A 144,179-nucleotide genomic window follows, 5' to 3' on the forward strand; every position below is an offset into this window, starting at 1 on the left:
AATCTACGGCAATAGTAACCTGATTGGATGAATTCCAGTATCATTCATACATCTGTACAGTAAATCGCTGCCCCATTCAGAACGAAATACAATTAGCAACATTGCCACCCACTAGTGATGCTGCGAAATATCATATCTTGAGATCTTATCATCAGGTTCAATTATGGCATGGAAATGATATGCGAGCGACTGAATATGGAGGAAAGCCATACCAACAAGAATGACCAAGGAACCCTCTCCGTGTAATGTCATGCATTTAATATCCTGTAACTGTAAAAATGGCTGTGATCGTATGTGCGGTTGTCGGAAAGCAGAAATTGTGTGCTCTAATTTGTCAGTGTCGACAAATTGGATGTAAGAATGCACAACCAAATGATGAAGACCATGGAGATGAACGAGATAACAATGATAATCTCATTGGTTTCTAGTACGCGTAAAATATGTCTGAATGGACTAGTTACAAAAATGTTCTTAAAGTGCATACTAACGTCTAATGTAAAAAATAAGTTTAATTTGAAAAATAATAGTAACAAAATGGCATTTTAGTTATAAACAAGACATTTGAAAACAAAATTACAATCAAATGACTATTGTAGTTGAGAGTGATTTTAAGTGTGTGAATTACGGTTCACCCATGCAAAGCAGACTACCAATTTCTGTTACTTTCTAATACTGTCAAATACTTGTTGAGTTGTATTTAGGTGGTGTAAAACTATGTACCATAAAAGCTTACTCCATTGGGAAACATGTAGGCCATTTTTAAAAGTAAATTAATAATTATGATAGTGAAAACGGTGGTGCAGTTTTATTAACATACGATAATTGTCAGTGTCGCAAGTTTTAAACAATTTATATGAAAATCACGTTTTGTCCTGAAATTTTGGGTTTTGCGCTTCTTCCACAGTTTGGTCTTGATTAGTATACGTGTTACCTCGTTCGAATTTAAGTTTCTTAAGATTTCCAATGATATATAACTCTTGGTCCTATGTAATAACAGAAGGTGACTAGAGCCAGGAAAGTGAATGTCGCCTTATGCACTTTTGTATTCAGAGGTCAGAAAGTAATATTGAGGGTTATCATCTTTTCCCTCAGCTTGTATTTCACCAATTTGTATCATTGTTGGCTATGTTTCAGATAAATATCAAGGACATATGTTGATGTTGTTTCGTTGATGTGCAATAACTGTCAGTGTTACAAACTTCCCATGATTTCTGGAAATATACCTTTTTTAAATAAAAAGCTACTTTCTTCTTCCTCTTTTTCTAGAAATTTAGCACGATGCGCATATATGTTATTTATTTAGATTTTCTGTCTTTCAAGCTTTCGAACAATATATGATCCATGACTTTGTGATAATTAGAACGGTGACTAGAGGAATAAATGTAAAGGGTGACGTTTCCCATAAATTCCTTGTCGTCGTCTAAATATGGCGGCCATTTTTCAAAATTGCGGGAAAAGCTACAGTGGGATTTTAGGGGACTTTTAGTATGTTATTCCTAACACATTCCTCTACTTTCATATTAATTTTCAGCTTGTTACTAATTTGTTCCTTTCTCAACTCTATCTTTACTGGACTATTTAGGAGGAAGAAAAAGTCTATTTTGTGGGACGTTGAAGAAAGAGTTGAGAAAAAATGCTTCGTGAGGAGTATTGTACAGTATGGGTCAGAAACATGGACACTGCGCAAAAGTTCTGAAAAACGGCTGGAAACTTTCAAAATGTGGGTGTGGAGAAGAATAGAGAGAATTAGCTGGGTCGAGGGAAAAACGAATGAGACGGTGTTAGAAATGGTAGGGGTGAAAAGAACAATTTTAGATATTATTAAGAAGAGGAAGAGAAACTGGTTGAGGCATTGGCTTGAAGGGAAGTGTATCATGAGGGACATACTAGAGGATATGGTGGAAGAAAAGAGAGGGAGGAGGCGAAGAAGACTATAATTAATGGACGACATCAAAACAGAAAAGCCGTACGTGAAGAGAAGAGCTTAGTGGACTACCGTGGAGTATGAAGCTTCTCAGTTGATGCAAGTGGCTTGCCAATAATGACAGAATACCTATGATGATGGTATTTTAATGTGTTGAATTTTATTGTTAACAACTTTTTGTGCATTAAAAAATGTTGTGTGATATCATATTGTAGAGTACAACAGCGATTTTGGTAAATATTAGTGTCAAATGTTTCTGACAAATTATATGGTTATACATAATAGACAGTAATTCAGTATATTTTTCTTTAAAAAAATGTACACAGCACTAGAATGAATTGTAAATATAAAAATAATGCCTTAATATTTATTAGCCAGTCTGTATAAAATTAAGTCAAAAAGATTTGGTTGAATTAAATATAATTTTTTTCACGTCCTACTAATATTTGATTAGCTTTCCATAAGACCACTGCCTTTAGTTGATATAATATTATTTCGGAGAGATTTTGTCCAACGTAGTGTTTGTCCCAGGCAGGGACGTAACTACTATGGCGCGAAACCCCGCAATGAGGGGGCGCCCGACATTTCCAAGGGGACCCCTACACCCTAGTCTCCTATAAGTCGAATCAACATGCTTTTCAGTTTTGTATTAATTTGCAATGCTCTTCCACTCTCCCCTTTTTCGCCTATCTTTGGGAGGCTTGACGTCAAATGTAGGTCAAGCACCGCAAACAGAAAGGAGGCAAAATCGGTCTGGATATTCTCTTGCGAGGGGCCCATAAAACGTAGTTACGCCACTGGTCCCAGGGAGATTTTGTTCTACCCATGTACCCATCTGTCCTGATTTCGAAACAATATGTTGTGTTCAATGTGTAATAGAGTAGTCGTGTGTTCTTCGCATTATTTCATTTCAAATGTAGGTAATATATTTTATACAGAAATAATATATTTTAATGATTGTTTTCGTGCTTTTAGTCTGGAACTAACAAAACCGACACTTAAAGAGATTGACAGGTTTTATGTAGGACAAATTGATTGTCAGAAGTAATTAAACAAGTTCCTTTACTTCGATTTCAGTTTATCAGGCAAGTAAACAAGGACTAGATTTTCTGACCTAAAATGTCAAAGACATTTTCACACAATGTTTTTAATTTGCATACGTGCATGATTTAAGTTAATAGTTCAAGAACAAAACAACTGAATAATGTTTAGTTAGAAAATAATGTGATTACTAATCACTATACGAGTTTCATCGTTTCTCTTTCCGGAATGATCCCGTTATTTCCAAACAACAACGTAAAATGCTAATGTATTCTGCCTCTGAAAACAATAGGAATCTATGCGTTCCGTGAGTACATTTTATCTGATTATAATATTGTTAAAGAAATGAAATTAATTTGATTTGTTCTACAATATTGTATAGGAACAAAAATATGTCTAAACATAAATTCAGAAGATCAGTGCAAGAAGGTTTATAAATCGTTTATTAAATTTCACGGTTGAAATAAATGTTTCTACAGAAGACGATCATCATCATAGGTATTCTGCCGTTATTGGTAGGTCACTTGCCGCAGCTGAGAAGCTTCTATGCTCTACGGTCTTCTGCTATTCTCTTCGTCTTCAAGTACAATTTTTGTTTTAATATTGTCCATTAACTGTAGCCTCTTTCGCCCCCTCCTTCTCTTTTCTCTTTAGTGCCCCCTCCCTCTCTTATGTCAGACGTATATATTTTTTCATTACAAGGAATATGGTAATTATACACAAAATCAATATGTGATACAGATTATCACAAAGTTGATTATCACAAGAATTTTCCGTTGCTTTGACACATATCGATATTTAAAGGTGCCCCAATCAGAGTTTTATTTCAACCTTCCAAAACAATTTACTACTTGCAATGTTTATGAATTTATTTGATAGAAACTTTGTTAATGATCTGCCATTTGGCTCTACAAGAAGTCATGGTGTCTTTAAACAGATAAAGAGAGTAAATCTTTCATACCGGCAAGTGAATAGCTGCAGGTCTGAAATCAGCCACAGAGGTTTGGGGAAGGGGAGTCATTAAAAATTCTCTTACAAATATCTAAATTGTGTTTTTGTATTGAGGTCTGGAGGAGCCACGAAAAGTTTAGGGGGGACAGGCCCCCTAGCCCCCTCTGGTTGCGAGCCTGAATAGCTGCATTATATGGCAGTTCTTGTGTAGGGGAAAGTAGGGAATAATAAAAAATAAAATACATATTTCACACTATGTTATTTACTTCTTAGGGTATTTTCATACAAGAAGTGTGTTTTGAAACAGCCATCTTTACTTTATGTACGAAAGTTAAAATAAACAATTTTCAAAAGTTGTGATTGTTTCATTGTAACTAATAGCGGGCATAATGAAACTGTAGATGGGGCACAATGATAATGGTTATCCTTTTAAAAAGTGCTAGTTTGACATTGCATTGAAGATAATATAGATATATAAACTTTGGTTTGCCAAACGAAATGCCCCAAGAGGCTCAGCGAATCTTGACGAGTGAGAAATGAGATTATGACCCCATAAAATAGGTTGGGAAGATTGATCTTATTAAGATTAATAGAGACATAGTATTCAATCACAAAAAAGTTCAATTTGTCCCATCTCTAGCCAACAGAAATGATGTCTAAGTTAACGAGATTTGCAAACTGATACAAAATTTATTCTCATCTGGTTTATGGAAAGAGTGTTTTAACTTCTAAATTATATTGAGCTTTTATTTACAATATTAATTATAAAGCTGTACAAATTTTACTGTTCACAAAACGTTTGGAACACAGAAACCAGAGTTTGTGCCATTTGCAAACGCCTGTGATGTCATTAACATTTTTGCCAACAGACTCCTTTAGAAAGTACTAAATGAAGCACAGAATCTACCTAAAATGGCTAAACTTACCTCACAATGTAGCTAACTGAACTTAAAAGCAAAGTAAGAAAAACATTTTTCAACTTTAGTGCACTATTACTGAAATATTCTTCCTGGTACACTCAAATCAAACACTTTCATCACTTCACCCAACTCTCGCGGTATTTTCTGAGATCCAACTCTCGCGGTATAATTCTAGTTAAGTCTTGAGATGACGTTATTGATTTACAGCGTGATTTTTTAACAACTCACGGATTTCATTTGGGTCTAGAATTTCTAATTGAAATCCGATTTTCAAGCGATTTGGGGCAAATAATCAACGAAGGATGGGAGATTTATGGAATGGAACTATGCTAGTTTAAATTCATCCGGGGTAATATCGACCACGCCTCAAGCAGAACAGCAAATATTCGCCAGTGTACCTTACAATTGAAATGAGATTTTGGATTTTTGAAGCGAAATTGCAGAATACAAATTAAATGTTAGTGAAAATACAAATTAAGTGTTACTGGTAACACACATAAATCACATGTTAAATAGCTATAGCCGGTTTCTTGCGACAAACGACGAAGAGATGTCTTGGGTGACCTCTGGCATCTTCTACAACACCTGCATGAGGGGTCCGATGCTTCCCTGTCTCACTCAGAAGCAGTCCTGTTTCTTCCGATTTATTCACTAGCGATCATATTATGTTCCTGTCTGGGGCAGAACGTGAGGCAAGTGTATTTCTAAATGCAATTTGAGTAGCAGGAACTGATTCTGTTCTCCAAAAACTTTTAACGATAAACTCATGTTACTACACTATTCTCAGTGTCCTGATCATGGGCGGCGATTAGGGGGGGCAAAGGGGGGCAGTTGCCCCCCCACTTTTCTGAAATGGCCTATTAATGTATATAGTTTCAACCAGGGAAATTCGTATATTAACATTGATATACAAATATTCAGATCATGTCTTGCCCCCCCACTTTTAACGTCCAATCGCCGCCACTGGTCCTGATCATACGCACACAGTAGCAGAGAACTGTACAGCACAATTCCCAATACAATGGCTGTGTTTCCTATGTCTTATCGACCTTGGCGAGGTTTCCATCTACCGAAGAAAACTCAAATCCCCACACCGCTCCGCAACTCATCCCAATTGTAAGGTAGGGGTGACCGGGCTGATTGTCACACGGGTTGGTAGTCACAACAGCAATTATTCAGTTCATAGATGGCGCATGAATCTGTGCTTCTCTTCGGTGACGTGTAATTATCCTGAATGCATTGTGAGTTAGTTGTAGCAGGAAGCCGCCAGAAGTATTTGTGTGAGAGGAAAACATGTTTTGAGAGGGTTCAATTGTTGTAGATTGTGCGCCGTATTTTGCTTTTCACCTAGGAAACTTGGAAGTTTCAATAAGGTATTATAAATGTTGATTTATAATGCTATAATTTGAATAAATTACACTTCTTGGATCACGTTCTATGTTCCACGGAGGTCGTACAAAAAATAAACATGGCGAGTGGGGTTGGTTGTCACGTACTGAATGGGGTTGGTTGTCACACTCCGTGCTTGCTTAATTTGCATTTTTTTTTCTTTTAGAGTGTAATGGTTCGGAATTTCGAAAAATCAACCAAAGAAGGAAAAGTCCCGCCTGATGTTATGTTAAAAGCAGTTAGAAGTGTTAAATTGGAAGGACGTTCAATTCGATAGGCTGCCAGAGACTTTAATATGAATAATAGGATTTTAGCTAGATACGTACAAAAGAATCCGCGACAGTGATCTTAGTGATAAGAATGTATCGGCACCAACAATACCCGTTCGATACATAAAAACTGCCAAGTTTGTCCAGATGCCGCAGAACAACAATTTACTGCGTACTTGCTACGAGCCGCCGATATTTACTTTGGATTGAGTACAAGAGAAGTTCGTAAATTGGCATTTCAAGTTGCTGAAGCAAATAACCTTAAAATACCGTCAAATTGACATGAAAATAAATAGATTGGGTGAGTGCTTTTTTGAAGGGTATCCTGAACTAGCTCTTCGTGTAAAAGAGGCAACTAGCTTAGCAAGGGCTTCAGAGTTCAAGCGCACAAATGTAGAACGATTTTTTCGCAACCTTTGTGGTGTCATGAAGAAGCACAAGTTTCTGCCACAAGACATTTGGAATATGGATGAAACCAAAGTAACGACGGTGCAGAAACCAGACAAAGTAATCGCTCGAAGAGCATTCAAGCAAGTGAAAGCCATGGTTTCGGCCGAAAGGGAAACTTAAAAACTTTAGCTATATCAGTTTCAGTAGTCGGAAATCACATATCACCCTTCTTTGTCTTTCAGTGTGTTCACTTCAAGGATTATTTTATTGGCAGTGGACCTCCAGGCTCCAAGAGATGTGCTAATTCGTCTGGATGGATGACAGAGTCACATTTTGTAACATTTCTTCAACACTTTGTTTCTGTAGTTCGATGCTCACCTGAAAAACCAGTTTTGTTGCTCCTGGACAACTACGCTTCCATCCTAAGCATTGAAGGTCTTGACTTCGCAAAGGAACTTGGTGTAACCATGTTAACGTCCACCCCACAGTGTTCTCACCACCTACAGCCCTTGGATAAAACTATGTTTGGAAAACTGAAAAAGTACATTAATTCTGCGTATGACTCTTGAATGCTTAACAATCCTGGTAAGACGATGACTATTTATGACATCCCTAAGATAATGGCTACTTCTATGACACCAGCAAACATTCAATCTGGTTTTCAATGTACTGGCATTCACCCTTATAATGAACATATTTTTTCTGAAGCTGACCTCCTTCCATCGTATATAACTGATCGACCAGAATCACAAATGGAGTTACCTTATAACACTTCCAAACAAACTGATTCTGACGTTGGACATAATCCTGATTTTTCAACTGATGACAATCCTGATGTCACATACCCGCCAGGAAGGACGAAAGAAAATTTTATCATTAAGTGATAAAAACATTTTTAAGATAGTAGATGACTCTAAAGATCACGTTCAAAGAAAACATTAAGTGGCAATATACGAAAACCAGAATTGAACTGAACTAAACTTGACTCCGCATGCTAACAACTGAACTAAACTTGACTCCGCATGCTAACACCCAATCTTTAGATAAATAACTATTAAAGTGAATTTTAACAAGATAAAAACTAAACATCAAGATAAACTTTCAGATAAAAAAAAGTAGGCGGAAGCAGCGGAGATCATTACATCATCTTACAACAGTCGAGTATACAAACTAACAAGCATCAGACTATTCCTAGAAGAATGGAACTGGAGGTTGTGGTGTAAGTTATTTTTCCTTTTTTTGTCCTATCTTGAGCTGTGAATAGGGTGGCAAAATTGGTATACCGTGACGGGACAATTTATACTATTTGTTACTACCACTATACTATTTGTTAATTCTGTAAAAGAACGAAAGCTGCAACTATTAATAAAACGTAATTTGTTTAAATTGAATTTATAATTCAATATCCGACCTTTTAATAACCAAATTTAACGGTTAAATTGTATCTCAGAAAGATTTAAAATCAATTTTTAAAGATTGAAACACTAACATCCAGATATATTCTACCGATCTATCTCAACCTACGACATAGGTTCTGAAAAACACAGGGCTACCCAGTCTGATGTAATTCGGTCGAAGATAACCGGTGCAGTTGGAAGCCCTAATGATGTAGTAAGCCAACCACAACAAATTTCACCTGAAATGATTAGGCCACTGCAAAAAGCAGAACAGTGTAATACAAATCAAAGAATCAGTCACGAAAGAGAAAAGCCGCTATCTTGACAGACTCCAGTAAAAAAAAAAAAAAAAAAAAAATAAATGGAAGATGAACAAAAGAAAAGAGCACAAAAATAGAAGAAAAAGATTGAAATCAGACAACACTTCCAATGAACAAGGACAAAAATCCAAAGAAAGAATGGCTAAAACTTCAAAACAATGTTGAAGAAAACAGTTGTTTTCTGAAAATGAAAGATCGTATAAATCTGCAGCCACTTCAGGCAGACGAGGTAGCCCTAGAAGGAAAACAAAAATCCGTACATGACAATGATAGTGTCTCTGAAAGTGATGAAGAAGAATGTTATTGTTTAGTTTGTCTGGAACCATTTTCAAATAGTTTGCCCAACGATTGTTGGGTACAATGTATTGAATGTAAAGAATGATCGCACGACCAGTGTGTCCATGATCCAGGATTTAGTTCTTATGTTTGTCATAACTGTGAGTCCTCTGTTTCTTGCGTAGAGTCTAATGGGCCAAATCACAGCCCAGATACCAAAGTATACTTCTTTCATACTTATATTTCTGTTTATATATTTCAGTTACGTTAGTGCGTCTATGAATCAGGTAATACCAAGTTATTTTGTCTTTAAATTATAATTAGTGATGGGCAAAAAACCGGTGCTCAGTGGTAGAGCGTTCACCTCAGGTGCTTGGGGTCCCTGGTTCGATCCCAGCTCGCGCCGTGTGGACTTTGTGGTGGACAAACGCCGTCCTCGTGGGTTTTCTCGGGGTTCTCCCGTTTCCTCCCACTTTCTCAATTCCAATCATCACCGTCTCCTTTAGCCTAACCGGCATAACTGTGGGACGTAAAACTTAAAGATTTCATTTCATTTTTCCATTATTGTCTTACTAAAGGTTAAGTTCAATTTTAAGATCTGTAATACCAGAATCAATTGCCCTTGCACAAAGTATGTCTTTTGTAGTATGTTTTAAAGTTTAAAATTCCTTACGGATGAACAATTTTCTGAGTTATCTTTGCTGCACTTTTGAAATATATTATTTTGGTCGAAGTTAAGATTTGCTGTATTTTCTATTTAAAATAGCTGGGACAACCGACCCTGTTCAGTGAGCCAACAAACCCAGAAACGGGGCAGGTTATCACATGTGCAAGACATTTTTCAAACTTCAAAAATGTCCCTTTCGTAATAACATTTATCAATGAAAACCATGGTATTGCGTGAAAGAGATACCAAAGTTAACACAGAATAATCAATACTTTCATAACTTTCTTTTGTGCGAAGTTACATTCCAAAAACCAAAAACTGTGACAACAAGCCCCGGTCTCCCCTATATTGGCGAATATTTGCTGTTCTGTTTGAGGCATGACTAATATTATTCCGGATGACTTTAAACCAGTAAAAATAGTTTCATAAATATCCCATCCTTCCTTGATCATTTGCCACAAATTGTATGAAAATCGGACTTGAGTTAGAAATTCTACACTCCAATGGAATCCGTGAGTTAAAAAAAAAAAAAAAAAAATCTCTCTGTAGAAGGATACTCAAAGTACACAGGCCAAGCCCAAACTATACACGAAGCAAATAATGCACAAATTAATTCCACATTGAATTTAAATATAGAAAGTGAGAGTTTCCGAAACTCTTACCATCGATGAGGCCGTGACTCGCAGGTAAGAATGATACAAGTAAGATACGTATTATTGTGGGGCACTATAAGTATTCTTGCAGCTAGAACAAATAGATGATTGCAAGCTCTTTATTTCACGGATAAATTTATTGTCTTGTCTCAGAAACAAGACGAGAAGCATTTTTTTTCTTTCGAAAATTCAGTTTAGTTATTGTGGACAGGTGTGAATAACATTTTTCGTGGCGCAACTTGGGTTTGTTAAAATTGTTCATGTCACAGATGCCATCATTATTCCACACGTCCTTTTCTATGTGGAACAGAATACAAGGCCAGCAATACAGTTTATTTCTTGACTTACATGCAGTTAACTATTTTGAAGAAGCAAAATAATCCGTGTTGATATTATGTATATAAGGTTTCATTTTTTTCTAGATGAAAATGCTTGGAGTTGTTCTACCACTGGTTATTATTTGTTGCATTTCTTGAAAATTAAGGAATCCAATGGTCCAGAATACAAGACTGAAACGGCCGATCCCCGCCCCTACTGTCCCCTATACCAATTGAAGTAATATCACTGCTTGCGCCATCGCTTTGCCGTAAGGGACTCGATTTCTCAGACGAGTCCCCTTCCATACTTTAATCTTCGAGTCATTTTCAAAATATATTGATAATCTAAAAAGTTCACACTTCATTAGATCTCTTAAAGTGTCAAGATTAATACTGTAAATTTAATAGCGTTAAAACTATTAACTGTAAAAAGCAAACGAGCATTAAATTCGCTTACGACAGAACGCCGGTGCTTAGGACTTAGACAACATAATATGAGGACTAGCTGGCTGGACCCTGTTCCCTTCCCAGCGAAAAGCCGATTAAAACCCGAGGACTTCCGATCTCCACTTCGCTCTCGCACCCAGCACACGGGCGCTGACTAAAGTTGTGTCAAAACAATTGAAATAGTGTTATTTTACGAAAATAGAGAAGTACAAACAATGTTTTCGTTTTCTTTGGTATATATTTATCACAAAATACTTTAATTAAAATGCCGGTGTTCTCTGCACTGTAGATTTTATGCCACACAGTGGTCGAAGTGAGACGATATGCGGTGGTATGCCATACCGCCTCTGGTTTTTCAGTGATCAAGTCATTTCGTCACTGGAGAGTATATGCTAAATATCTTTAATAAATCCATTTTTATACACAGTTCGAGTAGCTCGTAATTGACGAATAGCTTCACACATAAAAAGATTTAATTTCTTATTTAGAAATAATTTCTAGTTGTCAACACTAACATTTTTGTTATCTTTTTCGTATCTTTTCTTTTTAAAATGAGGTGTCTTCAAAAAAGTTCATCTAGTTTATATTTTGATGTGCCATATCCGAGTTTTTCTTTCTTTCCTATATGTGTGCGTGCAGTGATGCCAACCTGAAACAATATGAAATCTCATGTCGAGAGGCAAAAAATCCCATTTTACGTGTGAATTTCTCACGTTATACTAATTGAAAGTATGCTGTAATATTGAAAATTAAATTTCTTTCTGTTAGTCACTTTTTACAATATCTAAATGAATAAGCCGTAAATTTCGGTCTTCTCGAAAAATTACATATATGCTGCTTATTATCCCTTTCCGAGAAAATTAGGTCAAAAACTCCCACGATATGGGATTTTCCCCACAGGTTGGCATCACTGTGTGTGTCTTCTTGCCTTAATGCATATAAATGTCGTGTTTTGAGCATGGGTGAATTTAGGGGCTGTCTGCAGTTGGGGCGGATCTTCCAGGGGTTTGGAATACTTCTCAGTCGAGTGGGGGGCGGGATTTTTCTCGCAGGAAATTGTTAATATAAAAACTAGGTGTTTGAGTATTTTCATGTATAACTTAAATAATGCAACATAAGGGGATATTTGTTATTTTTTTCGGAAAGTTGTTGGCGGGGAATCAAAGTCTCTCCATGTTCTCCCCACCGTAACTACAGACAAGCTCTCCATTGGTTTTCAGTCATTATGTAAATAGAAATGCAATCTTTTATGCAACATACCTTCACTGTATTTCAACATTTAGATAGCCCGTACGTCGAATCAAAATCGTAATAAAACATACCGTCTCTGCTTTTTTTTCACTTCAAACACTGATGCTACACATCCCTATTACTTCTGATGACCCCCTTGATTTTTTTATGGAGGGCCGCGATGACTCAGTGTAGAGCATTCATCTCTAGTGCTTAGAGCCCCTGGTTCGATCCCAGCTCGCGCTAAGTGAACACTTTATGGTGGACTAACACCATTTGTGTGGGTGTCCTCGGGGTTCTCCCATTTCCTCCCACTTTATTCATTTCACCATTTCATTCATTTCTCATCATCTCCTTTAGTCTAGCCGGCATAAGTGTGGGACGTAAAACAAAAAATTCATTTCATTTCAATTGATTTTTTTTTTAATGCTAAATGGGGTAATGTGCTAATGTCATGTCGACCAGCGCGAAACCTTTTGGAGAATAATTAGAAGAAAATTAGTGAAAGAATTTTAATTTTTCAACAGTTATTTCGAGTGGTACACGAAAATTTGACCTACACGTTTTCTTGTTGATTTGAACTGGTCAATCTGAAGCAAATTTTATTATAGCCTACTACCTAATTTTCTTTTTTAATACTAGATTTACATAATTCAAGTATGATGTAATAAGCTAATGCAAGAATGGCTGTCTCATCGTAGACATTCAGAAAGAAGAAGAAGAAGAGGTGTTCGTCTTGAGTAGTCCGTGAAATTTGACATGGAGTAGTGGGGAGTTACTTCTTGCGATGAACAAGTTGTAAGAATTTTTGGTATGGTTTCGGCGTAGCAAACAAATTATTTGCATGTTACATTTAATAACCTTTTGATTTAAGCTCTTCTTGCAAGAAATAGAAGACTATTAAGATGGTTTAGAGCATAAGAGAAGATTATTTAGGAATTAGCAGTAGGTGATATCCAATTAGGTATGCTGGGAAGACCAAATTTGGGAAATTCAGTGACAGTAGGGATATATGAAGAATGGTCTTTTTAATTCTTTTTCGGCACTATCGTGTAAGCTACAGTGTACAATAATATAGTGACTATTTTCTTTGATCTTAGAATTGAATTGCTATGGCAGAACAGGTAGCACCTCCCGCGGGCACATCTGCTGTGACGGTATCAGAAGAGGAAGAAACTGAGAATGTTCCTACAGTTCGTCTTAAACTCCGCAAGCCACAGCCGAAAAAGAGGGTTCAGTGGGGGACAGATGTTGTTGATAATGAACACATGAATAAGAAAAAGTCGAAATGTTGCTGCGTGTACAGACCGCCTCGTGCATTTGGCGAGAGCTCGTCGGAGAGTAGTGATGATGAATGCGAAAATTGTCAGGGTCATGTTGAACACAAGAAGAGGAAACCACCAGAACCTTCAAGCGAAAACGAAGAGAATAATAACCCGGCTCCCTCAAACTGATTGCTACTATATTCTAATTGATTGAAGCATTGCAGGTGAGGAGACTTTTGCTGTACAAAGTTCTTGACAAACCCAAGTTTTTCCTTTTCTTTTATTTGTTTGGTGTGACCAATACCACTGTAACTTTGTGTACCCAAAGCAGTGTTTTTGTATGAAATGAAACAGGAAAGAAAGCTTTATAGATCTCGCATTCATATTTAGCGTGAAATTAGTATTTGTATTTCACCTGCTGTTATGTAATGAAGTTTACTTCATGTATTGATGTTCCCAGCATGTACTGATAAGTTATTTCTTTCTGATTCATGCCGACATGTTTTTCTGTTTTAAGTGCTTGCGTATAAACATGAAATTCAACCTATGTATTATTAACATAAAGGGCTTTCATTAAAATAATTTAAAAATTATTTTTCTCTCTTCTGTCCTGACAGATATTGCCCTCCAGTTTGTCCAAACTTAGCTGTTTTGAACGTGTGTGTATATGTTAGTTTGTAGAAGTGCAAGGCATATTTTAGATTACATGTTGACGTAGTTCATGGATCCCTATATTTTGTAAAATTTACGGGAGAAATATCTAATGCTATTTCAAAAGAGGGCTGTCAATGTTGGGATCTTACCTCTGACATCCTGATGTAGAAATTCTTAGTGCAATGTGTATTATTTTGACCACGCCTTAAGGAAGCCATGATGTGAAGTGAAGGCAATGTTCCAGTGCAAATTAAGTTCTTAATTGGGTTCACTCGAGTAGACGGTTCTACCAAAAAGAAAATTTATAGACAAAATACGATGTGAAACATTTTTCGTGAAGGAAGAAGAGTATGAATATAAGTATTACTGTTAGTGCACACCATAATGAAATGAATTTTGAGTAACAGTGAAAGTATTGTATATGTGTACTCTTCGACTATCCTTTATGCGTATACCCCCGTCACTGACGCGCCTTCTCTCTACGGGAGCACTCCCTCGCTGCCGCTCGGGTTCCACTGCTGCACTCCGGCACTTACTCGCTAGCATCCGTCGTTTCTAGCGGGCACCTAGCACATGTTTGGTTCGTATTTTATGCACTGTAGTTTTTATGCTATACATCCACACTGTATTTATACTAGCCCTCCTGAAGTCGATCTGCAAGTAGTAATGGAGTTCCTCATTTAGTGAGTGCGCTTCTAGAAGAAATACAAAGCTCTAATCTATCCTGAAAATATAAGAAATATGTCAAAATTTGGTGGAACCGTCTGCTCGAGTAATACCTTTTAATTTCTTAACAGCAACTTTTTTTTTTTTTCTTTCTTTTTTTTCATTGCCTTCACTTCATTAGCTAGCTTTATCACGAGCTCTATAGAAACGCCAAGGGAAGGTTGCTGGTCCGCACATACAGGGGAGGTGGGTTAACAGCCAGGTTGGTTCCTTTCTTTGTCAAAGCTCAACACTCAAGTCACATAGTAATGCCGGCCGGGTGAAAGCGAGTAAGGGCGGGGGAGTAGACAGGTTAATTACTTTTTGTATTACAACTTAATTGGTATGCTTACCAATGGTTTAGAACCCTGCCGAACGCCAGCTAACAGAAAACATATGTATGCGTGATACTTGAAAACATATGTATGCGTGATACTTGAAGCAGCGGAACGACCTAAATGGCGATGCCAATGTTAACTAGTCACCTAATTTTATCATAAACACGATAATTTTTCTCTTGCTTATTTTTGTTTTGAATTTTAGATTTATTGGTTTTGGGTTCTTATCCTTTTCAATAACTGTCCACTATCTCTTTTTTTTTTCTAGATTTTCTGACCCTCAGTGGCTAACATGCGTACTTTTAATGTGCGATTTTTTGGGTTGGATTAGTGTGGTCCGAAAACCCCCGAGTAGTGGGTCTAATCCTGCCTTGGTACAGTCCGCAGAAAAAAAAAAAAAAAAAACCTGCAACGTGAGCATGTAAGTTTATTGTGAAACGACGAAATCTTTTGCTCCAAAATAAGTGTACAGGGGAGGACGCCGAAGTTTCTTCTCACGTGTTCGTGCCACTTAAGTTGATTCCCTGCGCTGTTAGGCGTAGTGTCACAATAAGCTTACATGCTAATGTTGCAGGTTTTTTGCTGCGGGCTGTACTAAAAAGAGCCATAAAGCTTAAATCAATTTTTACTATTTTAGAAGGCAATGTTGACATTCATAAATTATCCTCTTGAGGCGACAATTAATATTGGTAGTGTCTGAAATAGGAATAAGATTGAGGAAAATGATCGAAAACTTCATTACGATCTTGTGTACACAGGATGCAATCTGCTCAAAATAATTGAATCATCGTAATAATTGTTAATTGTTAAGAATTTAAGCAAAGAACGTTATCGAATAAAGTTATATTAAAAAGAAAACAGGAGGAGGTCGTTAGAAGATGGGATTTTGTACATTCATTTATAACTTTAATCGCTTTTATCCAAGAATTTGGTTCTTGTGGGTTAAAACTTTCTCGAGCAAACCCCTCGATTATACACGGTGTCTGCTGATACTGGAAATACTTGAATTATACTAGAATTTAATTTTGATACTGGAAATACTGAAAATATACTGGAATTTTGATCCACATACTGAAAAAATCATGAAACTGGTAATTTGCCAACCATACTTTTTTGTGATCGTTCTAATAGTCTTGGAAACAATTTTGTGTCCATTGAGATTGTAACTTTTTCCAAAGCAAGAGTTTTGTATACAATTTGTATTTAGGTATTTAAAGCAATGGGTAGAGTGGAGGGCTGTAAGGGGAGTTGGGAGGCCCTTTAAAAAACGTTAAAAACATCATTGTATTTAAAAAAATCAAGGCTAACTAAATTTATTATAAATAAAATATTCTTTTGATGGTAAAACAATTACAAACCTGAAATTATCAAGAGAGTGATTATTCCTAAAGAACTTTAAAAAAATCATTAGACACTGGAATTTTGCTGATAGTTATACTGAATATACTGAAAATATAGTGGAACTTTGAAAATGAAACTCAGTAGACACCCTGTTATACCAGCGAGTTTATTTTCCTTCTTTTTAATGTTTGAGCACAATTGATTCCTTACATTCAAGTAATCGGATATAAATGTGGCTTCAGACGCAATAGTTTAGCATTAGACTAAATATTGCTTAATGCAAGTCGAATTTTAATAAGATTCGGACTCGTCGGAGCATTCGAATGGTAAAAATGGTAATCTTGAACGTAGATATTCCAACAACGGATTGTCGCCTCCAGTATGTGAAACCTTTAAGAAAGTTCTCCATTGCTAGGAAAAATCACATTGGTGATATTAAGCTTTCGTAGTTGTAGTCTCTCAAGCCTTTATATATTAAGGGAGATATGACGGCTCTGCGGCATCTTGCATAAATTTGGAACTACTGAAACTACCGTGAAATTAGTAAAGAGCTGTTTTAGTGAACCCAGCATTAAGTTATGAATAGACCAGTTTTTTTTTTTTTTTTTTTTTTTTTCCTTTCAATTCTTTGGGATTTATAATAACTTGAAGTAGGCAGAGCTCATGTGTGCTTGTTTCCTTATGGAACAGCATTCCTGAAACTTTTTTAGTTCGTTATATTATAATTTCTGGAGCTAATTAAAACGTAGTTTACTCACTATACCCTGGCCGGCGAACGATGATTTCTGACAGCTCAGCTCGCGAGGACAACTGAAGAGTGCGATGTTGCCATGTGCTTCTCGCGCAAGGGTTGAATCGTCTGTCTCCTCGTTGAGGGTGAGAGAGGGTGAGTGAAAGTTTGGCAATGTGCGGTGGTTACCATGGAGACGCGACAGGTTCTGAGCGTAAGGTTGGTTGACCTGCTGTCTTCTGCTCGCTCGCCGAATAGCTGTCAGAAATCATCGTTTACCGGCCAGGGTATAAATGTTCAATAATAACGCTCAAGATAAAATGGGCCTATATGTAAACTGATATATTTTCTGAAGATGTTTTGCATTCACCATTTTATTTTTCACAAAATTTCTTCTTTAATGTTGAGAATACATTCACTATTAATGGTTTCTTTACGTATTAAATCAGACCTGTTTATAAAATCATGTTCATACATGCCTGGGCACAGAACTTAACAAGTTAAATGTTCAGGTCTGGCCATAAAGATAAATGGTATCATACGATACGAACTGTTGTCCATATTAACATTTTTTTTTAAAAAATATAATTAATGTTTTGGTCATAAAGCAATGTACTTGCTTTTGAAATATTATTAATTAATATGTCCTGAATCTTGATTACAATACCTGATTGAGTAGTATTAAGAGTATTTTATAATAATATGTACATGTATATAAACAGAATTTTCACTTTAATAAGTTTCATCATCTCTACCTGTTTGTGATTCTTAAATGTAGTGTATAATTCGCAGTTCAGTTCAGAAGAGAACTATATTACATTACTATGTTATCTTCCCAATTTGTGTGCACAAGAATGTTCACTTATTGTTTTGTAAAAATTGCTAACTTGGCATAAAGATGGTACCTTTATTATTTCGTTAAATAGATCAACTGCATAACTTACTTGATTTAATAGGATGCATATTCAATTCGTTTAAAAAGTGATTTTAAAAAGTACTCAGAATTATTTAAAAGTGAACATTTAGGCAAAAAAAAAAGTTATTGCCGCCTTCATCAGACATTTTTAAAAAAAACTAACGGTAAGGGAGTATTAGTGAAGTGAAATAAAAACGGATAACACAGGAAAGCAGTGTTTCTTTATTATTAATCAGGTACATAAGAAACCAATTAGTGCTCATGAAAAGAATATTTTGGTGGTTTTATGCAAATGAAATGAAATCGTTCAGTTTTACGTCCCATGATTATGCCGGCTAGGCTAAAAGAGGCGGCGATGATGAGAAATGAATGAAATGGTGGAGTGAAGAAAGTGGGAGAACCTCGAAAAAATCCACGGACACGGCGTTTGTCCACCACAAAGTTCACTTAGTGCGGGCTGGGGTCGAATGAGGGACCCCATCTACCAGAGGTGAACGCTCTACCACAGAGCCACCGCGGCTCCTAGTTTTTATGGAGAACTAATGGAAGTAAGATAAGTAATACTGTTGAGAAGATGATAATCAATGGATGTAATTCTCACAGTCAGCGGTAGTTTTTTGAAAAGATATGTAATGAAAATGATTATCTTTTTTGTCGAAACGTTTACTACTAGATGATTTTCGGATCAGTAATTTTTAATGAATAGATCAAGTGCATCTAAAAATATACAGTAATATATATTTAATAGTGAAAGCGCGTTCCTTTTGTACCATATCTAAATAAGAATGAAGGTAAAGGATAGTAGATTGATGGCAACGTATGCATGCTACTGCTCGATATAGAAACACTATCTCGTTGGGACAAGTAACAAGAAAGGTAAAATTGGGAGATGGAGAAATGTACTAATCTCTCTGATGGATTATATTAGAGATAAAACACGGTACGCATTTTATCGAAGAATGTATTCATATAAATGATTAAATAAGTGCATTGATATAGGAGCTTGAAATGCGTATTATATTATTTCAAAATATTGTAAATGAAATTTCTTTTTACCGTCCTACGATTCTGCATCAAGGCTAAGGGAGATGGTGGTGGTGGTCATGATGGAATGAGGAAACGGGAGAACCCCGAGAAACACAGCCACGATGTTTGTCCTTTACAAAATCCACTTGGCGCGAGCTGGGGTCGAACCAGAGATCCCACACCACACATGAGCACTCCCTGTGAACCGCTGCGGCCCCAATCAAAATATTGTAACTAAAAGCTTACTGATACAATGTATCGTTCTAGAACTTCGAAACAACTATGGAGCACATATGATTTTTTTTTTTTTTAATGAGAATGTTTACAGTTGAGAGGAACATTGTTTCTTGGTTAGTCAGTTAATCATAGGTGAGAGCGTAATTTTTAAAAATATTTTTCAAAACAACAGGCCGAATATCAAAATATTAAGTGGATGGTCTAGTAGTCACAATACAAAACTTTTTTTTTTTTTTTTTTCATTTCTAATGATAGAATATAAAATAATAAAATAATTGCACTTCGATAATACTTTGAGTGGTCCATAAGTTGTGGACCACTAGAAAAACCGAACTACCATTTTTTTTTGTGTAAACGATCAGGCAGAGTTTCATGGAAAGCTTCAGTCTAAAACGATAGATAGTATCTAAAAGAACCTCTTTGAATAATCAGAAAAAATACTCAGCAATGCACCCAAATAACGATTCGAGGCATACGTTTCAACAGTCTGTTCTTTCGTAAGTTTTTTTTTTTTTTTCTGATTACTTTATAGGCAATTAGAGTTGTCCACTTTATAATTGCAAAAATTTAAGTTCAGTGTAGAGACCAGGGCACCCCTATATTCATTCCATTTACTAAGAGAAGCGTTGTCAAAATTTCATTCCCTTATGTGACCTAGAAGGTAGTGCTCAATGCTACTGCAAAAATTGTACCGAACGAAATTTACTTGTTTTTCTGTTTTGAAAGAGAAAATTAGTTGCTTGCGCCAAATAAGTTTGTAAGATCTAAAAAATGTATATAAAATGCATTAGTCAATTATAAGCTTATAATGAAAGTCAGCGCAAATGTTTAGATCCAGTCAGTTTTCCTAATACAACAAAACTCATTTCATTATTTGAATGATTTCTGACAAGCTATGGATTTTTTCCTTACTAAAGTGTTTCAAGACATTTGTTCCAATTTTATTTTATGTGTTTTCTCCATCGAATAAGATACAGAAAAAGCGAAAAGATAAATTTGTTACAGCGTACAGAACTGGTGCTTACCTATTCTCACCTTTCGCACACGCTTTTAATATTTGTTATGTTACGTGGGTTGTATTCTTGCCAGTAGCTCATCTAACATGTACCATCTATCGGGTGGATTCAACTAATGTGAGAGAGCAAAGGGCGGTATATGTAAGCTATTTGTGTCCCTAGCAGTGTTCCGTCAGACAGTACACAACGCCGAATGCATCAGGTCTTAACATTACTAAGCCCATTCCCAATAGAATTAGTTGTAACACACCCTTAACTCTCGCAGCTCTGAAGGTAGAAGTAATGTTAAAGCTATGAGATTGAAGGTGTCTTCCCGCTTGCGACAGTCCTATTAACGACAGGAACTGTTAACTGTCCAATGTGCGACCGATTCGATCTGTTAACTGCCCTATCAGTCACCGATTCGTTCATACTAAGATAATGGAAGAAGATAAGGTTCACTCTTCTTTAACTTGTTTTATGCTAATGTGATTTAGAACATAACAAAATGTACTATGAAAAATTTCGCTCTATCTGAATTTAATACATGAAAATGCTCTCATTACATTAACAATCTTTTATACGGTTTTTTCCTAATATTTTATTTTTGAGTTAATTTCTATGAATACATCAAGGGGAAAACTAACTAAATATTTAGAGTAGTTCCCCCTTTGTCTATGATTCTAATATAATTAAAAAATCATGTTAAAATGATACGGAGCATAAGTTTAGATTGAATACGTTTATGGCATAAGAAGGAAATCAGAAAGAGGTAGGGGCGCCCGAAGAAAATTTTCTAGGGAGGGACATTTCCGTGGTTGCTGTATCACGTCTGGTATATCTGGTATTTAATATACTTGGTTTGCTATATTACGTATACATTTTTGTGAGCCAGGGGGGCGACCCCTGCCTTCCCATCGGGCGCCCATGGAAAAAAGTTGTTCACCATTTGAGGATATCAAAAGAAATCTAAAAAACACGTGTATTCGAAGAAATTATTACACAAGTTACAAATCTCTCGCAGGACTTAACAGTTCGTCTAGTTATAAGGGATTATTTTAGATTGCTACACAACAAGCTTTTATGTATAAGTCAAAACAAGGGAGAAAAGCAAATTAAGCAATTAGTTTACGTTTTAGAGCTTACAATAGGGGGGAAGGTAGTTTAAAGAGTGTGTTTATCTTTTGGATTGTTTAGAGTGAACTGCATTGTAATTGGTGGGATTCGTTGAGAATATCCAATCAGATGTAAGGGATCTCAAAAGCTGTCTTTTATCATTGACTTTTTTTTTTTTTTTTCATTTTATTCATAGAGTCTTAGGAAGTCTAAAAAGTAGATAGTTAGCGAAACTCTTACATGTTTAACTTTTTCAAAATAAAATAAATTACTGTGCTTAGTGAGTAATTAGATTTGAATCAAATTAAGTACATAAAGCAGAGCTTTTGAAGAAAGGGGATATTACAACTGGATTTTCAATAATTACATAGGAATATACTTTTCATGGAAATGTCCCTATTGTTTCGTTAAGTTTTGATATCAAAATTAAAGTGTTTTATTTGCACTCACAGTAGAGGAAAAATATATTTGACGAACAGTATCACTGGCACGTACATATTTCATACCAAGGTTGTTCGGGCGCTAATAACGCCAGAGGCAAACATATTTTACGAGATGGAATCCTATCATCTTCCATCATCTCAATGTAAATGAATCTGTCGCTCATAGGACAGATAACAGTTCCTGTCGCTAATAGGACTGTCGCTTCTGGGACTAATTCGAGATTGAAAATCTGCAGCCAAAATCCATCCGTTGCTATGTTGCCAAGTTTCGTCTAACTCATGAATGTGCGTAACCACAGTTCTCTTCAGTCTCAGCTCCCAAACACTGGTTAGCTTGGCTGTGGCGTTATATATATATATATATATATATATATATATATATATAAAAGCATTTAAAAAAGTGTCAATTAATACTAATGTTATGATTTTAGTTGTTTTTGGATAACGAGTGACCATGTGACCTATATTAAAATCCGTGCTGCTCTAAACGACCCGTATATAAATTTTGGGTTTCCAGCAAGCATGATGTATTGGTCCAGGCGCTCTCCAGCGAACAGTTTTCAGTAGATGTCCTAACACTAACGATGTGAATTTAAAGAACTCCATATAGTCATCTCTAGGGTTATATATACAAAGTCCGCCAGAAAAATGCATACACTCTTTGTCAACCTGTATCAGGATACTGGCATTGACAATTGTTCTGAAATTGAAGTATGTTGTAGTACTCAGCATGGTTAGTGAGATAAGAAAATGGCAGGAGCACGCTGGACGTTCGAGCAGCGTAAGTACATTTTGAAGTGTTCTATCAGATTTGGGAATGCCATCGAAGTGCAGCGTCAGTTGAGAAGGGAGTTTGGTACTGAACCACCAACCCAGCTAACAATCGAATTGTCAATGCCAGTGTCTTGATACAGGATGGCAAAGAGTGTATACAGTTTTCTGGCGGCCTATATATACACTGTTATACTTTACCACCGGAACCAAAGTAGTAATTTGTAAGTATTCCTCTCCAGTTGAAACATTGAATACTGTATAATTATCTCGAACAGTTGAGTTCCACGCTACTCTGAGCTTTTTGAACAGTGCGATGTTATGTTAAAATCTAAACTATAATGTAAAGACTTTTCTAAGAATACTTTTAGAATGTGGTGGCAAAATACCAGCCACAGTAGGATTTCCTTAGAGTCCATGCTTCCTGTTTTGAGCCTGTACGACTTAATGTCAAAGCTCATTCCAGTATTTGGTCCTGTCGTACGCGAGTTTTGGAACTTAAGGTAGATTTTTTCTCTGTCCGCACACGAAACTAATAATGGTAATCCACCCCTTTTTGCGAATCCCACATGTTCGTACATTATTTAAAATTTAGCCTTTCCGGTGAATCAGAATTGGTTTTTAGGAACAACATTAGATTTTAATTCTTCAGCTATATTTAGCCGAGCTTCTTTCCTTTTACCGGGAAACTGGGACAATAATTACATACATTCACCCACCCATCCCACACACACAAAATGCAATATTTCGAGATTTCTAAAATACACATTCTGGAGTACTGTCGTCGTCTCTTTCTAGGACGTTGAATGTTGAAATTTTACCTCATGGATTATATTATCAAATATAACAAAATTGTTGGGTATCCAGGCATTTAGATTTAAGTTGAATTGTTTTGGACCACATTAGTAGATATCCTATGATGTCATTAACTAGTCTGAAATTTGCCGACACGTAAATTTTAAGGTTTAAAGATAACTGGGGAACTTTTTTGAAGTGAAGGAGTTAAAATAGTAAATGCTTTTATTTCAGATCGGCATCTTTTGGTTGGAGAGTGGTTATTTCTCGATTGCTTATTTGCTGTATCTATAGTCTTTTGCCACGTGAAGTTTGCTCACATTTTCATAGCACATTACCTTTGCTGGTTAGTTTTTGCTTCTATTTTTCCTTTGCATGCTATTTTATTTTTTTTGTTTTCATTTTCTGATTTACGCCTAGTTTTAAGATTAGTATTGCATATTTTCAGTTTGGTTGTTCAGATTCTGCTAACTAAAATTTTCATATTAGTATATCGTGGAACCTTATTATACAATTACCGCACGTTTCGTTAAAAGAGCTGGTCGCTGAGAGAAGTTCCACTGTATATCTAATTGTCAATATTACGTATATGTATTTCCTCGTAATTTTTTAAATGTCTATTTCGTAACTATTTTCGTGCTCTGGAACCAAGGGAATCAAGCTTGGATAGGAAGGCATTGCATAGTACCATGTAAAGTGTGTTTAAGCATCTTAATGGAAGGAGTGGGGGAAAATTATTTAATTTGGAAAGATCACTTTTCGGGTCAGGGTGGATTGATTTAAATCACTTGATTTTTTTAAAATAAAAATCGTTGATTTAAATCAAACTCCGAAATAAATTAATTTAAAGTGAAAATATGTAAAATCTCGTTTCTGTTCTGTTAATTTCGATTATGGAAGATAATAATCATAATACAATGAGACTCAAATGTATGTACAGCACAGTATGAAAACGAGTGTTTCATGCAGTAGGGAAAATTCCGTTTTGAACGGGTAACAGGGCAATCCTGCTTTCTTCTCTTCATAACACAAGATTTTTAAATCGTTAACTATTCCACTGGAGAAATCACCATCGACTTTTAAGCCAAAAATTCTTTTGTGTGCACATCTGTTTGTTTCCAAATAATAGCAGCGTATTTAGAGTTTTTTTTTTTTTTTTTTTTTTTTTTTTTTTTTTTTTTTTTTTTTTTTTTTTAAAGATGTTATAAGTAGGAGAAATTTATGTATTTTGTGCCGCAAGCTAGTTCCGATTTTTAAAAATATGCCCCTGCGAGATATCAGTGAAAAAGTGTCATGTTGATAACGTTGCTGTACTTTTTCCTTAATGCTTAAGAAACATTGTTTGGGATTGAAATAGGTTAACGATTGGGAATAAATTCATAATTCAACCCCGATACTTCACTTAAATGGCATAATTAATATTTAATACTAATTCCTAGTATTTTTTCTTCAGTTCGTGACTTCTATTATACGAAGAGAAAGATGTGATTTAAATAAAAAAAAAAAAAAAATCAACAAAAGTGATTTTTAAAAATAATCTTTTTTTCACCCTGTTTCGAACTTAGATGGGAGCAGCAAATTATTAGGAAAGTCTCAAGTGTTAAAGAAGCTTAACGTTAAAAAAAAACTCATCTAAAGTGTCCTGTTGTTCAGTTGACCAGAGTTTCAACGAATAATCTTAGTTTTCATTGGTGAAAGAGTAAATGCTTAATCTGCAGAACATATTGTATTATGCAGTTGCCTCTAACACGTTAAGTTTGAAACTTATTTATAGTGGCAGAAATCATGAATTCCTTGAATTGAAAATAATAATGCCTTGTCGTTAAAATTCTTGTATGTAAATAACTATGCACTTCTAAAGGAAAGAGCAACAGCTACAACAGTAAGAAAAATAAATTTGTCAGTTGATATACAGGATGTTTCAAAACAATACCGACAACATTTATAAGGTGATTCTTGATAACAAGGTAAGACGAAAAGTATAGATCATCCTGGGTGCACAAATGCTTTCTTTTAGAGTTATATGCTGCCCAAAAAATTATAAAGTGCAACTTTAAAGGTCCATAGTTCCAACACTATGAGACCTACCTTAGTCGGATCAAGACTTTATTTAGTAACTAGTATGTACCCAATCCAAATATCCATGTTTCAGAGTCCTGCGGTACTTCCGCAATAATTTTTCATAGAGGTAGTTAATGAATATTTCAAATTAAATGCCCGTAGCCAAATCCCCTCTATAAAAATTGTTGCGTGAGTATCTTAGGATTCGGAAACGGATTTTTGGATAGCACAAATATTAGTTCTTAAGTGAAGTCGACCCGACTACGATAGGTCCCATTGTTTTCGAGCTATGTACCTTTAAAGTTCAGTTTTTCATGTTTTCGGCAGCCTAAAACTCCGTAAGAAAACATTTGTGCACGGTCGGTGTTGTTTTGAAACACTCTGTATATTTCTTGGTAGAAATAAAAACTCCTAATGGTTAGCACGGATGTTGCGTGTTGGAACTGTCTGGTCAACTGAATAACAGGACGCTTTAAATGTTTTTTTAATACCGACTTAAACATTACTACAGATATCCCCAGTGGTAGAACAAAAATTCACCGAAGTTTAAAGAATATATATATATATTTATTTATTTATTCTCACTGGTGTATTTTCATCCCGCTCAAACTAATTTTGCCCTCAAACTTGATTTGAAATATTAATTTAAACGGAATGCTTCTAAATATTTATTAATGTCTAAATTTTCAATGGGAACTCCCACCTTCGTCAGTGACTAATTTATATACATAAGCGCACATTGTTTTAATATCATCTTATGGCTTTCTGTATATAAAAGTCATTGTAAGTATGGTTAAACTTACCTGTAACATTCTGATAACGAAATACAGAAGCCATAGCATGAGAGATAATTTGTATCAAATGTAATAGCTTCAAATGCATTAATGTTCTTATTTCAGTCATTTACTGCGGCTTTGAAAGGTATTGGAAGCTACTACATTTGTTACAAACTATCCATGATGGTATAGTTTTTGTATAATGGATTACTCACCTGTTAATGTTCCTCAGTAATTTTCCCCCCAATATTTTGAGTGCTACACTCTGACACTCTTCCTCAGGAACAAACATAGGCATTTTTTTTTTTGTTTGTTTGTTTACTATATTATTATTATTATTATTTGTATTAATAAGGGAAATATAAGAATTACATAAATTTTATCAGTACGAGTAGTCACTTGCTGTTCCTAGTGATCTTTTCTCTTATCCAAATTATTGTCGCATGTCTGTAAATATGTTGTTGTAGGAATTTAATCTGATAACGAATTCGCCCGCTCATGTGGTTCGGATTCCACGTTAATCAGTAGGCCCATGTCTCATATAGCCTCGCTGCTGACAGGGACGCTACTCTATAAAATCAACTCAATTCCACTCAACGAATTCGCCCGGTATTTATTTTAGTATGGGTATAATGGGTAAAGACATTTATGTGGTAAATTTCATGTTAAAAGAGCAGTAAATAAAGAACAATAAAACGAAAATAAAACGTTCTTGTCCATTTAGCAACATGTTGTTTTACTCACTCTGATTTTCATATTTATCATTCTTTTCGTATGAAATTTACCATAAATATACATTTCCCGATTATATACGTAGTATCGGTATTAAAAGTACCCTACAAAATCATTATCAAATCATATTCTTACAAGAAGACAGTTATAGATATGCGACAGTCATTTTGGACATGACTATACAAGTATTATAGTAGTCACCACGAGCCGTGAAGCTTAACCTAGATTTACCAATTTCACCACCCAATAGAACGCGAGTGTGTGTCCCGGTCTCAACCCCCAAATTTTGCCAGTGTCATCGCGTATTGTACGGAGAACATCTGAGAGTACAGTGTTGTCGGATTGCCGCTAAGTTTCGTTTTGTTTTTATTCTTGTTTTTGCTATTATTTTATATATTTGCCGTTATAATTGTTATCCTTTAATTCGAATAATTGTTAGTTTTTTTTTTTGTTGTTGTTGTTGTTGTTGTTGTTGTTTGCAATATTCTCTAAGTTTGGCAGTGTTGTTGGTGCACTCCTGCTGTTTTCACTTTTTCTCAAGCGTGCGTTCGGAAGACCGCTCCACGAATCGTACCGAATTCTTCCGATTCATGCACGACACGTGAGAAAAAGCAGTTCTATGATTGGTGTAGAGTCCAGGCTTCACGAGTCGCCGCAGTCATTATAGTACATTAGTCTGTCTTCTATACTTTTATATATTCTATATTTATCAGCAAATGAATTCTTCTATCTTCGGACCGTGATAGAAGACCAGATAGGTAGAGGATTCATAATCAAAGATAAAAGAATTCATTTGTTGATAAATCTGAAATATATATTAAAAAAAAAAAAAAGAAAAGAAAAAAGAAAATAAGACGAAAAGTCTCACTCAGGATAGGGAAAAGTAGAAAGCTGTGTCAAACAATAATACAAGGTGTAGGAAAAGAAAAGTCTGGCTCAGGATAGGGAAAAGTGGAAAGTAGTGTCAAGAATCTTGCTCAGGATTAGGAAGAGTGCAAAAAGCGTCAGACAATAATACAAGATGTAGGGAGAAAAGTACATGAGAATGAAAAATCTGGCTCAGGATAGGGAAGAGTGGAAAGCTGTGTCAAACAACAATACCGGATGTAGGAAAGAAAAAGTACTTGGTAAAGAACAGTCTGGCTCAGGATAGGGAAGAGTGGAAAGCTGCGTCAGACAATAATACAAGATGTAGGGAAGAAAAAGTACTTGGTAAAGAACAGTCTGGCTCAGAATAGGGAAGAGTGGAAAGCTGCGTCAGACAATAATACAAGATGTAGGAAAGAAAAAGTACTTGGTAAAGAACAGTCTGGCTCAGGATAGGGAAGAGTGGAAAGCTGCGTCAAACAATAATACAAGATGTAGGGAAGAAAAAGTACTTGGTAAAGAACAGTCTGGCTCAGGGTAGGGAAGAGTAGAAAGCTGCGTCAAACGATAATACAAGATGTAGGGAAGAAAAAGTACTTGGAAAAGAAGAATCTGGCTCAGGATAGGAAAGAGTGGAAAATGCGTCAAACAATAATACAAGATGTAGGGAAGAAAAAGTATTTGGAAAAGAAAAGTCTGGCTCAGGATAGAAAAGACTGGAAAGCTGCGTCAAATCAATCGAATGATTGCTGACCTGAGAGGAAGAAGTAGCATAAACGTTTATACTACTCTAATTTTCGTACAGAGCGTTCAAAAAGTCTCTATACATCTGAATGGCAAGTCAAAGTTTGGAGGCTCATGGGGGACATTTCCAACATTTGCTGTGAAAATGTGTATGTATGCTACGCCCTGTACATAGAGCTTTTATGCCATAAAATATAATAAATTTTGAATAAAGTAATTTTCTCGTTGATTTGAATATGTGACAATTCAGGTATATAAGAGACTTTTTGAACGCTCTGTATATATATATATATATATATATATATATATATATATATATATATATGCAGAGTGAATCAAAAGTCTGGGCACGGTGGAATAAATCGAGAACTTAACTTCGGATCGAAAAATCAAAAAACACGTGTTTAGTAATATTAAAAAATCTATCTGATGAAACCAAACTTGACCCTCTAGACCCAGCCCCTGGGGCTTGGAGTGGGGTCAATTTTGAAATTTCTAATGGAAACCCCAATTTTTTATTGCAGATTTGGATTCTACGGCCCAAACTATGTAAAGTTTCATCAACACTTTTCCGTCGATGCATAACATGGCGCAGTAATCGGGGAAAATAAATGGCCCCTAAATATTCCCATTTCATGAGCTTGGTAATATTTCCGACCTCTGTTCTCGTTGAGTGTCACTGGTTCACTTCTCTGTTCCTTCTCGTCACTGGATAGAAGCACACTACACAGAGACAGAAGACACAGAGAAAGGCACACCTTCTTCATTCGGGCTTCGGGCAGTATCAGTGTTGCAAACCAGAAAATTCAAAAGCGGCGAGTAGAGGACAAAAAATAAAAGAATTAAAAGTAAAAGGAAAATTGAAGAAAAGTATAGCTATTGAAGTATCTGCTTATTGCACTATGGTGTTTTTTGACTTCTGTGTCTAAGATGAAAATGTATTGATATAACTGTTTTCTAATCGCTAAAATATGACATTCATTAGGGTCGATTGTACCATTCTCTGATAAAGATAAATTATCGGAATGATCCAACCTTATCGCGTAGTAGATCTCATCTTACACAAAATAACACATGACCACTGCGACCAGTGTTATCTTATCTGACGATTAAAAGATATCAAGATAGTGTAGAATTGGCCCTATAACGTGCAAATGTTCGAATGGTGTGAAATTATCAAAAATAGCCTGTAACTGTCAAGCTAATTTATGTTTGAAATAACGGGTGAACCAAAAGTTTTGCCACGGTAGAGTAACTGGAGAAATACACTTCTGATCATAAAAGCGCAAAAAAACGTATTTAATATGTTTCAAGAAGCTATCCGATGATATCAAACACAACACTCCGCACCCACCTTCTGGATTTTTCAAATGGGAACTCCAATGTTTTATTGAAGATTCGGAGACTGCATCCCAAATAATGTAAGGTATAATCAAAACTTTTTCGTCGATGTGTGATATCATGCTGTAATCGGCGAAATTAGATGCTCCCCTCTTCGTTTATGAGCTTGATATTAGCTCCGACCGTCTGTACAAGGTGCAGTATTTTGAGAAATACGCGTCGGATCAACAAAGTTATTCAATGGTACCAAACACGATACTGCACCCTACCGCTAGGTGGGGTTAGCTGAAAGATTTGAAATGGAAGCTTTTATTTCTTATTGCAGAGTGGGATTCTGCGCACAAACTTGTATAAGATTTAGTCGAAACATCGTTGTCGCTGTGTGACGTGCGCTGTAATGGCGAAATCAGGAGAACTTCCTATATGAACTTTAATTAGCTTCAATGCTGTGGACGTGATGAAAGAAGTATACATATGATCAAAAAACAAAAGAAAATGTGTGACTATTGGGTTTGTTAGGGTGTTTATCGTTCCTTTTCCGCAGTGGGACGAGAGAGACGGGACCTACAGTTGAAAGTGAGATCCGAACCTCTATTACGTTTTGGAACCGAAACGTTCACCATGAACAATTGCCGACGAAGTTTGTCCGACCGTCGTCGATTATTGGGTGACAGCAGCGAAAAGGGTGTGCTAGTGCTGGTTCAAAGGCGGCTGCCTATTTGTCGGCTTGGCAGCGAACACCGTGACGGCCCCGCCGCTGTTCAGGAACGGCAGCTATGAGACAGACGGTTGTCTTGGCCCAGCAGTGGCACGACGTCGTCCCCCGAAGCGACGGCATCATGATTTTCGCCATCATTTCGCCTGACTTGTGCGAATAGTTGGACTGCGACTCACGAGACTGCTCCCAGTCTCGTCTCGCATAGTTTTAGATTGGTGAAATCATTATTGAATTCTTTCATAACTTCTTCTTCTTTCTCTTCTTCTTCTTCTTCTTCTTCTTCTTATTATTATTATTATTATTATTATTATTATTATTATAGTATATTATATTATTATCTGCTAGTAGTTGTAGTAGTAGTAATAGGAATTGTAGCATTAGTAGTAGTAGTTGTTGTAGTAGTAGCAGTAGTAGTGATAGTAGTAGTAGTCTGTAAGGGGTAGTAGTCTGTAGTAGTATGTTTTATTTTTATTTTTAATCCTTTCATCCTTTAATTTTTAAATGTCTATAATGTGCAGGGGCGTATTTAGGGGGTGGCTTCCGGGCTTAAGCCCCCCCGAGATCTTACTTAGTATTGTAAAGTAAATGAAATATCTTGCAGAATTTTCACATTTCCAGGCAAAGCCCCTCCCGAAACAAAATCGTAAATACGACATTATTAATGTGTCATCAATAAATTGATCACATCGGATCCTGGACAAGATTAGATTCTGTCGTTTCTATATAATTTCAAAACTAAAGGAGTTACCACTAAAGAGCATTGTATGAACAGAGTGCACATTTCAATACATATGTATGGTACCACCTTAATTACGTGGCATGGATGGGGCCACGGTGGCTCAGTGGTAGAGCGTTCACCTCTGGTGCTTGGGGTCCTGGGTTCAAAACCTGCTCCCGCAAATGAACTTTGTGGTGGACAAACACCGTGTGCGTGGGTTTTCTCGGGGATCTCCCGTTTCCTCCCACTTCCTTAATTCCACCATTTCATTCATCTCTCTCATAATCACCGTCTCCTTTAGCCTAACCGGCAAAATCGTGGGACCTAAAACTCTAAAATTTCATTTCATTTTCCTGGCATGTAGTCCTCTTAAGTACGTTGATCGAACTTTCGTTCGGGATAGACATGACGAAGGTTATAGGCGTAACTTGTAATTTGGGCATTATAGTGGGGCATTTGTACAAGAATTGATACCTGTGTGTGAGTGTGTGTGTGTGTTATTCGTTTCATTATTGTTTTCTCTTCTCACATGCAACGTATGGATGTGTGAATTATTACACGTTTAGTGGCACGTGGCATGGGATTGCAACATTGGGATAGCATTGCTCGTTCGTTCATTCACATGTTAAAGCGACGTTCACCTGAGCGATTCGTTTATAAGTGGCAGGTCGTTAACGGTGACGGATCTGTTGGTAACGATTCTCGGTCTAGCAAAATGTCTTTCTTTTTCACCCCAAACAGTTAATTTACTTTCGCCGATTATGGCGCCATATAATGAATCGACGGAAAAGTGTTGATGAAACCTTACATAGTTTGGGCCGTAGAATCCAAATCTGCAATAAAAAATTGGGGTTTCCATTTGAAATATCAAAGTTGACCCCACCCTAGCCCCCAGGGGGTGGGTCTAGAGGGTCGAGTTTGGTTTCATCAGATAGTTTTTTTAATATTACTAAACACGTGTTTTTTGGTTTTTCGATTCGAAGTTAAGTTCTCGATTTATTCCACCGTGTCCAGACTTTTGATTCACTCTGTATATATATTCAAATATTATTGTCTTTAATTTCGCTTCCTCCTCTCTCTGGTATGATTTAGGGGCGACAAAACTATTTATTTCCAATATCAATGAGAGTAAGCGATATCCACTCACACTCTATTGCGAGTAATAACTCCAAATCAACCTAACCCCGCTGTGTAATGTACAAATGAAAAACATAAATGCAATTGGTTGAATAAGTTTAATGTGATTTCAATTCTTTTCGAATGTTTGAGTGTGTATGTTTTCAAGTGTCTTAGCAGAATACACGATTTGCCATGGAACACATCACATATAAACAAGACTAACCTTTTTATTCCAACTGGTACTAGAACACCTCAGCCTTCTTTATCTTCGGGGTGACTTGTTGATATGCGGCGAATGCATCAGACAATAATACAAGATGTAGGGAGAAAAGTACATGGGAATGAAAAATCTGGCTCAGAATAGGGAAGAGTGGAAAGCTGTGTCAAACAACAATACCGGATGTAGGAAAGAAAAAGTACTTGGTAAAGAACAGTCTGGCTCAGGATAGGGAAGAGTGGAAACCTGCGTCAGACAATACAAGATATATGAAAGAAAAAGTACTTGGTAAAGAACAGTCTGGCTCAGGATAAGGAAGAGTAGAAAGCTGCGTCAAACAATAATACAAGATGTAGGGAAGAAAAAGTACTTGGTAAAGAACAGTCTGGCTCAGGATAGGGAAGAGTGGAAAGCTGCGTCAGACAATAATACAAGATGTAGGAAAGAAAAAGTACTTGGTACAGAAAAGTCTGGCTCAGGATAGGGAAGAGTAGAAAGCTGCGTCAAACAATAATACAAGATGTAGGGAAGAAAAAGTACTTGGTAAAGAACAGTCTGGCTCAGGATAGGGAAGAGTGGAAAGCTGCGTCAAACAATAATACAAGATGTAGGGAAGAAAAAGTACTTGGTAAAGAACAGTCTGGCTCAGAATAGGGAAGAGTAGAAAGCTGCGTCAGACAATAATACAAGATGTAGGAAAGAAAAAGTACTTGGTAAAGAAAAGTCTGGCTCAGGATAGGGAAGAGTAGAAAGCTGCGTCAAACAATAATACAAGATGTAGGGAAGAAAAGTACTTGGTAAAGAACAGTCTGGCTCAGGATAGGGAAGAGTGGAAAGCTGCGTCAAACAATAATACAAGATGTAGGGAAGAAAAAGTACTTGGTAAAGAACAGTCTGGCTCAGAATAGGGAAGAGTGGAAAGCTGCGTCAGACAATAATACAAAATGTAGGAAAGAAAAAGTACTTGGTAAAGAACAGTCTGGCTCAGGATAGGGAAGAGTAGAAAGCTGCGTCAAACAATAATACAAGATGTAGGGAAGAAAAAGTACTTGGTAAAGAACAGTCTGGCTCAGAATAGGGAAGAGTGGAAAGCTGCGTCAGACAATAATACAAAATGTAGGAAAGAAAAAGTACTTGGTAAAGAACAGTCTGGCTCAGGATAGGGAAGAGTAGAAAGCTGCGTCAAACAATAATACAAGATGTAGGGAAGAAAAAGTACTTGGTAAAGAACAGTCTGGCTCAGAATAGGGAAGAGTGGAAAGCTGCGTCAGACAATAATACAAAATGTAGGAAAGAAAAAGTACTTGGTAAAGAACAGTCTGGCTCAGGATAGGGAAGAGTAGAAAGCTGCGTCAAACAATAATACAAGATGTAGGAAAGAAAAAGTACTTGGTAAAGAAAAGTCTGGCTCAGGATAGGGAAGAGTAGAAAGCTGCGTCAAACAATAATACAAGATGTAGGGAAGAAAAAGTACTTGGTAAAGAACAGTCTGGCTCAGGATAGGGAAGAGTGGAAAGCTGCGTCAAACAATAATACAAGAGGTAGGGAAGAAAAAGTACTTGGTAAAGAACAGTCTGGCTCAGAATAGGGAAGAGTGGAAAGCTGCGTCAGACAATAATACAAAATGTAGGAAAGAAAAAGTACTTGGTAAAGAACAGTCTGGCTCAGGATAGGGAAGAGTAGAAAGCTGCGTCAAACAATAATACAAGATGTAAGGAAGAAAAAGTACTTGGTAAAGAACAGTCTGGCTCAGAATAGGGAAGAGTGGAAAGCTGCGTCAGACAATAATACAAGATGTAGGAAAGAAAAAGTACTTGGTAAAGAACAGTCTGGCTCAGGATAGGGAAGAGTAGAAAGCTGCGTCAAACGATAATACAAGATGTAGGGAAGAAAAAGTACTTGGAAAAGAAGAGTCTGGCTCAGGATAGGAAAGAGTGGAAAATGCGTCAAACAATAATACAAGATGTAGGTAAGAAAAAGTACTTGGAAAAGAAAAGTCTGGCTCAGGATAGAAAAGACTGGAAAGCTGCGTCAAATCAATCGAATGATTGCTGACCTGAGAGGAAGAAGTAGCATAAACATTTATACTACTATAATTTTCGTACAGAGCGTTGAAAAAGTCTCTATACACCTGAATCGTGGCAAGTCAAAGTTTGGAAGCTCATGGGGGACATTTCCAACATTTGCTGTGAAAATGTGTGTTAAAATGTTGTGTATGCTGTACATAGAGCTTTTATGCCATAAAATATAATAAATTTTGAATAAAGTAATTTTCTCGTTGACTTGAATATGTGACAATTCAGGTATATAAGAGACTTTTTGAACGCTCTGTATATATATATATTCAAATATTATTGTCTTTAATTTCGCTTCCTCCTCTCTCTGGTATGATTTAGGGGCGACAAAACTATTTATTTCCAATATCAATGAGAGTAAGCGATATCCACTCACACTCTATTGCGAGTAATAACTCCAAATCAACCTAACGCCGCTGTGTAATGTACAAATGAAAAACATAAATGCAATTGGTTGAATAAGTTTAATGTGATTTCAATTCTTTTCGAATGTTTGAGTGTGTATGTTTTCAAGTGTCTTAGCAGAATACACGATTTGCCATGGAACACATCACATATAAACAAGACTAACCTTTTTATTCCAACTGGTACTAGAACACCTCAGCCTTCTTTATCTTCGGGGTGACTTGTTGATCTGCGGCGATGAACCTGACAGCGGTCGTGTTCTCTCTCTCTCTCTCTTCCTCTCTATGGTGTGTTGATCCGATTACGAGCTGTCTGTTGGTCTCTGACTACAATTGTGAACGTCGACTAGCTAACATTTTGTCTCTGTTTTTGAATCAACTTTCAAGACAATAAAAGTGAGTCTTGTACTGTCTGAGTGGCGACCAACAGCCCAAAGACTAACAATCAGAATGTCCACGATGGGCGAGGACCATCGGTAAAAAGATCACGAATTCTCCCAATCATAATGTTTTATATGAATTCACACTTCCTTGTTTTCATTGTCCATGTTGTTCTTGAATTGGGTTCTTTCTTTATTATTTTAAGATCAAATGTTTGTCACCTCATGGCTTGGTCAATATGTGTACGTAAGAAGAAATTTTGAAAACTCGTGATTTTACTAAGCATTCCTTGAAAACACACAGGAAATTACAATGTCAGTGTTTTCTAGCAGTTTTGCGTTACAATATTTGTACGTATTCTCTTCTCTTGTTCTCTTGGAGTATAATGCCTTCGCGTTGTTTTATCTTTTAAAATTTCTTCCTTCCTGGTGCATTGGCCTAAATGACATTTGAACGTTGAACTTAACAATTTAGAATATTTTTACAAATTTAATTAAGATAATACGTGGTAGATAACAATTTACTGGGAGTGGCAGGTGACTACCAGTGCTCTTGGGCTAGTACATGAATTTATTAAATGTCTACTGTCGATTTAAAAAGAAAAAGAAAAATCCGAAGCTTTTATTGTGAAAAAGGACTTAAGCCTGTACTTGTTCCTCAGGAGGAGTGCCCGAATGTAGCACTCAGAATATTGGATGAAAAATTGACTGAGGAACATTAGATTGTAAGTAATTCTTTTATTATAACGCGTTCATACGCCTAACAAGTAATCATAGTTTATATATATATATATATATTGTTTTCAGAATGTTAAGGGTCATTAAAGGAGCTAAAACCTTAGACTTGCAATTTTTTTCATTATACAAGGGAAGCGATTAGATGTGATTAAAACAGTAGTATGCGTTTATCTAAATAAATAAGCCACTGACAAGGGTGGTGATTACCACCGAAAGTTTCGGCGTCAATGAATATTTAGACGCCTTCCTCAGTTTTAGTTAATAATTATAATAATTCGTCAGTTTAGTTCGTTTTAGTATGTATTGATCCAGATACTTTGCAAATATGCAAAAATATGTTGGAAAAATAGCTTTATAAAATTCTGTTATTCAATGCAGACTTTTGTGTAGAGAAAGAAAAGCCTGAAATATTTTGCAATTGTCGTTCTTGATAAGTAATTTTACTTTCTTCGTGATCATCATATGTATTATTTATAACATAGAAACTTACACGCAGGTCGCAAGTACTTATTGCATTAGAAATGCTTGTAGTATGATCTATAATATTTGCTTCAAAATGCATGTATTTTCTGTAAGGTAGCTACGTTTCAATGGAACTGATGGTGGCGTACAGACGGGCTACAATATATTATCATATGAAAGCAGTTGACTAATATTTTGTTTCTGAACTCAGTTTGGCCTTCAGCCATGGAAAGTTTATGTAAGGAGAAGGCACGGAATAAACTTTTTTAAATAAACCGATGTATCTTCTAATATACGCACAATAAAGGGTTTGTTTGTTTGTCTGTCTGTCTGTGTGTGTGCGGCCTGGGGACCAGACGAGTGGGCCTAGAGTTACCAAATTTTGGTCAGGGGTACCTTGGTCCAGACCACAGATCAAGACGAAGCCCTTTTTTCAAATTTCGAACTAGGGGGAGTCTCAGGGGGCGTTTACCGGAACCGGCTTGGGAACCAGACAAATTGACCGAGAGTTACCAAATTTTAGTCACGAATACCTTGGTCCAGGGTCCAGACCAGAGTTAAAAGTTTTTGTCGAAATTCGAACCGGGGGGGGGGGTTACCGGGACATGTAAAAGTATTAGAAAATGACCGATATTAGTGTCGAATTCATAGTTTTCGCGGTCGCTGAAATCAATGGTGAAACTCCGATCGCATTAATTTCCAAATTCACGCTATTCGGCTCCGGGCCGGTGGTCACGGGGGGAGATATCGAGACATATGAAAGTAATCCAAAATGACCTATATTAGTGTCAAATCCATAGTTTTCGCGGTCGCTGAGATCAATGGTGATACTCCCACAGGCGTTGACTTCCAAATACAGCCCCGGTGCGAAGCATAAGTATATTCAACTAGTATACTAGTAAAAAAAGGAAACAACCTATTTCTTTATTTTACATACCAAATCCTCTACAGATCCGAGTTCTAACGTAAAGAGTGAAAAAGTGACTTCATCGGACTCAAACCCGGAACTTCGGGCATACCGTGCCGATGGATTAACCAGTACGCCACTCACTCTCCCTCTCTCGACGTCGGTGCTCTCATCTCGGACAACGTTGGTTGTACCACAGACCCCTGCTGTGATTGAACAATCCTGTGTTTATATACCGAGTACCTTATGACGGTTGTGATTTCACTAATGAAAGGAGGAAGTAACCGATTTTTATTTTTATTTTACATTGTCTATAGGTGCGAATTAGAATGTAAAGAGTGAAAAACTGACTGGAGACCGTGACTCGAACCCGGAACCTTCGTCATACCGTGTCGTTTTATTAACCACTACGCTTACCTCGAGAGTGAGTGGCTGTTCTGTGAAACGGACTTGGTGACGTAATGGTTAACGCATCGGTACGGTATGCCGAAGGTCCCGAGTTCGAGTCTCGGTCCAGTCAACCAGTTTTTGCGTTAAACCGATGTTTTGATTGTCTTCTTTACTGAAACCCTGAATAACCCTCCACACTAGTATAGTGGCTAGTACGTCTTTGGTGCATGTATCTCCTAGTTCGATTCCTGATAAGAATGCATTACGGTGGATCAGATTCTACTATAAACTGTAGGTCCACATTTCATAGAACCTCGATGTTGAAAAAGGATTCTGAAGTTCAATGAACAAATAAATGCTAAATACCAGAGAAACTCGGAATTCAACCACTGAAGTAGGAAAATAGAAAATATTGATTATTTCAGGAAAATTCAATGAGCTCCTTCGTTCTTGAATTTTTTGTGGACGCCCAGGTAGGATTGTCGGTAGGAACTCAAACTCGAACTGCACGTTATATTGGGGTCGCGGTGGCTCAGTGGTAGAGCGTTCACCTCTGGTGCATGGGGTCCCGGGTTCAAACCCTGCTCCCGCTAAGTGAACTTTGTGATGGACAAACACCGTGTGCGTGGGATTCCTCGGGGTTCTCCAGTTTCTTTCTACTTTCTTCGTTCCACCATTTCATTTATTTCTCATCGTCACCGTCTCCTTTAGCCTAACCGGAATTCCTGTGGGACGTAAAAGATTTCATTTTTTTCAGCCCCGCAACTTGAGGGAGGGGGATATATATGATCGAAAATGACTGTTATTAGGGTCGAATCCATAGTTTTCGGGGTCGCTGACACGAACAGTGACACTTTCAACACCGTTTAAATCCAAATTCAGCCTCGCAACTTGGGGAAACGGGAAGGGGATATATCACAAGGAATCTGAAATAAATCAGCATGTTATTACTTTACGGAATAGCGAATGTTTACTAACTTCCTTTCAACATAAGAAAACAGAAAGTATTAAAATCAGTTAATTCTCTCTTTTTAATTTCATGTTTAGACAAATTTACCTAACGTTATATATATATATATATATATATATATATATATATATAATATACATGAAATGAAAAAATGAAATCTTTGAGTTTTACGTCCCACAGTTATGCCGATTAGGCTAAAAGAGACGGTGATAATGAGAGATGAGTGAAATGGTGGAATGAAGAAAGTGGGAGGAAACGGGAGAACCCCGAGAAAACCCACGAGCACGGTGTTTGTCCACCACAAAGTTCACTTGGCGGGGGCTGGGATCGAACCCGGGACCCCAAGCACCAGAGGTGAACGCTCTACCACTGAGCCACCGCGCCCTCCTTATAATATACATGATCGAAAATGATGATAATAGTGTCGAATTTTAGTGTTCGAGATCACTGAAATGAACAGTGACAATCCAAATTCACCCCTTTATGTCCAAAATGAAATGTATTCTCTTCGTGCGAAGGACGGGTATTCTGCTAGTAGTTTATAAGGTTAACACAGTAAGGACTGAAACCGTTACAGTCTGCATCAAACATCAATAACGTTAGGTAAATTTGTCTAAACATGAAATTAAAAAGAGAGAATTAACTGATTTTAATACTTTCTGTTTTCTTATGTTGAAAGGAAGTTAGTAAACATTCGCTATTCCGTAAAGTAATAACATGCTGATTTATTTCAGATTCCTTGTGTGTGATACTTATGTGGACTATTTGTAGATGCGTTAACGTGATTCGCAAACCTTCACTAATTACTACCAAAATGAGCTACTACACTGGTTCTGAGCCTTCATTGGAAGACGTCCGAAGACATTTGTTAAAATATGAAGGTGGAAGTGTTGATCTTGTGAAAGACGAATCCTCAGGCGTTGCAACGTTGTGTTTAAATCATGCAGCAAAGAAGAACGCTCTAACTGGTAAGAATGTACATTTTAAAATATCTTCAGGTGTTAATGTAAGCCACCGAGGAAGTAAGCTGAGGTACTAACCGTGTCCATTTATGCCCTTTTATGGATTTATTAATATACGTATGTATGTTAGACATACACAGGGTTTTTACAAATCTGGAAAGCAGGGAAAAGTAAGGGAAAATGAAACGAAGGGCAAATGTCAGGGGAAAGTCAGGGAAAATATTGCTTAACCTGGAAAACCTGGAAAACAAGGAAAATTTTGGATTTTTCTCAGGAATTGAAACTATTGTCCGTTTTACCTATTTGTTAAGATAAGCCAATAATTCAGTCATTATTTGTTGAAAGAGGCACTACAAATAAATGATTTTCGTTGAGTTTCAAGAGGTATATTTATAGTATGTAAATTTTAAGTAAAGTAGTAACTATTTCATGTATACTCATGTCCAAAATGATTGTCGCATATCTATAACTGCCTTCTTGTAATAATATAATTTGATAATGATTTTCCAGGGTACTTTTAATACTGATACTATGTGGATAATCGGGAAATGTATCTTCGTGGTAAATTTCATAAGAAAAGAATTATAAATACGAAAAGTAGGATGAGTAAAATAAAATGTTGCTAAATGGAGAAGAAAGTTTTATTTTCGTTTTATTGTTCTTATTTATTGCTCTTTTGACATGGAATTTGTCACATACATATCTTTGCCGATTGTACACATACTAACATTGTAAGAAATACCGGGCAAAATCGTTATCAAATTATATTCCTACAACAACATATTTATAGACATGCGACAATAATTTTGGACATGAGTGTACTTCGTTGTACACAACATTATTTCTAATATCAAGAATGTAACTTATGAAGATAGTTTGATTTGTTACACTTCACGTTATAAATGGTTGCATTTCTTTCTGTTGGGAACATAATAGTGTAGAAGTACTGTTAAGTAAATGAGGGTGATTTGCTACTACTGTATGCTTTTTCATACCGCAATAGACTGTAAACTTTTTTTTTCTTTCTTTTTCTTTTTTTTTTTTTTTTAAAGAATATATGATAAAATTTAAATGCCAATGCCCAATGAAGAAAACTGAGGACAAAACATGCTTTAGTATGCCGTAGCAGACACTGTTGTTAGCATTGTCTTTCAGGAAGCATTTTGGGAACTTTTTTGTACATAACTTGGAGCTTGGATCGAAGATTTAATATATTATATCCTGAAATTCAGATGGTAATTCATAAGTTAAGCTGCCCACAGGGAAGAAGGGTGGCCAATTTCTTCTTCTTCTTCTTGTTCTTGTGTAAAGAAGTTTAACGTTAATATGTAATTTTATTTGAAGATGTCTTATAAAGTTTATTCACTAGCTCAAATAGCAGTTCTTTGATTAGCTTACGCTGATTTGCTTGTCTACTATTATTAGCCTTGTGTATGGCCCTGTGTCTACTGTATAATGTTGCAGACGGAAAGTAGCTGATCTTTCGCAGGACACAGGTTGAGAACCACTGGCCCAAACCTTTATTTTGCTCTCACAGGCATTCATCATCAGTACACCGTTATCTTATTAAATGTCGTGGATCAGGGAAAATTGTTGGTCTTTCACCTGGAAGTCAGGGAAAATGATAAAAGTAATTTTGTAAGAACCCTGCACACAGTATACAGGGTGTCGCAAAAGTCCCCTGACGTAGGGTAACTTATTATCAAAGTTACAACAGAATGTAAGAGGGGGAAACCGTCTCCAAACATGACGTTTTCAGTCTAAAGTGAAGGATTTCTTTTTAAATCGGACGAGCCGTTTGGGCTGTACACTCTTTATGCGCCCAATGTTAAATGAAAATGCAACGTTGCTATTTATCTGGACCCACAAGTGAGTGAAGTTACTGTCCTTTACGCTAACATGTCGATGACCAGCCCTCGTTTCGAACAGTAGCTTATTTCACTTACGTTGTGGATCCAGGTAAATGGCAACGTTGCATTTTCATTTAACATGGGCACATAAACAATGTACAGCCAAACGGATCGTCTGATTAAAAAGAAAAAAAATCCTTCACTTTAGGTTGGAAAAATCATATTTGGAGACGGTTTCCGCTCTTACAGTTTTGTTGTAAGTGATAATAACAGAGTTACCCTATGTTAGGGGAATTTTGAGACATGCTGTATGTATGTGCATGTATGCATTAAACGTCAAATTTTCGCTGGGTGCTGTCAGTATTGTAAAAAGATACGGTTAAGAAAAAGTGGGGATAGGATGCATGGGAATTAATTGCACAGGTAATAACTACAGGATGTTCCAAAAATAAATAGGTGATTTGAGAAGCCAATAACTTTTTAAAGTGTTTTTTTAAGAATTGACACAGAAAGATAGCATAATTGTAGATTTTTCGTTCATTACTTTTTAAAAGTAACACTTCTTCAAGTGCCTGCCCTTTCCAGTTTCTTACATTCTTGCTCTTCTGTGTTTATTGGAAAAACGTGATTTTCCTATTTGAAGCAGGTTAGTTACCGAGCCCAGTTGTCGAAAACTTGTAATCAGATTGCGTATAAGGTATGTTTGTTACATAACGCATGCGGTAGCTTCTTTGAAACGCAGCAATGGATCTTTGGTTTTCAAAAGTAAGTTCCACAATTGCGACTCCGTTCAGTACTTAATTTCTCCATATCTTCAATCACTTCAAATCTGAAACAACAAAATAAATCATTTTTTTTTAAAATAAAAGTTACAAAATTCTATAATCATCGAGATACTTTTGAGACACCCTCTATTTATCAGAGGCCACCAGATTTGAGCATTTTCTGCTTTGCTGTAAACTACATGAGCAGTTGACCTTGTATGGGGCCGCAGAACTCGCGCAAAATGGTTGCATTTAGTTGCCAATTGTCGAAAGTAAACCCAAATCACAAAAAGTGGGTGCATAAATTTACTTCATATAAAAGGGAATGATGAATTTTTTTAGTTAAAATTTTCCAGTTATTTTTCTTAATATTTCTTTTTCAGTTTGAAGATGTATCATATGAAATTTGCAATTGAAATATACCGTATAATTAAATGAACTCATGTTCCATAGAAACTAGGACATAGGATTAGTTTTAATTAGTTCATAAAAATAATCATAAATGGTAAAGGTGAAGCTTCAAATATAATGACATAGTTGTTACATATTTTTTGTATTCTATCGTATAAATGAAAGCAATAAATCTAAATATGATGTATCTGGTACACTTGTAGCGCCGAAGGTTTTATATAAAGTAATAGAAGAAAATTTCACAGAAATGGGACATGTTGGGATATTAAAAATCAATTTCTCGTTACCGTTCCATTTTTGTTGTGATACCTATCGACAGATAAACGGTAGGGTGGAAAGAATCAATCTGTGACTTTCCATAATTACATATCGTCGCTTCCATGACAGAGGAACTTAAGTTACATTTTTTTGAAAATCCATTTTTTTCGCTCACTGAATCACTTACGTTACATTCTTGCACCTGGTAAATTGATTTACCATAATTCCCAATAAAAACAGATGTACAGTGCAAAGTTTGTAAAACACTAACATTATTTAAATTAAATAAAAGACGTTATGTATGAAAATGTGCCTTCCAAAATGTATAATAAATAACCTTTGACATCGAAATATAAAAAAAAGAAGAAAAAAAAGTTTGCTTATAATCTGAGAGAGTAACGAGAAATTCAAATCAAGCAAAATCTTTTTAGAAATTTGATTTTTTAATCTTTGTTTAGTTTTCACACTAGACGTTTTTCTGACAAAACGCAGTAAAAAGTGCAAATGTAACTTACGCCCCTCTGTCATGGAAGCGACGATATAGCATACTTTGGAATGAGAAACGATTCTCCTTTGTGTACTACTTTAAAAACTGGCTTTTTTAAATTAATAGTTGAATATGTAATACTAATTGAGTTAAGTGCTTAAACAATGAACATAATAATATAAAACACACTTAGCAGGTCCTTTTTCACTGTCTTAAGGATACCTGGTTGGAGAATAATACTGATTTAGAAGAAACCTATGCCTTCTACTGTGCATTTTTGTCTACGCGCAGGAATATGTGCCGGGAATAATAAAACTTTGTCATGACCAAGAACTATCATTGTTTGAATATTTTAGTTGGAAGTATTTACACATTAAAATTAAAAAAAGAAGAAAGAAAAAAAAAACATCATCGGGCCGAACTATTGAAACAACCTTCGCACAAATTTTCCTCATGTTCAAGACCTCATTTAATATGCGTCAAACAGCTTTTTTAAATCCAAGTTAACCAACTCAACCACTGCATAAACACTCTGTCTTTAGTCACTCCGTCAATGTTTCGTCAGTAATCGCAGACCTTGGGCGCCCTGAGCGTTCATCTTCCCCACTTGTTTCTTCCCTCCGAAAACACTTTATATCATTCAAACATGCGTGTCTTAAAGTATCATCCCCATAAGCCTCAGTTAGCATTTGGAATGCTTCTATGGCCGATTTCTTAAGTTTCATAAGAAATTTGATTTTTTAATCTTTGTTCAGTTTTCACACTAGACGTTTTTCTGACAAAACGCAGTTGCACGTATTCACTCGATGCTATACTTCCGACTGTCACTACCGGTTGAGTTCAAATTCGCAGCACGGATAAAGGAGGGGTGTAGCATGACGTCACCAAAACAGTTGTTGGCAACTCTAATCTTTTTTTAAAGTTATGCACTCAGTCTCTTTTTTATTTTTTGTGTCACACTTTGTACTGTATATTACCTTGACTGAAATATATCTATTCTATTTTTGTAATAGGAAAAATGATGGTTGATCTAGCGGATGCTGTCACAGATCTTCAAACGTGGAGGTCTGGTAAGGCGACTCTTCTGTATGGAGCAGGCAACACCTTCTGTTCGGGAGCAGATCTTTCTACGGCAAAACAGATCAACACTCCTGAAGAAGGCTATTCGATGTCAACCTTCATGCATCATATTTTAACACAATTTTATCGTCTTCCATTGTTGACAGTAGCTCTTGTTCAAGGCAAAGCAATCGGTGGCGGTGCTGAACTGACTACGGCATGTGACTTTCGATTGTTTTCAAAAAACGCAGAATTGGGGTTCGTACACGGGAAAATGGGCGTTGTACCTGGATGGGGAGGGGCGACTCGTTTAGCTCACTTGATAGAATATAGGAAGGCGTTAGACTTGATTACGACAGCTCGTATTATCAAAGCAGAAGAAGCTGTCAATCTAGGATTAGCAGATGCACTAGTTAGTGAAGAAAACTCTTTCCAGGAAGGACTGGATTGGGTGAACAAACGAATTGCGTTTGCACCACAAGTGGTTCAAGCAATGAAAGAGATCATGGTGAATGCGAGAGAACTAAGTGTAGAAGATTCCTTGATGAAGGAAAGAAGAATTTTTGCACCGTTGTGGGGAGGACCAGCAAATTTAGAAGCACTTCAGAAGAATATTAAACATAAGTCCTAGTCATTAATTGTTCCATATTATGTATGACAGTTATTATATAAATTGGTTGAGATAGCTTCTTGATTTTGTGCAGTCAACAATTTTTTGAGCGGTAAGACTTTTAAAAATTAAGTTTATGAAGCTATACGAAAAAATTTAAGAGCCTGACGTACTTAAAATAATACTATAAAATTTACATTTTTCTTTTGCTTGTTTTTCGTAAGTGAAAGGAGATAATGAAATGGAATTTACTACAATCATAGATAATGTTATTCCACAACAGAAAATATGAATCTGAAGAATTTTCAGTGTTGCCATCCATAGAAATTACAGCGTAGCCAGAATAACATTTACCCCAAAATCTAAGTTAAGGCAGCGACTAGAGGAACGAACTCAACTGCATTTGATTACGTTTCATGTTGTCTTGGAATTCTGTGAACTACTTTTTAAATAACAGTTGTATTTAGTTTGTAATAAAGAAAATAGTTGAAACATATTAAAATTAAATAATAATAATATTTAAAAAGTAGTTCACAGGTTACCAAAACAACATGAAACGTAATCAAATGCAGTTGAGTTCGTTCCTCTAGTCGCTGTCTTAACTTAGAAGATTTTGGGGTAAATGTTATTCTGGCAACACTGTAATTTCTATGGATGTCAACTTGGAGAGCTCTTCAAGTGCGTATGTTCTGTCGTGGAATACCATTATCTGTGATTGTGGTAAGTTGTATTTCATTATCTCCTTTCACTTATGAAAAACAAGCAAAAGAAAAATGGTAAATTTTGTATTATTTTTAGTAAGGCAGGCTTTTAATATATATTTACAGAAGTTATATACATAGCTGTTTAACGTTTCCACATCGAAGCTACATGCATTTAAGAGAACATTTGTCATAATGCATGAGTTCCTATATTCCTGCCTCAAAGAAACTTTCACCTAGCGAACTGTACGATCTTGCTCTATGCTGGAGGCCACCAGAATTTGCACCATAGAACAAATAACGGTAGTAGTTTTGCTCTACCATATGGCTAGAGCACAGCTCAAGGGAGTAAACAATGGAACTTGGTAGAACTATGCCAGTTTTAATACTTCCGAAATCATATTGAATGTTTTGGGCTGAGGCACTTGATGTGAGCTTTGTAAGTCTCGTAAGAAAATTGATTAGTTTTATTTTTCTTAGGTGAAAGGATACAGCTTTGCATTCTTCCGTATTCTGAGCTAAACGTTTCATTTCCTTGTAGTTTTATTTCCGTACATCGTGTATTATTTGGTCCATATATTATAATCACGACTATCTTCTAGGCATTTTTGGATCAAAATTTCCATCATATTTCAGGGAAAAATTTTCTTGTAGGCGTTATATCTGGAGAACTACATATAGTGTAGCCAAACCCAAACTATCAATTAACTCAGTATAGTGTGCTTATTTAAAATAATAATAATAATAATAATAAAAAAAAACTTGATTTAGGGGCCGTTCAAAAATTTTGTGGCTCCCGATCCAAAAACTAATCATTGGTCAAAATCGCAATCTTTTGATCCTTTTTTTTTTTTTTTTTTTTTTTTTTTTTTTTTTTTTTTTTTTTTTTTTTTTGATCATTTCTAAAATTCTTGTTTCCTTCTGACAGTCCTCCCATAATCATTAGCTTGATTTCTTCGTACGTGATGTGTTCGTCAATTATTTTTTTTTCTTTTTTCTTTCTTTCTTCAAAATAATTTTCAGCATTCTCCTTTTTCTACTACCAGTTAAAAACGTTTGATGCAATGCCTTAACAACACGTCCAGTTTTCAATATTCTGTATTCTAATTTTCAGCATTTTGAAGGGTTGCGTCCTCCTTTTTTTTATTGTTCTTTTAAAGTGCAGGCCTCATATCCATACAGCATCACACTCCATAATGCTTTCACTAACCTTGTTTGTTCACTTCTTTGTTGATGTTTCTGACCAGATTTTTTTTAAGATCCTTCTTCAGCTGAATTATTCTGGATGCTATATCTTATTTGCATCTAGTATTTCACTTATTATTTTACGTATTCTACCGTACCGAATTACTGCACTTTTTCATTTTTCTTCTAGCTTCGTTTCGTTCACATCTCATTGTTTTGCTCGTATAAACCTTCATCTTGAATTTAGTAGTACTTAGCTGTACTACCACTTACATTTCATATAGTTTTTTTCTTTCTTTGCTTGCTTCTAATTTTTTCGCACTGGTTGTAGCACAACATCGATCGCAAATTTAAAACTTAAACATTTTCTGCCTATGAACAGTTATCTTTGGGTGTGGATGTCCTTGATATCTTTTATTGCTTCTTTGTAGAGATTAAAATGAAATGGGTGACAGGAAGCATCCTTGCCTGACCCAGGCCCGCAACCAGACGACCTAAACTTTTCGTGGCCCCACCAGACCTCAATACAAAATGCTATTATTAATACAAAAAACACAATTTAGATATTTGTAAGAAAATTTTTAATGATTTTCCTCCCCCCCTCCCCAACATATTCATGGCCCTCCCAAAATTCTGTTGGTTTCAGGCCTGGCCTGACCCCTTTCTGAACTGCAGTTTCTCTTCTCTCTCTTTCTACCTCAATTACTGCCTTTTGGTCTTTGTACAAGATACGTACGTATATTTTTAAGTTCTTATAGTTTGCTGGTTTCTTCAGAATCCTGAACATTTTATTTCATTCTGCATTTTCAAACGTTTTCTTCCAAGTCCACAAATGCTACCTAAGTTGATCTTCCAAATTGAACTCTTTCTTCTACCAATTCTCTTAATGTAATTATTGCTTTCTGCGTTCCAATGTTCTGTCTGAAACCAAACCGGTCCTCTGGTAGTACTTCTGTCTCGACTTCCCATCACATATAGGATATTTTTGGCAAGATTTTTTCTAGACCGTTAGTAGGTTTCTACTGATCAAACGACGATACAGGAATCCGTATGCTTATAGGGACTACATAAGGAAATATCGGAGATATGTGTACAACTTTTGTGTAAATATTAACGCTTTTTCCCTGCTGATCGGAACTTGAAAGAAAAACCTTCGTAGTATGTGTTTACGATTTTTTTTTTTTTTTTTTTTCAAGAATATGACGTTCTACTGACTCTTATCAAGGTTTCCCATAACTTCCTCACCGCTTCTCACAAATATTCCGTAATAGTCTTAAATTTAGTTCTTTCGAAAATGAAGAAAAATTTGTTTTGACGACCAGAACGTGATCCATATAGATTTTTTTTTTCTAACAGAAAACTTTATCTGACATGTAAATAGCAAAATGTTGGATTTCCCACCTTGTCCATATCTACTGCACATTCTTACAGAAATGTACCTTATATGGTGGTGATTTGTACTGTCAAAATATGAAAAAGGACTGGCTCAAAGTTCAGTATGCTAAATTGAAGATCCTTGGTAAACTCTGGTACTTGCGGACTTAAACCTCACGTGATAAACAAATATTTACCATCCTATCTTGTTTGTACTATACTAAACACGAGCATCAAACTTGAAATAACTTTTGTTTGTATTTAGCAATACTTGGTTTCCTTCATTGAAAACTTATATACAAACTTCATATTTATAAATCAGATGCAGGAGAGAACGAGCCATAGTAGAATTCACCACAGTAGAGTAAAGAACGAAACATTCCTGTATTCTGCCAATGGAGGGTACATAGTGATGCTATGACATCGAAGATCGTTATAATTAACAGCATTAAATCAAGAATTCTAGTTCAACCATTTTGTATATGTATATGTATGTATATTGTGCACACTTGTTTTTTCCGTCGAGAAGTTTTCAAATCAAGCGGTATTTGGTGATTGCAAAGGGTTGTTGTGTTGTTCCATGAAATCACTGGGTTTAATATGAATATATAATTATTGTTCGGTAATGGAAGTTGTATTGCTTTAGATTTACTATTCGCACTAATAGTTCTGTGATATTGTTGCCGTAGAAGGTAGATAAAGCTTAATATAATGTGATTACCCATCCTTAATGTGATATAGAGGTAATGTGACCAATATATACATATATTTTTCCTGAGATTATGCTGTTGGTTTCTTCTCTTTAACAATGAGCAAATAATGATAATAGTTGTGTGTTTTTCTGATCCATCGTAAGACGAAGAAACAATGATTTTGAGTAGATATTAGTTGAAACATCCACGACGATTATGTGATTTGATTTTTTCAGTAAAACAGCTCCTTGGGGGAAATTACATTCTCCTTCCCCTCCCGAAGATCATTTCCCTAATTATTTTACTAACATCTGTAGGGATACATAAACACATCAAGCTCTAATTTGTGCATATACGGGGTGTTACTGAAATTTGTCACAATATTTTGAAATACATTCATCACATCAAAATAAGAAAAAAGTTCATATAGACCTGTGGTCGGAACTGCACAGTTTTTTAGTTATAGGGTGCCAAAAATATGAAAAAAGTACTTTAAAGGTTCATAGTTCCACTACTATAGGACCGATCTTCGTCGGGTCAAGACATCACTGAGGAACTAGTATGTGAACTTTCCAAATATCCATCTTTCAGAACCTCCAGTACTTTCACAATAATTTTTAGAGAGGCTGTTAGGGAGTACTTGATGACTCTCCACCTAACTCCCTAAAAATTAGTGTGCAACTGCTGGTGCATTCTTAAACATGGATATTTGGATAGTTTACATACCAGTTCCTCAGTGATGTCTTGAGCCGATTATGATAGGTCCCACAGTAGCAGAGCCATGAAGTTTTAAAGTTCACGTGTTTCATGTTTTCGGCACCCTACACCTCCGAGTCCCTATGAACATTTTTTCTTCTTATTTTGATGTATGGAATCTGTTTCGAAAATTTTGTGCCACATTTTTGTAATACCCTGTAGGTAGAAAGTCGAATTTTTTTTTGAAATTATTTTGTTATTATTTTGTGTTCTGCTTTACGTCGGTTTTTTTTTTTTTTTTTTTTTTTTTTTTTTTTTTTACATCCTACATTTACATTATATCTTTGGTATCATTTTTTCTGAATTTATCCAAATTTAATGCGATAGTGTCATAATTTCAAATTCTTGTATCCTTTTAAATTTATAAACTCAGAAATAACAATCGAAATCGTAGTTTTACGAAATATTTTTGATCGAGCAAATTTCTCCATATATTACAAATGAGTTTCGTGCATTAAATATGAAGCTGGAATAAGGGAAATTGAGAAGGTGGAAGGCCCTAAGTCCTGTATATAGCACTCGAATTTCTTTTTGTGATCTTGCCGCCAGTTTAAAAAATCAAGCACAATAATAATAATAATAATTCAAATCTAATTTTATACATAAGCCTACATGATTTGGCCTAAATGAACTAGGCGCCAAACCCTTTATTTCCAGTTGCTCTGACGCTCGGAAATTTTCTGAGCTCTATAGTCTTTGTGTATGTATATTAGCACTAGTGTGGGTTGACTTTTCCCGCTCGTGGTTGTTGAAGCCAATCAACGATTATTATTATTATTATTATTATTATTATTATTATTATTATTATTATTATTATTATTATTATTATTAAAGAAAAAGTGAAAGTGATGTGTTAATATATTCCTGCTGATTCTAGTGAAGTAGCTGGCGAAATGATCTTCGAAAATAATAACAAAATAAACCAAACGTAAATTTCCAAAAGGTGTTATTTACTTTTAAAAAAATATAGTTTGCACTATCAATTTATAGTGTATATACGTATATTAAACTGGAGTTTGTTGTGTTGTGGTCGTATATTTGTAATGGCCAGTAAATTATGAACACTGATATTTTTGTTTGTGTACGGTATTAAAGATTATATATATTGTAAAAATAAGCGTTAAAATTTCTGTTTTAATCGTAAGGAGATCTAAGAAGTATAAATAACTTTATTTCGTAGAATTTCATGAACTGATACCTTAGTCATATTTATGAGCGGTCACTTTCCACAAGATACAATAGATTTTAAAGCGTAGAAAATTTTGAGACTAGAAAAAGTATGGTTTGCATAGACAGATGAATAATGATTTTAAAGCCATTGGTGACAACGCAGAATCTGAGTAATGACAGGTAATGCCGTTATTTTATGACAAGACGCTTACGAAATATACAATCAAAATTAGAAACCAAAATAAAATAACAAAAGTACTGTTTTTTCTATGTTCTTCTTTTGCCGTATTTGTATTTATATATATCTCGGGTGCTTGTACAAAAAGTGTTAAGTCAAAACGAGATAAGTAAGAATTTTTCGAACAGCGCATTTTATTGTTCTCTTAGAAGCATAAAAAATATACTCAATAATCGAAATAATACAGAATGTTTGTAGACATATGTCTCTTAACAAATCTTATATTAAAGAAGTGTTTTTTCTATACCCTGATTTTACATGAATTTTTAAGTTCAGTTTTCCCCCCCAAAAAAGTATTGTTTGACTTAACACCCTTTGTACAAGCACCCGAAATATATATATATATATATATATATATATATATATATATATATATATATATATATATATTAAATTCTCCTAAGAATTCTATATTTGTCTCTTGAAAACTTTTGACGGCTGGACCAGCGAGTGTAGTGTATAAATAATTAGAGAAAAATTATTGGGCAATGGGGAAAAAGGTATTGAAGAATTGAGAAGAGTCTGTCCTCCACTTTAAACGTGGCAACACTTTCACGTAATTCAGGAAACTTGCATTGTGCCGTACCTTGATGCTCCTCTGTTAATTTTTTTATTACGTCATACTTCTTTTTATCTATAATCTTTTTATCTAATGATTTTACATTTAAAAAATTGTTTTAACTAATTTCTTTCAAGTTTATATATATCACTTCTTTTTAGCAGGAACTCTTATAAAGTACATAATATCATATTTCTCATTATATAGAAGATGCAGGAGTAACACCACGAAAACAAAATATCAAATTAAATAGCGTACTTTGATAGTTTATTTTTTTGGCGTTGTTCTGTAAACATTGTTGTTATTCAATAAAAATGTGGAAGTACACTTAAAAACTGACAAAAATGAGGGAAAATTAAAAAAAAAAGAAAGGAAGAAAAAGAACCGCAGTGATGACGCATTGAATTCTTTTCAGATCCTCGTGGGTGATCATAGTAAGTAAATAACGCAAAATACAGAGAAGTTAGGTGCCCTCTTACATTCTGATACGATTGTTCTTTGTGTACGTTAAACATGAATTGTACCGTAAGCAGAAGTAGGCATTACTAGTTTCCTTACTATGTGATATTACTTATTTGGTTGCCTGGTTTGGCTCCTTTTTCACACCAAAGCTACATTGACCTTGGCCATTACGTAGAAATCGAACTACATGAGCTCGCACCGGAATTCTGGCCCTGATCTGCCATGCAGAAGGCGCATATACTAAACATATAAGCACACGGGAACTGAATATAGCATTTTGTAAGTGTTAAAAGATTGCTATATATGTGTAGGTAGTAAACAGCACATTAATATCGTAAGTTTGAGGAACTGTGCAGCTAAGACTTCTTGTGTGCGGAAGAAACAGTGATCCAAGACAGTAGGTATTTAGTATATTTCTGGCACATATCAATCTATAAAGCGATCTATTTTTAAATCTTGGATCACATGGTCAGTTCACTGATGGCGACTGCAAAGACATCTGGTGGCTACAATAAAATACTGATTTTGTGTAACAGTAATTTTTTCTAAACTGCTCACTATAATGTAGAGAAATTCTTCAGCAATCAACACAAGAGAAAATAATTATTATTTCGGTGAGTGTTTAACAGAAGGGGTCGAGAAGTACGTTAAAAAAAAAAAGTACAAAATTTATAGGAGAAATGAGTTGATGCAAGTACTTATACCTAACATATCTTTACTTAACCTAATATTAATAGAAATAGGCGAAATTCTATCATTTCTTTTTTCGAAAATTATGCTGGATCCCTACACTAACATAATCTAACATAAACTAATCTAAACTAACCTAGTGTGAACAGAAATCACCGAAATTGTAATTTTTTTTTAATAAAAAATGGCTGGACCTCTTCTGCTGAAGATTGACCATTATTTCAGTAATAATACACTAATTTTACCCAACATTTTACATATAATTCAAAGTATAGTTACTCTTATCGATTATATCATAGTTAAAGTAACTCTAGTTGAAATTTGGAACTTTAAGGTGGATCACCACCCGGAAGTCAGTTCATATTTTAGCTCATTCACTTAACTACTGTACAATAAAACGTTACAGATTATAAATATTGTACTATAAGATAGAGTTATGTTTCAACTACAACACAAGACAATGATTCATTTGGTTGTGTCTTCCGATATCGAAAAAGATAACAAATAAAAGAAAATATTTGATTCGTTTTACAATGAGCACACAAGATGGCACTTGGTGTTAGATCTTACTAGAAGTGCTCAATTTTATGAAATGTTTATTTGTGTGTGTAAAGTACTTTAAAGTAACGATCTTACTACAAAATAGATATATTGTTTTACCGTTTTTCATGTTATGTTTCATATTTTATTTAAATATTAATTTACATTTAAGGAAATAGATTTTGAGAAGAAAGTTGCGCAGAACGCCATAATGCGTTGTTGCAAAATTTGTACGTTTAATTCCTGGGTTTTAGCATTGCAGTTTGAGAAGCAGAACTTAGCTAAGAATTTCAGTAAGGGACGAAAATTAATTTCTCCAGTAACTATCCAAGCAGAATTCCATGATAACTTCCTTTATTATCTGGCATCAGTAAGCACTCGACATTACCTGGCAACGCCGCACTATTCAAGCAGCGTTTAACATAGCACCGAGAACACTTAGTGATCCACCTTAATTCTACTCATGAAATTTATTTGTAATTAAATAACAAATTAGTTCCTGGTGTTACAATTTCGTGTAAAAGTAATTGATTCATGAGAACCTGGGCTTTTTACATTGTGAATTAACTTCATCAAGGTGATTAAATAACAGAAATGTTAAACTAATACGTTAGATTAGTGAAGTCACGCCACAACAAAAATACTGGAATTGTAGAAAAAGAATGTTAATTAAATAAGATCAACAAACACATACTGAACCATTATTGCACTTGTGATTGTTAACTATGTACTATATATGTATAATATATACTAAATGTAATTTAGAATGTTGAAAAATAAACGAATGTACTATTTTCGTAATTATTATTTAGTTTTAGAAACATTGTCTTAGTTTAATGTGGACGTTTAATACGACCCTTGTTAGGGATAGCCAAAAAATCTGATTAAGAAATATCCAGGGCTGTCTAACTGCCAGTTGTCTCAAAGAGAGGCCCTGAAGACTTTGGTTAACAGCATTGTCATCTTGATATATGTTACACAGTGCTGCTTGGTCCAAAGCTAACTACCTAGTCTTACCATAAATATTGTCCCAACTTTTGAGGGAGGCTGTACTTCCGCCTGTACAAGCGAGCGACGTCAAGTGCGATATCGTGAGAGGTGTCTGCTGGATGAGTCGTAGAAGTGTAAAGATAGCTGTAAGATGGAGTTGGGAGAGTATGAAAATCGTGTGACCGTGACAGCGTTACACAAGATAGACAAATCACTAGGGGAGATTTTCAAAACCCTCCAGAAGCTACAAATTAGTAAAGAAATTCGAAGGACTGAAAAATTGCCCGTAGCAAGGAAGATCACGCACAGTACGAACACCGGAACTTGTGAAAGCAGCGGCGGCGCATGTCCGACGAAATCCAGTTAGGAAACAGTCAATTATGGGTCGTGAGCTAAAGATATCGAATATTTTCCATGTCTCGCACGTAAAGTAATGACCTGGGCTTCCATGCTCACAAACAATGCAAAGGACATCATTTGACAAATGAACTGAAGCGCCAGAGGCTCCTAAAGGCAGAGCGCTTACTTAAGCGTTCCGCAGCAAATGGGCACCGTAGAATCCTTTTCACTGATGAAAAGATTTTCAGTGTTGAGGAGAGTTTCAATTCCCAAAATGACACGACATATGCCACATCCACTAGAGAAGTGAGTGAAAAGGCTCCAATGATCCAGAGGCGTCAGCATCCTGCCTTAGTCATGGTATGGTGGGATGTAAGCAACGAGGGCACAACGGGGCTGCATTTTGTGAAAAGGGTGTCAAGACATGTCAAAGTGTACCAGGAGACTGTGGTTGAGAGACTAGTCAAGAATTTCACCAACACCCTCTTTCATGGACAGAACTGGAGCTTCCAGCAGGACAGCACACAATCCACCAGTGGCTGGAAGCAAATATTCTGGACTATATTTTCACTTCAGATTGGCCTCCTGGAAGTCCGGACCTAAACCCTTTGGACTACAAATCGTCCAAGCTTTAGGAGATGATTTGCAACAAGTTGAAGGTTTAAATTAAAATTTAATCCCAAATATTGAAAGTTGAAAGAGGTATCTTTGGAAGGCGGCTGCAGATTTTCCAGTTGGTGTTGCGTAATGCAATTGGTGAGTGACCAGAAAGACTTAAGATTCTGTGTGCATGCTAATGGTGACCATTTTCAATGATTATTTGTGATACTGGTTCATAATGCGTCCATCTAACTGATGTAATTAGAATATTAAAATATCTCATAACAATTTTGTGTCGATGTACTTAAAACTTTGGGACAGTATTTATGGTAAAACTAGGTACAATCACATAAACATGCCGTAATTTTGTCCCATCTTCGTTTGAAGAATAAGTTTCCACGGCCATTAGGTATCTCAATATGTGAAGAGAATATAGTTGAAAATCATTTCTGGTTATGTGGGTGTTTGCTTGATACGGGTAATCCTCTTTTTGCAATTTTCGTTTCAGCTTTTCATTCTGAACAAAGATGCTCATGCCTTCTGGGTAATTAGCTAAAATACCCGTTCTTTGGAGGGGGAAAATAGGTTGTGGAAATGTGTTTGAACCTCCTTTGGATACTCATTTCACTGAAATTGTAAGGACCCAAACCTATAAGATAATATATTTTTGAGATAATCTTGTACCCCTCCATTCCGTTAGTATACGACCTTAATCAAAGTGATACGAGAACCTAGCTTGAGGAAGGTAGTAACTATGTTCCAAAATCCTTTTGCAACTGTTCAGCTATTTTTCCGTGATGCGTCACAAATAACAGGTAACGCCAATTTCACTGTGAATAAAATAAATACAAAAATTGTTCCCTTCCATGAAGGCAGAGTTTTCAGAAACTCCAGAACAACTGTCTGCTTATTGTTCTATTCGATTTAACTTAGGCTTAAATATCAACGAGAGTGTCGCCAATCAGCTTAGCGACCCCAAAAACTGTGTATTAGACACTAAATATCGATTGTTTTTTTGGTTATTTTTATATTTCACTCCACCCTTAGGGGCAGTGCTCGAATTGAAAAAAAAAAACAGAGGTGGTATGTTTTATTATGATTTTGACTCAACATACCGGCTATTTAGATATTGTCTTGATCACTGAAAAAACACAGGCGGTATGGCATACCACCGCATACCGTCTCACTTCGACCACTGCTTAGGGGTGCTGTGTAGGAAGTTTGAAAGTTCTCCAGACTCTAATTACATTGGAATAAACACACATCTAGGTATATACATTTTTACATATAGAATAGATGAAATTTAAAAACAATAAATACGTATCCTATATGTTCTGTAATTTATTTGACACGATATCACCAAATTAAGAATTTCCTTATCAGAAATGTGTATTTCGGAGGAATTTACAGGCCGGCTATTTTTCCCCCATTAATTTCGTAATTTGCGCCTGTACAAATTTCAGTGCTTTTTTGTTTTCTTAGCGTAGTTGACTTGCGCTCAGGAAGTATGCATTTAATGTTAAGCTTTTATTTGATTGTTATTTTACAGATTCATGAAAGTACGAAGGTTATATTCACAATTATTGTTAGAAACTATGCTTGAAATCATAATTGTTATAGAACAAATAAGCTTAATACTATTTCTCATTATGTGCAGATGTTGACAGAGATGTCATTCAATCTGATGCATATGGAATAGAAATGTGGATGCCATATTTTATATCCATACAAATAATTTATTATTCTAATAGCATACGATCATCCTTTACAATTGATAAAATGATGCATAATTGTGCATAGCTGGCAATTTACACCAAATTTTGGATTTTGCTATATGTATTTTTAAAAAAGTTTAAAAAGTAAAAATAAAGAAAAACATCCACATACAATCTGTTTCTGTGATATGATTTTTTAAGGATGGTATCATTGTCGTTTTAAGCAACATGAACTTGTACATTTAAATTTACGACAATAACGAGACTGTTGTTAGTTTTGGCGCAGAATACCAGACTTCGATTCCCGGTGGAACCTCATGTTCATATTGCACGTTAAGCTGCAGGTCCCCATCTCTCATAGCCTGCTAAAAGGGATACTAAACTCCAAAAAATCAATAACAAGACATTTTTTAAATTAAATTAAATTTATTTATTATTATTATTATTATTATTATTACTCAGGAGATAATATGCTCAGTGGACAGTACAAGAATGAAATTTATAATTTAACGTCCATTTTCAGTACCGTAGCTGTACAAGATGTAGGCTACGTCTCAACGTGAGTTCGAAAACATACAAGCTCGCGTCAGGAATCGAAACAGGATCTCTCTCTCCCCAGGCGCGTTCGCTAACATGCAGAAGGAAGTGTCAGAGCTGAAGCAATGAATCACATTTGACTTCACGATTATACTCGCATCTCAACTAGGTTTATTCCCTTGTAATACAGGCTCCAGCCATAAGACCCGTAGGAATGGCGTGTCTGACGGCTGTTCTTCCTTATTTGAAGTTTATGCTTAAAAACTAATCAAAAAATCATGGATAGACATTTTGAAAACCGGCAGTTTGGTTGCGGAGTGTTGCTATCTCTTATCTCGCATTTTTCCTCCTTGTCGGATATTACAGAATAAAATTTCCTTGCTAGGTTCATGAATACTCTCTTTGAATCTGGAATTATCACTTCAAAACCAATAAAATAACCATGGGTAAATAATTTGAGAAAGCAGTTAGTTTGTATGCAGTGTTGCTATTTTTTGGTCATCAGGTGCTGCTGGGAAAATGCTCCTTGTTTTGTACCTTACTGTACTCTTCTGATCTAAATTTTATGCTTCAAAACTAATGAAAAAATCGTGAGTAAACATTTGGAGAACCGATGGTTTGCAAAGTTGCCAACTCTCATCTCATATTTTTACTTCTTGTTAGATATTGTAGAATGAAATTTCCTTGCTTTGCACATTGATACTCTTCTGATCTGGAATTCGTGTTTCAAAACTAATGACAACCATGGATAAATATTTAGGAAAAAAAAAAATAGTTTGCAGAGTTGCCATCTCTTATATCACACTTTTTTACTCATCATATACTGCCGAAAGAATTTTTCCTGTTTCTTAGTGACTGTTCTCTTCTGAATTGAAGTTTATGCTTCAAAACTAATGTAAAAAAATCTGATTAAATATTTGGGAAACCGATTGTTTGTTTGCAGGGTTGCCACCTCTCATCTCGCATTTCTTGTTGGATGCTGCAGAATGAAAGCAGGGGCAGGAGGGGGCAATTGCTCCCACCCCCAAGAGTTTGAGGAATACATATACTTCAATCGATTGTCTACTAATAAACTAGTACAAAACGTGAAGGTCTTACGTCGGTGGTATTCTTGCGAAGTCTGAAATGATGCCCCTGAATGAAAGTTCCTTGTTTTGTGCATAGACACTATCTTCTGAACTGGAATTCGTGCTTCGAAACTGAGATTACCATGGATTAAATTTTTGAGATAAGTGGTTTGTTTTCAGTGTTGCCATCTTTCATGTTACGTTTTTTATTCATCAGATGCTGCCACGAAAGTTTTCTTTGTTTTGTAGCTGGCTGTTCATATGTTCAATACGGCTTATATGTATAAGGGCTATATTTTAAATAATGTAGCTACTAAAAAAAAAAAAATAAATAAAACAAATCCCAAAATTCTCCAGGAGGCATAGTTGGACAAACAAGGCAGAAATGTTGAACCTGAATGGGAAATTGTTTATCATGAAGTTCTTGCTATTACCAACACATTCAAGGAAATGCTCGGAGTATCGAATGAAGATTATGGGCTTCAATTACATCATGATATACGTGGGTCCCATGCAAGGAAGTTTGGGAAAATGTTGAACGCATATACCCCTTCATATCCATACAGTGATAGTTCAGAAACAATGCTTCACAATATCTTGACTAATGAACACTTGCCAGAGGGATGCGCGAAGAAGTTACTCAATTACGTCACTGATGCAAATGCAGAGTACTTAAAATTCAGAGAAGAAAGATTCATCACTAGAAAGAAGCTACTCTCAGCTGTGATACATAAGCAGAAGCAGAGGCGGCCCGTCATAAGGGACTCAATGGGCCCGGCCCTCCTATCGTTTTTGTATTAACATAGAAACATGTATGTATCTTAAGTTATCCTGTTAGTATTGTTGCTATAATCTTCTATGTACTACTTACGCTTATGGGCACGCTATTCACGCGGTCAGTATAAAACAAAGGGGAAGAAGGGCCTGAACTGTTTCAATGAGGACTTGATATCGTCTTGCATTGACTCGTGTGGTGAACAACTTGAAAACCCAGCTTGAATATAGGTGCAATGGGACAAGAATCGTAGGCCTTCGTCATACGATTGCACCCGACCCCTTCCGAACGAAAAGGTTTGAAGCTTGCTTGTCGCCAAAACTCCAAATTTGTCGCTTGCTTGTCTGTAGTGGTTGTTGATTGTCGCACTTTCAGTTGTTTTGTACCTTGACCTTGCTCTCTTGTCTTACTTCTGCTGAAGGGAGCCAAAATCGATCGCGATTCCACCCCTCAGTTTAAACGTGCATCTTCTTAGTGTCTTTTGTGCTATTTTTTCCCCCTGTGGTTTCGTGAGGTGCAAAAATGATAAAGGAAGCGTGTTGTTTGAAAGTATTACGCGCGTCTTCAATAGGCGAATCCTCAGAACTTACTTTTTAACATTTCTTCCCGGAAAATGACTTAACAGTTGTATCTTGTTCCTATCCGATGCTGAACAAAGAAAAGCTCAAATCCGAACTATCGGACGCATATAGCAACGATATTCTTTGCACAATTATTAACATCAGTGATTTATTACTATTTCTGCGTGATATAATGACTTAACAGATACATTTTTTGAGGTGTCAAAACTGGTGGACATAGTGTTGACAACAACTGTAGCTACAGCAGAATCAGAACGTTGTTTCAGTACATTAAAAAGGGTGAAAACTTGTCTAAGGAATTGGATGAGCCAAGACAGACTAAATGCACTAACAATGTTGTCTACGTACAAAGACTATATTACCACAATAAAGGAATTTAACACAGTATGTGTTAGTATGACTTAATAATCAAATAATAACAATATCTTGATAGTAATAGTAGTAGCAGTAAACATAATTCTTGGGGCTTGGCCCACCCTACCTTTCATTCCACGAACCGCCACTGAGCAGAAGCTTCCAATACTTTCAACAACTTAGGTAGTACCTACAACAGTACTCATGAACCAAAAAGCATTGTTAGGGAAGTAAGTCGCCTAGAAAGATCTATTTCCATTCCTAAAGAGAGAGGTCTGTCAATAGGAGATACTCTTTTATATGACTTCACACCCTACACTATCCTCATCAACAGTAACGGTACAACTACTAAGGCTGTGAAATCTGCTCTGATGATCGAATTACGAAAGATACTTCCGGCGATTGAGACATGTCAAGTACTTTCCTCATCTACTTCCACTGCTGTTGTGATAGATGTTATGTGTGAGATATGAAGAACGCAAACATAATCTCTTCAGACATTTTCAGACATGTTTGTAGTTCTTATAAATCGCGTAAGAAATGTCTGGTCACATGAACGTGAAGATTATATATTTGATAGCTACCTAACTCATTCCATTAACAAAAAAAAAAAAAAAAAAAAAAAAAAAAAAAGGAAAGGGAAAGAAGAGCGTCTGTAGATCCGCTACCACTTACTGCGCTCACCGCAGACTCTAAACTGCCATTGCAGATGTCAAGGTTTTTGGGCATATTTAAATAAAGTAATGCTACAGCATCCACTAAAGGAATACTTTAACATTCACACGTCACATTCACGTCTTATATATACTCAGTGACTTAGTTGGCGAGGATTGCCCAACTCCTGTGTTAGTACTTCCAAGCACTACTACACTACAGACTCAATTGAAGACTTGAGAAACCCCACTGAAGAGACAGATTTACGAATAACCCCAGATATATATATACTACACATTTTGAGAACTGGTAGACAGCACATTATCGTAATGTCAAATGATACGGATGTCCTTGTTCTATAGTTTCATTTCCATTGAATATTCCGAGGATATGGCTTGTCCGTCTTGTGGTTCCGTAAGTCAGAAACGGATATTATTCCCATCCATACCCTGGTGACTTCATGTAACGAATTATGTGATATCATCCTTGTGACACACATACTAACAGGTTGTAATGTGACTAGTAAAGTAGGAACAACAGCAGCAGCTCTTGAGGGTTTATCCTGATTTTTTTTTTTTTTTTTTTTTTTTTTTTTTTTTTTTTTTAGATATATTGGTTCGTGTATACCATCAACAGACGAGGATTATAAGCTCGCGGCGGAGTACTTGGTCCAAGTAATGAAACCAGGCACAGTGTGTAAATCCTGTGATGAATTACGTGTCCACCAAACCAGTAAGACTGTTAATCTATTGACACTATCACCTACCTTATCTGCATTGTATAGCCACACCAAGTATTCGTTTTACCAAGTGTATACATGCGCATCTGCTATATGTCCATCTGCACGATTAAATCTGGAAGATTTCGCATGAAATTCTGTAAATGGAACTCTTACCCGGCTCAAACCTAAATATCATACCTGAGGAATTAATAATAACGTGTGGTTGTAAACAGTGCAATACAAGAAGGTGTCGATGTCAGAAATCGACAACATCCTGAGTATCCTATTGCAAGTGTGACTCTTTCCGCGAAAATAAGTAGCCTTCCATATTTGCATGTATCTGCTCAAACGAAATATTAGTAGTAATTTTCCCACCACTGTGTAGGTTTTGTAATATGCAGTAATACGTGTAGATTTTCTAAGCTGATGTAAGTGTTACACACAAGTATCACAAACTATAATATTACTCTTTCTTCGTGATTTTGTTACTATTCTCTATCTGAAACAGATTATTTGATGTTAACATTTATATTATGTATGTTCTGTAAGTGTCACTAAAATTTCACAATTGTCACACACTTTACCACTATTATCACTTTAATATTTACCACTATTATCACTTTTATCACTATTACCACTATTAATATTATCACTATTATCACTATTAAATTTACCACTATTATCACTATTACCACTATTACCACTTTACCACTATTATCACACACTTTACCACTATTATTTTGTTTTCTGAATTTTCTCAAGTCCCACATATATAAAAAAAAATACGTCTCTACAATTTTATTTGTGTTATACATTTAATATAGTTATAGAGATTACTGTTATACTGGTCAGTATTACTATTGTTATTATTAGTTTGATTTCTTAATCTAAATCACATATAAATGTCAGGATTGTTACGTCTATTTTCCAGTTTTCAGTAACGTGTAAAATGTTACAAAGTGCCAAATTTTCCTACTGTAAAATTCAAATTGTATTGTGGATTTAAATGAGTTATTTTCATCTTTATAATACTTTTATTCTAATAGAAAATATACTTTTCAACAGCTCAACCTACTTAGAACATGTTAAAAAAACGTTTCTCAACAGAATAATAGTTTCACAAAGAAATTACCCTACTTAACGGCAGCAATGAACAAAATGAAAAATTTTCGTGCAGCATCCGACAAGAGGAAAATGCGAAATGAAAGATGGCAACCCTGCAAACAAACCATTGGTTCTCCAAATGTTTACTCACGACTTTTTCATTAGTTTTGAGGCATAAACTTTAGATCAGAAGAGAACAGTAAGTTACAAAACAAGGAACATTTTCCCGGCTGCATCTGATGAATAAAAAAGTGATATGAGAGACGGATGACAACACTGCAAACAAACTAACTGCTTTCTCAAAATGTTTACCCATGGTTATTTTATTGGTTTTGAAGCGCGAATTCCAGATTCGAAGAGAGTATTCATAAACATAGCAAGGAAATTTCATCCTGTAATATCCGACAAGGAGGAAAAATGCGAGATATCAGATGGCAACACTGCAACCAAACCGCCGGTTTTCAAAATGTCTACCCACGATTTTTTGATTAGTTTTTAAGCATAAACTTCAAATTAGAAGAGAACAGCCGTCAGACACGCCGTTTCTACGGGTCTTATGGCTGGAACTTGGCCTTTTTTAATTTTTATTTTATTTTTTTATTTTATTTTATTTTATTTTATTTTTTTGAAGCCTCCACTTTCCCCTGCCTTTGTCATTTCATATGGTCTTATTAAATGGCAGACGCTACTGCCTCTTACTCGTTTTTCTTAATATATACTTTTTTGTATGATTTCTCTCTTCTTTTTGTGATTGGCCTCAGTTAGGGTGTATACTTTTATTGGCATGCATGATACCTAAAACAAAAATTTAAATCATGCCCTATTCTTTATCTTTTTCTTTATTTTTCTTATTGTTTTTATCTCCTTTTTTTAAAAAAAATGAAAAGACACACAAAGGCACACACACACACACACACATACATACATTGGCTAATTAGCGCAAACCGACAAACTGTGAATCGAGTCTTGTCTCATTCCCATTTTGTGGCCAAATAGCCAAAGTGGCCATTTTGTTGGAATACAAATCCCAGTAGTACTCGAATCCAAGTTTTAAGCAGCGGCTTTGTCCCCTGTAGCCTTGGTAGTGAAAACGAACATGAAATTCAAATCAATAAATTAATCTTGCCCTCTCGCTACATTGTTTGTATTATCGTCACATTTATAATTCTCATCTTATTAGCCTATACAACATAACTTTTGGGTGTAAAGGTCAATAAAGCTATTGGACAATCACGTTATTTTATTTTCTGGATGCACTGCAACAAAACGGTCCATATTTTCTCAATGAATCAGTTAACTAACATCGATACTTTTATATGCTAAGGAACTGATTCATTCCGCTTTTGGAAACCCAAGGGTCAATGGGACATGTTAGTTTCTGCAAGATGGAGCGGCTACTCATTTTGTCAGTTCTGTTCGAGAATATTTCAATGATGTGTTTACAAGACATTGGATTGGCTGCGAATTGCCTTCATTGCCCGCTCTACTTGACTGGCCATTTCGAAGGCTGGACTTGCCCTATGACAATTCGCTCTGGGGATTCATCAACAATATTGTTGCAGCGCAACGTTATGCTGCGATTGATGAATTGAAAGAACCTGTGAGGCTTGCTTTCAGACGGTTACTCCAGCATTTCTGAGAAGAATGTACCACAGAACCTTGCTATGATGTTGTGTTCGGAGAAGTGCTGGATCTATAAACCACAAGACCCGCGGTGCGGAAGGGGGATGGACCCTAAGAGGCCCAAGGGCTTTTAAAGGTCCCCCTGCACCTTGCCTGTAAATATTATTTTTTAAAACACTTGAAAAATAATATTTTCATAATAGTTTAACTAGAACCAAGTAATGAGTTACCAGGACTGACAACGACGCACGAGATGTCTCCTACTTTCGAGGAGTTTAAAAATAAACTTATCCGTACATTGTGCCTCTTGCAAGAGTTGCAACACTGCTGAAGTGCTTTTAGGATTTTTACATGCAATTGCATCCAGACTTGCAACTCTGGTGTTAAGTCATTTGGAGAAATTGGGATTGTCTTTGAAATAAATGTAGAGGGCGGGGATATAAAGGCGCTGCTGTGATGAGTCTGCTTACTCAGATGTTCAGAAGAGACTTCAAGAAATTGAAGAACGAGCTGTATAGGCCTATTTACTGCGAGGTACATAATTTAAAGCTTGTCATTAATGATACCGTCAAAGGTGTAAAAGAAGTTGCCAGTTACTTCACAACGCTCCAGGATTTGTATATATAATTTTTGGCCAAGATATAAATAGGTGGGATATTCTGTCATCGTTGACAGGAGAATCAGATATCATTTTAAAAAAGCTCAATCCAATCAGATCGGCTTCACGGTATCAGTCCATCGTAGCTATCAGGTTGAGATATGCTGATGTAATGAAAACTCTCCGAAAACTTTCACTGACAAGGAAGAAGGCTAACGAAGTATCAGAAGCAGAGCGATTAGCGAAAGTCATGTATACCTTCGACGTGGTGCTGTCAAAAATATTTTCACAACTGAACATCGCATCGCAACTCCTCCAAACTAAACAAAATGACCTGAGAAACCTTTTCGCACTCTTAAAGACAGCCAAAAGAAATTGAAGAAAATGATTGAAGAATATCATAAAATGAAACAAGATTCCACAGCTGTTGCTACAAAGTGGAAAGTCAACCCTGTGTTCAAAAAGGCAACCGAAAGTGTTTTAAAAAACACTTCGATGAACTGGTAGAAGATCGTCGGTTTTCGGACACAGCGAGGCTTGCTTCAGGGTTAATGTTTACAATAGACTTCCAGATACAAAAGAAGTACCACCAAGACATCCGTCCGTCACTACTATTGGAATTAAAAACCACATTTTGAAGATCAACACTGTTTTTGAATTGGCGGTTGTATGTCGAGTTTAATACTATTGCCCCAAGTTATCCTGAGGTTTTGTCTATTCTTGCTCTATTCCTGACTTTGCCCATAACTGTGGCTTGTGAAAGGTCATCCTCAAATCTTAAAGAGGATAAAGAGCTATTTAAGATGTTCCATAACACAGGAGAGAATGGCGACTTGGAAATGTTGCAATCAACCATGAGAAGGCTTCGACCATTGAAGAGAGAGATCTTATACTGGAGTTTGCGGAGATGAAGTCGAGGAGTAAGGATTTCTTCTAAGACGTAAGTATTTGAATCTCTATTGCATAGCAATAGAACACTAGGAATATTTCATTAAAATGTAGTAAAAAAAAAAAAGAATTGAATATAGAGGGGTTCTTTCAAATTTTCTTGCGGGGGGGGGCGAAATTTCTAGATCCGGTACTGGTTCAGAGTACGATGGAGATCATACTAATGTGTTAGACATTAAAGCAACAAGTGTCCATTATACGTAAAACCCAATAAAGAATGTGTACATCTATAAAGTTGCATAGTTTGAGTATTTAGTACTTCAATGGAGGGGGTGACGGGGCTTGGTACCCACCCTCTAGAACACTCAGTTATCTGTCTCAAATAAATGTGTAAATTTAGTTCTTGTTTACCCTCGATGCGTGAAAAAAAAAAAAAAACTATTATTAAACTCCTCTCAAACACTTTGAAACTGATACGTGTTGTTTTCCTTTTTAATAAACACAGTTTCTTCGACAATCTCCCAATCAAAATGGCACTCTGGTGAGAGAACGTGGTCCTAATTCATTGGCGAGTGACAGGGAGCACCATGTATCCGATATTCGGTTCATTTACCATTAAGTATGTTTGCATTGCGATGTATCGTGGCTTGTTATTTATCGTAGGCTACTTATTGACCGATCATTGAAGTGCCAAATCCCGTAATCGGTTTAACAACGTTCATTTAAAAGTATTATTTAACAGGATCGGGGACTTCTTGTAATTTTCGGGTGTGCTTAGTTGTTAAACATCCTTCATTCATGATGTAGATCCTGGGAGCCCAAGAAGACTTTGGGAAGGCATGGGCCCTCTTCCTCCTCCTCAAGGATCTACGCCTGTGCTGTGCAATATAGAAGAAGTGTACCTAAATTAAAGTAAAGGAACGAAAAGTCAGTTTTATAATGGGTGTAGGGTCACGTATTGATATAGCTTCTCAAACTAGTAAATAGTTGGTTTTGTCAATACCAGATGGGAGGACTGGAAATGTTCTCCACCTACCTATTCATATCAAATGAGAACTTGTGCCATCTAGCGGGAAAATAAGGACCTACATGATACGACCGATTGAAAATGTGCAGTCAAACTCAAAATGGATAAATTTAAATAGTAAATTTTAGGGGGGGGGGTATATTTGGGATGGAGAAAAGTACGGTGCAACGACATTGTGCAAATTTTTCTAAGGATTAGATCGTTGATAATCTCTGTAATCTATGATTTATTAACGAGGAGCAGAAAGTGTTAAAATTGCGCAAATTTCCAAAGCGATGTTGCCAACAACAGGATTCAGGAAATAGTGTGAAATTTTGCACGGAAATAAAATGTACAAACGCCATTTCTTTGTGAGATATAGGCCTACTTGTATTGCATTCTAATATTTACAAAGCAAAATATGTATTTACAGGACATTTCACGTTTACAGCTTGAATTAATGGAATTTAAATCCTACAGCTTTTGAAAATGTCATAGTGCCTTCTCATGGTTTATCAGTGAATTTCTAAACTCAGCGTTATCTCCTCATGACGAACTCGCTCCTTTTGACTTCTCTGATCTTTCGACCTGGTTTGCTGGTTGTGATTCTCGTTCCTCATTGGCTTGCTATATTATTGTCTTATTATATCCCCAGCCGAACCAACTAACCACTCATTTTTGTAACAATTTACTTATATACAATAATAATATATAACAAATTTTTCTTACGTCACCTAAGAACAGTAACTAAGATGCAATAATGCAAATAGGCCTATAAGGATCATTTTATAGAAAGGTAAAAGGATAGTTACTAAGCTATGTGGTTTACACAGCTGAAATACGTATGTATACAAATGCTTGTTTGTGATTGACCAAAACTGGAAAATATAAAGGAATCCTTATCTCTGATTGGTCGAACGAACGCCTGTCCACGATATTCAAAGGGAACTTCTAGAAATATTTATATTTTTGCTAATTTTATATAAGTTTGTTTTCCTTACAGATTTTCAATAACTATTTGCTTCCAATAACTATTTTCTTACAGTTTTATTCTTACAGGCAATCTTACAGTTAGACATGATGCAGAAAATTATTGACTGGGACATGTTGCCTCGTATCCCTCTCTAATGACGCCCGTACATGCATATAATAGTAGTAACTTCAATTGCTATTGTCATCCATAACTTTGTATTTTGTCCCTAAAGCGACTTGCGTTTTGGTGACTGTTTTTATTAGTCGAAATGCTTCTGGTAATGATGGCAACGTTGCACATCATTTTATGCGCAATTTCCAAATTTTTTGCCTGCTCATTAAGATGGATCTCCACCCGGAAGTCAGTATATATTTCAGCTCGTTCCCTTAACTACTGTGCAATGAAACGTTACTTATTTTAAATATTGTGCTATAAGATAAACTTATGTTTCACCTACAACACAAGACACTGATTCAATCGGTTGTGTCTTCTGATATCGAAAAAGATAACAAATGAAAGAAGAATATTTGATTCGTTTTGCAATGAGCACACAAGATGGCACTTGATGTTAGATCTTACAAGAAGTGCTCAATTTTATGAAATAGTTATTTGAATGTGTAAAGTACTTTAAAGTAACGATCTTATTACAAAATAGATATATTGTTTGACCGTTTTTCGTGTCATGTTTCACATTTTATTTAACCCTCGCAGGACCAAGCGTCAACCCGTTTCGCTGTGGACCAAGGGGGGGGGGGTAAAAAATGTCCACCGTATTATTGCACTTAAATGAGATTTTATTGTTGTGAAATTTAGTATAATTAACAAATACATCTTTTCATATAATATGTATGATTGTTTACATGGGTATTTAGGCTTATTTGTATGTAACTGTATGCTGAGTATTATTTAATAAACTTAATCGGACGGGTGATACCATACATAGCTTTCATATATTATTATGTGAAAGTAATACTAAATTTATAATCTTGGCAATGTTTACATCACACTAATTTTGAGTTCTTGAACAATGTACGCCACTGTTCATATGCTATTGATGGAAGTTACTTTGTAGTGCCGAACTTTTCACGGAGTATTCAATCGGAGTTTTCAGTGTCGAGCTGACAATTCTCGCAAATGTTTACTTTCTCACTGTTTCCCACAAACAAATCTGCTGCTTTAGGAAGATTGTTTTGTTTTTCACGTTTCGTTCTCGCCTGGGAGTTGCATACATGACACCTACCTTTGACTGTTGTTGCAGACCGTGCAATGTCCTGACGATGCGTGGTGATTTTTCTCTTCTGTACGTTTTCCATTGAGGAAACAATATTACGCTGCATACCCCTAACATTTTTGGTGCGTTCTTCAATGTTTGGCTTGGTGAGTTCTATTCCCAGTTCTTGAAGAAACAAGCGCCTTCTATTACTTTTTGTTTTATTCCAAACAGGAAAGTTCATTGTGTACAAGGTATATGCGTTTATACAAGCGATATCAATAAGCGTAAAAAAGACGGATAGTGGCCATCTCCGTGTACTTCTCTTGGTGCTGTATTTACGTGCCATTTGGTCGATTGTATCGACACCACCTTTTGTTGCGTTATAGAATAAATTTATGTCTGATTTGTTCTTTCCCTCAGTATCTGATATCTTGTCATCATTATGTTGAGTTGACAGTAATAATAGAAGTTTTATCGGTTTTTCCTTAGCTACATAGGACACTATTGTTACCGGAGGCTTTCCACTGTTGGGATCTGTGAATGCAAACATATTAGAATGTAGTTCCCTATTGTTTATGGATTTCAGTTCCTTAGGCATGTGTTTCCTATTGCTTTGTAATGTTCCTACTAATGTAAGACCATAGTCAATGTACAAATCTTCAGCCAATTCTACAGACGTGTAGTACCTGTCTAGTGATGAGCGCAAGAGTCTTGGTCTTGCAGTTTTTGCAAGAGTCTTGCATGCAAGACCAAGACCAAGACCAAGACCAAGACCAGGAATCCCGATGCAAGACCAAGACCAAGACCACACCTGCAAGACCAAGACCAAGACCAAGACCATACTTGCAAGACCAAGACCAAGACCAAGACTCTTGCGCAAGAGTCTTGCACAAGTATGGTGCTACTTGATTTTTTGTAGAATGTAAAAAGGAAGGGGGAAAATCATTACATCTTTCACGTGAACTTCTTGGCTCCAGTAAAAATACCGCCGGAGTGAATGTGTTCCCAGTAGTTTATGCAATCCATGTGAGTCGATCTGCTCCTGTAACATATAGCTACAGTATGTCGTTTTTTGAATCGGTTGTTCACGAGACGACCGATAGCATAACTTTATGAATTGTTACATGAGCTAATCGTGGTTAGAAAGAAAAAAAATCTGACACCTTTAGAGTGTAAATATAATTTTGCAATTTATGATATTTCAGTAATCTGTGCCGTCTTGGTTTTCTTGCATGCGTCTCACTGTCAGGGGTAGCCTCCCAAGTTTGGGAACCAGTGGAGTATTGGATCTGTTAAAACATATAAAAATATTACGAAATGTTGTGATTTATCTTATAAGTAGTGAAGCGTGATCACCCATTGAAAAAACGTAAAGGTCATCGCCTATGTTGTACAGTATCATCACACTTACACGAAGGTAAAATATATTAAATTTAGAAACATACATTGTATTTCCCTCACTATTGACGCAATGTAGGATTTATTATCCCTTATATCCAGAGTAAAATTTACTTATGAAAATCATAGATTTCTTAAAAGCAAAACTTGCAAGACTCTTGCGAGCAAGACCAAGACTGGGTGTGCAAGACCAAGACCAAGACCAAGACTAGGTGTGCAAGACCAAGACCAAGACCAAGACCGAGGGTTCCAGTGCAAGACCAAGACCAAGACCACATGTGCAAGACCAAGACCAAGACCACCCGGGTCTTGGTCTTGGTCTTGCATTTGCTCATCACTATACCTGTCTGTAGTGACATTCCTACCTGTACTCTTTATAGGAGTGACAAGTCGTTTCACTACTTCTTTTGGTCCTCTTGAGGCAGTTGTTGTGCCCTCTTCCTTACCGGCATACACTTCCATATTATAAACGTATCGGTGATCACAGTCAGCTAACGTCCTGATAAGTATACCGTATTTGCCAGGTTTCTCTTTCATAAAAACTTTGAACTTACAATTTCCGCGGAAAAGGGAAAGCATTTCATCAATAACTGTATTAGTTCCAAGTTTACAATACTTCGGAAACTTGTCGTTCAGAAGATTGAACACTTCGCGTAAAGGTGCAAATTTGTCCTTAGCTTTCCTTTGCTCTCTCGTAGCCTTGTCATCAAACCGAAGAATTTTGAAGAGAGAACGAAATCTGTTCCGACTCATGCTTGCAATGTATACAGATCGTCCTAAATCCTCAGACCACAAATCGTGATAGTCTAAGTTAGTGTCATCATTTGCTCCCATCAGAATAAGCACTCCTATAAGTGCAAGCGCTTCACTTTCATTGGTGGGATCAATATTTTCTATAGATGCTTCTTCATTGGTATGTTGCACGATTTCTAATAGAATTTCATCTGTGAAAAATTTCAGAAAAGATTCACGAATATTGTTTACAACACCGTCTGGCTTTAGTCCAGGTCGTTCACGTATAATATTTTGCTTTGTTCTTCGTAGACAAGGTGATGGTTTATCAACGTACACTCTACCAGATTTGCTTATGTACTTTGTAGAAACATATGTTCTCTTACTATCGTTCACATTCGGATTATCACTACATTTTGATGTTACCGATTCCGAGTCACTGGAATGGTAAACTTCATCGTCACAATCATAAATGTTTTCGATGTCACTTACATGGTTCTCAGTCTCACTTACATCTTTTTCTAAACCACTTAACTCAGTTTCACTCTCATCAGAAGAAAGTTCTTCCGCTATTTCTTTTTCCGACAAATATCTACTCATTATTATCTTGTAAAAGAAACACAACGCACTGAAAACTATACAAAGACAGTTCATAGACTGTACAACTGTTCTCAAGGGAGTATCACCCTTGTACTGCTAATGGCGAAGATGTAGACAGTCATTTCTCTACTATATGAACAGAGTTGCCAGCTAAAAGCAGAAATTAAAAGAAAAAAATTCCAAAATTCAAGGTACTTAATTGGACCAAGGGGGGTTATTTTGTGACCACCGTCGAATTTTGCTTTTATTATTAACCAACGAAACAGAGGAGAAAGATTTGTCCCATCGAAACAATTATTTTAGATACTTACTGACACAAAATAAAAATATGGAGAAGGGGCTCACAAATATTCAACATCAAAACAATGATATTCAAAAGTGTGGACATTTTATAGCCCCCCCCCCTTGGTCCTTTGAGGGTTAAATATTAATTTACATTTAAGGAAATAGATTTTGAGAAGAAACTTGTGCAGAACGCCATAATGCGTTGTTGCCAAATTTGTACGTTTAATTCCTAGATTCTAGCGTTGCAGTTCGAGAAGCGGAACTTAGCTGTGAATTGCGATAAGGGTCAAAAACTAATTTCTTCAGTAAGTATCCAAGCAGAATCCCACGATTACTTCCTTTATTATCTGGCACCAGTAAACACTCGACACTACCTGGCAACGCCGCACTATTCGAGCAGTTTTTATCATAACACCGAGAACACCTAGTGATCCACCTTAAGGTTTTAACTGTGTCAACAGGTAAGGGAGTGAAAGTTTGCGCAATTTCAGTGCACTCGAAAAGTAAATTTGAGAGCGTAGAATGGCAAATTTCCGTGCACTGCGCTCAAGCCCTTAGGGAAGATGGGCACTCCTGTAGTCAGGAGATCACCCAAATTCATATTGCCGATATTTGAAATAATAATAAAAGTTAGTTTAGCATCTTTTCAGCAGGCTCTCTGATTCTTAGCACCGACGCTATATGAGACGGAAAACTATGAAGTGGGACTCGCACAATCCTAATTTGTACCTAAGACAAATATTCTCATCGGGAATTGAACCCGGAACTACATGCACAAGAAGCATACACTTTGTCCTTATTTTCTCTGCACCCTCTGTTGTCTCCCCCCAAGAAATTAAAGCTGTCGTCATCACTGATACGGGTAGCACTACGCTCTATAGAATTCATCAATGTTTGTCTCGTTGATGAAAGCTTTTCAACCAAGCAGTAACTATTTTTTTAAAAAATCGCGGTAGACAATTTTATTTTAACCGACTTCAAAAAAAGAAGTTTCTCTATTCGATTCTTTTATAAAGACTGGAGCATAAATAACATTATGATTTACATGTTAAATAACGTTATTATTTTCACATTTTTTACTTTTTCTTTTCAATTTTACAAAGCGAAAACTTGGGGAACTCACCACACACAGACATGGGACCCCGAAGAAAATTTTCTAGAGGGGGGCCCCAACTCCCTGGTTGCTATATTACGTTTTGTATTTTGTATTTGTATTAAGGAAATCTTAAGAAATTTATTATATTTTCGTGAGTCAGAGGGGGGCCCGAGTCCCACCGTGCCCTCCCCTTCGGGAGCCCATGGGCACAGACACACTACCGAACAAACAGACAAGGTATTCAATTTTACTTTCAAAAACAATATTCGGTTCTTTTGATACAGCGAGCATAGCATACAAGTCACATGTAAACAAACATGAAATGAAATGAAATTCTGTGGTTTAACGACCCACGATTATGTCCTTTAGGCTAAGGGAGACGATGATTAAAGCAAGTGAATCATGATGGAAGAATTGGTGGAATGAGAAAGTGGGAGGAAACGGGAGTACCCCGAGAAAACCCACAGACACAATGTTGTCCACCACAAACTTACTCGGCCGGGGACCGAACCAGGGACCCCATGCATCAGAGATAAGCGCTCTACCATTGAGCCACCGTGCCTTAACTAAACTACTGGGGTAACGAGAAAGTGAAAAAAATTAAATAAACTTAAAATAATAATAAGCTACAACTAAAATGCAATAAGAGCAGAAAATAACACTTTTTTTATTTGAAAGAACAATATTAACTGACTTTATCAAAAGCACTAAAAAGCAGAAAATAAGAAAGGGCTAAAGCTCTTAAAATCAGAAAATAATTTATAACCATTATCTATTTTTTTTTTTTAAAAAAAATTGAAGTTTGTGTCAAGCCAAACAAATAAATGCCTCATAAAATTACTATGTAAACTAATTTTATATAAAGCTTTAATTTGTTTGGCTTGGCACAGACTTCGAAATTTTTATAGGTAATAGTAATGAATTATTTTCTGCTTTTAAGCGCTTTATTATTATTTTCTGCTTTATAGATTTTTTTTTTAATTTTCAACTTTTTAAAAACACTTCTTATATTCTATTTTTTAGCACCTTTTATTTTCTGCTTTTTAAAATTTTCTCCTTTTAATGATGATGATGATGATGATGATGATGATGATTATTATCATTATTATTATTATTATTATTATTATTATTATTATTATTATTATTATTATTATTATTATTATTATTATTATTATTATTTGCTTTTATTATTTTCTAGCGCTTTTCTTGAACTTGGTTAATATTGATTCTTTTAAAAAGTTATTTTATTTTAAGGAGTTGTGTAAATGTTCCTTTATTTTAGTGAAAAGATATGATTTACCTAGGTAGTTTTAGGTCTTCATTTTGAGACCTAGGCTACAATTTAGGCCCAGTGGTAACTCTTTGAGACAACTCGCATTCGTAAATATACCTCTACATACCAAGTGAAAAAGCCTTTCTAATGTATTTGCTGTTTGAATACAGCGTGCTGAAGCTTTCTTTCCTCAGCTTGTAGCATTTAAATTTAAGCTTTACCGATAAGACTTACCACGAGAACCGCCACTGTTCACATACTAAAAAGGTATTTTACGATATATGTTTGTCCGTCCATTTGTCCCGATGTATATATACACTGGCCTGGAGGTAATACCGTTCAATGTATCTAGACCAAACTTTGAAGTAGGGCCGTGATGGCTAATTACGGCTTCCTAAAGGCTGATTCATACACAGGGTACCTACTTACGCCGTTCCTCTACCATGCTCCATCCGCGCTACGGTGACTCTTACATACCATGCCGTGCCGTGCAGTTGCGGTTTTCTACACCATTTCCCAAGATGAATTGCAAGGAGTGTCAACTTCGTGCCGCTTCGAGTACCGTACCCCAAGAAAGTCGAAGCATCGAGGTCGTTGAGTCGCGACCGGGGTGGTTTGTCTTCAAGGTGGCCTGTTGGAGCATGGCACGTCATGTTGAATTAAAAAAGACAACCCACTGAATTTTAAATGTCAAAATTTGAAAAGAAATTTCGTGGATTACGGCACGGGAACGGTACGCTATGTGTGAATTAACCTTAAGAGTTTCTATCCGGTCCGCGACATGATTCCTAATAATACAGTTATTTCAAAACAGTAGTATTGAAAACAGGTTTTTAGATGAGTATTTAACTTCACCTCTAAGAATTGTGCATTCCAGTTCGAACCAGATTGAGAAATTTTAAATATTCATAGGACTTAGTAGGATTTACTACAACAATTTTGTAAAATGTACCATTGTTCAATTTTAATAAATTATATTAGCGCCTGTCCAAAGTTGTTTTCCTTTTTCTTTGACTCTCTCCTAAAAAAAAGTTTCCTCATCATAGTTCTGGGATCTAAGGGTCAAATTTTATTTTTCTTACCATCACCGAGCAGAGAGCTTGGTCTTCCAATCTCCATATATGAAAGAAAGAAACCTGAGTGACGGACTAATCAACGTCCAAGCCAAAGCGACTAAGCTAGAAACTTCAAATTTGGACAATATGGGAATTACGACGTAAGGTACCACTAAGAATGGATTTTTGGAAATTCGACTAGGAAATGGGAGAAAATAGGGGGGCAGGCAATTATTATATTAAAATACCTGTATCTCGGAATGTACAGACGTGTTCAAATTACTAGACTCATGCTCGAAAAATGCAAAATCGATGTAGGAGTCCTAATTTCAGTGTTCTAGAACATTTAATTTAATGGTTAAACTACCAATATAGGATCCTTCATTTCTTTACTGTACAGTTGAAGTGGTGATATCACCGTTGAACAGCAGATGGTATTAGTGAGGGGGGAAATTCTGAAGGGGGTGTTTCAGTTGTAGATAGCTATTGTGGTTGCTATCAACAAGTTACAGTCTGAAGTGTTGTGGTTGCTGTTGTAAGAAGTTAGTGACATTCAATGCGTTCAACAGTTCGAACGGGCCAGTTTAAAATGATCGTGACGTGTTTTGTGTATCAATCTTTTATTCTGTGTAGTTCTATAATTGCAGCAATAGACCTTTTTCCGCGTAAAATGGAAGTTAACAAAATACTTCTGGTGGAAATAAGATATACACGGCAATACATTGCTAGCAGAGTTGAGATAGAACAAAAATCTGTGAGTAGAACCTCTGTTGAAGTGAACAAGAGCCAAAATAGGGTTGGGAAGTGTGGGCGAAAACCAAAACTATCGCTAAGAGTTATCAGAAAACTAAAAAGATTGGCTCTGGGAAACAGAAGTGCAACTTCTAATAGACTTAAGCATAAAAATGGCTGGGTATGGCGCAAACATTTGGCCTGAAAGTGTTCGAAGGATTCTTTGTGCCGAGGGAATAAAAGCACACGGTCAAGAAAGAAAACAAAAATTAGAGTCTACTCCAATCACGGCAAAAAAGCGCCTCGAATGAGCACGAGGCTTAGAATATTGGACTGCTGACGATTGGAGAATAGTGAGTTTCAGTGATGAATCATGTATCTTTGTGTCTGATGAATGTTCACAATATGTGCGACGTTGACCTGGGAGGAATTCAAGTCGGAATGTCTTTAATAAACCGTGAAGCATCCTACTTGAGTCATGGTCTGGGGTGTGATCTCGGGCCTGGAAGACTATATAGTAGAGAGGACAATGAAGCACGAATAATGCCTACAAGTTCTTCAAAAAGGACTGCTTTTCTAGACTGCACTCTGATTTGATGACGTACAATTCATCTTTCTGCATGATGGAGCCCCATGTCACCAGGCCAAAGCTGTGAAAAAATTATTCGAGGACAACGAAATTAGTGTTATTCCGGCCAGGTACTAGTCCTGATATGAACCCGATTGAAAACTTTTGGAGCTTCATGAAAGAAAAGCTAGAGAAGAAGGACATTAGAACCAAATTTCAATTGATCAAGGAGATCAACAATTTGTGTTATCACGATGCTGAATTGAAAGCAAAATGTGCTAAACTCGTACATAGGATGCCACAAAGGATAAAAGACTTAATAAAGAATAAGGAATTTCATAAGAAATATTAATCTTTGTGTGAGAGATAATTTTCTTGTAAGTATTCCATTTCATTTTTTGTTTCCAATTTGTATATACACACTTTATAGTAATTGTATTTAAATATTACGTACGCATTTGTTTTATTTATATTAAAAAGCATATGCCACACCCACTAGAAATTAGGACAGAGTTACAAAGTAGTAATTTGGACTAAGTTCGAACGTTTTTTCTCACGTAAAATTGTAAGAACAGTAAAATATTCAGAAACTGAATGTTGAGTCTAATAATTTGAACAAGTCTGTATTAAGATTAGAGACATGAAATTTTGTATTTGAACTTCTCATTTTAAACACCGGTAATTAAAGACATATTTCAGTGCTTTGTAATATTTCTCATACAAGGTCAGAAAATGGATGGAACTTGCAATTGTTATAATAAAGTGGCGATATCTCGAAATCTCTTAAGATTAGAAACAAGAAATTTGGTATCTAGACTTCTCATTTGAAATAATTAAAGCATATTTCAGTTTTTTTTTTTTTTTTTGAGAGAGAGAGAGAGTGTGTGTAGTGTTACCTTCCAACCTTTAAATTTTAACTTCTATCGCTGGTCTCTTGCAAACGTCTCTTCAGGCTCCTCTAGGAGAAATTAACAATTAGGAACACTAACATAAATAATAATTTTAAAAAAATTTCAACCCACTCAGGTGAATATCTCTCAATAAAACTTGTAACAAGATTCAGGGTAAAGAACAATCTTTATTCAGTAATTAAATTAAAAAAATAATTAAATGAATTCTCCAAATAGCGAAAAAAAAATCTTTCAGGGCTTTTTAGCATTGAAGCCCTGTCTCTTAAGTTTGAAGCTCAAAGCAAATCAAAATCCTATCTCTCTATTCAGACTTCACTGATCAGTCATCTCCTCACAGCTCAGTCCTACCCTAGTTCTATCAGGAAGGCCTGACTCCAACCTTCCGTCAAATAAAAAAAAAAATCAAGAATAACCAGAAGTGTCAAAGGACATCACTCAGTCCAAAGACGGTTATTCATTTCAAAGAGAAAACCATCATTTAGGTTTCTCTGGCCTAGCAAAAAAAAAAAAAAAAAAAAAAAAAAAACTAAAAGTACCTTAATGAAGCTTGCCTCAGAGTTTTTCTTTTAATTTCCCAAAATCCTACTTTCTCCTAGCTAGAAGATTACGGGAATCATTCATCCCGATAAGCTATCACTCAAGCTTATTTCTATCTGAAACTAAATTTTCATACTAGCTACGGTCACCACTTTGACCCAAGGAATTTCCCCCTTGCTCTAACCATCATTTAGGCTAGTCCCTCAAAAATGCCTATTTAAAAAAAAATAAGAAAAATCTACAGCCATCACTCAGGCCCCAGAGAACTTAATTCTCCGTCATTCGGTTATCACTCAAACCGATCCCTACAGATAGGAAAGTTTAAAAAAAAAAAATTCCAGGCGAGGCAATATCCAAGACAACGACGGGAGGCTTCTAACAGCCAAGTCTCATTCCCAACTCCCGCACAATGCAATGGCTCCCTTCGCTTATATATCCTCGAGCGAACCTGTCCTTTTTTATGTTGTTTCTTATTTTCGCTAAAAAGAATCCGCAAAAAATCGTTTGAAAATCCTGTCCAACCGTCTTTACCCTCTGGAATTTTTCATTGCATGCTAGAAAAACTATATAAAAAAACTTGAACGAATAACTTTAAGAAACTAGAAAAAACAAGAAAAGCACAACTCAGCATATATACAATTACAAAATTAAGCATTAAAATAATATTTTATCCTATCAACATGTATATATATTAAACAGCATAATTATATTTCACTATTAATTTAATATTAATATATACAGTAAGGGCGAAGACTCGTCCTTACAAGAGAGTAATGATGGTTCAGTGATAGAGCTTTCATCTTTGGTGCGTGGGATCCTTGGTTCTATCGTAGCTCGTGTCAAATGGGCTTCGTGGTGGATAAGCACCGCGTACGTGGGTTTTCTCCGAGTTCTTCCGTTTTGTCACGCTTTATTCCTTCCACTATATCATTCAATTTTATCATCACTTTGTCGTTTAACCTACACAGCATAGCGGTTAGACGTAAAACTGACATTTGATTTAATTTTTCTCAACATTTTTTAAATTTTTTTCCATTGAAAGGAAGAAAAAGAGTGCGGTTCCAAATGTTATAGTAAGATGGTCATATCTCGAAGTCTCTTAGGTTAGAAACATGTTACGGCCCCCGCGTAGCGTAGTCGCTAACGCTCCCGCCTTCGGTGAGAGCGGTCTCGGATTCGATTCCCGGTGGGGGCACTCGGTCGAAAAAGTGTAAAACACTTTTTCAGGCCAGCCACCCTGAATGAGGTTTTCCTTATTCACACCAGGCAAATGCCTGGGTGATACCTAACTTATAGATCCCAGGCCGCTTTCTTCCTTCCCCAATCCTTTCTTCCTTCCCTTTCCCCGGATTGAATGCTCGCCGAAGGACGTCATCCCTCAAATCGTGAAGGGCTAAATGGCCTTAGATGCCGAAAGCCCAGAAACTTAAATCCTATAGAAACATGTTAAAGAGATGAAATTTGGCATTTACATTTCTTATGCCACAGTGCTTTCGGAAATTCCGTGTTTATCAGGAGAAGGAGGTGATTTGTATTTTTCCTCAATATATAAAAATGAGTTCAAGGTTGTATCACGAGGTAACGGGTGAACAATTTGAAATGAATTTTTGAACACGGTTACTACTTGAGCCGACGTGGGTTTTTATTATTTCACTTTGATTGAAATTCGGATTATAAGGGGGTAAAAGGGCTTAAATTTTCGCAAAGATCAATGCCATGTAGAATTTTCTCCGTGTAAAAAATGGGTATTTTAGCCTGCATTAAATAATAATAATAATAATAATAATAATAATAATAATAATAATAATAATAATAATAATAATAATAATAATAATAATAATAATAATAATAATAATAATAATTTGTTGTGTACGCAAGGGAATGTCAAGCATTCCATCTAATATTCCTTCAGGACAAGTGTGATTTTTGTATGTGTTTTCCACAATATCTTGCTCACTGTTCCGAGGGTGAATCTTTTCTTTTGAATGAATGGGCTAAACTATACTCTTACCACGTATCCACTTCGTTTAAAAGATAGTATTTAGTAACAAACAGGAATTTGATTTTTTTTCTCCTTACATTTAAGGAAATTGGCTGTCTTCTTCCTGGATGTTTGACTAGCTAATTGCACGGAGCCAGACAGAATGTCTCTACAACCAAATCTGTTTATAATTACATGAGTGCATGTGCAAAGCTTAAAGGTTTACAGGATTTCCGCATCCAAGCAACACCCAAGGTCGTTGCACTTCATTGGGAGGTCTGTAGTTTGAAGTTAGGAAAAAGATATGCTTCCAAAAATTCATTCACACCACATTTTTGACTCCAATAACATTAGTAATCTTGATCTTAATCTGCGTAACACCAAGATTTTTCTCACTGAAAGCGTTTCAAAAGGTGAGCAGCACTAAATTTTAAATGAAATGAAATAAATTTTTAAAAAGTTTTACGTCCCACGGTTATACAGGCCACGCGAAAGGAGACAATAATGGTGTGAAATGAATGAAGTAGTGGAATGAAAAATGTGGGAGGAAACAGGAGAACCCCGAGTAAATTCATGCACACGGTGTTTGTCCACCACAAAGCTCACTTGGCGAGAGCTGAGATCGAACCAAGGACCCTATGCATCAGAGGTGAACGCTCTACTATTTTTTAAAAAGTTAACTGATTTACCGAACGTCCCTCAGCAACTTATATATACCTATATGTAATCTACTACATTTTAGTCGTTTTATTAAATTTTACTCGTTTTTTCCAGTAACCAATAATGACAGGGACACGCACATACAAACATCGAGGACAGTTAAAGGTACAAAGGCTCTCCCACTGGGAATCGATCCTGGGACCCCGTACACCAGAGGCGCATGTGCTAGCCACTAGACCGTGGGGATGACAATCACTGAGCCACCGCAGCCCAAGCACTAAGTTTTAGTTCATGAAAGGCTATGGCCAAATAGTTGGATGTAGTGTGTTTAGCAGATTGGATCTCATCGCTCTGATTTTCATCGAAAGGAACCGGAGTTCGCAACTAGTGCTATTGAAGTTCGAATAATAAATCGGATATCAAAAAAATTATTAGAACAATTTGTTGTATAACGAAAATCAATCAAAAAGTTTTTGGAATAAAGAAAAAATGTACGAATATTGAAAACGAAAAAAAAAAAATTGAAATCTTTCAGTTTGATACTCCACATTTATGCTCTTCAGGCGAAGGGAGACAATGATTAAGGTACGTGAAGGATGATAGAAGAATTGTTGAAATGAAAAAGTGGAAGGAAATGGGAGTACACCGGGAAACTCACGGAGACGATGTTGACCACCACAAACTTACTTGGTTGGGGATCGAACTATGGACCCCATTCACTAGAGGTAAGCACTCTACCATTGTGCCTGGGTGTTACCAATTCAAAATCAAGTTGTATTTTTTTTTTCTTCAAATGGCCCTAGGTCAGATTATTACATACTTAAGATCTACATGTTTAAGAAAATTTACAACGTTACATTTATTACTCAGTATTGCAAATTATAAACGCTACAGTATCACTCACATCCAAATTTTGGTGGCGTCTACAAGTGGTGGACAAACACCATGTGTGTGGGTTTCCTCAGGGTTCTCCCGTTTCCTCCCACATTCTTCATTGCACCATTCCATTCATTACGCATCATCATCGTCTCCTTTAACTTAACTGGCATAATCGTGGGACGTAAAACTAAAAAGAAACAGTATTAATACAAATAAGTCAGACGGAGCAATGGATGTCCAAAATAGTCTAGTGTCTACTACTGTAGGAACCCCATTTTAAATTTTTTCTATAGTGTTTTTTTATATAATATTGTTGTAATTTCTTGCAAATTTACATACCATATGTGCAACACGTGCATTTGCATGGGCGGCAAATTTCCAGAAGCAGCAAAGATATGTAACAACTATTTCCTGTTGCAAACATATTTCATGATGATAGTAGTTAAATTTACTAAGTGGACTTTCTATTTGAATACTACATTCATAAAATCTTTGGGTAACGTTAGTTTAAGGTCACATGCACAATGCTAAAGGAAATGATCAAACAAATCCTAGCATGAATTGCTTGATTGTTGTCAAATACAAGAACTCAATTCTCGAACAGTAGCGAACGCTTGTTCCATTTAGTTAGTTGTTACAGTTTTGATATGAAAACTAGTCTTATCTTTGTCAGAAGCAAGTTCCTTATCATTGAAGTTGAATAGAAGCTTAAAAAACATATGTAGAAGGAAAATCAAGAAACATTGAGATTAAAGCCCGATACTGAATACTATAAAAAGGATTATCATCTTTCCTCTGCAGGTGTGTTTGCTTTATCTTTTACTAACATAATATATTATTATTTGAAGAATAAAGAAAGCACATAGAACGAGACTGTATTTACAGTGTTTAAACGTTTCTGAGTATGAGAACTCTTTCCCTTCCCGTTATTCATGATGGGGTACGATACTTAAAATTGTGGTTAAGATTTGAGTTTTTCTGGAGAAAAGGGGACGGCAAATTGATTAGGACTGGTCCTGCTTGCAGTTACAATTGTGGTGTTAAAGTTCGAATGATAAATCAGATAACGACCAAACAATTAATTGTATAACGAAAATCAATCGAAAAGTTGTACGAATATTCAGATTAACAGCAGAGTAATATTTGAGTAATTCATCGAATATCGAATATCTGAATATTTTCATCAGATCTACTCGTTACCGGTACCTTTTAATTCTACAAGGTAGTGCTGACCTGACCTAAAACGCATTAAGGCATTTCACTGATAACAACATGAAGATGGTGGAAATCCGTCCCATCTACCGGACGAAATTGAAACTTCTAGTGCGTGATTCTTTTTATTGTTTGCTATAACGGTGACTTTAACAATAGCTATCCGTATCCCTTTTATATTATTGAAACAAAAGGTAGTAGAAGTCCCATCTCTCCGTTAGATGTCAGCAAACATCTTCCAATGGCTGACATTTACCGGACGAAATTGAAACTTGTAGTGGGTCAAGCAGAGTTTATTACATTTTATGAGTAAATAAATTTTAACAGGAGTTGAATGATATTTTGCCAGTTTGTGTATTAACAAAAAATCCTTTCTTTTGTGCTGAAATATTACAATTATAATTGCGCTCAACAATAGTTATAAATGCAACGAAAGAAGCCACTTGAATACATAATACGAATACCGTAAGATTACTTTCAATATGTTTGTATAGCTAACTTGCAACACACAGCATGTACAACTTGCTACAATAGTATCTTATCCAAGACATATCCTGAAAAAACAAATAATGAAAAATATCATAAAAATCATTTTAATCAAAATTCCATGTATTTAAAAAAAATGAAAATATGGAAACACTAATTGGTGTTATTAAGGAAAATTCTACAAAATAATTCTAAAAGATTGTCCGGGTTGAACAGTGGTTGAAATTAAAATGACAGACTTACAGCAAGTGTTCGAAGTTTGTGCAATCTAGGCAAATTCCATGGGTAAATTTAGCAAAAAGGAAAAAAAGGAAATTTTTCGAAAAAATGTGAAAAATCTAGGAAAAGTCTCGCGTTGACTGATTGACTAATATAAATGCTAAAATTTTTCTTCGTTCTTCAGAAATAGACCAATACAATAGTAATAGTTTGTGTGTGTGTTAAAGTAGCATAATTTGCACTAGTGGTGGGCACAAAAACTGTTTTTTCGATTTTTAGAAAAAACGAAACCGATTTTTGAAAAATCCAAAAACAGTTTCGGTTATCTAAAAAAAACCCGGTTCAGTTTTTCATCGAAACCGGTTTCGGTTTTCACCGCAACTGGTTATCGGTTTTTCACCGGATCCGGTTTCGGTTTTCTTCAGAAACCGGTTCCGGTTTTTTCCAAAATTTGTTCTTTTTCTGACCATAATAGTGCTTTGTTGTTCTCCGCAAACCGATTCCGTTTCCACAGAAAGTTTTATGTATTTTCCAAAAGTTTTCACCGAAACCAGGTAAAAAGCGAACCGGTTTTGAAGAAAACCGAAATGTCGGTTTTTCGGTTTTCCAGAAACTGGTTTCCGGTTTTATAAAAACCGGTTTTGCCCATCCCTAATTTGCACCCACTGTTGTCTGGGTGTACTGTACTTTATGTATTGTTTTGTGAAAAAAGAGAAGGAAAAAGTAAAAAGAAAAAGGAGCAAAAAGCAAACGAATAAAACACATGTGGTTGGCATTTCCTTTAATATAGCTACGTAAATTAATCATAACTTTTGCCATAGGAATTGGACACTCAAGAAACTAAGGAAAATTTGATAAGAAAAAGGAAAATTTTCAGTCAATTGAGGGAAATTTTATTGTGGAAACCTACGAACACTGCTTACAATTATAACCATCAACATTCGCAGCTTTGCTACTAAGAATAGGAATCCGTATCATCAATTCATTTGCAAAGACAGTCATTCTTCTTGGTTATTTATGAGGTGGTTATTTAGTTGATTTCACAATTAGTTAAAAAAAAAAGAAAAAAGTACATGTGATGTTCTTTGAGATCATCTCCCACAGCAGCTCATATAATCTTAACACTTTCATTCAATTTGCGTGCGAGAAGAATAGCATCATACTGTGAACCATTATAAATTCTTTCAACTAGAGGTACATCGATCTGACGCCTTTGTTTATTTTTTGATACTTTATTTTGCATCTAGCAATAAAATGTTTCGAAACTTAAGTTCACTTCAGTTATATTCCAGATTGTTCACCCACGATGAATTTCTAATAACTATCGTGACATGCTCTCAAAAGGTATTAATAAGCACAACAATAAAAGTAACAGTAAGTTCATCGCCCTTAAAACACTCCCTACTCATTGGTCTAACGAATTGATGATGTCAGAATGGTCCATCGCCTTTTTGTACGACACAATTCTGCCATGACCTTTTGAACTCGATGGCCTTGGCTATGCGTGTGTTAACTATTTACCAGAGAAACAAGCACCTTCTGAATAATTACTGTCAAAATATCTGACGTATTTTCTCTGTACATCGACTTATTTACGTGTTTTAGCTGTAAGGCAATTGTGTGAAATAAGTAAGAATTCTTTTGTGTATTTTGTCCGTCTGGTATTTGGTTTCTATTTCAAGACAGTACGAAGATTTAAATTAATTGGATTCATTCTTAGCTGCAAGCACTTGTACACCGTTATTTGAATGTGTCAAGTACGTAATATGTGAATTTCTACTGCTCGAAGCAGAAGTTTAATTTACAATTCATTTGTATAATAAATTCTAGTCTTAGCAAAACTACATATATAACTTAAAAGAAAAAAATCAGAAACAGCTCTGCACATAAATAATTAAACGCGAAACGTAGCACGAATCAGTTGATTTAATAAAACAAAAAAGAATATAAACTACCTCCTTTACCTTCAAGACAATATTAATTGTTAGTGATTGCTAACGGACAAGAGATGAAAAAATGCAAGTTAATGTTTTTACAGGAGGTTCTCTGAGGAAAGGATAATTATTTAAAGAAATGAATGTAACTTCTCTTCTATACAACATATGAAATCAAGAAGTTTTTGCTGTAACCATAACAACGGAATATACCTATTAAATTGTATATTCCTAAGCTTTCAGAACTAACGGAATCAATTGTAAAAATAATTGGAAAGTATAAAGATTTGTAAGTGGTATAGTTCTGTTCAATAATGAATTATGTTCGGTTTGCGAAGGTGTCTGCTATAACTCGATTTTGGTGTTAGCTGCGATATTTTTTATTGCTGATTTATCTTATCTCAAAATCGTGAAGATTGATACAAAATCAACTCATAAGCTAAGGGTTGCCAGATGACTTTCTATAATATCCAAAAACTCTCTTGGGACCCCAAAAAAATTAAAGAAGAAAAAAGTGGATATACATTTTCAAAAATAGGATAAAAATAAAATACGTGTATATAAAATACATATAACGAGAGGTAATATTAAGAATTGCGTTGGAAGAGAAAATGCAATTACATCAATTTAATGAAACTATCGTGAAATTGGGGGCGTTTTGTGTTCGTTTGTTTGGAGTATAATGTTATTTTTCAGCAGCAAGACTATATGAGACCTCTCTCGTCCCAAAGGCGAGAATACTTACCAGTTATTCACAGGGGATCCTTAGTTGTTACCTGTTAAGGGTCTTCACTAATACCGTTATCACAACTCATCTATCTGCTTTCCGTATGTCACTATTTACAGAATCCGCAAAAAATGCTTAATTTATCTACAGTTGCAGATTGAAAGCAGATAGATAAGTTATGATAACGGTATCACATGTAAAATCGTATTGTCTCGTTCACTACGTTTCTGCTTTTCGAATATTTTATTTGTTTTGAAGATATTACAGAAAAACTCTAAAATTAGCGGCAGTTTAATTTTGCTGTAGTGAAAACTCTTAACTAGTTTGCTGAGAACCCTTAACTGTTACATGAGTATGTGTCAATCTTCACGATAATGATATCTAATTAATCCCCATTGAAAATACTATGGCAAACCACGAAAATCGAGCTACAGTGAATAACACCTTGGCAAACTACATGTCATCCGAAAGAGAACTGCGAAGTCGTATTTCTTTTAAACCACGTTCCATAATATGGTTGATCATGAGCATTTAAAATGAATTAAGTTTATTCTTCTACGAGGGTACCAATATTTGACTTTAGTCACATATGGCTGATATTAGTATGGATTTATTTATTTATTTTAAAGTTCACTTTGAAAGAAAATCATAATATTTATTTAATCTTTTTATCCGTTTATGGACGAACGAAACCCGAAAAAAAACGGTAATGTTTATTTCATGTATATGCAGGGTCTAACCCAACGCTGTATGTGTGGGGGGAGGAATGTAACAGTCCCCACTTAAAATTCATTCGATAAATTCGGGTTTTGTTTGGGTTGTTGCAATTGTCATGTAAATTATGAACTACATCGTAGATAAAAACTACAAACAACAATGGTACTAGTACTGATCCTTGTGGAATACCTTTTCAATAAAAAAGAAAAGGAAAAATAGGTAAAATATCAGAAAACGTTGAAATGTTGTTTAATTGTTTTAAATGATAAATCATGTAGGCCTATCAAATTTCATGTTTAAATTGTTCAGGTTAAAATTATTTGGCTGTTGCATTTTAAGTGCATATTGAGAGAAAAGAACTTGTTCGTCTTAACTCTAAGATGAACGTATCCCCAATTCCCCAATGAAGTCAGGTGCTAGTTATGGGTTAGTACTGAAGAAAGCCACTATAGAATGGATTTTTGCAAAAATGCATTACAACAAACGTGTGATGACGGGCAGACACGTACACAGTAATTTTATTTGGGGAGAGCTACAAAGCTTTTGCAAGGGATCCAAATTCAACATGAGGATGAATTATGTCAAAATTTGTAAAATCATCCCTAAAATTAGGCTAAATTTAGAAAAAAGACGGGATTTCCGGGGTGAATCTGGAATCCCAAACAAATCCCTTACCTACATTCCTGAGTATAAGAAAAGTCGTCATTGTATAAACATGACGGGAATTCTCGTCATTGTATTGCAGTAGATTTATATTCCTCCAATAATATTAATTCTATCTGAGTAACCTATAAAGTCCTGGATTTCTGAGTATTTACTACTACAAACAGAGAAGTTACGTTTTCTACAGTTCAGCGGATGAATGTGACTGAACAAGAGATGCTTTGATTCTTTCAAAACGCACGGATTTCAACTGTGGACAAGAACTGGGAAATGTGATGATTATTGTAACACTTTATGGCAATTATTTATTTATTTATTGTTATTAATAAAAGGATATCTCACTTCCATGTTAAATGTTCACCCTTTCCTGCTCCAAATTTTCCCCAAGTATTACTGGATCTTAAACCCTGCTATTCCAGGTGCCATTTTCCTATGTGGGTGCTCTAATAACAGATTTTCATTTACTGTTAAAAGACTGTTTAGACCGTCATATTGGCATAGTTATTGTATAAAGTTCAATAAATATCACTTTTTGTGCAATCGCGCGTGCACACACACACACACAAATATTTGCATTGTGGAACATTTGGGTTAAAAAAAAAGAATTTTTGATGTTCTGAAGGGATTTTATGCTGCTTCAGGTTGGCAACACTGACCGGAAATTAAAGACAAGTTACCTTCTTTTTTATGATCTCGAAATACGATATCGAAGTTGCCAACTGTTTATCGTCAAAACAAACACATGTCTGTCGTAATTGAATGCTCCGTTAAGCCTGCCATCTGTATAGACAAAACATTTTTTCTTTATGTCAGTAAGGTGCTGTCACCTAAGGAGAAATAGTAGAACTAACTCGTGCCTTGCATCCACTAAAAATTTCATCATCTTCAGGATTAATACGATCTTTAATAAAGGTTAAGTTTTCATGACATCCCCATGGATGTCACTGGTATTTTGCAACGGAGTATTTTATGAAAACCACACGGATGTCACTGGTATTTTGCAACGGAGTATTTTATGAAAACCACATGGATGTCACTGGTATTTTGCAACGGAGTATTTTATGAAAACCACATGGATATCACTGGTATTTTGCAACGGAGTATTTTATGAAAACCACATGGATATCACTGGTATTTTGCAACGGAGTATTTTATGAAAACCACATGGATGTCACTGGTATTTTGCAACGGAGTATTTTATGAAAACCACATGGATGTCACTGGTATTTTGCAACGGAGTATTTTATGAAAACCACATGGATGTCACTGGTATTTTGCAACGGAGTATTTTATAAAAACCACATGGATGTCACTGGTATTTTGCAACGGAGTATTTTATGAAAACCACATGGATGTCACTGGTATTTTGCAACGGAGTATTTTATGAAAACCACATGGATGTCACTGGTATTTTGCAACGGAGTATTTTATAAAAACCACATGGATGTCACTGGTATTTTGCAACGGAGTATTTTATGAAAACCACATGGATGTCACTGGTATTTTGCAACGGAGTATTTTATGAAAACCACATGGATGTCACTGGTATTTTGCAACGGAGTATTTTATGAAAACCACATGGATCACTGGTATTTTGCAACGGAGTATTTTATGACATCCACATGGATATCACTGGTATTTTGCAACGGAGTATTTTATGAAAACCACATGGATGTCTCTGGTATTTTGCAACGGAGTATTTTATGAAAACCACATGAATGTCAGTGAAACACAAGGGGTTACTACTTCTAAATAAGCAAAGGTTTTTCTATCTCATTTTTTTAGCCCTCCCTGCTGGTCTAGTGGCGAACACGTGCTTCTTTTTTTCTGCAGGGGGTCTTGGGTTCGGTTCCTGGTGGTAGAAACTTTAAATTTGGGTACACTACGGTGGTCCACGTCTCATATAACCTCGCTGCTTTAATAGACTTAGAACTCCAATCCAGCAAGCATTTTATTTTTAAAACAAGAAAAGAAAAAGAACGTAATAAAGGCATTAGCAAAAGAAGACGCGTAATCATGTAGATGGGAAATATAGATAATCGAACATCTTATTACTTGTTATGCAGATGAGCAGACAGATAATAGGCTCGGCATTACATTAATTAAAGTTTGAATTTTAAAGTATAATAAAAAAGTACTACTTCCCGCCATTATCGTAAGTATAGGCCACAGCTTAATTTCAACAAAATATACACAAAGTCATGGAACTTTTTAATACAACATAGTAATAATGGCCAATTGGCGATCTGCGAGTATGTTTCAAGCCTTCCACAATAAATAAATAAATAAATATGAGTGTTTTTTTCTATCAAAATCTAGTAAAAAAATTACAAATGTCCTTATTAAAAGGACAGTGCACCATCTCTTTATAGAACTTATTTCTATGCACATTTCTTGATTTCTCCTGCGAATTTAGGCTCCAACATCCTGCAGTGTAACTTTATACAAAATACACGAAACGTAAAAGATTTGTAAGTAGCAATGTGGATAATATGACACATGTTTCTGCGTAATTTTTTTTTTTTTATTTAGTTATTTTAACTATGGTTGGACAGATGACATATGGGTCTGGATAAAGAAAAATCGCACCGCGAAGTAATATTTAGTGAAGAGAAGTAACCGATGAGCAAAAACGTTCGTTATTGAGTGACTGTAGTGAGAACATCGGGGAGTTCGGTTGAGCTGGCTCAGTTAGTAAGCTAAATGCTGGAATCTGTTTCACAGCACGAGTCCTAGAAATTACCAAATAATATGCAGCAAAGGCCAAATCACTTCAGTTTCAGAAATGAAATGAAATCTTTGAGTTTTACGTCCCACGGTTATGCCGGTTAGGCTAAAGGAGACGGTGATGATGAGTAATGAATGAAATGGTGGAATGAAGAAAGTGGGAGGAAACGGGAGAACCCCGAGAAAACCCACGCACACGGTCTTTGTCCACCACAAAGTCCACTTGGCGGGGGCTGGGATCGAACCCGGGATCCCAAGCACCAGAGGTGAACGCTCTACCACTGAGTTACCGCGGCCCCACACTTCAGTTTTAGATTTGAAAATTGGACAGAGCATAGGATTTGTGGCGTAAGTTACCACTGAGGAAGGATTTTGGGAAATTCGACGATAAGGGATGGCAATTATCACATTAAAATGCCCATATGTCGTAACCTCTAAACGTTAGACACATTAAATTTGATGGATATGTGGAAATTTGATATTTAAAAGAATTCAACAATGTTTCAATATTAATCCCTAGCACCTATATACACTTCTTTTTTACATACTACCCAAAGTACGTATAGATGAAACCAATTCTACAAATATACGGAATCCTCTTGCTTACTACAGAAATCAGTACGGAATATATGTTATCCATATGCAACATAGGTACTGCCCTTAGATATTACATCATGCCGTTGCAGGTTGGCTGATATCTAACACTCTTCCTTATATTGCATACATATATGTATGTTACCTTCGTCAGCTATATGTTATATACGTCCATTTGTATGTGAGATCCTGACTGCCTATATTGTTTCATACGGAAAGTACGTATAGATGGAACACTTATACGGATGTAAAACATGCATTTTCAGTTATACGTTTACTGTGCATTAAGTCCAAAAACTACAGGATTACAAATGAAACATACGATTTTGCGTACGCCACATGCAATTTTTTTTCTCAATATGAAGGGCTGTGCTGTGATAAAGTAAAAATACCGGTACCATAGGGATATATTTTGGCTGCCCTAGCTCAGTCTGTAACATGGTTGGCTTAAACGCAAGAGAAACAAGTTCAAACCCGGGTTCAAACTAAAAAGTCTTGTGGGTGCGGCGCGCCCACAAGATTATTTGTGTGGGTACCGGAGCTCCGGAGCACCCACGTAGTCGGCGCGCATGGGTGAAACACTTATACGGAAAGTATTATAAAACATATGTTTTCAGTTATATCAACGTTTCCCGACCTTTTTCAACTTGCGGCACACTACGGGTGTAACTTGAATTCTCGCGGCACACTCATAAATATTATTATTTGTAAATATAAAATACCATTTTTTAAAAAGTGATTACTGATCTCCTCACAGAGAAGAAACCTCGATCACTGGTTTCCCCCGTGGTAAATCATGTTATTTTTCTTTCTAATTTTAAAACAGAAAACAATTGTAATGAAATATTGTACTCAGGTTTTTAAAAATACAATTTCTTTTTCGAAAACTGTATCCAACCTTTCACTAAGAAGGAAGATTACTAAATAACGAACGAAGAAACAAATTTCTTGTACTTTTAAAACAATGTAGGTAATTTATATGCATGTTTGCCATGTTTGCTATGTCGAAAGGATTAAATGATATTTTAAAATTTCAAGTTACGAAATATCTGCAACAATAAAGAAGCAATAATGGTCATAACAATGATAACAAATAGTGTTTTCAACATTAAAAATGTACAGAAAAGTAACAAGGTATGAAACTTAAAATTGTAGATTCATAATAGAGGTTCACTGTAATGCGAAATACAATTATACATTTTCCCCCATGTCTTGCAATTTGATACCTATAGAATTAACAATTTTGTTTTGATTTTCTCGCGGCACACCAGCGGCCCATTCACGGCAAACCAGTGCGCCGCGGCACACCAGTTGGGAAACGCTGAATTATACATACGTTTGTTGCAGGATGTTACATATAGTGGTACGTTAAGTTCAAAAACTACAGGATTTACGCATGTAACCTACGTTTTACGTACATCACATGCGTCTTTTTGGTGAAGCCTCCCACTAGTTTTTTTTTTTTTTTTTTTTTTTTTTTTTATGGCGATTAGTAGATTTTCTTTTCAGACTACTAATGGAATGAAGAGAAGCAAAAGCTTTTCTGCATATATAACCAATGTGACTTTCTCAGTTGAAATTTATCAAAAATATCCCTACATTTTTTTTTTTAATTTATCAACAAGTTATTATTACGATGTTATTAACGGATACGGCACATTTAGGATATCATTAAATTCTGCTTTTAACATAATTCTCTTGCATTCAATGAAAATAACGTTAAGATTTATTCCGAGTGCATTTCTTTTGACCGAATCTCGATGTTCTGCAAATGATAATTTTTAAATTTTCTTAACGATTTTCGAATATTTAACTCAAGGTAGACACAGTTCTACTGAAGGATAAAATACAATTTGATTTACTCTTCATGTATTTCATAGTTTGTGTGTAACCTATATTATAAAATTCAAAGTGACTATATTTTTGACTCAATTTCTTGAAGCACCAAACTGATCTCAAATTTTCAACATAGATGAGGTTCGGGCCTACGATGGTTTTTATCGTTTCACTTTAACGGAGCAACGTAGGGGAGGGGAAGATATATATAGAGAGAGATATAGAGAGGGCTTCGGTAAATCTATGTACAACTGTACATAAACTACATGCTATGATTGATTTGTCTGGATGAAAACGCATGTTTTACATCCGTGTAAGTGTTCAATCTATACGTACTTTCCGTATGAAACAATATAGGCAGTCAGGATCTCACATACAAATGGACGTATATAACATATAGCTGACGAAGGTAACATACATATATGTATGCAATATAAGGTAGAGTGTTAGATATCAGCCATCCTGCAACGGCATGATGTAATACCTAAGGGCAGGTAATACCAAAAAGAAAGCAATGAAAGATCTGTCATCATTTCTCTGTAATCTTTCTTTTTTTTGGGGGGGGGGACATTCAGATGTGTGTTTGGTTGCAGACAAGGGTCTAAGAAGGCATATACTGTATGCAGGGCCGGATCCAGGATTGCCTGAGCGGGGGTGCACCAATAACTATCAAAATAACCAATCACACTGAAACTTTTCAAAGTGACAACATATGACAATATTCTTTACCCCTGACAATACTGATGCATAGAACGGAGGGAAATATTTTAAAGAGGGTCGCAAGTGTGATGCAGAAAAAAAAAAATTATCTTCTCCTGGCTTCTGTTTTCTTCCCTACTTCACAAACGCTATTTTTTTTTTTTTTTTTTTTTTTTTTTGGCTTGTTGAATCCTTTTCCTTCAGCCTTTAGAAAATCGACTTTGCTTTGGCAAAGCTCTGCTTTCTTTTTAGCACCAAACGGAAACATGATGGCAGAAAGTTTCGGAAAGTGTTCGGTTTTTTCACTGCTAGCTTCTCATTTTAGATAGTGTATATTTACAACGAAGGGTGGTGCACGTGCACCTTTGCACCCCGTAAATCCGACCCTGACTGTATGAGGATTTTAAGACAAATTCAATTCAAATTAAGTCAAATATTGTATATTCATAAAAATACATATAACAACAAAAAAAAAAACATATAAAAGTACATATTCATAAAAATATATGGGGCTAGCACTGGGGTGGCCCGCCCCCCAGGATAGGCACTCTTGTCTGTCATCCGTATCATAAAAGTCCACATAACAAAAAGAGTTTACATTGTAAGAGTAATATTGGTATTTTCTTGTTCTTAAAATTTCAGACTTTTTTAGACAATAAATACAGACGTAAAACTACTCCATGTAAAAATAAGCAATCAAGGTGAATGTTTCTTGAACACGTGGACGACAGGATCATTGATGGGTGAGGTAAGAGGGCAATCGGGCCATACGAACGTGCGTGTGTGGTCAAACTGTGAAAACATGTTTGAATATGCGTAATTTGTGTGGGCGTTAAGAGACCAACTACCAGTGGTGATAGTGACCAAACTGTTCCATAATGCATAGCCACGGATCGGAAGGCAGCGTAACCTCCCGGAACATTGGAACAATAAACTTCAACCTTAGCCACAGCCCGTCATCTGACAAAAAAGAAAAGAAAGAAAAAAATATCATATTGACGCAAGTATGATAAAGGAAAAAAAATGAAGAAAACGATTATTTCAGTTGGGAGTTACTCTGTGGTTGTTTTACATAATAACACCACTGAGCATAAAAGGTTGCAATTTTGTACGTCGGGAGTCTGTCGGAATACCTGTCATACAAACAAGTTTTGGAGGAAATTAACCTTTATTACCGGATGATATTTACAATTATGTTTCTTCTCAGTAAAAGGCATGCAAATACAAGAAGTTGTCATGTAAGTGTTCTACTTACTGGCCGAGCCTCCACCTACCTTAATGTCTGTGTTTTGGCTTATTTTTATCCAATTTTCACTGTTATTTCCAAGAGATTGTGGCTATCAGAACAAGTTCTTTTAACCTTTCCATGTTGATATGTTAAAACTGTTGACTGAGGAGTATGTTAAGATTTTTTTTTTAATTTTCTTCATTAAGACGTCCAGTACAAATTAATAAAGTTACAGATAACTTGGCTAGAGTGAACAAATATTAATTCTTTCTGTCTAGAATGCTAAGCCTAAATGGGGTATTGTTTGTAGGGCACTGAATTGATTGCAAATCTATAGATACACACACTCTTCATTGATTGGAGTTGAATTGTCCCTTTCAGCACCGAGGTTATGCAAGACATGGACCTACAGCTTAACGTGGGATCCGAACCACACGAGTTTCCACCAGGAATCGAACCCAGTTCAGTGATGTTTTCAGATTATTCCTCCCGGGGGAGAAATTTCAATACGCAAGGAGTTTCTATTTCCAGTAAATTTATTATCAGTTGGCAACACTGCTTCACAGTGGGTACCATTATTCTTTTTAGAGGAATTTATTTGTCAGGAAGATGAATATCTAAAGACAAAATGCGATGTCACCGCTTGACAATGTTACTAACCTATTATAAAGTTGAAGATTTCAAATGGCAGTACGTCGGTTTATTGCATATTTCATACCCTTTAGTAATTCTCAGGGGTGTAGCCGAGGGGGGGGCATCGGGACTAGGCCCCCCAAATGATTTCCTGCCCCCCCCCAAATGACCAATTTTTAAAACATCATCGTAAGATTACCTCGTTTCAGTCACTTAAAAATAACAAAGTTTACATATAATTAATAATTTACTGTAAAATAGTATGAAAAAATACTATTTTACCATACCAATCGAAAAATAGTATGGTATCTCTTCCTTACACCGATCGGAAAATAGTATAGTATACTTTATCTTTTCACAGCAGATTACACAATTTACTGCGATTTCTATTTGACAATTTGAAAACAAATCTTTTAACAAGGTACTATAAATACTACCATACAACAATGGTACTAAATTGATTTGTAAGTAGACCTGCATTACCTTTTTTGTATGCTGTAACTAATGTTTTTTTTTTTAAAAAAAACATATTTATATCAGATGGAAAATTTTGTGAAAACAACGTTATTCGGTTTTTCAGTTTGGATTCCAATTAATCGATATTTTTCAATTACTTTTACATCACCATCCCGCTTAGGAGTACTAATGGGGACTAAAATTTGGATTTAAATGGCATCGGAAGTGTCATTGTTCATATCAGCCACCCCGAAAACTATGGATTTGACATTAATATTGGTCATTTTCGATCATTTTTACATATCTTCCCCTTCTCCTCAAAGTGACCTTCAAAGTGAAGCGATAAAAACCATCCCAGGCCCGAAACTCATCTATGTTGAAAATTTGATCGTGATCGTTCGGGTGGTTCAAGAGTTAACTTACAAATATATATATATATATATATATATATATATATATATATACATATATATATATATATATATACACCGTATTTACTCCGTAATTTTCGCACTTTTTTAGACGAAAAAAGTTGTTTTGAAACAAGGGTGCGCAAATTATGCGGGGAAAAAATTAGCCACATCAGTGAACATCATCTAATTTTGTTCCCCAGTCAAAAAATAGCACGAAAATACCGTTACACATTTTCTTTGTAGCAAGAATTCACAACAAACAACTAATTCTAAATTTGTAGAAAAATAACATTAAAAAATTGATAAGAAGTCGTGTGGTTTCTTACCTTACAACAATGGCTTTGCTGCGTTGCCAATTGTTCTACCGTAATTGATTCCTGGAAAAATGCTGTTTCACAAAAAGTTTCCGCGTGCGCAAATTACGCGAGGAAAATAAAATATACAGAAAATGCCCTTCAAAATTGAGATGCGAAAATTATGCGAGGGCGAAAATTACGCGCGTATTTACGGTATATATATATATATATATATATATATATATATATATATATATATATATATATATATATATATATCCATTATTTTGGAAAGATGTGAACTATAGCCTATATAAATTGAATCATACAGTAGGGATTCCAAGATGCACTAGACACCAGGATGACTGGTGAGGAACTCTGTGTGTATTGCAATACAATAAAACTCCGTTTTGTGGCTATCGCAGCATTGCATTTACGACACACGCTTTTCTGGAGTTAGTTGTTAGTGATAGTAACCACCGCTTTAAAATTCCTTCGCGTTCCCACTCGTATTGCTATTTTTGAGAATATTATTTGAAACTTCTGATTCGAATCGTTACTCACTCTTTTCTTCTCAGAGGTTTCGCATGTAAAACAGAAGAAACTCTTTTTCGTGAAATAATATTTTCCGAGACGGAACGATCCACGATTTGCAGACCAAAAGATATTAAAAACCGAAAGATATTATAATTCGTCAGATTTTTTCTTTCAATGTTTGGATTTGAATATTTCTGAAGAAATCGAATTTATTCGCACTCTCGCCCTGTCTTAGGACAAGAAGAATTTGTAAAGTGGTAAACTGAAGTCCAAAGTCCAAAGAAGATACTCGAAAAATTGTCCACAAACGTGATGTTCCTGCTTCTTCACGTGTGCAGCCACTTCTAATCTGTGGTCGACGAGGAACAGAACTTTGCGTCGTTGACACTGGCGAACTTGAAATGCACGAAGCATCCTGGATCTTGGAAGAAGAGGTCGATGTTATTTCTTTAGATCCTGTTTTAACTGCATCTTCCTCAGTACTTTCTCCTTGCCAATCACCAGTGACCTAAAATGATATGTGCGATTCCCTTAGGGAAACTACAGTAGTTTTGAAGAATTAGGATTGGCTAATTAAACAACCTTATGGGGTTAAAATATTATTACGGGTCTACCATTTTTAATACTTTGATTTGTTGGCGAAAAACGCTACAAATATATTCACAATAATATAAGCATTTTGTAATAAAAAGTTCTACCATTAAAAATAGTTTATTGTAATAACCCCCAAAATAATTAAAATTGGTGAAAAAACAAAAATCAAAAAGTGTTACGTAACAAAGTTGAAGAGATTCGGCCTTGCGTTACGAAGTGTGACAAGGAGGAGAAGGGGTAAAAATTGGTCAAAAATAGCGTTACGAAATATGTTAAGTGCCCCTAAAACAGTAAGTGAGATATAGCTTTTAATATTTTTTTTTTTAAGTGAAGAATAATAAATAAATATTTTTGTCAGGAAGTTTTAAAGAAATTAAGTGAAATTTCAAAGAAAATCAGTCTTATGAAGATACAAGGGCTTAAACTAAAATAGTTATGCAGAAAGGTATAAAGTTTGGCGGGGACAGTAGTTATTGGTTAAACATAATAAAAACTACCTGGAATATAATTTATGGAGAAAAAACGAATAATAATAATAATAATAATAATAATAATAATAATAATAATAATAATAATAATAATAATAATAATAATAATAATAAGCTAAAACCCAGCTTTTTAGTTTTCCGGAAGAAAACTAAAATTTTCCGTTTTTTCCAGGCCTCAAGAGCACTAGCTGCAGCACAATTTCTTTGTCTTTGTACGTTGTAGCTGCCCCCCTCTCTAAAAAGCGACAGGCCCCTCCTACATAAAACTGCTGGCTACACCCCTGGTAATACTGCACAACACATTAAAATATTATTACAAATCTCTTCTGTAAATTTACTTGTTAATTTCTGTAGCAGTTATTTTTCTTATTCTTTTATTTTATTTTCATTAATATTTTGTATATTGTTATTTTATAATTAATATGTTTATGTATTTTTATGTATATTCTTTAATTATATTGGATACATCCAATATATTAATTTTCTTCTTCTTTAAATAAACAAAAAATAAAATATATATATACGCAACAATTTTTTTTACAAATATGTGGATCCGTATTCTCAATCGACACCTATAGTTTTCTTTAATTTTACATAAAGATTTCCAAAGATTTGACTTTTGCAGTATTGAAGCTTATTTTTACGCAAATTGCATTCCTTACCGATTTTCATGCTTTTCAGTTCCGTTCATTTTGAGTTTAACTTCCCGTTCACCAGCGAGGCTATATGAGACGTGGACCTACTGATTAACGTGGAATTCGAACGACATGAGCTCCCGCCGGGAATCGAACCCGTGTCTCCTGCGTCTTTCATGCTTTCCATTTTCTTGCATTTTAATGTCAGGTAATCTTGATTTACGTAACGAATTATTATTATTATTATTATTATTATTATTATTATTATTATTATTATTATTATTATTATTATTATTATTATTATTATTATTATTATTATTGTGAGTTTAGTAATTTGAGTGCAGGTCCAATTTAGGCACTACTCGAAATAATTATTGAAACATTATATTTTTTCATTAATTTTCTTTTCATTGTTCTCCAAATAATTTGCACTGGGGGACACGACAATACTCGATTTAGGATAGATAAAGTTTAAAAGTGCCACTGGAAATAATTGTTGAAAAACTTTATCTTTCACGATTTGCATATAAATACAGTTTCCAGACCTGTGCAACAAAACTATAGTAGAAAAACCACAAACTAACCTGGTGCTAGGTGTCCACTAAAAGCGCGATGGTTTAGTAATTTCTCATACACACGGTCTGTACTGAATTTGTTTTTAGCAATTTCTTATATAAACATCAGTGAATCGACATATTTGTTATGACAGTATATACGAACCTTGGTTATGTCAGTAAGCTTCACTTATCTCTGAAATCCTGTGCTATTACGAGAAGCAAGTAAAGGACATTGATTCTCTATTAGTGTGAGTACAAAAACAGATTTTTGTCATAATATTTTATAATTTGTTACTGCTTAGTTGTGAATTTTAATTTAATCTCTGAATTCTAAAGAAGCAGTTGTTTCTATTTATTTGATTAGGCTAGACGCTCGTATTTAAGAATCTAAAGTAAGTGTGTATAGACTACCAGAACGGAACGGATAAATAAATAATTTCAATAAATTAATAAATTAATAATTGTAAGAAAAAAATGTGAGTAATTTGTAAGTTGTTTAACCAAATAGTGCATTTAAATATAGAGAGAATATCTTATGTAAGAAACCGATTCCAATGGTTTCCAGCCGACTTACTGCTTATAGTGCTCGAAAACTGTTTCTGTGTTGATGTTACATCTTTTTCTACGTATATACATTAAGATTGTGTATTGTGTTACTGCATTACCGACACTGCCCAGCAAATTATAGTCAGCCCAGCAAAAGTAACGAAATTGACGCTAATCCCATAATTTTTAAAAAAAAAAATCTAATTTGCATATGGAACGGAAAACTTTTAAAAATAGGTGGCATTACTCGAGCAGACGGTTCTACCAACTTTTGACAGATTTCCTATATCTTAGGTTAGGATAGAGGTTTGGTCTACCAAATTTCGAAATATTGCTTACATTTTCAAATTAGGTTAGAGTCTTCAGATTGGTTCTACTAGTATGACATCCATCGCAAACTTCCATTGATAACGTACAATCCGAAAATTCCTACCATCTACGTCTACCCAACTTGCATTCTTGTGTTCTGCTGCCTTCCACTTCAGTACATAGTTACGTATACAATACTTTGACTACCATTGAAAATTCATTTCAATATACTCGACACTGACAGAAATTATTTATATTCACATTCGTGTTCCTTCATGAAAAATGTTTCACATCGTGTTTTACCTATAAATTTTCTATTTGGTACAACCACCTGGTCGGGTGAACCCGCGGTCTACCTAAAAAGTTACGATTGTAGCATGGTTAATAATATAAAATTCCTGATTGAATTATTTAGAGGGGGAGCAGCGGCGCCAATTTCTGTATAACGTGGAGGAGAGTATTCAGGCATTACACCGTTGTCATATATCATCTGACAAAGACATCAATGAGGATTTTAATACGAATATGCGAGCTAAATCTTCAGAGAGGCTTGGGCGTCCCAGGATCAGCGTCTGTAGGGCAGTGGCGAAAAATGATTAAAACAACAATAACAAAATGTATTTAAAAAGCTCGTAATTTGAAGAACACGTTTAACCCTAGAAATCCATGCTCGCATCTGCTACGTGAAGACCAAGGAGGGAGGGTCAAATTTGCCCGCGCCAGTTTTAAATAGCTTACAGAGTATAGTTGTTCAATTTGAGTTAACATGTTGAACTAAATTTCAAAAAAAGAAACTTTTCAAGGAATTGTGCCTTTTATTTGTAAACAACCGGCTCAATACGGTGCGTAAAACTGCTTATATATTATACCAAATACTATGCAGAAAACCAGTATTATAACTAACATTTGACAAGTTCTGTAGTTTTATAAAGGCTTAAGTCGTTTTATAAAGGAGAAAAGTATCATTAAAAAAAAACTAATACATGTTTTAAGTATTTAAAAAAACAAATGAAAGGAATTTGGGGAAAACAAAGATGGGTAGCATCCATGACCAAGGGGGAGGGGATCTAATCACACCGCACGATTTTTTTTTTTTTTTTTTTTTTTACAAAAGACAATTCATTATATTGCAGTTGAAAAAAGCAAGAATGAACCTTTCATCGAAAGGAACAAAAAAAAAAAAAAAAAAAAAAAAAACCTACAGAATCCGGAATACGTATTAATCCACATGAACTAAATAAAAAAGATGTCGCGACCAAAATTGACAACCCCCTTGGTCCTTCTAGGGTTAAAAGAGAAGGGATATTAACATCAGAACCGTTGTGAACATTTAATAAAAGTAGAAATTGATTTGATGAAAAACTGTCAGGAGAATTTAGGGGCGGATCCAGGATGAACTTCTGGGGGGCGGTGGGTTGTAATACTGCTACTTAGAGCTACTTTTAAGAGTTCCAAACTCTGGGATGGATTTTATTTATATATAATTTTTAAAAAAATCCTCTTCTGAGGGGTCGATTGCCCCCTTGGATCCACCCTGGGCTACATCATGGATCTTGGGAGATGAGCATTCTTGCGTGAGGAGCACCCAATAGATTGACCACAAATATCAACATGGCATATTATAACCAGTAACAGCGCGACTAAAGTTTTAAAAAATCATACATTAAGCACCACAGGGGTCGCGCCGACTCGTGAAGCTTGACTTAGATCTACCGATTTCACCACCCAATAGAACACGAGGGTGTGTTCCATTCGTCAACCCCCACCCATCAGATTTTGTCAGTGTCTTCTCTCGAGCTACACGGAAAACCCCCCGAGAGTACAGTGTTGTCGGATTGGCGCCAAGCTCCGTTTTGCTAATTTTTTATTATTATTATTGCGTTATATTTTCGTTGTTACTATTTGTGCTACTGTTACCATTTTAGAATAGTTGTTGCACTGGTTAGTGTTGTGGGGTGTTATTATTGGTAATTTTTAAATGCTTTTTCACATATTCCGTTACTATGTCTTCAAAGTTTGGCAACATTGTTGGTGAATTTTAGCTGTTCGACATTTCCCCAAGTGTGCGCTCGGGAAGCGGCTCCACGAATTGTACCGAAGTTTTCCGATGTATCGGAGCTCAAGCAAAATATTTCTATGATTGGTTTAGAGCTCAAGCTTCACGACTCTGCGCGAGTACTATAGCTATTATTTTTATTTTTATTGACTACGAATAGCATTCCAGCTAAACACCTATTAGACCGAAACGAGATGAGGGGGCGGGGCGGGGGAGTGAACCATTTTTCATATTAAAATAGAACAAGGTTGATAAAACATTCGCAAGCAGTTGTTAAGTTTAAAATTGTAGTTTCCTTCATCGTAATTGCTTTCGGCATAGAAAACGGAAAGGATCAAGACGAAAAACCGTCAACTTTTCGAAATTTTTACACTAGACTAAAAAGATTTGTTTAGTGTTTCGAAGTTGTATTAAAGAGTTTGGTTTACGAAAACTCCTCTATATTGTAAAACTCTGTCCCATGTAGGTTGTAGGTAGAGCTTGTTAACAAAAAGAGCGTCCGGAATCGATTGTTGATTTTAGTTTAGGATCCCTTTCAGCAGCGAGGCTATACGAGACGTGGACCTACTGATTAATGTGAAATCCGAACCACATGAGCTCCCGCCGGGAATCGAACCCGGGTCTCCCACGCCAAAGGCGCGTACGCTAACCACTTAGCCACGAAGGAGCTCACGCGTCCGGAATCGACTCCCACTACTGGCTTTTATTATAAAATTCCACTATAAACAGTATTTTACAAAATACTACAAAGATAATTTCTTCTAAGCTTGTAAGGTTAGATAAAGGTAGCCTTTGACCGTGAGGTCGCAGACAGGATCTCCACAAAGCCCCGTAGCAGGCTAGGAAGAGTGGCATTAGGGTTCCCAATGCTCCGTGGCAAGCAGTGGGTTGGTTAGGTGACCACAGAGCCCCGTAGGAGGCTAAGCAGCTGAGGTTAGGATTCCCGACAGAGCCCCGTAGCAGGCTAAGCCAGGAGAAAGGAAAAACCAAGAGTCCTGTAGCGGACTAGAGGCTTGGGGTTAGGTTACTCCTAATGTTCCGTTGCAAACAGTAGGAGTGACACCAGAGAACTGGTACAGGTCCGCTGTCGGCTATCAAATTTATAGAGGTCCTCAGACAGCGGTGGCGCTGCTGTTCCGTTTAGTCGTCTGCTTCTTGGGAGGAGCCAGAAGTCCGTCGTCTGCAGGTCGTAGTGGATCCACATGGTGTGTAGTATCTTCTCGTAAAACCATGTGGTGATGTTTATAAACATAGGCGTGAAGAGTTGCTGGTACACGATACCACGTGGGACATTACAATATATTAACCCTCTCTCTCCGTGCGTCAGTCTGTCCGTCCAGGAGACACAAAATCTCTAGAACTACTAATGATCTATCAACATCAATTATAGCCAGGATGTAAAGTGTTAAAGGTTAGGGATCGAATTTGTTGATGAAGGTGATATTAAAACCGGAAGTGATAATCCATTTCCGGTTTTACCGTTGATCACTATAGAAGAAAAACGGTAATAGAAGGCGAGAAACTTTTTCCTGCTCCCCAAGAATACGTTTCATCTCCATCCTTAACTCTCTACTAAAACCGGAAGTGATACAGATCCACTACAACTTCCGGTTTCAACAATGATCTATATACAGCAAAACGATAAGCGATAGCAAGAAACGGATTTTTTAAAATCAATTTAGCGTTCTAAAAATAGTTAAATTTTCTCTCTTAACCCTCTATTCAAACCGGAAGTGGAAGTCATTAACGATTTCCGGTTTTAACATTGATCGCTATAGAAATCTTTCGGTTCAACGTCCCAGAATCATGTCCTTTAGGCTGAGAGAGACAGATTATTAAGGCAAATGAATGATGGAATATTTGATGAAATGAGAATGCAGGAGGAAATGGGAGTACCCGAGAAAATCCACTGACACGTTGTTGTCTACCACAAACTTACTTGAACGAGGCTCAAACCATAGCCCCCACGCACCAGAGTTAAGCATTCTACCACTGAACAACCGTATCCTCCTTGATCACTATAAAGTTAAAACGGTAATAGATAGCGAGAAGCGGTTTTCTACAATCAATTAAACGTCCCAAAAATATACTCTAGCTCCACTGTAATCTCTCTACTAAAACCTAGAAATCCACTACCACTTTTGATTTCAATATTTTGAGAAAATATCACGGACACAAACCAAACTACTTCACGTGGTGTACACGTTAGACTGCCAATTATTACCAAGACCTTTGTCTTCAGTTTATGATATTAAAGTTATCCGCTCGCCTTATAAAATTCTTAGACACGCCAGACCAGTTTGTTTCAAATCGTGATAGGGCATTTGATGAAGAAAATTATTACCCCCGTCTCGTAAACAGGAAATATAAGTAGGCTTAACCGCTTGACTACCACTACCTACGTAGCCGAGACTGCATTCTTTTTCCTACCACTAGGTATGGCTCGTACGTAGCTGGTTCCAACGGCGGAAGAGGAAATATTCTTGCATGATAATGGCCACGAAAACGTACAAATTATTCTGGTAGAGGAGGACCGAAGTCTACTTGTTGCTGTGACATTTGAGTGCGCGATCTTTACAAGCAATGTGCAAAGCAAAATCGTTATGCCATCTGTTGCTGACAGTATGAACCCTTGCTATTTATGAGATGTGTGTTTTTGTTCTTGTGGGAGATTCGAACCGAGAACCACGCGGATATGAGTCCAACGCTCTAGCGACTAGACTTCAGGAGACCCAATTGTTAGTTGCAATAATTTTAAAACAATTATGCAATTAGCAACTAATGTGGCTGATGATTTGTTTGCACTATTTGTTGCCTAATCCTCTCCGCTTAGCATGGTCGCGGGATTCTGCACTCTACAGGTTGAGATTCAAAGGATTAATACAGTGTGTTTGTAAAAGAACTCCCTAGTTTTAATGTGTCCTAGAATCTGTACAAAGTGACATACACTATTCTAGTTTGTGGTGTTTGATTCATCAACTCTCCAAGTTTGGCTCCCCCACAGTTGGTAGGTCTGCTTGACCTTGAGACGGCACCAGTGTTGTTTTTTTTTTTCCTCTGTTTCCTCAGTTCAGTCCAGCCAGAGCGTGCAGTGCAGAGCAACTCAGCAACAATGTGTACTCCGCAACAGAAATCGCAGTGTGTTATTTGGCTTTTGAAAACTCAGTCAGTTTTAACAGTACAACGTAATTTTAGACGTCAGTATGATGGTGAACCACCTACAGCAAAAACTATCAGTCATGGCTAAAATCTTTCAAGGAAACCGGTAGTGTTTTAAAAGCAAAATCACCAGGTAGACCGAGAACTTCTGAAGGTATTGTTGAACAGATCCGTATTTCTTGTGCTCAGAGCCCGAAGAAGTCATTGGCCAAGCGTAATCTACAATTAGGAGTGCCTATAGGTACTGTGTATGATGTTGTGCGTAAAAGACTTAAGTTGTGCGCCTACAAATTGCAACTGTTACATGAAATTAAACCTACTGATAAAATCGAAAGCTATGAGTTTGGTGCTGACTTTCTACACATAATTGATGATGATGTCAATTTTTTTTTAAAAAAAAGATTCTCTTTTCTGGTAAGGCTACATTTTATGTCAGTGGAACAGTTAATCGTCATAACTGCAGAATTTGGAGTGCAGAGCATCCACATGAAGTTATTCAGCATCATCGTGACTCTCCCAAACTTAATGTCTGAAGCGGTTTGATGGAAGAGCGTGTGATTGGTCCTTTCATTTTTGTAGAAAAAACAATAAACGGGGACGTTTACTATGAGATGCTGACAGAGTACGTCTTTTCCCAAATGGACGATATTGAGGTGGAAAAGGGGCTTGTATTTTTCCAACAAGATGGCGCTCCACCTTATTTCATTAACCATGTACGTGTGGCTCTTGACACTCGCTTTCCAGGAAGGTGGATAGGCAGGGCTGGCCCAATAACTTGGCCACCACGAAGCCCAGACTTAACCCCACTGGACTTTTTCTTTTGGGGCCACATAAAAAATGTTGTGTACAGTGAAAAGATTAAAGACATCAATTATTTACGGGAAAGAATCATCGCGGCGATTGGTACAGTTACACCTGAAATGTTGGTAAATACGTGGCGAGAAGTGGAATATCGTCTTGACGTGTGCATTGGCACAAATAGATCCCACGTTGAAGTCTACCAACATTAAACAAAACTTGAAGGAATTCTCTTTCATGATATGTACTCATTGATGTAAGTTTCCATTCATTTCCCAATTAAATTTATACTTAAAACTATAAAGTTCTTTTTCAAACACCCTGTACTTCTCTTCAGCGTTAGAGTGTTTAAAAAAATAGTTAATGTTGAAAACAAACTCAACTCAGAATAAACAAACTACAAAGAAACAAACCTATTTTTAAGACATTCAAAACGACATGCCAGAAAAACTCTTTTGTTATGAATATATATATATTTTTTTTTAGTTGAAAGATTTAAAACTTTTCTCGCAAGTGTTGGGCTATTATTAAAATTAAAATTAATGGATTTATTCGCCATCTTAAAAAGGTTCTTTCCTCGCCTATTACAACAGAAGATTAATGTGTCTTAATAGTTAAAATTTTAAATGGATAAACCATACACTTGTTTCTGACAAGCTTATATTGTGTTTAAAACTGCTCATCATTGGCAAATACTATGTAAGAAACTTTCGTAACATTATGAAATGTCCTAAAAGCATTTTTATGGTCTTGTAAAGCTATTGTAGAAGCACCGCAGGAGGCTAAAAAAAAGTATTAACGGAAGATTTTAATGATGATGGAATCCAAGTTCTTAAGCTAAAAATGAATGACATTTATCGCAAAGATGTCCCATATTTATGGGAAGATAAGGAAATAAATTGTACCACTTCTTGTGATTAAATAATGTGCATAATCAGCAAGTACCATTTGGAATGAGAAGGAAGTTGCAGTAATAGTATTTTTTACCTTGTTTTTCTAATAGTTATGGGATAAAAATAAAGTTTTCGTATATTAAAACATGTAAAATCAATGAATACTTGCGTAGACTTTCTGTCATCTCATCACTATTGCTATTTTGAAATAATAATAATAATAATACTAATACTAATAATAATAATAATAATAATAATAATAATAATAATAATAATAATAATAATAATAATAATAATAATAATAATAATAATAAAGTGTGGTGGCTCACCTCTAGTGTGAGGGTTTTGGTTCAATTGCATGACTAGTAAACTTTCAATGGACAACATGATGTTTGTGGGCTGAACTTTTTTGTTTCCTCCAACATTCTTATTCCACTAATACCTTCATACTATACAGTCACGTACGCAGAAATTTATTTCGGGAGGAGTCCAAAGCTTTTGGAGAGGAATTGAAATTGAATATAAGGGAAAACTATATTAAAATTTGTAAAATTACCAATAAAATTGGACTAAACGTGTAAAAAAAAACAAAAAAAACGTGAATTTGGGAGCGTCCGGACCCAGGACTGATCCTCTACTTACATCCCTGCTATTAGAAATATGAAATTTCGATAAAATATTCTGGGGTGTCTATCGGTCAAGAAAAAGTTCAGAATTATCGAATAAAGATTTTTTTTAAAAAAATAGTCCTATCCTTACAATATTCCATAGAAGCGCTGCTGTTGAGAATGAAGATTTTCAGCAAATAGAGAATGTTTAGTAGAATATGTCAGAAGACAATTTACTCAGAGGTCAGTGTATGCGGATGTTGGACCAGTTTGTAATTTCCCAAAACTAAACGTATCAAACACTATGATACAGAGAGCTTGGAGTTCACCAAAACAAAAAGAGGAAAAAAAATTAAAAGTCAAAAGAAGAAGAAGAAGAAAAACTACAAGTTGAGAAGACGAATAAACAAAATAGGACAGCATATGACCCAAAGATTTTAGAAAGAAGGAAAGGGACACTATGGGTTGAAAATGTGAATTCATGGAAACTATTGACTCAAAGACTGTGACAAAGAAGAAATTGAAATTGGGTAATCTGATGATATATGGGAGCCTTAGCAAGCTGGTTGATATATCACTTAGGTATAGATATTGTTATGTTATAGTCATACCAGTGTGGAAAAAGTCTCAGCTTTTTCAAAATAATCATATTTTTATTTATTTTTCCCTATTCTAATTTTTATTTTAGTTACATTTCAACAATTAACAGGAACCAGAAGTAGGGATATTGATTGTGTTTTAAATGCTGTAACTTTTTGATAACTGAACTTCTTGTATATCATTGTCTTTCCTTTAAAACAAAAACTATAGAAATCCATACAAGAAATTACTATAACAATCGCGAGGAGTTGTGAAGCTTGACCTAGATCGACCAATTTGAACATCCAATAGAACGCGAGGGTGTGTCGCGGTCGTCAGCCCCCATCCATAGCACTTTGCCAGTGTCGTCCCTATCTCCTGAATGTGCAGTGTGGCCAGGTTGCTGCCAAGTTTCGTTTTGTTTATGTTTGTTGCTGCTGCTGTTTTTTTTAATATATATATCTTTGCTATCACTATTGTTACCGTTTAATTCGAATAAAATTGTTAGTCTCGTCTTATAGTTCTATAAGTGCTTTTTTCGTCGCTCGATCGCCATGTTTTATAAGTTTCGCAACATTGTTGGTGTACTTCTGTTATTTCACCGCTTTCTCAACTGTGTGTTTGGAAGGCCAATCCACGAATCGTGCCGAATTCTTCCGATAGATCACGCGTAACGCAAAGAAGTTTTATGATTGGTGTAGAGTCCAGGATTCACAAGTTCTTGTGATCACTATAGTACCGCATATTACGTAACTAGGAGCCGCAAACGTGATGCTTTGAGGAACATTTTGCTTCCCGGTTGTTTCTCTCGGGACACCGGACAAAGACTTTCTGTAAAAGGTTACCCTAAATTAGGAATGATGCCAAATTGGGTATTCTTGCCCTGTAAAGTTGAATATCATCTGCTTAATTTCTTTAATATTAGGAATACTTTCTTGAATGAATTAATAAATTAATTAATAAATAGAAGTTGTATAGAGTCATGGGTGAACCTGTAGTGGGTGGGACAATTGTCAGTCTAGCAACTCTGAAGTTATTCCTCTGTCAACTGTAAGCAGTGGCATAAATCTGTCCTCAATATTGGGAAGGACAGGTCCCATATATATATATATATATATATATATATATATATATATATATATATATATATATATATATATATATATATATATATATATTAAAGCGATGTTCAAAATATTTATACAGTTGAAAACCAGTGCTGTGGAGGCTCAGGGGAGCAGAGTTGTCTTCAACATTGGGAGGTGGACAGGTTTGAGGCTTATTCTGGGGGAGGGAGATGAGACTCATATTACGGTAGATAAATCTGATTTAGGAGGTGAACCTGTTGTATATTACATATCAGGCGATGTAGATGAAGTGACAGTCGGACACAAATCAACACATTTCAAATCGGATTATTGGGGGGACAGTCCTCCCAGTTCCAAGATTGGGGAGCACATGTCTTCCTCATCCCCCCCGGGATTTGCGCCAGTGGCTGTAAGATAAGTAAAGAATGTCCTCAAGAAATGAAGAATATTTTTTCTTGCGTTGCAGTAGTCAGTTGCAAAAGAATTATGCTTTTTCTTTTTGTTTGGTAGTACTAAGTTCTATGTTGTTAATCATGGAATGCAACAGTACTTGTACTTTTGTGGAATGATCAATGTTGTTACAAGAAAGGAAAATGACATCATTGTTGCATTCCATGATTAACAACATAGAACTGAATTTATACACATGTTACTGCATGGCATGGGTCACTGATGACAAGCGAGGATAAGTCTCTTCGCAATGCACATGTCACGAACAATGTTCTAATGTGTACAGTTGACATTTTCAATAAAATACCTCCTTCAGTTATTTTATGCAGAAGTACGTACCAAGGTCATCTTGTATTGTTTAGAATCGTAAAATTGGCGCTCACTGATTTCTGAGTAGTGCATATATTCAGTTCTGTTTTTGAGATAATTAATCACAAAACTGCATTAAACAATAGAGCTTGTGTCTATCTTGTTTATATAGGTCCTATGATTCGGTATTTGTTAAAGCAACGTCAGTCATTGTTTTAATATGGTTATCACTGTGACTGCATAAAGGGGCCCATAGACAATCCACGGTTTGTGCAAATATCATGTTTGTGCAAACACTGTGTTTGCGCAAACACTCGACCATACACGATTCAACTATTTGCACAAACTTCAGTTCAATTTTGAGTTTGATCGCATAAACATATCCACTGAAGCAGCTTGTTTAGCGATAGTAATTGCTTGTGCTTTGGAAGGGGAAACACCCGCGAAACCAAAAAGGAAGAAGAGGGTGTGGATGAAAGGGTGGTTCAAGAAACGGCCTAATTTAGTCATCAAAATTTAATAGCCGAGCTTGAGATAAGTTCGACTATAGACTTATTTACGAATGGATTCAACTATATTTGGTGAAATATTGAAATGGTTACGCCTCTTATTCAGAAACAGGATACAAATATGAGAGATGCGATATCTCCCGATCAGAGGTTGTTTGCCACTTTCCGTTATCTTGTGTGCGTAAACACGAAAGAGGACTTAAATTTGAAACAGCCATTGCACCCCAGACGCTTGGACAAATTATTATAGAAACATGTGAGGCCGCAATTTGCAGATTCCTGTTTTTATAATCTTCACTCTTTACTTTCCACAGTTCAGGTAAATTTCGATAAAGTTCAATAAATTCTTTCCAGAATTCTTGAATCCCATTCATTGACGCCACAACGCAAGAAATAAGCGTTTGTATACTAGGCCTCCTACTCGGAAATAAATCTCGTGTTTGCACGAACATGCCCATACACGGTCCATGTGATTGCGCAAACATCATGTTCGTGTAAACAGTTTTCGAACGAGTTCGATGTGGAAAATGTTTGCACAAACGTTTGCGCAAACAGTTCATACAGCAACATACACGGACAAACTATTTGCACAAACAGCATTGTTTGCACAAACCGTGGACCGTGTATAGGCCCTATAAGGAATTTATATGGGTAGGGTTATCATTCAGTGATAAAACGGCGTTTTTTTTTCTTATTTATTTACTAGCTGTAAGAGCATGTCGTTGCCGGGTCGTAATTCAGAACCATGATTAAAAGACACAAATGAGAGGCACGGTGACTCAGTAGCAGAGAGCTTACCTCTGGTGCGTGAGGTCCCTGGTTCGACACCCGGCTAAGTAAGTTTGTGCGGGACAATCTCGTGCTTGTGGATTTTCTCGGATTACTACCATTTCCTCCCACTTGCTCATTCTACCAATTCTTCCATCATCGTTCGCTTGCTTTAATCATCGTCTCCTTTAGCCTAACAGACATAATCGTGGGACGTTAAACTCAAAAATTTCATTTTAAAAGACAGACATGTTCTTATTTCCATTCTCAGATATTTATCCTATATTGCTATGTAAGCCTGCACAATCGTGACGTAATGTGGGTTGCATACAGGCAAGCCATTCTTGTAAACTGCAACAAAAGTGTGCATAAGTTTTCGCATAGAGTTTTGAACAACGTAAATAGACATTTACAAAATAAATTTGGGATGCAGCCAAATTTATACTGGTCCCTCAACTTTCCAATTTCTATTCAAAAGCGAAATTAATAGTTAATTTTTCGTTTGTTATTGACTGGTTTGAAAAAAAAAAGTTTCTTTCGAAAAACTTACAGAGATACTTACAAAGTAAAGTTGGGATGTGGCCACCTTCCCACTGGACCCCTACTTTCTAATTGCGAATCAAAACTAAGCCAATCCTTTATTTTTCGTTTGTTATTGATTTTTTTAAAGAAAAAATAGCTTATTTCGGAAAAAAACGTAAAAATATATATTTTTTCAAAATAAAGTTTAAATGTCGCTAAACTTACACTGATCCCTCCACTTTGAAATTTCGATTAAAGCTGAAAACAATTGTTTGTTTTTCGTTTGGCATTGATTATTTTGAACAAAAATATAGATTGTTTTGTAACAAAAACAAATAAATAAATAAATAAAATAAAATAAATAAATAAATAAATAAAGTTGAAATGTAGCCAACTTCACATTATTCTCTCATTTTCAAATTTCGATTCAAAACCCAAACCAGTCATTTGCTATCAATTGTATTTAAAAAAATGTTTCGAAAAAACATAAACAGATATTTCGAAAATGAAGTTGAAATATGGCCAAATTTCCACTGGTTCCTCCACTTTGAAATTTAAGTTCAAAACTGAAGTCAATCATTTGTTTTTTATCTATGTAATTGAATGCTTTGAAGGAAAAGTAACTTGTTTCGGAAACTATAAAGAGTTATTTACAAAATAAAATCGGGATTGCGCAAATTTATAATTAATTGTCTCTCCGATTTCAAATTTCGATTCAAAACCCACGCCAGTTGTTTGTTTTTCGTTAGTTATTGATTATCTTGAAGATAATATAGTTTGTTTCAAAAACAAACTCAAGAAATATTTACAAAATAAAGTTTGGGGGACAATTTCATACTGACACTCCACTTTCGAATTCGATTCGATACCAAAATTAATACTTTTTTTTATGGATTGTTTCGACGAAAAACTCGTTTATTTTTTCTTTAAAATGAAGAAATGTTAAGAAACTTGAGGTATGGCCAATGTCACACTGATCCCTGAATTTTCAAATTTCAGTTCAAAACCCAAAGCAATCGTTTGTTATCGAAAAGCGTAAAGAAATAATTTACAAGAGCCTCTGGCTAAGAGCTGGACATGCCTTTGGCGTGAGAGATCAGGGTTAGATTCCCGGCGGTAGTTCATGTGGTTCGCATCCCATGTTAAGATATAGGTCCGCGCCTCATATGGTCTAGCTGCTGAAAGGCACCCTAAACTCAAAAAGCAAATCTAGTTAAGATATTTACAAACTAAGTTTGGGGGAATCAACTCCATATTGCACCACTTTCAAATTTCAACTCTAAACCCAAGTCTATCATTAGATTTACATTTGTTATTGAATGCATTAAGAGTCTTCTTCCCGGCGAAATTAAAATACCGCTAATTTTACAGTAATTATGTGATATCTTCAAATAGATAAAAGATAATTGAAATATGAAACAAGAGCACCCTAGACAATATTATTTTGCGTGAGGTACCGTTATCACAAGTCACCTAGTGGCTTTCCGTTTTCAGCTGTTTAGAAACGCGAAAATAAACGCCGATTTCCAAAATGGCTTGAAATCGAAAGCAGAAAAGTGAGTCGTGATAACAGTTTCTCATTTAAAATAATATTGTCTAGGGCGCTCTTGTTCCACATTTCGATTATCTTTTATCTTTTTGAAGATATCTCATAATTACTGTAAAATTAGCGGTATTTTAATTTCGCCGGGATGAAGACTCTTAAAGAAAAAGAAATCCTCTGTTTCGCTAAACGACAAAGAGATAACTTCATATTAGCCTCCACTTCCAAATTTCGATTCGAAACCCAAGGCAATCGTTTGTTTTTGGTTTATTAATTGGAACAAATTTTTAAAAAGGTTAATTAATTTAAAAAAAAAGTTTCAAAAGTCATGAAGATCGATTAATTTTTTTGAGTTTAACGTCCCATTCAGCAGCGAGACTATAAACAAGGTCGGAATGTGGCCAGCTTCACTCAACCCCCTCCACTCTCAAATTTCCATTCAAAGTCCAAGCCAAGCATTTTCTTTTCATTTGTTATTGATGATTTTAAAGATTTTTTTTGTTTGTTTTGAAAAATGTGGAGATATTTAAAAAATTAAGTTGGAGTGTAATCAACTTTACGCTGATCTCTCACTTTAAATTTTGGTTCAAAACCGAAGTTAATCGTTTCTTTTTCATTTCTTATTACTGTAATTATTTTAAAGAAAAATATTAGGCTATTTTCATAAAACGTTATATTTGAATATAAGAACCATTGTGAAGGTGGCCACACCTGTACATAAGTTTCTAAATATTTCTATATGTTTTATATATAAAACATTTTTCTTTTTAAAACATCAATAAGAAAGTACCTAGGTATTAGCTTGGGTTTTGAGAACTTAAAAGTGAGAAGCCAGCGTAAAGTTGGCCACCAACTTCATTTTAATAAACGTATCTTTATACTGTATTTTGCGATTTTTTTTTTCAAAACACTCAACAAACGAAAACTAAGCCATTGATTTGGTTCTGAATAGAAATTTTGAATTATTTTCGTAAGTATACTATATTCGTTTCGAAATTGAAAGGAAAGAATCTATCCGATGCCTGCTCCACTGCTTAGTGACACTGCATAGATGTCTATTAATATCCTTATCAGTGGCGTAAGCAAAGAGGGGATTCCAGATTTAAACTGGTTGTGAGCACGAAAACCAGTTTTCCGTTTTTTAGAGAAACTGAAACCTGTTTTTGAAAACTTTCACAAACCAGTTCGTCTTTTCATGAAAAACTGGCTTCGGTTTTCTATCCAAGATCATTCAGTACAACTAGATCATTCAAGATTTAAATAAAAAGTAAATGAGTCCTCCTCGCTTTCTTTGCTTTTGTTACACAACTTCCTGGGTTCGATTTCTGGTTGGAGGGAATTGAATGCATTACGGTGCTTCGGATTCCACTTTAAAATTCTAAGCCCACTTCTCATTTAGCTTCAGTATGAGGCTTTCCTTTCTTCGCCGAAGGACATCATTCCTCATACGTGGTGAGCTAGCATAGTCATAGATGCCGAAACCGCAGAAATTTAATTTTTAATCTTAATCCTAATCGTTTAGCCTCGGTGCTGAAAAGGGCGCTAAGCTTCAACAAGCAAGCAATAGAACAATGAAGTGGGCGAATCTGTTTAAAGAAAATTCAAACTTTAAGTTGCCTCAGCCATTAATAATCTCACAGTGTTTATGAATACTATATTTTTGTACAGCCATTTCTTAAAGTTTATTTAGACACTTATGAATTAGCAAAAAATGTAGGTTAATGGAGCATCTCCTAAAGACAGAAGTTTTATTTATATGTTAACGATAAGACCATTGAAACTAAATTTTCTATGCTTTTTTTTTTTTTTTTTTTTTGTTACTGTTTGTCGTTTCGACGAAAGATATAGAAACAGGTGTTCCCTCACAGCTATTAGTTGATTTCTTGATACGTATACTGTGATGCTAACCATAGAGTTTATCACTTGGTGGGCGGGCGTGAGCAAATGACTTATCTACTGTCTACAGTTTTCTTTGGCACATTTGCTAAGGATATAAATCTATCTTAGCCTCCGGAACTTCTGGTCTTTTTCCTGAATGCGATAGTGTCATCAAACGGTGTCTTTTAAAAGCTGCCTGATTTCAATTCGTGTCATGAATGCGTTAAAGCTAGATGAAAAACAGAGATTTTTTCAATCGGTGCAATCATAAATTCTAAACTTACAGAACAACTGATAACAGCAGGCGTTCTTTGTCACGAAATCCCCACCAGTAAAATAAACAGTTGTATCTACAATATTTTTGGTTATTGTATGTTTGCAGCTTTATGCATAGAAAATAAAAAAGATATAGGAATGTGTACGGAAGTTTAAGTGCAATGCCCAACTTTGACCTGCACTGACCAGAATAGATATATTTAGCAGTAAAAATTATTCAAAATGAAAGCGTAAATAATTTAAATTGATTGTATTGACAACATGCCTTAATGGGCCTGTTATAAGGCAGGGGCGGATCCAGGGGTTCGCCAGAAGAGGAAACTTTCTTATTATATATATAAATAAAACCCATCCCAGAATTTGGAGCCCTTACAAATAGCAGTATGATAAGACACCGCCCCCCCAGAAGTCGGTCCTGGATTCGCCCCTGTTAGAAGGATGAAGGATAGAGCTTAATTACTACAATAGCTAGTACTACCATAAAATCACACCATTACCAATCTTGAATTGGTAATCTTAACTCGTTCGATGCCACTTGACGCCATATGGCGTTATTCATACCTATTGCTGTGTGCTACTTGACGCCATATGGCGTCATTCATGCCTATTGCTAAGTGCCATTGACGCCATTTGGTGTCAAGAGGTAGTTCTCATTCAAGACATTCTCTGTAAAATGACACACAGGTATTAGAGATCTACACGGGCTGGTCCTAGCCCTCGGGCCTAAGCGTGACCCGGCCCGCAGGCCGGACTCGGGCTTAACAAAGCATATATCACTTCTGGCCCGGGCAGGGCTCGGGCAGTAAATTTTTAAATATACAACTATATTTCTTGGGCCTAACTTTGTAAATATTCTGCACAACAATATCTATTGGACCGTTCTTTCTGGAGAACTTTTAAAGCACAACTGCAAAATTAAACTTGTAATTGCTGTAAATAAAAATACAATTTTGGGTTAATGATTACGTTTCTGTAATTCGGGCTTATTTCGGGCTCATTTGATTATCACACGAGCTCAGGCCTAAATTCTAAAACATATTTCGGACTCCGGTTGGGCTTCACATTATAAATTCACGGGCAGAACGGGCCGGGGCCAGGTTAAAAGTTTCCGACCTATGCACACTTCTAGCAGGTATAGAGCTTTTATACTCTGGTGGCACAGAGTGTTGGCCTGGTCATTTTCTGTGGTGTGCTTGACTTTTGCAAAAGGCTAAATGTTCCAAAAGTGTAGGTGGCACATTGGGTTGGGATACTGCAATCAAGGTGGCAGCGAAAGAGCTGTTTTCTTCTTCACATAAATGAATTAATTGGTTAACACAGAAATAAGATTTAAAATATGAAATTAATAATCCTTTAGTAAATATTGGAGAAGTATAATGTTTACTGTAATTAAATGTTTGCTATATACCGGTATATATACAGGGTGTTTCAAAACAACACCGACAACGTTTGGGAGGTGATTCATGACACCAAGATAAGACGAAAAGTTTAGACCAACCTCGGTGCACAAACGCTCTTTTCGAAGTTATAGCCTGCCTATATATATAGACCAGGAGGGGGTGCAAATGTGGAAACCCAGTTTGAATTTAATTTGTAAAAAAGCAGTGAATCGTTAATTTAACCTGGAAAATTGTCTCAAAGTACCTTAGAATGTTAGAAAAATGGGACCATAATTTGCAAGTCCAAAAACTATGTATGTAAAAAATTTTAAAAAAATTGGCACATGTACTAGCATATTTCGGTTTTTAAAAACTGAGGGTAATGTGGAAACACCCTAAAATTACAATAAATCAATGTGTATACACATAAAGTTGTTTGATCATAGTATGTTTTTAATCATAGTATGTTTTAATCCGTAGATGAAACAAATACAACAAAAGATTTTAAATGATTACAAAGTTAAAAAGCTTATAGTTACGAAGTAAACAAATTTCGATACAAGGTTTTGTTGTCAACAGACAAAGACGTTATGTAGGTAAGTCTTATTTGCAGATTTCACACATATAAATGTCAGTTTCCACACCGGCACACTCAAAGTGATTCCATTTCTCACATAATTGACATTGAATCCATAGTTCACCACGCATATCTTTCGAAAATAGATTCCCATAAAACATGCACAGGGCGTCTTTTTCGGTGGGCTCTTCTACTCCAACTGGAAGATAGACTGCAGTTTTTTTTTTTAATTGGAGGAGGAATTTTGGGCATTTTTCTAGTTTTCTTACCGGCTGCAGGCGGCTTCTGTTTAGGTTAAGTCGTACTCTTAGATAACGATTCCTCAAGCTGTTTTCTCTACGGAGACGATGTGAAAACAGCGCAAGAACTCGGCTTACGGCCTCTATTCGAAGGCTTCCTCTTCAAAGGGGGTATTTTCAAGATTTCACATGGTGACACACAAACTTTTGAACATGTGCTCAGAACGTTGGGATCCTGTGAAGAGGTGCTCGGTACACTGGGATCCTCTGAAGAAGTACTCGGTACGCTAGGACCCTGTAAGAAAAATCGTGGAGACAATTATTTGCCTTTTTTCCGCCTCTTTGTCAGTTTCCACTTTGCTTTACATCAAAGCCATACCCCTCATTTAGGCCATGAATAAAACGTATCTAACATATACTTGTATGATTCACATGTGTGTTATCTTCAATAAATTATTCACTAATAATAAAACAAAGCAATGGTATTTAGGGTGTCGGAAATGTGGAAACGTTTCCACATTTCCCTCATCCACATGTTTCCAAGTTACCAGCACTGTAGTCAAATTGGATTGTACGAGTTAAGTTAAAAACACGTTTGCTTGTGATTGATTGAAAGCCACCAATACCTTCCCAATAACCTCCTTTCACAATACTCTAATATGTATTACACTACTTCTATGATACTTTAGACTTAATAATACTACACACTTACCTCCAAAAACTTCTCGAAAATGTGTAAACAACAATCGACGCACCACCATTAACTACACTGGCCGACTGCTTCATAGCGTTGTGCAGTGCCGAATGGGGATGAGGGTGATTGTTTACGGCAATTGCTGCTAGGGTAAAGCTCTCTGCAATCAACATACGTTGCGTTTCCACATTACCCTCATGTTTCCACATTTGCACCCTCTCCTCTACGCAAGATTTTGAGACATCGATATTTGAATAGGGTACATGATGGTTCGTAAATAAAGTCTTGACCCGACTACGGTAGGTCCCATAATATTGGAGCTATGGACCTTTAAACTTCATTTTTCATGTTTTTGGCAGCCTTTAACTCCGAAAGGAAGCATTTGTGCACCCAGGTTGGTCTATACTTTTCGTCTTATCTTAGTGCCAGGAATCACCTCCCAAATGTTGTAGATGTTGTTTTGAAACACCCTGTATATATATTCACAACATTGAAACAGACATTGTGCCATATGTAATGAAGTCGTATGTTCCTTTCTATATGCGCTGCATTCCACACGCACAGGCTTCCGAGTTTTGCGCTCTAATTATGTATTCTACTGACTACATCTTCGTTGAGGTAAAGAACTGGTTCTCCACCTTCTGCTAACCGGTCTCAAAATCTCTGTTTTATATATAGCTAAATACTGAAGATGCTGGCCTCTCAGCCTTAGCCTAATCATAAAAATTACTTATATATATATATATAGGGTGTCCCAAAAATAATTGCGAAAAATGAAACAACAGATTCCTAGCAGCAAAACAAGAAAAAAAAGTTCATGACATATGGTCCTGAAGTGGACAGGGGCGGAGCTAGACAACTTCGAATGTGGGGGAAGAACATCACAGTTAGGGAAAGGAAGTGCTGGTTTACAAAACTGCATTGAAGATGCGTGTGAACAGTTACACAACACACCAGGAGTGATGGAATGCATCCGAAACTCACGATTAGTACGTTGTATAGATGTGGGAGGAGAGCACTTTGAACATCTTCTGAAGGTATGTTTATTGTTAGCACGTATAACCAGTAATTTGTAGTGCTACTTTCTAAGATACTACGTTACAAATACAATACGTTTGCGTCGTTCTGGATTCTGCCTGTTATTTCATTACATGACACGACTAGTTAAACTTCTTACTTCTACCCTCTCTTTGCAAATTTCTATCTGGTATACCACTTTTTATTGCCCCCTGAGATTATGCAATCATGCTAAGTGATATGTGCTTTGACTCCCATTGTACATGTGCGCGCAATCGTGCCATGGATAACAACTTTTTTTTTCTGTATGGTTTCCATCTTTACTGTACTGTTTCATTACCCCTGCCGTACAGACATATGTTGAATCCCTAAAGAACGTATGGAGAATCTCTGACGCAGTTATGTAACATGCTTTTACCGATATGGTTTTTATGTCCTTCTCAATCCCCTTGTTAGCCCTTATCATTATTCCGCTGGCAGGGGTGAAGTTCCTTTCCCCCACATTCATTACTTGTACAATCCTATTGTGAAATCAAGTAATATATTTTTTTTTTCGTATATTTTACAAATTTATGCACCCACAAAATAGGATAACACTAAATATTTTGCCCATTTCACCATATTTGGTTCAGCTGTAACGAGGCACGCAGCCAGAATTATTTTTTCGGAGGGGTTTAAAGTTTGGAGGTATAATAATACAGGATACTACGTTTATGTAGTATGGAATGTGTTATTCCATAGCCGTAAAAAAAACAATGAGTAGTTTTTACGTACTGCCTCGGCCTCCTATCAGAAATGAGTCACAAGCTCTACAGCAGATGCTGGAAGGGTCCCTATTTTGATTCTAACCCTCGTTCACAGGTTTCACCAGATTAGCAGAAACTTTCTGAAGAATTGAAGTGTTAATGTTCTCAGTGGTACTGCGAATGTTTGTTTCCAGTCTTGTATAGACCAAGGATTGTTTTTGTATACCTCTTACTTTAAGTAGCCTCATAGAAATGAATAGCAGTGTTGTTCGTGCATGTAAGTAAAAGTTTTATCATGATAAATTCAAAGTTTGTTTTTCATTGTTTTCAGGAATTGCATAATGTAGACAGACCCTTAACACACCTTTTGATGCACTGGAACATCAGCAGGGTTGCCAATTCAGAGTGTTAATTTTTGAAAACTACGATTTCCCTAGTTCCCCCTTACAGACGCCTCATCCGATTAGTTATCGGTGGAAATGAAAAATTCTTTTTTTCTGCTCCATAGTTTCCAAGCTACTCCAACTAAGCAAACTGAAAATTAACGACAGCACATCCATACATATGAGTTGCGAGTCAATTTACATGTTTTGAAAAAAAAAAAAAAAAAAGGAATTTACACTTTCAGTTACATCTGGCAACACTGTGTGGTTCCTAATGTACTTCAATCATTGCTTCCTAGTTTAAAAATATATCCATGAACAAGGCTTCATTTTGGTAGAACCATTGTTTGTGTATCACTTCAGGTTCAAAAGTTCTACTATCCCAAATCCGGGTTGCATTGTATATTGAACACCCTGTATAATTACTCTGTGACGTATATGTCAATTTACGAAGTTTTGGGTTGGTCCGGACCCGGCAAACTCCCACGTGGGTGCTCTTCTGAATACAAATTCCCTTTTATAGTTTCCGCTCTACATTTCTGCTTTCCTTCCATTACTACCTGCAGCATACACGTTCTAGGTTAGTTAAGACTGGTTTTGAAACATTGGCGTTTACCTAATATCGCATCAATGCGCGGTGTCATATAGTCCAGAATTTAAATTCGTTTTTCTCCTTAATTAATCACCATGCAATCTAAACAACTAACTCTATGGCATATGGAACCCGTAGGTTTAATGCTGCATTCACATAAGCTCTCCATTGACTTCTATTCTTAGCCAACTGGATCAAGTTTCTACTTTGTATTCCTATTTCTGCGAGATTCATCTTAATATTGTCCTCCCATTTGCGCCTAGGTCTTCTTAATAGTCGTTTTCCGATTGGATTTCCAGTTAAAACTTTGAAAGCGTTCCTACTTGATTTCATTCTGGCCATGTGACCTGCCCACCTGAGTCTCTTAGATTTGATGACCCTAACAATGTTTGGTAAACTGTATAAATTATGCAGTTTTTCATTATGAAGTTATCACCATTCCCCTTGTCAGAATATTCGTCTCAGGATCTCGTTCTCAAAAACGTCCAGTCTACGTCCTTCCTTCAGAGTAAATGAACATGTTCCCCAACCATACAGGACGGCAGGAATGATTTTCGTTTTATACAGCTTGATTCAAAATGATGTGAACGATTACAACTCCTTAATCATCCAAATAGCTTCAAATATTACAGTTAAATGCTAAAACTCTCCAAGTTTTTGTGATAAAAAATGAAAATAGTACATCACAAATATTCTATGTGGGCCCCCTTTGTTACCCTGCATACATCTATTCGGTATTCCAATTCCGCCCAGACCTGTTTCAACATGTTTGCATCAACAATTTGCACTGCAGCAATGATGCGCTCTTGCAGTTCATTCACATCTTGGGGTAGAGAGGGCTTGTAGACAATGCCTTTTAGATGTCCCCACAGAAAAAATCGTAGGGGGTTAAGTCCGGTGATCTAGGTGGCCAACGTAGAAGCTGATGATCATTTTTACCTGACCGTCCAATCCAGCGGTGTGGCAGTCTGTTGTTGAGGAAATTTCTGACATTGTGATGAAAGTGACATGGAGCTCCATCCAATTGATAGATGAAGTTTGCACTGTCATGTTCGAGCTGTGGCATAAGCCACGTAGTAAGCAAGCATTTGTAGAAATGTTTGTCTAGTCACAGTCCCTTCGTCAAAGAAGTACGGACCATAAGCTTTTGAAGATGAAATTGCACAAAACACATTCGTCTTCGGTGAATCACGTACAATTTCACAGATTTGGTGAGGCTTCTCAGTTCCCCAAATGCGAACATTTTGTTTATTCACTCTTCCTGTCACATGGAACGTAGCCTCATCACTGAAACAAAGTTTGTCCAAAAAATAATCGTCAACACTGCACAACTCTTGAAATGACTCACAAAAAGTCTTGCGACACGTGTGATCATTAGGTGTTAAGTGTTGTAACAACTGCACTCGATACGGATACATCTTTAAATATTTACGCACTACACGCCAAACAGTTGTTTGAGGCATTTGAAGCTCTTTGCTAACTCTCCTTGTTAACTTTTATGGGCTGCGTTAAAAACTGGTTCGAACCCTTTCGACATCTGCCTCAGAAGTGGACGGCCTACCGGGCGATTTTTCTTTACAAATGCATCCCGTTCTGTTGAATTTGTCATACCACTTACGTATAGACTTCTTTGATGGTGGATCTTTATGAAATTTTGTGCGGAACTTGCGTTGAACACTAACAACAGACCGACAAACGTGAAACTGTAAAACGCAAAATGCTCTCTCTGCACCACAGGCAGCCATCTTGGAACTAATCACTCTGCCACCTAGCGGATAAATTTTAAACTACTACGCTCGTTCCAAACAAAACTTGAGGATAATATTGAAAGTATTTCCATAGAGATTTCGTTATTGATACAGTATTATCACTTATAGAACGTTTCCTTATCGTTCACATCATTTTGAATCACGCTGTATATTTTAAGCTTCAAATTGTTCGACAGAATTCGCGACGACAAAGATTTTGAACTGAATTATACTACGAATTCCCTGCTTTTAATCTACATTGAACTTCTTCGTGAATATGGTTTTTGGTATTAATATTGATCGTAGGTAAGTATCCACTTTGTCGAAATTGTTATTTGATATCTTAACACATCCATAATTTGCAGTATTACGATCTCGACCGACTTCCATGCATTTATCATCATGCAATCATGACCTTTATTACGTTTTTGTTACTCATATGCTGACACTTCGTGTGATTCTGTTCATTTCTACGTAAATTTTGTATTTCGGGACTGCTAACTTTGCCAGTTATCCCTGTATTTGCATCATTGCTTCCTTATTTATTTATTTGTTATTATTATTATTATTTGATGCGCTAAATATACATGGTATTTTTGGTCTTCTACGGTGATATTTTGTAGAGAGATCTGCTGCTACTGTAAATAGTTTTTGGTCTTAAATATTCTGTGTTTTTACTAGTGTTTTGGAGGAGTTAAAACTGGTTCTGACAAGATTTCTGAAGAAACAGTATCAAATTGAAGGCAGTTTTTCCTCGTCTTTTGAGTAAGTTATAAAGAAATTTCAAAATCAATTAGTTACCTATTAATTGGTGTAAAGTTACATTGTTTGAAATGTGTAAATATTTATGTGCCACTGACCTCTTTTACTACAAAATGTTGGCATTCATAATGAAATTAGCGATTATTTCGTTTTAAAATACATTGATTTTGCATAGTGTGACATGTAATTTTACATGTCAAGTGTAAATAAATATTTTGAGTTGCTTTCCGTGTATTAAATGATGTTAATCCTTCTATAATGCAGATTCGTCATAAAAAAATGTAATTTTACCGTTAAATTGAGTGAGTACATATGAAAGAGGACTGTATTAGATGTTAATTTCCGACAGCGGAATATTTCTGTACAATATAATATGGCTGTATTGTACGTTTACAGTATAATGTTAATAGTGTGAAACCATTACAAGTGCTATAAAAATCCGTATCACTGCGAAACCCACATTAAGATACTTGTAAATGCAACACACAAGTACTAACCTGACTTAACCCACTCAAGCAACCTAACATACTCCAACTTATTATGTTATGCTACTCCATTACTGTACCTTGGGGATGTTCGGCCATACTTTACCAACCTAACCTAACTACCCTACCTCACGTTGATGTTTGTTTTGCATGAAAAAAGTTTTTTATAGAACATCAGTCCGCACGCATATTATCAATTCGTGAGCAATTATTTCGGTATGCGCCAAGAAAATAACAGTCCGGAATGTCTTAGAGCAGTGGTTCTTAAAATGGGATCCGCGAGATTAGCCAGGATCCGCGACGCCTAAAAACTGAATAAAATGGAACGCACAGCTGTTAGGCAGGAAGTATTTTTAAGATTACACCCTATAAACTGCAGCTTTGGGCAGTACGAGTACGAAACAATAATTATTCATCATTTCCAGTGCTCAGGGATTTCATTGATTCTTCAAGTGAAAAACCCTTTGCTAAAATGCACCAAATATTTGTAGGACACTTGAGGTTATTAGCTGCAATTTTTCGAAAATTTTTCCCTGTCCCACAATCTGATAATGGTTGCATTGAAAATCCTTTCATTGATGTAGGAATCCATGACATACAAGGTTATGAATCTCTCTAACACAGAACAAGAACAGCTATTGGAACAGGGTCGTAACTTGTGGAGGGCAACTCCCCCACAGGGAAGCTCCCGCCATTCGAGGGGGCCTATTTTAAGACAGAATTTCCCTATTCCATATATACGATACGAACATGAAATTATAAATAAAACATCAAACAGGTTCACTACATTACATGAACAAAATAGCACACAAAAGTTAAATAAAACAAAAATGAGTAGTACCCATTTCAGTAAAAAAAAATGTCTACTATTAGTGGCCCTAGAAATAATATTCGTATTGCTTTAAGATTTGTCAATATTGTCCCCTTAATTAATTTGTTATATATGGAAGGGCACAGGGGCGTAACTAACTGACCCACAGAACTAGCCGTGCAGGAGGGTCCACAAGCTCCGAGGGGTCTATAAAGAGAAAGAGGAAGATGGAAAGAGAGAGCCCAATATTTTGAAAAATAACTTTTTCTAGGAGGCCCAAATACGTGTATCAATGCTTCCCCCCAGAAAAAATTAAGTTACGGCGCTATATTGGAACTATCCTGCGATACTTCGTAGAGAAACGTTTCCAAAGAAAATGAACTTTGTAGTTTTTAGTTGCGTGTTGTGGTACACCCTCCTCCTTTTCACGTAGATAAGTTCCCATGTAAAGCCGAAGGGAGTAACTAATTGATTTGTTCTGCCCTGTTCTACTTTTGGGAAGACAAAATTTCTTTAAATTCTGGACTGTATCGAGATCGCAAGTTCGGAACCACGATGGTGTTGGCCCTCGGAAGAAGGTGAATAATCGGATGTATACCGTACAAAGAGATAAGTTGTAATAAATATAAATAAAACAACTTAAATCTCCTCCAGATGTAAGTAACAGCTTCATTGCCCATTTATCTCAAGTAAGTTGTAGATACATAGCAGTCTTAAAATATTCAACGAGACCTGGAAGTTAATGCAATAGATGATGCATTACAAATACATATCTTACATCTCGAGAGTTGCAATGCAAACCGTATTATCTCAACTCTGCAATGATTAGCATTTACTTGTACATTGGACATTCGACAAAACTTCAAAAATGCAAGGTGAAATAACTATTTCCGTTATTTGTCGCAATAGTAACTCAATATATCATCAATATCTTGAAAACATTTATAATAAATATCGAAGAATACACACACAAGCACCTATGTTTGTAATAGTCAAATTCCGGTCCCATTTTACTAAACAAAATTGAAGGCTAGATGTTCTATTATGGCCAATATTCTGAATATCAATTAATCGTGATTTTTACTTTTGCTCAAAGCCAGTGTTAAAGAACATAAGATGATGCGCTATCTTCAGGCCTCATTTTGTGCAATACACATTAATGAGTAACTTGCTTGGTTTAATGACAGTAAAATAAATTTACATCGGATATATTTTGATACAGCATATGTTACCTTTAGGATTCCGGACGACAGTTATTTTATTTTATAGACACAATATCTTGATAGATTTCTTATACCAAAGGTTAAACAAAATTAACTTCAAAATAATTTGACGTTACTTTTTTTTTTTTTTTTTTTTTTTTTTTTTACGACGACCACACTATATACCACACTACCATTTTCCCATTTTAGTTACAAAACGTTCAAAGATTATTTAAATCTCCTAGAAAGTCAATTATTCTAGGTGCAGATAAAGAATATTGTAGCCCATCATTAGAAACACTAACACAGCATTAAATTTGAACTTCATTACACATAAACACAAAATAATTAACAAACAAACACGCACAGATTGACATAACGTCCGCAAATAACAAATAATAAACATAAATCAGTCAACATTTGAACGTTGAAATAAAATTGAACATTACAAAGTTAGTTCATGTGGATTATCAGTAGATTATTCTGTAAACGGATCGGCTGAAACGGTCCGTTACAGTGTGCACTGTGAGTATTAGGGACAACGCCAGGAACGCTTGATGGGGTGGGCGGAAAGAGGCGGACCTAGTTGCTGGGTGGGCGGACAATGAAAATGAGAACTGGGCAATGTAGACATTTTTTGACAATAATTAAATTTCAACTTTTATAGTCTTTAGTTAGCTAAGGCTCAGACCGAAATAGGGGAGAAACAAGGATGTGGAAAACAGCTGTGTTGGCCTTATAGAAGGTGCCATTCCAGCATTCACTTGGTGAGACTGAAGAAATGCAGGACTTAGGATGGGCTGCGGGAGTTCGTGGCAATATGCTCGATCTACCGAATACCGCGTGGCACACACACTACCTCTACTTTCAGTTTTTTTTTTTAAACAATAATAACGGTGTGTACTGTGTAGTCGATGAAGTTCAAGACAGCTTTACCTCCTCTCCCTCCAAGAATGCACATGAATGCATAGAAATAAAAGAAGGTTCAAACAACGCAGACTAACAGATATTACTCTACTTTTCGTTAATAACATAAAATACACAATAAGTAGGTAAAGTAAAACAAGGATAAAATAGGCTGCTGCAAACATTTTTATCTTTGAAGTATTTATTACAAGAAAGCAAGAGAGAAAAAATATAAATGAGTAATTTCAGAAGCAATGCTGTCGTCTTCGCTCTCTCCAACATCTAGTTCATTTTTACTTTCTTTGAAATCGAACACTTCGAATTGCGAATCCTGGTTGTCACATGTATTTGTATTTTTTGTCTTTCTCCCATTGAAGAAGAAGGATGATCACTAACGTCAACGGATTGAAAATCGCGCTTCTTTGAACACGAGAAAGACATCGTTGGTAAGTTTTTTCGACATATTAGCTGAACAGGCACCGACCGCCAAGACTTCTGAACGCAACAGAGATCAACTCAACAATGCTATAATAAGGGTTTTTACAAATCTGTTTAATGCCACACGGGTAAGACATGTGTACATAGCCGTAAACAATTGCAAGTTGCAACCCTCTTATAAGAAGCTATCGCGCCGACACAAAGCAAGGGCGCCGATTTCTGTGTAAATTTGGGGGGAGGGGCATTTAGATGCAGAAGGCATGTATAAGGATTTTAAGACAAATTGAATTCAAATTATGCCAAATATTGTATATTCATAAATAAAATGCGGGGGCGCAGATGAGCTTTCTCCAAGCGCCCTTGACACAAAGCACTACTCTCCTCCCTCTCTTTCTGAAATGAGACAATAGACAATACTAGCCGGTCCTGTCCATTATTTAGTCGGCGTTTTAAAAAGCACTTCGTTTTTTTTTTTTTTTTTTTTTTCAGTGCAGCACATACAAACACTGGCGTTTCAATAGCACGATTGTGAGTGTATGTTAAACTTCAATTCAGTAATCACGACTTTTGGCATCATTATATTACTACAAGTATCTGTCTTAAAATCATTGTCCATTGCAGAGTTAAACAGAGTCCTAGAACCTATTACATTACACTCGAAAGTAATACCTATTGCTTTTGAAGTACAGAATGTCACCTTCAGTGCCGGATTTGCGTATAAGCTAAACAAGCTATAGCTTAGGGCCCCGCTCTCTTGGGGGGGGGGGGCAAAAATTTTAAAGAAAAAGTGTCTGTAATGTCATTTCCAAATAATAAGAAAAAGCAAATAAGATAAAACGCACATACAACAACGGTGTTCTGTATTGTTATGTATTAAGCTCTCATGAAGCAAGTAATAGGGCCCTGTTTTCCAACCCGCCTGCAATGGGATTTCTGTTGCCCAGCCCCGCTTATAATGAAACCCTCGTTTCGCAGATCCGCTTGTAATTGGGATTTTGTTTCAGAGCCCCATTTGCAGTTGGGATCCTGTTTTCCAGCCATTACATTTAGCTACTTTAATAAGACTTCACAGCATAAGTGATACAGTATCTTGTATGCGGATAGAACTCTAGTGCTACCCTTTCTTGTACTATTTGGAATTCGACAAGAAATTGAGTCTGGTAACAGTGGTTACATAAGAAGAAGGCATGAAACGACAAGCTCGCGAAATAATAGTAAAATATAAAGGAATTACAGCCCTAAGCGGCAATAATCTTTACATCGCGAAATTATAGCTATTTTATTTCGCTGTACAGTACGTAAGTATGAAAAGTAGTGTGCAGAAGTATTTTCATAACTTTCAGAACTTGGCACTGATTTTCATAGTGATCTATAGAGTTGAGTTGATTTTTAGTTGAACGTCCCTTTCAGCAGTGAGGCTACATGAGACGGGACCTACTGATTAACGTGGAATCCGAACCACATGAGTTCCCACCAGGAATCGAACCCGGGTCTCCCACGCCAAAGGTGCGTACGCTAACCGCTTAGCCACGGAGGAGCTCATATAGTGATCTATAGAGTGCAATAATGGATCACTAAAGGCAGGGGCGGATTCAGGGGGCGATCGCCCCCAGAATTGAATATGTTTTTATTTTAAAAATAAAACCTATCCTAAGAATTTTCACCTTTGTATTATAAACGTAAAATAAAACCTATTAACTTCGAACGACCCCAAACATTCAGAATGGATCCGCCCCTGACTAAAGGAAAGAATAGCACGAGTCGTAGTGATTTCATCCATTCGTTCTAGGCATATGAGTCGTTCGTTTGTATATATTATTATATTCCCAAAATCATTAAACGATGAAAAGTTTAACATTATTATACACTCATATACTTCGTGATTTTTCCTTGTAAAAATTCTATTAAAGAACAAGATTAACAATACGATACAACCACGAAAAACAACACGTCCTACGCAAACGGATTTTTCAGTGGCATCAAAATATGAAAACCTTCAAAGTGATAATATCAAGTTTATTCAAGGTGATGGTGTCAAAACATATAAGTTAAAATCTTTCAAGGTGTCTATTTTAAATTGAAAAAACATATTTTCCAGCATAAACAGTGCCTTGCTAAAACTAAAACAGTTTTTTGTGATACTATAAAACCAGGCATTTTTAAAAACAATCATCTTCATTCGACCTACACCTGCTAAGAGTGTGGTATGGTACATTCATTCTGCATCCAGAGGAACCACCCAGGACTGACAGCGGTGATGGAAGGCCTGTGTTTGTGAGTATATGCTTTGCGCTGATTAACTTTTGCATGACATAAATGTCGTGAAAGGAGGACTACGTGACATTAAAAACACACGAGAGTATCAGGGATTTCTCCTTGATAGACCCCAACCATTGCACTACTTATTTTTCGTATCATGATTTTGTAAATATTGTTTGTATCTATATCGTTAGCATTTATGGTGTCGGTTTTAATAAATACCACAAAAGTATGACACTTGTTCTTTTATTAGCATTCTTATTACTTAACGTGACAATTGATTGTTGCTATATTCAGTAACATAATTTAGTAACATATTAGTATCAGATTATGGCTCCCCCAGAGGAATCTCTCTCGTGTGGTTCTTAATGTTTGTGCTCCTCTTTTCACACATATAAGGCACTTTTTACTTTGTTAACTCCATTGTGATCATTTCATTTCTCACATTCTCTTGTCATGCCCACGACTCGCAGTCAGGCTTCTTTCATTCCCTTAAACACACCTCAAGTTCAAAATTCAAACAATATGGCAGGCATTTTTTCCATCATTCCCGATATATACAGTGCGTCCAAGGAACAAAGCGCGGATTTATTTTTACAAAATTTCTTGAAGATCGCACTGGTCAATAACTGGGATGACTCAAAATGCATAAAGATTTTCGAAAAGTCCCTTTCTGGACCCGCTCAACATTGGTTCTCCACCCAAAATTTCTCTACCCTTCCCTGGTCAACCGTCCAACAAAAATTCTTAAAACAATTTGGCGACGAGTAGGTTACACAATCTCGCATTCATCAGTATAGGGCTCGAGTTCAACTCCCTAATGAACCACTTTCTCATTACGTTTTCGCAAAGAAATTTCTGGCAGATCAGGCATACACGCAATTAGATTTTCAGGAGTTTCTTTTAGAATGCGTGTCGAGTATGACACCCGAGAACATACGTTGGTTTGGCACTCGCACCATATCTGACTATCCCATATTTATTGATGAGGTTACAACCTTAGAACGCACTCAACTCATGGCCCAAAAGCGAGAAACGGACTCTTCCTTTTCACGCCAAACTTCAGATGTCCCAACTTCTAGCGCCAGTCAAGAACTGACTCATCAAGTCTCACAGTTACAGCTTCATCTCAACACCCTTTCCAATTCTCAACCTATCTCTGTTCATTTCGCTCCTACCCGTTCTCGTTCTCCTAGTCCTCACAATCACAACACCCTCTCTCCTAACCACAAATCCCTTCCCTTTCCACAGTCCCTCTCACCCCATCCGCCGTCCTCCTGTCTCCAACATTCTCATTCCACCAATCCGACCTCTTCTTCTAACTCGTGTACTCATTGCTCCACACACCCGTCTCATTGTTGTCAATGTACCGCCTCCTCTCATTGTCAACCTGTCCCTCAGTCTCCCCCAACCCGTAACACTCCACGAAATGATAACAATAACGGCTCTCGTAAAGGCAAGAACAATAAGCGTTTTAATACTAAGCATTCTTCCCAACCCCAAAACGTCTATACTACACAACAGCCAACCATACCCATTCCCCCATTTCCATTCTACCATCCCTTTTTTCAATATCATACCCCTATCCACCTACCCTCCCTCCCCTCCTCTTCCCCTGTCTCCACAAACTCTCGTACCAATAAACCAAAAAACGCCCAAAATTAGCGCGAGAGCGCACCAGTCTCCTCGCGCTTAATTCTTCCTCACCCCCTTCTTCCCCTCCCTCTTCCTCAGATTACCTCCAATTACCGTTGCATTTCAAAGGCAAATTACCTTACGTAAAAGCCCGTTGCATGACCAAGGATGTTTTCTTTTGCCTCGACTCTGGTGCTGAAGTCAGTCTCTTTCCAGCCGACCAGCTGGACCCTTCGGTTCGTACTTTTAAGCTTCACACGGTTCTAAATGGTCTTTCATCATCTCCGGTACATCTCTCCCGTGCTACCATTCTCAACTTGAATTTTAATGGTCATCAATACTCCGTACTTTTTCGTTTGGTTCCTTTCAAGAACTTTCCTGCTATCCTTTCCAGTAAATTTCTTCAAGATCATCAAGCCACCCTTGATTTTGACAAAGGCATCCTATCATTACGTCATCTAGGTCGCATGCCTCCAGCCGATAATGCAATACACAGCGTAAATACAAACATTTCACTTTTTCAAAAAACATCCCACTCTTCACATTGTTTTTCAAGCACGTAGGAGACTTGTCATACCAGCCCGTTCAGCTAAAGCAGTTCCTCTCAAGGTTAACGGTCACTTTCCAAATACATCCTTCCGGCTACATACTCCTGTCTTATGAAACTTAAGTAACTGCTATATGACGCATGCTGTTGTTTCCATAGATAACCTAGTTTTGCCACTTGCAAACGTCTCGTCTCGTCCCCAGATTATAAAGGCCAATGCTCCCATTGTTATTGGTTCCATATTTTCACCACCGGAACAAAACACTAACGCTTACACCATCAGACAGGTTCATTTTCCCACGGACGAGGACGCTTCACGACACAAAGCACAACGCCTTAAAGAAATCGGTCATCTCATTGACATTAATAAATTTCACTTTTCTCCTGACATGGACGAACATCAAACTGTTCAAATGAAGGCGCTACTTTCTGAATATGCTTTTCTTTTTCAATGGCACGACAATGATTTTACAAAAATACCCACCTTTTCGGCCACGTTAGACTTAGAATCAGACGTTCCCTTTCAGTCCCCCCAATTCGTCATTCAACACAGACCGCGAGCAAGAGAACTCGTCCTGCGCCTCATTAATCAAGGAGTGTTTGAACAATCAGATTCTCAGTACAGAAATAACATATTATTTGTTTTAAAACCAAATTCCAAAACTGAGCTAAGGGCCGTTTTTGATCTCGGGGGCCTCAATTCCCGTTCCAGAACAGTAGCTTCTCCTTTAGAAGATACACAGGACGTTCTAGAGTCTCTTTCTGACTCAGTTTGGTTCAACTCCTTTGATTTACACTCCAGTTTCTATCAATTAGACTTAGATCCCAAGGACAGACCGGCCACTGCGTTCTCCATTAAGGGTCTTTCTCTCCCTTTCAATCACTTTCAGTTGACATCTGTTCCTCAGGGTTTCAAAAATGCCTCCATTTTACTTCAACAAGCTCTTCAAACCATTTATAGGGACATCTTCCCCAACAATATTACATCATTCGTTGACGACATGTATGTCCACGCAGATTCGTTCGATCAGATGATGATTGTTCTTCGTGCCTTCTTTCAGCAAGCCGCCAAACATTCTCTGCTCTTTAACATTAACAAATCAGTTTTCGGATCAAAAAGAATTAAATGTTTAGGCCATATTATTGACAATCACACTCTACAACCTGACCTTGATAAGATTTCAGCTTTAGCTCAGGCACCCAGACCGGCCACTCCCAAAAGTCTCAAAAGCTGGTTAGCCAGTGCAAATTTTTTCCGACGTTTTTTCAAAAATTTTTCCATCATTATTGCACCCCTTTATCAGGCTCTGTCAAACAATCCTAAAAAGCTCATCTGGACTCCTGAGCGCGTTCAAGCGTTTGAAACAATGCAGAAACTTCTAACCTCACCCCCCGTACTTGCTCTATATTCCACCCGCAATACACACCACATTCTCATGACAGACGCCGCATCAGTAGGCATCGGGGCGGTGTTATTACAGAAAGATCTCACTACTAACGTTGTGCAACCTGTTTGCTATGTCTCTTCCAGACATCCCAAAACCGTGTCCCCCCTTCCAATCTTCCATCAAGAATTATATGCAGTGTACTTTTCTCTCCGGAAATTAGAAAAATATTTGTTAGGCCACCATTTCACACTAGTTACTGACAATATTTATCTTCTTGCTGTTCGGAAAACAATTGTTCCATCCCCCAAAATTTTGAGATGGTTAAACTACATTAAAACATTTGACTTTAGAATCAAACATGCAAAAAGCCATCAGAACCCCATAGCTGATTATCTTAGTAGGCACTCTGCTCCTATTACGCAAGACACGATAGACATGGACAATGAAGTTGTGCCTGATTCTGTACTTCTAACTATCGATAACAACTTAGACCTATCTCGCCTACAGGGTGAAGATAAATTCTTCTCCAAAATTATCGAGACTCTCAACAAACGAGACGAGACAGATCCTTCATTCCAACGTCTCAACAAACAATACGTTATTCAGAAGGGCATACTTTACAAAAAACTGTACCGAGTACCTAACTCTCGATTACTGCTCTGCGTACCCGACAGTCTTAAACCAGCTTTATTCGATGAGTATCATGACCCAATGACTCACATAGGTTTTACCAAGGTGTATTGGATGTTGCGATACAAGTATTTCTTTCCGCGCCTAAAATCATGGCTAGCTCAGAAACTTAAATCATGTAAAGGCTGCGCCATCTTTAAACGCAATTACATGCCTAATAACCCAACAATTCAGCGTTTTCCTCAGTCAGGCCTATTTGAAACCTTTTCTTTGGACCTAGCAGGCAAGCTAATACGCAGCGATCCCGAAGGTTTTCAATACTTTTATGCAGCTACGGACCACTGTATTGGATTCACCATTACTCATCCTATTACAACTCCAAACAGCGACTTCATCAATTTCATCACAAACCATATCATTCTTCCATATAATACTCCTCGCACAATCTATTTAGATCTTCAGAGTTCACACCGGTCTACAGTATCGTTAAACTTCCTCAAGTCTCTTAACATAACAGTTAAGTACGGCCTACCCTATCAACATCGTTCTCTAGGCACAGTCGACCAAAGATTAGGCTCCTTGCAAACGAGTCTCAAATTTCTGTGCCAAGACAACCAGAAATTTTAGCCTCGCTTCCTTGCGCATGCCACAGCGGCTCTGAATAAATCACCCTTAACTTCCATTGGTCTATCTCCTCATTTTCTCCTCTATGGCGTTCATCCCACTTTACCATTAGACAATTTGCTACATGTTCAACAAGAAACTTTGAATACTAATGATCGCCTACTTGCACTCAAAGAAATGAGGGATCTAGTTGAATTTCGAAAACACCAAGTTTTCACTGATCTGAAGAAGCGCATTGAGAAGGCCAAAAATCCAACACAGTTCTTCCCTGACAGTTTAGTTATGGTCTTAGATACCTCAACAAAACCTAACACTTGTAAGCCATTATCCCGTCTTTATAAGGGACTCTACAAAGTGATTTCGAATGTCTCAGCTGATGAGTATCTTTTAGATATTGATGGGAAGCCAACGGTCATTGCTAAGACCCGTTTGAAACTGTACATCCCGCCTACAAACCCAGACCCCGAATTTGAGTATAAGTACAAGCGCTTTCTCAGTACCTCTAAATAAGATCTGACCAAACATTACTTCAAAACCCAACTACCAATTACATTTCACGTTATGTTTTGATTATCTAATTTAACGTTCCTAGTGAAACATGATCCCTTTCTGTAGTACCACACTGGCAAAACTTCCGACTTTGTCTCTCGTTATGCCATAATTACAGTTACAGGTAGACAACACACATTACAGACAATACTTCTCCCGTGCGGCATTTTTTCTTCCGGTAGTTCATTATTATTGCATATGCTTCGTCTCCTGTTTTTAGGCAACCCGTTGTACATGCACTATTTCTCCCGTGCAACGACTCCTAGTTACGCTCATAACAAACTCTACGCTTTTCCTTCTCCCCATAAGCAATATACCGGCATCATTCATTATTCACGTCATTTTCTTTCCTAGACGCGTAAGGAAAGACTCTCCATCTCATTTCCTTCTTGCGTCCTTTTTTGGGAACGGCTGGTCCGACCCCACATGATATCACTAAGGTCGCTAGGACGAAATGCCTTCTCTCATCCCACACCCATAAATATCCATACACAATTTTTTGGTTCTTACCTCGTACTCTGTCCTCCCCCATTTTCATTCCTCGTTCCACACACCTTAACAAATCCTCTCATTATAATGATAATAAAACGCATAAACCCCACCACACATTCGCGAACGGTACACATTAATTACCATTGCCACTCGCGTCTCCATTTTTTTTCTCACCTCCCGTACGCAAGCTCCTTTTGCTCACAACTGGCAACCTCACGCAGTTTCTCCCGAATCATTTGTCTTCCAGGCCAACTTACGGTACCTTGGCCAGGAATAAACTACGTCTCACTAATATATATATATATATATATATATATATATATATATATATATATATATATATATATATATATATATATATATATATATATATATATATATTTGTCCTACTTAATGGCAAATTCACTCTTCCTTTCTATACTTCTTCTACTATAACGGAATCTTTCGCTATCCACGACCATACTTCCGTACACACCACATACAGTAATAGTAAACATGATCATAATAATATTAATAATAATAATAAAACATAAGGCTCTCGCCATTTTACACACCCCGGAATATCCGCATCTCCCTAACGATTGATCAGGTGCCTTCTTCATTTCAGTTCGCCATTATACATATTTTTACGTAATACCTTTTGTTCCTTGTACGTTCCTTTTGCAATAGCAATTACTCTTCTTCCTAATTTTCTCTTCTCCCCTTTCTTCTTTCTTTTAGTCTTTTTTTAAAACGTTTTCACAATGGTCTTTAACAAGTAATTCAGTGCCTCCTGTCATGTAATTTCTTTTCCGCACCCGGCCTATTTTCACAAACGCATCTGGGCTACCCATCATCTTGCTACCCGTTTCCATGGATGATGCCTACCAAGTCGCAGTTTCCTTTTCTGGATGATGGACCTCACGACTTCCAGACCACAAGATGCTGTCCATTTTGGCTCAAGAATCACACCTTCCAGATAGCAGACTTCCAGGAGATCGCCCTTGACTCTCGACGTGCCGCACCACCACGATCAGGATTTCCCGAGTTCCAGCCTTCCCGGATACACCATTGGGATCACGCTCGACATCTACACGGACCCATCAGTTTTAGTGATCTTTTTTTTTCTCGTGTGTGTGTTTACTAACTTCCATTTCATAAAGATAGGCCCCTGACTTCGCGGTGCTGCCGTGACGTCCAGTCAAAACTTATACTGCATTGTCGTACCTCGTTGGAATTGTTGGAATGTTGTCTTTTCAATACTTAAGACATACAAATTTTCTTTGTACTGTGTAGTGAGAAAAAAATATAAATTAATGAAAAAGTGCGTATTTTTTCGTACTTTTTTGGTAAATCAATGTTTATAGGACTATATCTCGGAAATGAGATAACATGAAATAATTTCCTGTGCACGATATGTAGGTGCATCTATTACCTGTAAGTTCTGAAAATTTCATTACTCAACACGTAGTAATTTTCTTGTTATTCAGTAAAAAGTGAGACATCATTATCTCTGAATTGCTGCGGTGTATTAACAATCTGAAAAAACTTTTAGAAAGATCTTAAAATAGCTTTTTCAACCAAACTGTTTTGACTTGTTTTAAAAGATAAACAATCACAAATATGACATTATGATTATTTCTGCTTTGCGCCCTTCGCTATCGCAGTTTATACGGAGTGCTACGTTGCCACATTTTCCTGGCGCGTATAGACTCTCAGCCGGACGGGTATTTAAACTTGTCACGCACACTGTCCGGCACTTTTTAGAGATATTTTTAAAATGTAATGTCTCCACAGATTTTAAACCAATTTCTTACAAATTAACAGGATATACAGTAAATGTACCAAGTGTTCAAAATTAGAAAAGCAAACTCTTATCTTGTTTGGATTTGCATGTGATGGTCCTCGAAAATTTGTTTGCTTTTTGTCAGTTTTTCACTTATTGCACGCAGTACAAAATACACTTGCACAGAAACAAGAACATGCACAAAGTTTATTATATGATACAACCTTAGTTGATATGTAATATTGAGTTTACACTTCACAGAAAATCTGTTTTCAGATCTAAGAGCTCCAAGCTACATTAGAATCTGCCTTTGAATAGGAATGACGCGTTTTTTTTTTTCGGCGCAGCTTCAGGTTTACTTGAAACAGAGTTACTATCTTGTTCACTCCCGGATACGCCACTGAGCACAGAATAATCAATGTCCTTACTATTAATTACTAACTCATAACCGTCTGAGTCGGAGTCATTCATCAGTTCTGCAATTTCGTTATCGCTAAACATTTTGCCTCTTCTTTTTGTAATATCGCCGCTCGTGAAGGAATATCCTTTTTTTTTTTCAATCAAAAAGCACAAGATATACTCACAAAAATATAAATGCCCATTCGTCCGTTTCATTGCAATGAACCCATATGATGTGAGTGTGTGTGGAAGTTTTTGACGCCTACGAACCGAAGGGAAGTGTTGAAGATTTAATCAGTGCGACGTGATTAGACGCAAATACAGCCCTCGTCACCTACTCATTGCATTGTTTACTTTCGTTGAAAGAAAACAAAGGACTCATTCTGTGTTACATTGGGCATGGGAATTGATCGCAGAACTTGGGTGAACACATGATTGCCAAGGCTACAGTAGGGCTACATTTCTTTTTAACCTTTAACATGTTCGTAAGCTGTAGAGTGTGTATACTGATAGATCTTGAGGTAGAAATGGAGCCATTGTTTATAAATATTAGGGAAGATAGCAGGAGCAGCGATGAGTCAACAAAGCCATGACGAAAGTGAATGAAGTAAATAGATTAAGAGATGAGTTTTTGGATGTGTTTCTTCAACGTTTTATTTCGATTACATTGAGATGTGTACACTCATGTCCAAAATTATTGTCGCATATCTATAACTGTCTTCTTGTAAGAATATAATTTGATAATGATTTTGCAAGGTACTTTTAATACTGATACTATATGTAGAGTCGGGAAATGTATATTTGTAATAAATTTCATAGGAAAAGAATACGAAAATTAGCATGAGTAAAACAAAATGTTCCTAAATGGATAAGAAAATTTTAGTTTCGTTTTATTGTTCTTATTTACTGCTCTTTTGACATGAAATTTGCCACATACATGTCTTTGCCGATTATACACATACTAACATTATAAGAAATACCAGGCGAATTCGTTATCAAATTATATTCCTACAATAACATATTTATAGACATGCGACAATAATTTTGGACATAAGTGTGCATGCATTAATATTTTTATGATGTTGTGAAAGGTTATAATAAATACTTTTCCTATTACATTCGTATGAAGTAGGCTTCACGCTACAAGCTTCCTGAACGCGACAACAGTGCACGACAGCGTTGCCGCACTTCCATTTACTGTATGCTGTTTCTTCATATAAGCGCGGGGAATTTAAAGATTGGGTTGCAACGTGGCTCACCGCTTAACGCAGAGAATATGTTGAAGTAAACATTTTTTTTTAAATAAATACTCTACCAACTAAACCCTATTTTGTTTATAGTTCCAAATATTTGGAACACTAGACTTCCAAATTTTCGAACAGTGTTTTGTACGTTTCTCTACCTACCATGGTAAAGGAGATCAGAGCGTCGTACATTTGTTTTAATTACACAAAAAATATCAAGTGATGAAAATTGAACTTTTCACATCTTACAGTTAATGGATGCATCTACATACTGTACACAGGAAATTATTTCACGTGATCTCTTTTCTGAGATATAGTCCTATAAACATTGATCTACCAAAAAAGTACGAAAAAATACGCACTTTTTCATTAATTTTTATTTTTTTCTCACTACATAGTACAAAGAAAATTTTTATATCTTAAGTATTGAAAAGACAACATTCCAGCAATTCCAACGAGGTATGACAATGAAATATAAGTTTTGACTGGACGTCACGGCAGCACCGTGAAGTCAGGGGCCTATCTTTATGAAATGGATAGTAGTGCCTCCTTCCTCTAGTGTTTTTTTTTTTCTTTCTTTTGTGCACCAGCTCCATGGTTATAAAGGTCTTAAAACGATGAAAAATTTTAAGGGATTCTATGTCACTGGTTCTCATGAACAGTTGACCATTGTACTTTATTAAAAGGGGGATTATTATATTCCCAAAATCATTAAACGATGAAAAGTTTAACATTATTATACACTCATATACTTCGTGATTTTTCCTTGTAAAAATTCTATTAAAGAACAAGATTAACAATACGATACAACCACGAAAAACAACACGTCCTACGCAAACGGATTTTTCAGTGGCATCAAAATATGAAAACCTTCAAAGTGATAATATCAAGTTTATTCAAGGTGATGGTGTCAAAACATATAAGTTAAAATCTTTCAAGGTGTCTATTTTAAATTGAAAAAACATATTTTCCAGCATAAACAGTGCCTTGCTAAAACTAAAACAGTTTTTTGTGATACTATAAAACCAGGCATTTTTAAAAACAATCATCTTCATTCGACCTACACCTGCTAAGAGTGTGGTATGGTACATTCATTCTGCATCCAGAGGAACCACCCAGGACTGACAGCGGTGATGGAAGGCCTGTGTTTGTGAGTATATGCTTTGCGCTGATTAACTTTTGCATGACATAAATGTCGTGAAAGGAGGACTACGTGACATTAAAAACACACGAGAGTATCAGGGATTTCTCCTTGATAGACCCCAACCATTGCACTACTTATTTTTCGTATCATGATTTTGTAAATATTGTTTGTATCTATATCGTTAGCATTTATGGTGTCGGTTTTAATAAATACCACAAAAGTATGACACTTGTTCTTTTATTAGCATTCTTATTACTTAACGTGACAATTGATTGTTGCTATATTCAGTAACATAATTTAGTAACATATTAGTATCAGATTAATATTAACAGTATTGTATCTATTGTTACGTTCAGAACTGCCCGAATTTACTTTGTGTAAGTTAGTATGCAACAGGCTGAATGCATTAGGTTATCGACACTAGTTACTACATAGCAAGGCAAGGTACCAACATCTTTTCACGTAACAGTAAAAAGATGCTACCTACATTTACAGGTCTTATAATAATTTTAGTGCAACAGTTAGGTTTTTTAACGATATTTTTATGATTTTCAGCCAGAGACGTATCTAGCCAGGGACCGGAGAGATCTAAGACCCCAGTTTTTTGAGTGACAAAAATAATTGAAGCCATTGCTTACATATTTTTGAAAGTTTATAGTAAACTCACGATATATCTATCATAATCTGGGTTTTAGTTGCCCCTTCTCCAGTTTTAACCTTCTAGGTTCGCCTCTGCTTCCAGTGAATTTGTGTCGTATTACACCTCGTGTAATCTTCGAGGGTTGCATTCCATTTTGAGTTACTCTAGTAACCTGACCGTGAAAAAGCTCACTCGATTAGTTGGGCTTGAGGCAGTAATTACCAACCCTGGATGATATTTAGACTGTATTTACGTACTTACACGGATCCCTGGAAACGTTTCAAACTTTACCCAACTGAATAGAAACAACTTGAAATGAGAAATAATGCTGTCTCCACATATTGTAGAAGCATGGCGTGGAGCGTTGATCATAGTTGGTGCAGAAAGAAAACAGAGAAGATCGGCAAGGGGATTTATTGGTACAAATTAAACTGCTGCTAATTTTACAAATTACAGTTTTTCTGTAATGTATTCAAAACAGTAAGTTAAATTAACGAAATATAGATCTAAACGAAAACGTATTTAGATATGTATTAGGTCCATAAATTACCATATAGCATATATTCAAACAGAAAAGACAAAATTTTGTCGCTGAAAAAGAAAGCTAGAAATAAAATTACCCCATTATCTTCAATAGCTTAGCCCCATCAAACCTAAATCCGACACTGGTCATCTTCATAGTTCTACTTCTGTTGCAGAGGTAGGCCTATCATTTCAGACTTCGCTTGAGGGGGCAAGAACACCAACAACATAAGACTTCAGAATTTGTACTAGTGTATTAGTAGACAATCGATAAAATATATGTATTCCTCAAACTCTTGGGGGGGGACAATTGCCCCCTCCTATCCTCCCTTAATGACACGCCTATTCTGGTGGGTTGGATGGATGAGTGGGCGAGGCCATCCATCGGGTGGACGGTTGCCCACCCCCGCTCACCCTTAACGCCGTCCCTGGTGAGTATAGAGAGTTGTCTAAAAAGGCATTGCAACATTTGATGCCTTTCCCTGCCACTAACTTATGTGAGCAGACCTTTTCTGCTCTTTGCAGTAGGCCCTATTAAAACCTTAAAGCGAAATCGTCTTAATGTGGAATCGGACCTAAGATTGATAGTGACAAATCTTACTCCAGATTTCAATGCAATTATGGAAAAACAGAAAGAATTTCATTCCTTACATTAGTGACCCCACATTTGAGAACACTGTTCATCAAGTGGATTTTCTTTTTAAAAATAATTTTAAAAAATGATTTCCAGTCTTGAAAGTTACTGTATTTTCAATTGAAATTTCGTTCATTAGAAAACACTCATATATCTTTAGAATAAATTACTTATTGCATTATTTTTCTTGATTTTTTTCTTGGCAGTGGTAATTCTAATTAGCATTTTCTTTAATACCATGTGAAATTCCAGATAGCATTGCAAAGGGATCCGAAGATCACTTTCCGAATGAACAGCGAGTCCGCGTTATCGGAAAGTTTGAGAAGCACTGTCTTAGAGAATCATTTAGAACAAGAGAAGAACAATTTTTATAAATAATTATTTTGACGAACTATTGTAAACCTGCACTCATTTCTTGGCACATGTCCAAGTAATTGCTTACAAATTGATAATATGCGTGCACACTAGGGGCGCAAATCTGTCTTCAACATTGGGGGAGGGACGGGTAATAACTTTTTTTTTTTTTTTTTAGCGATGTTCAAAATGTTTATAAAGTTGAAAATGCACAGTGGAAGATAAAGGGAGCACAATTGTCTACATGGGAGGCGGACAGATTTCAGGCTCATTCTGAGGGGAGGGGGGCGGGAGATGAGACTCATATCACAGTGGATGAATCTGATTTCTGAGGTGAACCTGTTGTATTTTTATATCAAGCGATATAGATGAAGTAGTGGTACATATCAGTGCCGTGAACACATTCTGAAATCTGAATATTTGCATATTTATAATTGATATGTTTCTACTGAGGTATCCACAATGATCCACATTAAAAATTTAGGACACTTGCTTTATAATATAAATAATGACTTCCCAAAACTATTAAGAAAGAAAGTCAATTATTTATGACGCAAATTATTTGAGCAAAATGATGATCTCAATAGCATTATAGGAATCGTTACAGGAATTAAACAAATAGTTGGAAATAGACTATAATTAATGACAAATTTAATGTAATGAAGTTTCAAATCTTTACATCATTAAGATGAAATCCAAAAGAAATCAATTTCGTCTCACTTTTGTGGAAGTCAGATGCAAATCATCACACCTATCCCCAATAAGCACTTTTCAACTCGGATTATTGGGGGGAACAATCCCCCTCATTCCGCCCGGGATTTGCGCCAGTGGTGCACACTAATATGCAGTGGTGCTATTTTGCCGGTTCGCACCCAGTTGTTAAAATATTGCGAGTTCGCAGAACCGTTTGTTATACCCAGACATAAACACACACACACACACATACACATGTCCAAGCTGAATGAAGGAAAGAATCCAAACAAATTTATGAAAACACCTCTGTACTTTCCCGCTCGCTTGCATTGTTGTGAAAACAAGTTTGAATTGTTTCAATTCGATAACAGACATATGGGCAGA

At 36.2% G+C, this 144,179-nt stretch overlaps 3 protein-coding genes across 5 annotated transcripts in view; all 3 read left to right on the forward strand.

Annotated features, from left to right (window-relative positions):
* Positions 1–12,916: 12,916 nt before the first annotated feature.
* Positions 12,917–14,049, forward strand: LOC145670209 (E3 ubiquitin-protein ligase PPP1R11-like). Its single transcript, XM_081738589.1, has one exon. It carries the CDS (start codon positions 13,304–13,306, stop codon positions 13,643–13,645), a length of 342 nt encoding a protein of 113 aa, XP_081594715.1. The 5' UTR covers positions 12,917–13,303; the 3' UTR covers positions 13,646–14,049.
* On the forward strand, positions 13,663–54,704 carry LOC145670203 (ethylmalonyl-CoA decarboxylase-like). The gene is made up of 4 exons (XM_081738583.1): positions 13,663–13,680; positions 23,758–23,869; positions 39,877–40,110; positions 44,888–54,704. Exons 3-4 carry the CDS (start codon positions 39,897–39,899, stop codon positions 45,562–45,564), a joined length of 891 nt encoding a protein of 296 aa, XP_081594709.1. The 5' UTR covers positions 13,663–13,680; positions 23,758–23,869; positions 39,877–39,896; the 3' UTR covers positions 45,565–54,704.
* Positions 54,705–100,144: 45,440 nt separating this feature from the next.
* Positions 100,145–144,179, forward strand: part of LOC145670215 (cytochrome c oxidase subunit 6C-like) — a 62,443-nt gene continuing 18,408 nt past the window's right edge. The window contains exons 1-2 of one of the 3 annotated variants that reach the window (XM_081738600.1): positions 100,174–100,254; positions 124,354–124,437. The gene's annotated coding sequence lies outside the window, so the exon portion shown is untranslated. Of the gene's footprint in view, positions 100,255–124,353; positions 124,438–140,255; positions 140,959–144,179 lie in introns of those variants that run through there. The other 2 variants (XM_081738594.1, XM_081738608.1) reach the window with 2 other exon arrangements.

The sequence above is a fragment of the Thermobia domestica genome, chromosome 2 (assembly GCF_964235325.1).
Source record: "Thermobia domestica chromosome 2, izTheDome1.hap1.1, whole genome shotgun sequence".
NCBI classification, from domain to species: domain Eukaryota; kingdom Metazoa; phylum Arthropoda; class Insecta; order Zygentoma; family Lepismatidae; genus Thermobia; species Thermobia domestica.

Bases quoted from the DNA above. Each gene is read 5' to 3' on its own strand.
- LOC145670203 (XM_081738583.1), top strand. From the start codon at position 39,897: ATGTGGACTATTTGTAGATGCGTTAACGTGATTCGCAAACCTTCACTA. The intron at 40,111-44,887 runs GTAAGAATGTAC...TTTTTGTAATAG, and splicing joins AAAGAAGAACGCTCTAACTG to GAAAAATGATGGTTGATCTA.
- LOC145670209 (XM_081738589.1), top strand. From the start codon at position 13,304: ATGGCAGAACAGGTAGCACCTCCCGCGGGCACATCTGCTGTGACGGTA.